Source organism: Siphateles boraxobius, unplaced genomic scaffold (genome assembly GCF_051911475.1).
Source record: "Siphateles boraxobius isolate OS27281-9 unplaced genomic scaffold, OSU_SipBor_1 189, whole genome shotgun sequence".
Lineage (NCBI taxonomy): Eukaryota > Metazoa > Chordata > Actinopteri > Cypriniformes > Leuciscidae > Siphateles > Siphateles boraxobius.
Genome location: NW_027508798.1, coordinates 374,503 through 518,135, shown reverse-complemented (window position 1 = coordinate 518,135; position 143,633 = coordinate 374,503). Strand labels below are relative to the sequence as shown.

Here is a 143,633-nt window from a genome sequence, read left to right as displayed (position 1 = left end):
CACATCGTGTCATACTGCTATGTTGCTCGGAACTGCACCTAAGAATTTCACCCACTGTTGCACTTGTGTATATGGTTGTGTGACAATAAAAGGATTTGATTTGATTTGATTTTGATTTGATTTAGCAGGGCAGACATGACAGATAGGTAAATAGCGGCGATCCAAACGCCTTTGCGACCAAACTGAGTTAATACCGTCTCCGCTTGAATGCAAATTCCGGTGGGAGCCACGATGAACGTATTTAGGCCGACGGAGAATTTGTAGCGATCGCAGTTTTTCCCAAACACCAGTCGCAGGGGGCGCAAGATGACCAAGCTGTAAAAATTCCATGGCAGAGTATTTCAGCATAGTGCAGTCCGGGAGGTCGAAATAAATCTTGCCGTAAACTCCAAAAAATGGCAGTATAAAAACAAATAAAAACCAGCAAGGCCGCATATTAGCAGCAGGTAACATCAGCCGATAAAACCAATCAACAGCACCATAAATTAAACAACTTAACGCGCTGAAGGAGAAGCGGCAGCCAGAATTGCGCCAGCGTCCTCACACTTCCGGGCACCAATCTATCTATAACTAATCTATCTTTCTAACAAATATTTCTTTCTTTCCTTCTAACTATTCTTTCTTTTTTCTTTCTAACTAATCTTTTTTTTAACTATAAACTTTTTAAAACTTTAAACTACTTCAAACTACTTTAAACTACTTTAAACTTCAAACTACTTTAACCTTCTTCAAACTTTCTGGTCCAAACTTTCACAAGCCAACTTAAAGGTTGTCTCGACAAACTTTTCAATCTAGTTTTTTACTAGGAATCTTTTGAACATTGCACAATTCACATGTTTTAACGCTTGCTATACATTGGATTTGATTAAACAATCTTCAAAGTTATAGCCTTTTGCTTTGCTCAGCATTTGCTTTATACTCATACACTGTGGTTTGCTTAATTTTACAGAGACTTAAGTTGTTGAAGGTAGAACTGCAGCAACTGGCTCCAAATTACACAATCATCTAAAGTTGTATAACATGGAGCTCGAACCCACTATCTCTGTGTCAGAAGCCTGTCACTCATCTCATTGCGCCACTGTGAAGTTGTGTTTTTGCTAAGATGCAGAAGGTCCATAGTTCAAGTGCATAAACCAAGAAATATAATGACATAAAGCAATCAAATTTTTAACTATGATTTCAAAAGTTATAAGCGTTTTGGCAAAAAAAAACGTATATCTCTGGAACACTAGGTGGCGCTCTGTTCAAACTTCTCATGTACCTTCAGGACATGGTGTTGATGATCCATACTAAATTCTGGTATCTGTAAAAATCGGTATCTGCGGATTCGAAATGACACAAGGAATGCATTGATACCACATTTATGATTTTCTGACAAACTGTTCAAAAGTTATTGGCCAAAATAGCCATTTTTACCAGATCTCATGACCTGTAGGTGGCGCTGTTCCCAACTTTGGCATGGACACTCAGATCATGGTTCTGATGAAGCGTACCAATTTTCTTTTCGATTGATCAAAGTTTGGCCGAGATACAGCCTCTTAGCCAATTTTGGGTGGACCTCGTTCAGTTTGCGACACCATAACTTTTTTTTTTCCAGTAAAACAAAAGAATCGGGAACAGTACTTCTATGCGGCTCAGTCCGAAGATCATTTCAGCACATGTTTGGAGAAAATTGGACAAAATTTGAAGGAGGAGTAGCGAAAAAACTGTTTTACATTCGCTCTAATATGGCGGACAGACACATTGTTGGAAAATTACAAATGAGATGTTGTCTGAATCGGCATAAACCAAGGAACATAATGACATAAAGTAATCAAAATTTGATCAATTTTTTCAAAAGTTATAAGCGTTTTTGCAAAAAAACTTATATCTCAGGAACACTAGGTGGCGTTGTTCAAAATTTGCATGTCCCTTCAAGACATTTTGTCGATCATCCCTACCAAATTTTGTGCTAATATGTCAAATAATTTAAAAGATATTGCAATTGATGACAAAATTCAAAATGGAGGACACGTGGTACATCCAATCCTGGAAAAAATTATATCCACAGAATCGACATGACACAAGGAATCCATAGATACATTTATGATTTTCTGACAAACTGTTCAAAAGTTATTGGCCAAAACATCCATTTTTCATATATCATGACCAATAGGTGGCGCTATTCCCAACTTTGGCATGGAACCTCAACACATGCTTCCGATGAAGTGTACCAATTTTCGTTTCGATTGATCAAACTTTGGCCGAGATACAGCCTCTTAGCCAATTTCTGGTGGACCTCGTTAAGTTTGCGACACCATAAGTTTTTTTTCCCAGTATATCAAAAAAATCGGGAACAGTACTTTTATGCGGCTCAGTCCGAAGATCATTTGAGCACATGTTTGGACAAAATTGGACAAAATTTGAAGGAGGAGTAGCAAAAAAATTGAGTACTATACATTTCAAAATGGCCTCTACTGTCATGGACGGGGTCTTAATGTAAAGCATTGGTTGTGATCAGCATGATGAGTGGAATCAGGTGTACTATGTCAGTTTCATGTCTCTAGATCAAAGGGTTCAAAAGTTATAACCATTTCAATGTTGCATTTTTGAACTGGTGGTGGCGCTATAGAGTTGGTTCTAGAGACTCAAAATTTGGCTCAATTACTTTTCATGACCATCCCTATAACCATGCCAAATTTCATCATTTTCCTACTTACGGTTCTTAGGGCTGCCATAAACTCCCAATTGCAGAATAATAATAATAATAATAAATATAGCTGCAAGCAGCAATTGCGGGGCCAAGCCGCTGAAAGGCCTGTAGCACAATGCGGAGCCAGAAGAGCAAAAACAGCAGAAATTGAATGTACATGAAGAACATATATGTCCAGAAGTACAGATGAAATCAAAATGAACAGAAGGTCTGATGAGAATGAACACAGAATGAAGTAAAAAAAAAAAGAAGCTTATTTCTAATCCAAGAGTAAGAAAGATTAGTACAGCTTTTACCTGGATATTAAAGGACTTAAAATGACAAGTTTATACACAATTTTAAAGTTGTCCCACATAGGACTCAAACCCACTATCTATGAGTCAGGTGTCTGTCACTCATCTCACTAGGTCAAATTCGGAGACAAATATCTCAGGAACGGTAGCGAATATAAAAAATCTGTTAAGTCATTTCTGTGCGGCTCGGTCCAAATAACATCTGATCAAATTTTGGACAAAATTGAGCAAGATTTGAAGGAAGAGTAGTGAAAAAACGGTTTTTCATTTGCTCCAATATGGTGGACAGTCACATTGTTGGAAAATGACAAATGAGTTATCATATAACACTAGTTGGCGCTGTGTTCAATCTTCTCATGTACCTTCAGGACATTGTGTCAATGATCCATACTAAATTTTGTGAAGATAGGTCAAATAGTTTAAAAGTTATTGCAAATTATGACAAAATTATAGAAGTATACAGACAATTATACAGAAGTAAAGATAGGATGAAATCAAAATAAACAGAAGTTCTGATGAGAATGAACAAAGGATGTAGAAAAACACACTTTTTTCTAATTCCAATTCAGTGTAAGAAACATTAGTACAGTTTTTACCCAGATAATGAAGGAATTAAAATGACAACTTTATACAAAACTTTCCCCTTTGGGGACAATAAAGTGCATTTCATTGATTTCATTTACACAGCTGCCAAAATTCAATAGTTCAAGTGAGAATGAACTCAAAATGAAGATTGTGTTTAAAGATGCACCACGTGTTGGATTTAAGTTCTCAGAAAGACAAAATGTTTTGAACAGAAGCAACTTTTGCATCACTTCTGGTCACAGTACCACTTCCAGACTTCATGTGCCACACAGGATTCAAGTGGAATGATGTGGGGCTTATGGCAAGTCGTTTTTCAGATTGTTTACAGATTGCTAAACTAACCAACAGAAGTCTTATTAAGCTTTGTTTTCTTTTCTTTTTTATGTATGGTGATGAATTGGTTAAAGACTGCAAGTTGAGGCAAGTCAAAAAAAGTTTTTTTTAAATTAAAAATCAAAGTGTATATATTGGTTAAATGTTAGAAATTAAAGTTTTTAAACATGGATGGCTAACAAGATTTATTTTTCATGTGTGCTGGTGCATTGGTAAAAGTCGCATTGAGGGAAGTTTGTTGGTTGGAAATTTTCATTTGATATGATCATTTTTCGTATTTGAATGCCAATTGTTATCTGCTTGTGTTGTCTTAAGAAACAACTTCAGTCTCTTATTTACATGTACATTTCTTTTTACAGATGCCACGTTCAAAGAAGAGGTCGGCAATAGCCAAGAGGCTAAATGCACTAACGATGTGCAGCAGAGGCTGCACTGCTTCCTCTTAAAATAAGTCAAGCAGAGGCTGCACAGCTCCCTCTTAAAACAAGTGGAGCCGAGGTTTTGCTGCTTCCTCGTAAAAAACTGGCCGATTTTCCTGACCCTGTCACGCAGTCAAAAACGCAGTCAAAAACGTAGTCAAAAACGCAGTTACCCCCACAGAACTCTGAACAAAACTTTGAAATTGACAGAACTTTACATGAAAATGCTTTGAATACTTTACCTGCATGTGTTGAATTTCTACAGAAACCATTACTGAAAGGTTCCTTTCATCAAGGTGATGCCCGCTTTGGAAATTCACGTGGCAGACAGTGTGGTGCCATCAGTCTGATAGCAGTGTTGACGAGCAAGATGAAGAACGTGTTGACCTGGACAACACAAGATCTCAATTGTGTATTGGTGGCAGGAACACGCCTTTATGAATCTTTACGAAACCAGGGTAACATAAATGACCGGGAAGTCATGGGTAGGCATTACATTGCAGTCCATGAATTACCACGGAGACATGTGCTGGGTAACACTGTATTTTCCATAGAGTATGCAGAGTCTCTCACTGGATTTGTTAATGTTGATGACTATGATGAATCCTTAAGGAATGTGGCCATGCCAGTTGATGTAGCTCTTCAGCGAGCTCTACTGAGTGCTGATGCTTTCCTTTTATGTATTTGTGCCAACACATGTGCAGTTATTAAGGAGGGTTCATGGTATGCCTTTGTTGATTCTCATGCTAACATGACAGAGACAAGTTGTGTTGCTTATCACAGCACCATAGAATCTTTGTATGACTACATTAATGAGATGGCACAGTCATTTGGGGTAATTGCGCCACGATTTGAGATAACTGGAGTTTTTGCCCATGCAGATGCTGAACTTTCTCACTTGCTGGAGGTAGACCGCAGCGGTTTTCCATGCTCTTCCGGTAAAGCACTTTACAGTGAAGTCTTAAAACGCAAGCCCAAGGTATGCAAATCTGTGACGACTGAGGTAAGGTCACCTGACTTTCAATTACCTGAGGTTGAAGTTCAAAATACAAGCACTGATGTTCCCATGCCACAACCAGTGTATAATGTGTTGCCGAGTAAAGGAAAAAGGGGGACAAGTAAAAATCAGGATGAACTATCAGAGAAATGGGTTACGAAGTCCCTCTCGCTGGAGGCAGACCACAGCAGTTGTCCACAGTCCTCTGGTAAAGCACTGTTGTAAACTTCTTCCTTCTTCAGTGTAGAAAAACTAATAAAGTAATAAAAAACTCAGAAGCGAAAACCAGGAGACTTATTTAAGCAGGATTCTTTATTTGCTGTAGTCTGCTCCGTACCCAAGTCAAGTGAAGTCTAGTCTAAGGCAGTATACATTGAGTTCATATATACATTTCAAGGGGGAGGGATTACATTGTGATGAACAAAGCATGTAAATGAGCTGAGACAACGAGAACAGGAAAGGCATAGACTTCTCGTACTGAGATGAGACAAATGGTCTCAGTAATAAAATAACAGGTGTTCAAACTTGCTCAGCATGACTCTTCACCCGGTAAACAACGAGAACAGGAAAAGCCTAGCCTTCTCGTACTGAGATGGGACAGTCAGGAATATCCAGCTGGGAACCCCTACCGTTTGCAGAGATTTCCTGGTCTCATCATTTCTAAACTTTCTCAATATAAAATACTATTGTATTGGAAATCTAAATTAAACATTTAAATAAATTTGTAATCCTACAGCACTTTACAGCGAAGTCTTAAAACGCACACCCAAGGTATGCAAATCTGTGACAACTGAGGTAAGATCATCTGACATCCAATTACCTAAAGTTGAAGTTCAAAATTCAAGCAGCACTAACCTTTCAATGTCGCAACCAGTGTGTAATGTGTTGCCAAGTGAAGGAAAAAGGGGGAGAAGAAAAAAGCAGGATGAGCAGGTCTCTGAGAAACGGGTTAAAAAATCTCATGTTGAAGATGTTGTAGTAGATGACATAATTATTACTGAGGTTTCAATTCCAGAAGTGTTTTTTTCTCCCTTGACTCTTAGAGATCAGCAAGCTTTATGTGAACTCTTGCTTCTGAAAAATGATAACAGTGACTGTGATGTTACAACAAACTTTGGTCCCATTGCAGGTCCGTGTCAGACAAAGAGTATCAAACCAGATGGTAGCTGCTTTTTCAGGTCACTGGCATATGCAATTTGTGGAAGTGAGGACAAGCATTTGAAGATTCGCCGTGCAGTTGTCAAACACCTGAAAATGAACGCTTCAATATTTGAGAGGTATGTGAGAAGTGAGTATACTTCAGTAGAGGACTACTTGACACAATCTAGAGTCTATTATTCTGGGTCATGGGTCTGTTGTGAACTTTTTCTTCTCAAGTGTAGAAAAGATAGAGTTGCAGACCAGGAGATTGTTGAGGTATAAGTTCTTTATTTCGTCGCTGTAGTCATCTCAATCAAGTCTAGTCTAAGGCAGTATACATTTAGTTAATATACCCTTTCAGGGGGAGGAGTTACATAAAGGTGGAAACAAAAGCATGTAAATGAGGCATCTGGGTTAAGGAATGTGCCCTAGACTGAGAGTGTTACCAATCCTAATCCAATCAGCATAACAGTGTAATGTAAATATCCTAATCCAATCAGCCAGACTCTTCACCGATACCTTCACATTATCTTAATGGCCAGGCAGTGCATAAAGACAAAAGGTGATAGTCTCAGTGCTCTGACCAATTTAACTTACAATAGAGAGCTGGACAGACAGGAACAGGCAGGTTTGTGACATCATTTACCTTAGATACAAAATTCACACTAATAAACTTTCTCAGTTTCTATGCTATTGAATTGGAAGCTCAATTATACATTTAAAATAAAATTTGTAATCCTACATTTCCCCCTTTGAGAGTTCTAAATAACTCTCACAAAATACAAATTTAAAGACTTAAAAGTTCATTCTTGTAACTTGTGATCGTTACAGGCACATAATGCGTGTTCTATGTTTGCTTTTCTGCAATTGCATGCTGACACAGAAACAAACATGCAAATTTAGGGTCCGTGAAGTTCTTAAGGGTAATAGTCTTTTCTGTTTGGAACTGTCATTTCTTTGTGAGGGGCGTGAGTCATTTGTTGAATGAAACACTTGATACTGTGGACGCATAGATAGTACGCTATTAGAAGAAATAACAGCAGAATTGCTATTTCCTTTATCCACAGCCAGGGTTTCCCAATCAAGTTTCCGAACCATGAAAAATTTACTTCAGTCATCTGGTGTAATTTTGCTGAAAGATCAAGAATGTCTTGTTGGATTTTGTTCAAGTTCTCTGTTGGATCCATTAAAACCCGGTGCAGCACTCAGGTCCGATGATGGTGCAGGCTCCTTCCGTTGCTAGAATGTAATCTAAGGCCACTCTGTTCTGTAAGATCATTATCTTGTGCGAAGCGAGAGTGTCTGTGATGTTACTGGTACGACAATCTTGATCATGTTGATGGATGATTGAAGGTTTCGTATGTGAGTCTCTGCGTTGTGTATTTTTTTCTTTTTCTTTTCTTTATACTTTTGTTATAGTTGGCTCGGAAGAGGGTCAAGTTGTTTCTTGAGGTTTTCTTGTGGCTTCATACGCAGATGACGAGGTCAGTGCGTATGGGTCTCGGGAAGTCATCAGTGGTATCTGCACAGAGTAAGAAAGAAAACAAAAGACAGGAGAGCAGTATTTGTTCAAACACTAGGGTTGTAAACTTCCGAGTCTGCTAAGCAGTAGAGCAGTATTTGTTCAAACACTAGGGTTGTAAACTTTTTCTGGGTCTGCTATTGTCGTTCCATCTCTCCCTATTTCTTAATTCCTTTGACACCTAAAGAACAGTGAGGTAAGGATGGACTAGGATAGGGCCTATGAGGGAAGTCTTCACCCCAGGGTTAACCCCCGAAGCCTATTGCATTCGGTTCTTCCCGGGGCTCCTCACTGGTTCTGTGTCCTAACCTATCCCTGTTGGTGGGGGAACAACCTTACAGTGTGTACAATGAGTCCAGGTTTTCCTTCCCTGACACAATACTGCAGCGGCTGTAATCAACATAACTTGATGTGGCCCATGCCACTTTGGTTCTAATGGCTTATTTCTGAATGACTTTATCATGACCCATTGACCTGGGATGATTGTGTGTCCCCCTTCTGGTGAAGTCTGCCAACATGACTCAACTCTCCCTCTGGCACTCTGTACCGCCTTTGTTAGGTTTTCACAGTAAGCAATCAGGGCATCTGAGGTAATGTGTACATCAGCATTTCTAAGATCAATCACACCTGGCATCTGCATGGGGCGTCCAGTAATAATCTCATGAGGGCTCAGTCCTACTGTTCTGTTAGGTGATGCTCTCATACTACACAGTACTGCTGGCAACGCTTCAACCCATGGTACTCCTTCCTGATGCATTTTGCTTAGCCTGATTTTGATTGTTCTGTTTGCACGTTCAACCTGTCCTGATGCTTGTGGCCTATAGGGGCAGTGAAGGTTCCACTTAATCTGCAACATTCTAGACACTTCCTTGACTATCTGTCCTGTGAAGTGTGTACCTTGATCTGAGTCAATCCAATATGGTAATCCCCATCTGGGAATGAAATCAGTGACAAGACATTTAGCAGTATGTGCAGCTGTAGCACGCCCTGTTGGATAAGCTTCTACCCATCTTGAGAACTTGTCTATTACTACCAAAACATCAGTTTTTCCCTTACAACGAGGCAATGATATGTAATCAACTTGCAGGTGACGAAATGGTCCTGGTGGAGCTGGGGTATGTGCTGCTGGTGTAGTGGCTGCTGGTATATCATTATTTTTCTGACATGTAACACACCTCTTGGCTGTTTCTGTGGCTACATTTCTGAATTTTGGATTCCACCACTGATTTGAGAACCTGTGATTCATCGTTGCTGGACCACTGTGACCTAAACTGTGTATTTGTTGAGCCAAATATGGCAGCAGTGATTCGGGAGCGACATACTTTCCCCCTTTGGTCCAGCAACCAGATGAATCCACTGTGGCTCCTTTGTCTAACCATGTCCATGCTTCATACAGAGGAACGTCTTTGTACAGATCAATTATTGATTCAGGAGGCATAATTGTCTTCTGTGCTGCACTACCTGAACACACTTGTACAGTTGCATAGAAACAAGCCTGTTTAGCTGCCATATCAGCAAGAGCATTACCTTTAGCTTCCGTAGTATTAGTTGTGAGATGTGCTTTCACTTTGATCACTGCTAATTTCTTTGGAAGTTTCATGGAAAACATTAGATCTTTCACTAATTCAGCATGCTTAATGGGGGATCCAGCAGAAGTTAGAAACTGTCTGGTTTGCCAAATGACACCAAAATCATGAATTACCCCAAAAGCATATCTGGAATCTGTGTAGATATTAGCAACTGATCCTGAAGCTAGCGTGCATGCTCTTGTTAGGGCTACTAGTTCTGCAGCTTGAGCTGAAAAATGATCTGGAAGACGTCCTGAAGCTAACACTTCCGTGGTGGACGTTACTGCATAACCTGCTCGTCTGTTACCTTCAATTACTTGAGCTGAACCGTCAACAAACAACTCAAATTCTGAATTCTCTGTGGGAGTTTCTTTTATTTCACTCATAGGTGTATATGTAAGCGTAACACAATCGTGTGTCATTTCTCCTTCATCCTCTAACAAAACTTCAGTCATAGCAGACATCATACATGAGGACGGATTCGTGACAGGTGCACGCTGTAAGACAATATTCGGGGCTGTGAGAGTTGCTAACCAATTTCCCCAGCGAGAGGAAGTGACAGAAGTGACTTTTGCTTGATTCATTAATGCGGACACTGCATGCGGACATCTTACGTTTACAGACTGTCCTAACACCATTCCTGATGAAGCCTGAAGCGCTAGATGCACTGCCTGTACTGCTCTGAGGCATGGGCCCATACCTTGAGCTACTATGTCAAGTTTACCAGAATAGTAATGAATTGGGCGTAAACTGCCCCCATGATCTTGCATTAGACATGCAGTCATGAAGCTTAAATGTTCATGGACATAAAGCACAAATGGTCTATCAGTTTGGGCAATTCCTAATGCTGGTGCTTGACATAGTGCTCTCTTCAAATCATTGAACGCTTTGAGGTGACATTCTTCCATACAAACAGTATCAGAATCTTTACCATGGCCTTTCAACAAGTCATAGAGCGGCTGTGCAATTGAGGCATAGTCTTCAATCCAAGGTCTACAGTAACCTGCTGTTCCTAAAAATGATCGGAGTGTTTTAATGGTAGTAGGCGGGGGTATGGCTTTGACTGAAGCCGCTCGATCCTGTGTAATGGATCTATTTCCTGCACCAATTGTTTGACCCAGAAATGTGACTTGCTTTTTAGCAATTTGAGCTTTGTGAAAGCTGCATTTGTGTCCTTTCTTATGCAAATAGTCCAACAATGATGCCAATTCAGTTTGATGTACCTCGTGATCTGTTGAGGAAATCAAAATATCATCGACATATTGGATCATAGTGGACTGTTTTACCGGACATTCTGGGTCACACAAATCACGTCTGACAGCCTGATGGTATATGGTTGGGGAGTTTTGAAATCCCTGTGGCAAACGTGTCCACTGGTATTGCTCATAGTCAACTGTGAAAGCTAACCATGGCTGGCTGTCAGAGTGCAACGGTACAGAAAAGAATCCATTAGACATATCAATTACTGAAAAAATCTTACTCTCTAATGGTATGCCATTACAAATTGTGGAAGGATCTGCCACTAGAGGGGTGATTTTATCAATATTTTTATTGGCTACTCTGTAGTCTATTGTAAGTCTCCATGTCCCATTGGATTTCTTGATGGGCCAAATGGGTGAGTTACAGGGACTGTTGGTTTTAACTAGCACTCCTTGCGTCAGCAACTTTTCTACAATAGGTTTGATCCCCTGTATAGCTTCCTTATTGATCGGATATTGTTTGGTGACCGGAGGTGGAGTCCCCGTCAATTTTATTGGTTCTACACCTGTCAACAAACCACAATCATCCTTGTCTTTAGCCCAAATTGGATGATTCTGTAAGAAAGCATACTCTGGAGGGATTACATTATTGGTAGAAACTTGTGCTGAGGAAATTTGAATGCTAGCAGATTCTGAGGACACGTCTAAAGTTAGATGTATTTGTCTCAGGAGATCCATGCCTAAAATTGCACCTGTATTTAATGGAGCACATAACAATTTTGTAGTCAGAGTTTTTGGGCCAAATTGTACATCTATGGGCGGGGTTTCATACAAATCGGAATCTTCACCTATTACGCCAGTTAAAGAAAATTTGGTTTTCTTGTACGGAATGTCTAAACCTTTAGCCAATTTTGTAGGAATTATGGTAATTTCTGCACCTGTATCAAGCAAAAAATCAATTTCTTTCTCTTGTATGCTACCTTTCACAAAAATTCTTGTGTCATTATGATGTATTACAGGGGTAAGGTAGCTACTCACAGCCCCAACAATTAGTTTTTTTCCTGGTCTTTTTGTGCTCTTAAAAGAGCCTGAACAAGCTGTCCTAAAGTTTCAGTGGACACTTGCGGAACTGCTTCCGGGTTGTAAGCAGGCTGAGAAGGAGCAGAATTATGCATAGCATTTCTTTTTGTATCTTGCAATTTCTTCCTACACTCTTTCTCCCAATGTCCTAATCTTCCACAATAGTGGCAGCTCCCTTCTTTTTTAGACCACCTGTTTTCTTGTTTTGCTGTGCTAAATGTAGCTGCTGCTGCTACTCTCACTTTGGTTTTAACATCAGCATCTCTTTCCCATGCAGCTAACCTGTCAACGTTACTTCTGAGAGTTCTGTTAGACCAAGTTAGATCTAGGAATGGCAAAGCTCTTCTGTATTCGGCTACAAGGCCATCTGACCAGATACGAATTAGTGGTCCTTTGTCATCGAGCACACTTTCGGAATCATCCACTATTCCACTGTAAGTTATGGCTGACTGACAAAACCGTTCAGTATATTCATTTACCGTTTCTTCTTTCTTTTGTACACAGCTAGTAACTCTAGACCAGTCTATTTTGGGTCCTAAGATAGTCTTTAGGATTTTCAAAACACCTTCTCTCATATCGCCTCTACTGGCATGTTGTAGTTCAGAAGTCACTGCAGATTCAAAACTGTTGAATTCAGAATCAGTTAAAATTTGTGACATTAACTGTGTGACTTCTGTTAACGACATGTCATATAGACGAATTTTGCTGATCAATGCCCTTCTAAATTCAGAAAACTGTTTACGTGGTGAGGGTAAACTCTCAGAGAGTCGTTCTATATCCTTAGGTCCAAGGGCTTTTGCGACAGTTTGTATTCGGACTACAGAAGGGTGGGTAGAAACACTTTCATTTTCCTCAATTCCCTGTGATTTTTTTCTAGCTCCACACACATAAACTGAATTAACAGGCTTATCAGTGACTGATTGGACGGCTACATCTGTTTCAAAGAACGTTCGTAAATCAGGGTAAATGTTATCAGGCTGACTTACTTCTTCCCCATCAGTTTTTTCTGCATCTTTGTTGCGGTTCAATTTCTTGGTTAAAGAGGAAACTTTAGCCCGGAGCTCATTAATCTGTTTCTCTAGCTCTGAGTTGCGTTTAGACTGTTCTGTAGCTAGTGCTAAACCAAATTCTCTATGGCAACATATTATGCCTTTCACATTGTTCTTGCGAATACTTGCTCCTAGTACTTTTTTACACTCATCTACCGACTAAGTTTTGTCTGGATGAATCTCATATTTCTGCGTTAGTTCTTTTCTAACTTTCTCAGTGACTATTAGGTTCATTTGTTCTCCTAACAGTGTTTTAAATTCACTATCTGACCACAAAGGAGTCGCAAGACCAAATTTTTCAGTTGTTGGAACCAGCCTAGCATTCGTTCTAACCATTTTGTGGATTTCTTTATCACACAATCAAAAACACTAAAACTTCTCTGATCAAAAGAGTCTACACTTATGTCACAGATCAAACTGTTGATAAACCTTCCTTGTTACCAACACATCACATTTAACTTCCCTGCCAGAAACAGAGGATGAAACACAAAATATTAGCACGTTACGCTAATCTTCCCTGAAAGAAACGGAAAGGATCTTTCACCTTCCTAACTTTTTAGAGGATAAAACAAAATTACTAGCATGTATTGCTAACTCTTCCCTGCCTGAAACAGAGGATCAAACTTTCCTCTCTAAAAGAAAAACTTTTAAAAGGGTAGCCAAAATAAATAGCCTGTAAGACTACCTCTTCTCTGCTTGCACAGAGGCTAACAATATTTTAACTTGAATGCTAAAATCTTCCCTGTCTGCACAGAGGATACCAACAACTTCCCTGACAATTCAGAGGATCAAACTCTCTTCTCTAAAATAATTTTTTTTTAGAGGGTAACACCACAAGGTAACAAACAACAAAACAAATAATTAGCAAAATAATACTAATCTTCCCTGCCTGACACAGAGGATATCTTTTTAACATGTGATGTTAAAAACGTCCCTGCCTGAACAGAGGATATATTTTCATCTTTAAAAGACAACTTTTAAAGGATAACTTTGGGTAATCAAACACTACAGCTGTCTGATAACTCTTTCTCTGACGGCACAGAGGATAATTTTTACTGGTTTTTCAACGGTTCTTTGAATGGAGTGAAACTCACCAAATTATTGTTGTATGGAAAAAATTCCGTCTGGAAACTCAGTCAGAGATCTTTGTTGAGCTTGGTTCTGGAACTCAGTTAGCTTTGTTGAGATCTTTGTTGAGATTCAGTTCTGGAACACAGTCAGCTTTGTTGAGATCTTTGTTGAGATTCAGTTCGCGAACTCAGGCAGCTTTGTTGAGATCTTTCTGGATTCAAAAGATTCAGTCTGGAACTGGAAAGTAAGATCTTTGTTGAGATCTTTGAGCTTTGAAGTTTCAAAAGTTCATTCTTTGTTGAGTTTCAGTTTCTCCATCCGGGTCACGGCACCATCTGTTGTGAACTTCTTCTTCTCAAGTGTAGAAAAGATAGAGTTGCAGACCAGGAGATTGTTGAGGTATAAGTTCTTTATTTCGTCGCTGTAGTCATCTCAATCAAGTCTAGTCTAAGGCAGTATACATTTAGTTAATATACCCTTTCAGGGGGAGGAGTTACATAAAGGTGGAAACAAAAGCATGTAAATGAGGCATCTGGGTTAAGGAATGTGCCCTAGACTGAGAGTGTTACCAATCCTAATCCAATCAGCATAACAGTGTAATGTAAATATCCTAATCCAATCAGCCAGACTCTTCACCGATACCTTCACATTATCTTAATGGCCAGGCAGTGCATAAAGACAAAAGGTGATAGTCTCAGTGCTCTGACCAATTTAACTTACAATAGAGAGCTGGACAGAGAGGAACAGGCAGGTTTGTGACATCATTTACCTTAGATACAAAATTCACACTAATAAACTTTCTCAGTTTCTATGCTATTGAATTGGAAGCTCAATTATACATTTAAAATGAAATTTGTAATCCTACAGGTCACTGAAATTGACATCTTTGCTTCTGCTGATCTATTTAAAACAACCATAATGACTTTTAATGATGGCCGGTGGAATTCACACAAACCTACCGGAGAGGTAATTGCAAACAATGCAATATATTTGAAAAACTGTAATGGTAATCATTATGAAGTTGTGACATGTGTCAAGCACAGAGATCAAGACATTTGCGCAGGAAAGTGTGGGAATGCTACTTCAAATGAGGTGAGAATGCCATGTCTGCGTAAAAGGAAGGTAAGCGAAGCTGCAGAATGTGATCAAGAGACAGAAAAAATGGAAGTATGAGAAGTCCAATGTCATTATCATACTTGATTTCAGACAGAATAAAATTGCCCATGCCAAAACAAAATACCGTGATGTTCAGTTTCAGAAACATGTTTGCCAGTATTCTCAGATGAAATATAAAAATAATGTCTCATTTCAGGCAACTGTACGTGAGTATTCCGAGAAGAAATATCTTCAAAACCTGGCCTTTAACGCAAGAGTGCGTGAGTATTCCAAGAAGAAATATCTTCAAAACCTGGCCTTTAACGCCAGAGTGCGTGAGTATTCCAAGAAGAAATATCTTCAAAACCTGGCCTTTAACGCAAGAGTGCGTGAGTATTCCAAGAAGAAATATCTTCAAAACCTGGCCTTTAACGCAAGAGTGCGTGAGTATTCCAAGAAGAAATATGTTCAGAACTTGGTCTTTAAAGCAAGACTGCGTGAGTATTCCAAGAAGAAATATCTTCAAAACCTGGCCTTTAACGCAAGAGTGCGTGAGTATTCCAAGAAGAAATATCTTCAAAACCTGGCCTTTAACGCAAGAGTGCGTGAGTATTCCAAGCAGAAATATGTTCAGAACTTGGTCTTTAAAGCAAGACTGCGTGAGTATTCCAAGAAGAAATATCTTCAAAATCTGGACTTTAAAGTAAGAGTGCGTGAGTATTCTAAGACAAAATATCACAAAGATGTAAACTTTCATTTCAGTAAAATACAAAAAGGCTGTGAGGTATATGCAAAAAAAAAGGGAAAAACAGAAAGACATTGGTGTTGCCATTGCTGGTTTTCGTCAAGAAGTGAGTAGAGGTCCAGAGTTTATGTGCTGTGTCTGTCACCGTTTACTTTTCAGAAAGCAGGTTATTGAATGCAAACCAGAATGCTATGAAGACAAAGGAGACAAAATTGCTGCTTTGACGAGAAGATGCATCACCCTGAGGTATGTGCATGTTTGTGATGAAAAATGTCATAATACTTCTGTTTTTTCTCCAAGGTGCAAATTGTGGATTTGTCCAACCTGTCATTGAAAAATCATCAGTGGAAAACTGCCTGAAGAGAGTGTTGCTAACAATATGCATTTGGTGGACATTCCAAATCAACTAAAGTGTCTTAACTCTTTGGAACAACATCTTGTGGCACGTAATATTCCTTTTTTGAAGTTACTCTGTCTTCCACGTGGAAAACAAAATGGCTGCCATGGACCTGTCGTGTGTGTTCCTGTAAATACTGCAGATGTGTCAAATATTCTTCCACGAAATGAATGTGATGACAAGATGATAAGGATAAAACTGAAGCGCAAGTTAACCTACAAAGGGCATTATGAGTACAAGCATGTACACACTGATCGTGTTAGAAATGCTCTGAGATGTTTGATCAGGTGCAATAAATAGTACAAGGATGTGGAGATTAATGAACAATGGATCAACTCTTTGAATGAACCAGAAGAGAATGTTGCTGACGAAATGGAGGAACAAGCTGAAGGTGAAAAGAGTGAAGAGGAAAATGATACAGAAGAACAGCCAGAGGAAGACTCGACTTGCATCAAAGAGCAGAGTGGTCTTTTGTCAGACACGTGTTTACAACTTGTCGATCTTGGTTCAGAAGTAATTGATCAGCATTTTCAAGATGTATTAAATGTGGCACCAGCTGAAGGTAACAGTCCTGTTAAATTACTGTCAGATAAAAGCAATGAAGCAAAATGTTTTCCTGTTCTCTTTCCAACTGGTGGTCCAACATTCCATGATGAGAGGGAAAAAAAGATCACACTGTCACGATACTTAAATGCAAGAATCCTCAACGCAGATGGACGTTTTGCACGGAGCACAGACTTTATTTTCTATGCACAATACATGTCGCAGTTGGATCAAATTGTATCTAATGTTTCTATTGCTTTGCGAAAAGGGACAGACAAGAGGTTGTTGCAAGGAGTAACCTCGGATATGCTGACAAACCCAGAGTCATTAGCTAAAATATTGAATTATGATGAAGGATACAAGTTTTTGAGACCAGTCCGTGGAACGCCACCCTATTGGCAATCGACTCAAAAAGACCTTTTTGCACTCATAAGACAACTAGGTATTCCAACTTTCTTTGCATCCTTTAGCTCTGCTGATCTCAGATGGCCTGAAATGATCAACACCATCCTGGAGCAAGAACAGAAAAATATCAGTGTTGATGAGCTTGACTGGTCTGAGAAATGTGGACTAATTAGACGAAACCCAGTCACTGCTGCAAGGATGTTTGATTATAGATGGCATTGTTTTTTGAAAGATGTCATTATGTCACCCGCTCAACCTATTGGAAAGATCAAAGACTACTTTTATTGTGTAGAGTTTCAACAGCATGGATCTCCTCATGTTCATTGTCTGTTTTGGGTTGAAAATGCTCCAAAGTTAAATGAAGACAATGAAGACAATGATGCTTTGGTTGCTGCTTTCATAGATCATTACATCACTTGTGAGACACCAGGAGATGATGACACTGAACTGTATGAGACTGTGAACAGTGTTCAAAAGCACAGCAGCAGACATTCCAAGACATGCCGGAAGAAAAACACTGTGTGTTGATTTAATTTTCCACGACCTCCATCTAGCCGCACCTTTATAACTAGAGCCATACGAGATGACTTGAAAGGCAATGATGGAAATGACACTGCAAGTGCAATTCTGAAGAAAATCAAAACTGCGTTAACAGAATCTGAATTCAATTTTGATTCAACAGATGCCTTTTTCCAATCCATTGGAATCAATCAAGCTGTGTTTGAGAAGGCGTACAAGAAATGTTCTAAAAAGAAGAGTGTCGTCTTGAAACGAAGTCCAAAAGATGTTTGGGTAAATCAATATAACCCTTGTTTATTGCGCGCATGGCAAGGCAACATGGATATCCAGTATGTCACAGATGCTTACTCTGTAGTGGTTTATATTATTAGTTACATCACAAAAGCAGAACAAGAAATGGGACTGTTGTTGCAGCGTGCACAAGATGAAGCTATGAATGGAAATCTTGAAGCAAGATCATCATTAAAAATGTTGGGAAGTGTATATCTACACAACAGAGAAGTTTAAGCACAAGAGGCTATGTATCGCCTAACAGGTATGCACCTGAAAGAATGCTCTTGCAAAGTCCAGTTTATTCCAATTGGAACCGATCCTGTGAAGATGAGTTTGCCTTTGCGTGTTCTCCAAAACAAAGATGACCATTCTGGTGAAGAAAACTGTTTTTGGATGAATAGTTTGGTTGACCGATACAAGAGTAGACCAAAAACAGAACATTTTGAGATTCTATGTCTGGGCAGTTTTTGTTCAGAATACAGGATATTGTCAACATCTGAGCTATCTTCACAAAACAAAGAAAATGTGATCAAGCTTGACAACAATTGTGGTTATATGGTAAGAATTACTCGAACTGAACCTGCAGTAATAAGGTATCCAAGATTTTCACCAACAAAAGATCCTGAGAAGTACTACCATTCACTGCTACAACTTTTTTAACCACATTATGAAGATTGCCAGCTGAAGCCTGAGAAGTTCCACACTTATGATGATTTCTACAACAATGGTGCTGTGAAATGTGGAAGTAATGTGACTGAAGTAAAATCTATTGTTGATTCTAATAGAGCACTGTTTGAAAAGGACAGCGATGAAATGGACAGAGCTCAACAGGTTTTGGAGCTGGGTGTTGATTTGGAAGATGCTTGGGCTGCATTGTGTCCTGAAACAGAGAAGGAGCGCCATGAATGTATTGAGCTAAAGAAGAATAACGTACTTCCTGAAGAAGATGATTCTGACACACTTATTCCAGATCTTGTAGTGAACCCTCGAACTGCATTCACAATTGAGAACAGTAATGCTACAATGTCTCGAGATGAAGCATTGGGTTTACTAAGATCATTAAATGCTAAACAGTCTGCAATATTTCACAAAGTTCACGACTGGTGTTTACAAAAACTGCATGGAGAAAACCCTGAACCGTTTCGGTTGTTTGTTTCTGGTGGAGCAGGCACAGGAAAAAGCCATTTAATTAAAGCAATATGCTATGAATCTTCTAGACTCTTGTCTCAGCTGTCTGACAACCCTGATGATTGGAGTGTGATTTTATGTGCATCAACTGGAGTAGCCGCATACAACATTGGCGCTGCTACCATACACCACACTTTTTCAATTGGTGCTAATGTCAAACTGCCATATCAACCACTAAGTGATGACAAAATCAATTCTCTGCGTTCCAAACTTGGATGTTTGCAGATTTTGATTATTGATGAAGTATCCATGGTTGACCATCACCTTTTGTCATATGTTCATGGGAGATTGAGACAAATCAAACAAACTGGTGATTACTCCCTCTTTGGAAAAGTAAGTCTTGTAGCTGTAGGAGATTTTTATCAGCTGCCGCCTGTCAAAGGAACTCCACTCTATGCTGATACAAAAGGAGTGAACCTTTGGGAAAACAACTTTGAAATTGCTGAATTAAATGAAGTTGTTCGGCAACAAGATGTAACTTTTGCTGAAACCTTAAATCGTCTGAGAGTTCGTAAAAAAAATGAACCTCTAAGCTCAAGTGACATCAACATGTTGAAGCAACGCGAAACAGGAGAAGAATGCGGGGATGTTCATATATTTCCTACAAATAAAGAGGTTGATGAATACAATATTCAGAGACTAAATGAGGTTTGTCCTGAGGCAATCAGTATTCGAGCTCAAGATTTTGTGAGAAATCCAAAAACTGAAAGGATTGAAAAAAAAAGTTGGATTTCATTTAACCGTTTTCAACTCATGTTTGGCTAAATGTGTTTCCTTGGGTGTTGGAGCAAGAGTTATGTTAAAGAAAAATATTGATGTTTCGGATGGACTTGTGAATGGAGCCTTTGGTACAGTTGTCCATATTAGCAGAAGTCAAAAACAGGACGATGATTATGATGATGACTTTCCATCAGCCATTCATGTGGAATTTGATGATCCAAATGTGGGAAAAATTCAGAGATCAAACCAACGACATAGATTTTCCCAAAATTCTACAGTAATTGAAGTTCAAGAAGATCAAGTCACAACCAACGGTGGATTAAGACGCCAATTTCCACTTAGACTGGCATGGGCATGCACTGTTCACAAAGTCCAAGGGCTCACAGTAGATAAAGCTGTCATATCCCTTGACAAGATCTTTACTTCAGGACAAGCATATGTTGCATTGAGTCGTGTGAGAACTCTCAATGGACTAATAATTCAAAACTTCAAGGAGTCTGTAATCTACTGTAATGATCAAATTGACTTGGCAATGAAAAATATACCAAAATTTCCATTAGAAAGTCACACTTTCTCAAAGACACCTGGTATATTTACAATTGCTCTTCACAATGTGCAAAGTCTTCAAGCTCATGTTCAAGATATTCAAGCTCACAGACAACTTATGAATGCAGATTGTATTTGTTTAACTGAAACATGGCTAAAAGTTGAAGACCAAGTACAAATACCAGGATTTATGTTCAAGCATAATCCAAGAGCTAAGTGCTATGACAACAGCACTCCACTTTTCAGTAATTTAAAACTACAGCGAGGAGGTGGAGTTGCTATTTACTGTTGTGAAAACATGTTTTTTAAAGTCATCATTCCAGAACCTTGCAATTTGGAATGTTTGTACTTCTCAGTTCCACATTTCAGTTTGAATGCTGCTCTGCTGTACAGGCCTAATTCATATCAAATTGATGTGTTTCGACAAAATCTGTTACATGTCATTACTGAGCTGGAAAAACATCCAGGAAAGAAAGTAATTATGGGTGACTTCAATGAGGACCTCTTAACATCATCTTCAATTGGGAAACTAATGGAAGTCCATGGATACAGTCAACATGTGCAATGTCCTACAACTGAAAAGGGTACGTTAATAGACCATGTCTATATTAAAGATGCAGAAAATGTTACAATTGAAATTGTTTCAACTTATTATAGTTACCATGAAGCAATACTAGTTTCAGTAAGGTAATTGACATTTATGACACATAATGAAGACTGTATAACTGCATTTTTCTTTTCTGTGCCCCTACCACGCTACAATTAATCTGAGATTGAGGTCCATGAAGGTCTGTTCAAGTTCACAAGTGAAAACGGTATGTTATTAGACCATTTATTTCAAATCATTTCAATAAGAAAATGATTCATCTGTTGTAATTTCTGCAAGTCCACTAGTATGCTATCAAGAAAGGTTTACTCATGTAAGGTAATATGTCTGATTTAAGCAGCACGCTGAACTAAGAAATGTATATAACTACACCGTCTATTCTGTTTTTGTTCGTACAATGTGACGCACATCTTGAGATTCCAAGGTCTATACAGTCCTGACCATTCCATACCAAGTTCCATCCATTGTTCATCGGGCACAAACCAGCACCTCCCATAATTGCTCTTCTTTCTGGCGCTCCAAAGCTACATCCAGTCAAGGTTTTTGTAGTGTTTATGCATTCAATTTGTTAAATTTGTGTTTTTGATTTTTCTTCATTTTAGACAATGGTTTTGGTTTTTAGCTGAATTTGTTTTTGATCTAATTTCTGCCAGTCTAAGCCATCCAAACAACACTGGATGCTTCCAATCTGCATAGGAAGCATCCACAAAGACTGCCTGGAATTGTCTTATAAAATGCAATTAAATTAATAGGATTACAAGAAAACATCTAAAAATGATCTAGAAAACTTCACATATAAAGGTAAGTTGGCATGATTGTGTACATTTTAATAGTTTAAAAAGAAAATATTTAAGGCACTATCAACTAACAATATAATTTCAGATTTATAAACTGTGTTATCTTACCTTTTTGTCAGTAATTTTTTTTTTTTTAGATTTCTGAAACACTGAAGTCATAATTCCTCCATATACCCATCACAAGATTTTCTGCTCCATGAACTCCTCTACAGAAGCACAAAGCTGATCAAAAAAGGTTTTTTTGATTTTATGTCTGCAAAGCTTGAATGAAAGCATGTCAATTTCAGTTAACAGATTATCTACATTAATGGCAATATGTCTTTGTGTAAACCGCTTCACATTCATCAAGCAGTTTGTTATATGCATGTAATCTCTGCAGATTTCTGAACGAACTGAAGTTATAATTTCCTCCATATGTCCATCACAAGATTATCTGCACCATGAAGTTTTATAAAGAATCGCACAACTTTTAAGACGGTAAGTTTTATTGAAGAAAATCTAAGTTGTGGACATTTATACAAGCACTGATAATCTACTAATGGTACGCTTTCAGATTTGTGCAGCAACTCTAACTACTGTTGATATTTTGAAGTCCACATATCCCTATACAAATGTCCACAAAAGGTAAGCTAACAGACCATGTCTATATTAGTTGTGAAATGTTTAATGTGAAGAATTCACTTATAGCATTTTGTTGAATGAATGTAATATTTTCAGATTTCTGAAATTCACCAAAGTCCTAACTTCCTCCATATATCCATCACAAGATTATCTGCACCATGAACTTTTATAAAGAATCACACAACTATTAAGACGGTAAGTTTTATTGAAGTAAATTTTAAGTTGTGGACATTTATACAAGCACTGATTAATCTACTAATTTAACGCTATAATAACGCTTTCAGATTTGTGCAGCAATGTTGATATTTTGAAGTCCACATATTCCTATACAAATGTCCACAAAAAGGTAAGCTAACAGACCATGTTCATGTTAGTTATGAAATATTTAATGTTAAGATTTCACATATAGCACTTTGATTAATGAATGTAATATTTTCAGATTTCTGAAATTCTGAAATTCTGAATGACTTCTGAAAGTCATAATTTCCTCCATATACCCATCACAAGATTCTCTGCTCCATAAACTTTTATAAAGAAGCACACAACTAATAAAACGGTGAGTTTTATTGAAGTAAATTTAAGTTGTGGACATTTATACAAGCACTGATTAATCTAATTGTACACTTCCAGATTTGTGCAGCAACTCTAACTACTGTTGATATTTTGAAGTCCACATATCCCTATACAAATGTCCACAAAAGGTAAGCTAACAGACTATGTCTATATTAGTTGTGAAATGTTTAATGTGAAGACTTCACTTATAGCATTTTGTTGAATGAATGTATTAATTTCAGATTTCTGAAATTCACCAAAGTCCTAACTTCCTCCATATATCCATCACAAGATTATCTGCACCATGGACTTTTATAAAGAATCACACAACTATTAAGACGGTAAGTTTTATTGAAGTAAATTTTAAGTTGTGGACATTTATACAAGCACTGATTAATCTACTAATTTAACGCTATAATAACGCTTTCAGATTTGTGCAGCAATGTTGATATTTTGAAGTCCACATATTCCTATACAAATGTCCACAAAAGGTAAGCTAACAGACCATGTCCATGTTATTTATGAAATGTTTAATGTTAAGATTTCACTTATAGCACTTTGTTGAATGAATGTAATATTTTCAGATTTCTGAAATTCACCGAAGTCATAATTTCCCCACATATACCAATCAAAAGATTGTATGCGGTATGAACTTCTCTAAAGTGTACAACTGATTAAAAAAGGTAATGTACAATGCATATATTGAAACTTGTTACTGAAAACGTATCATTTTTGTGATTTGGTTTATTTCTTTTCCCCTTCTAGAAATAGTGACAACATTCTTCTCAACTATCAATTCAAAAAATGTTCTGAAAAAGCTTTAAACATATGCAGGCAGTCAATAGTCAATTATGTTATTTAACAACTGAGTACATAATCTCCACAGTAACAATGTTGAATGGATGGCTTGTATTACATTTGGCCTATGTATAGTTACTTTAATATGTGCCAGCCAAAAGAGGATGGCCTGCCCCTGCTGAGTCTGGTTCCTCTCAAGGTTTCTTCCTTTGCCACTACGCTGATTATGCTCCAGCCCTTGGTCCATGATGTTCCACACTGCTATCTCAGGGAGTTTTTCCTTGCCACTGTCGCCTTTTGGCTTGCTCACTGGGTTATTAAGGCACAACATGTTTAAAATAAAGTTGTTGTTTTTTTTAATAAAATTATTGAAATATACTTTGTCCCTGTAGCCATATACTTCATTTTAATGTCTTTGATTTTCTACTTGTACTAAATGGATATAGACACTATATTTATTATATGAATTGATTCTACACAAACTTTTGGTGTCTTTTACAAAGTGCATCATAAAAAAGCTTAGTGGATAGAGCATTTACATAATTTTCATTTATTTTTTAGTATGCTGTTATTTAACAGTTGTTTTTATTATTTTCAAATATTAAAATTAGTAAGTGACTGTCTGCAGGACAACAGTTAAAACATTGTCCAACCTGAATGTTAATTTTAACTAACTTTGCCCATTGACAATATTTAAACTGCACTTGTTTGATTTAAAGCTTTATGTAGTTAACTTGAAATTTATAAAAGCCAGCATAATTAAATAAAAATAGGTTTAATTAGACCATGAAAAACATCAAATCGAACACAGAATGAATAATGAAGTAATAAAATAAAAAAAAACATGTTTACTTCTAATTCAAGAGTAAGAAAGATTAGTACAGCTCTTACATGGATAATAAAGGAATTGAAATGACAACTTATATATGATTTTAAAGTTGACGCACACAGGACTCGAACCCACTATCTATAGGTCAGGTGCCTGTCACTCATCACATTGCGCCACTTGGCCAACACACATTTACACAGCTGTTGAAATTCAATAGTTTCAGGAGAGAATCAGGTCAAAATGAAGTATTTTGAAGAAAATGCAGAGCATATTGTATTTAAAAAGTTTGATTAAATCATCCAAAATTGGTCAGATTACTACTCATTACCATTACATGTGTGCACATTTTCCTACTTGTGGTTCATTTGGCTGCCACTGACAACCATTCTGGGTGAAGAAGAACAATTTTACGTAAAAGAATTGCATGTTGTATGTGACAGCTTCAGATGAGATCATTCTTAGGCACAATGCCTGGAACCGACGCAACTTCCACATCTTTTCCTGCCACAGTACCTCATGCGGTCTGGGCACGTGTCACACTGAGTTGCGAACCCACAATGCTAAGCATCGAGATCCGTGGTGTAACACGTTGAGCTAATCACTCATGCGTGTTCACCAGCCTGCTGAGGAGGGGGTTCAGTGTGAGAATGAGTTCACAAAAAAGTTCCATGACATGTTAACCAGATTAGCATGCTAAGCTAATTAATGCTAATTTAGCTTATGACTTGGTACATCCAATCCTGGTAAAATAGATATCCTCTGAATCGACATGGCGCAAGGAATCGATAGAGCACATGTTTGGAGAAAATTTGACAAAATTTGAAGGAGGAGTAGCGAAAAAAACTGAATACTGTACATTTCAAAATGGCCACTACTGTAAAGGGCGGGGTCTTAATATAAGGGATTGGTTTTGATCAGCATGATGACTGGAATCAGGTGGACTAAGTTTCATGTCTCTAGATCAAAGGGTTCAAAAGTTATAACCATTTCAATGTTGAATTTTAGAACTGGTGGTGGCGCTATAGAGTTGGTTCTAGAGGGTCAAAAATTGGTCCAATTACTATTCATTAGCATCACTACAAGTGTGCCAAATTTCATAATTTTCCTACTTACGGTTCATAGGGCTGCCATAGACTCCCATTTGCGGAATAATAATAATAAGATTAAAGCTGCAAGCAGCCTTACAGGGCCAAGCCTTCAATGGTTCCATGAGTTCAAAAAGTACTTAAAAATACTTTGCTTTCAAAACTTTAAAAGAAACTTTAATAACCAAAGTATTCTTACTTATTAACTTCTTACCTCACAGAAGAAATGAGTTCATCCAGCTGCTGAGGTTCAGTAGTTAAAAAGAGAATGAACTCAAAATAAAGACTTTGCATATAAATGAAACACACGTTATATTTAATAGGAAGAAAGAATATTACAATTCTTTGCAGTATTGTAACAGTCACTGCCTGTCACTTGTTTGTTTGTTTTCATTTTCAGTGCTATGTCCATCCCATCCATTAGGGGGCACCAGTAGCACTTCAACCTTATAGATAAAAGAGGAAGTAGGAGAGTAAGAGGGAGATTCGCCGACACACGAGGTTCCGGAGGTGGTTCCGGGGCGGTTGGCAACACTGGACTGTGACTGGAGCACTGATGGCAGGAAATGACGGTAGCTCTGGTAGCGACCCGGAAATGGAGGATGAATCATGTAGCGGGAGTGTTGGAGGGAATGAATGGAGTAGAATAGCAAAGCGGAAAAGAAAGAAAACCTATAGCCAAGGATCATTTACGGATAGTGGAAAGGAGGATCATGTGAGTAGGATTTAGGTGGAAGAATTTAAAGTAATGATGACATTCGGGGAAACCGGAATGACATTAAATCCAATTAAACTGACCAAAGCTTTGAAAAGGGTGTTAGGAGAAATAAAGAATGCAAAGACCCTGAGAGATGGAAAGGTGATTATTATGTGTAAAGATGAAAAACAACAAAAGAAGGCGCTGGATATTAATTCAATGCTTGGATATTCGGTAACAAGCACAATGATGACTAGGAAACCATGGTTAAGAGGTGTCATTTATGGAATCCCAACTGATGTTCCTGTTGATAAAATTAAAAGCGCCATTGAAGGGAGCAAGGTCGTTGGAGCAAAAAGGCTCCAATTTGGTAAAAATAAAGAAAGGAAGGATAGTCTGTCTGTGATGCTTCAGTTTGATGAAGAAAGAATGCCAGAGAGGATTAAAATAGGATATGTAAGTTATCAAGTAAGACCTTACGTTCCTCCCCCACTAAGATGCTTCAAGTGTCAGAAGTATGGACATGTAAGTGCGGTTTGCAGAGGTAATTTACGATGTGCGAGGTGTGGGGGCGAACATGAATATGGTAAATGTGACATAGGAGCGAAGGCAAAATGCTGCAATTGCGGTGATGAGCATAGTGCTGGATTTGGGGGATGCAGGGTACACAAACATGCGGTGAAAATTCAGAATGTGAGAATTACGGAGGAGGTGACTTATGCTGAAGCCGCAAAGAAAGCAAAACGACATGAACAGAGACAGGGAGAGGTGGTTAGTAAGGAGGGCAATGGAATTGAAATGGTTCAGGTAAAGACAAATGAGGATAAATTGGTGATTGGAAAAATGGAATTCGTGTCATTTATGGTCGAAGTGATAAATTGTTCGGCTCAAACGGAAAGTAGAACAGAAAGAATTAAAATCATTATAAGGGCAGCAGAGAGATACTTGAATGTAGCCGGAGTAACTTCGGAAAAAATAAATGACACGCTTATGGCTAAATCAAGTGTTCAAACTTCATGTGGAAGTACATAATAATTATGGTTTTAACGGTTTTGCAATGGAATGCTAGAAGTATTATTGCAAATGGACCAGAATTTAAGAGGTATGTAGATCAACAAGATAAGAAACCTAATATAATTTGTATTCAAGAAACGTGGTTAAAACCTCACCTAAAATTTGTATTGCAAGGATATAATATAGTAAGGAGAGATAGAGGGGCAGGAAATGGAGGTGGGGTGGCCACTTTTATTAAAAATGATATAGAATATAGAGTCATTAATGAGATCGAAGCATATGAGTTGGTGGTGATAGAAGTATTTGCAGGGAATCAAACTATTCGAATAATAAATTATTATAATCCTTGTAGTAAACTTAGTAAAGAGTTAGACAAGGTTATTGGGTCAGGAAATCATAAAGTAATTTGGTGTGGAGATTTTAATGCACATAGCACTTTATGGGGAAGTAGTAGTGATGATTATAATGGGGGGGGGTAGTAGAAGAAATTTTAGACAATAATGGGTTAGTATGTTTAAATGACGGGAGAAACACGAGAATAGATTTGGTTCGTGGAGTTGGGTCAGCAATTGATTTAACATTGGTTTCTGAAGAGATAGCAAATAAATGTATATGGGATGTGTGGGAAGAAAATATTATGGGTAGTGATCACTATATAATTTTAAGTAAGGTAGGGATGAGTGTATTGGAGCATAATGTGTTTTTAGCACCAAGATGGAGATTTAAAAAAGCAAATTGGGAAGTGTATGAGTATTTAAGCGAGGTAGAAATAACAGCATTAGATCTAAATGCGATAGAGGATATAGAGGAGTATAATGAGAAAATATGTAAAGTATTGTTTGAGGTAACAGATAGAGTAATAGGTAAAAAGGGATTATGTAAAAAAAGAAAAGCAGTTCCGTGGTGGACAGAAGAATGTAGTATCGCAGTTAGAAATAGGAATAAAGCATTTAAAAAAACTAATTTATTTGGAGATTTTATCTATTATAAGAGAGCACTAGCTGAGGTGAGAAGAAAAGTAAGAATAGCTAAAAAGAAGTACTGGAGAGATTGGTGTAACTCAATAGGAGGAGATGTTGACATAAGTGAAATGTGGGGATCAATTAGAAAAATGGGAGGAATATATAGAAATCAGGTTATACCAGTTTTAAAAAATGATGTAGGGAAAATGGCTGTGGCAGATAAAGAAAAGGCTGAAATGCTGGCTAAAGTTTTTGTTAAAGTCCATAGTGATGATAATGTAACAGAGGATATTAAAAAGAACAGAATTAAGAATAAGAGTCAGCATCCAGACGTGTTGATGAAAAGGAAACCTACTGGAGACACCTTAGATGCAGATTTTAGTATTTATGAATTAAAGATGGCTTTAGGGGGAGTCAAACATACATCTCCTGGAAGAGACGATATATGTTATGTAATGATTCAACATTTGTCAGATAGATCATTGAAAGTGATTCTAAATTTATTCAATAAGATCTGGAATACAGGAAAGCTTCCTTCTTCATGGAAACATGGAATAATAATACCCATAGGCAAACCTGGAAAGGATAAATCCAATCCAATTAATTATAGGCCAATTGCACTAACCGCTAATTTATGTAAATTGATGGAAAAAATGATTGTACGTAGATTAAATTATATATTGGAAGTTAAAGGACTTATGTCACCATATCAAAGTGGATTTAGGGCAGGTCGAAATTCTTTGGATGCTGTGGTAAGCCTGAAAGCAGATATCAGGAAAGCTCAGGTTAATAAAGAAGTAATGGTAGAGGTGTTATTCGACATCGAGAAAGCTTATGATATGCTTTGGAAAGAGGGACTTTTAATAAAAATTAAATGTATGGGAATTGGAGGAAAGATGTATAATTGGATTATGGACTTTCTTCTTGAAAGAACAATTCAAGTTAGGATAGGAGTAGAGTATTCAGAGATATATAAGATAGAGAACGGAACTTCTCAAGGAAGTGTATGCAGCCCAGTTTTATTTAATATTATGATAAATGATGTTTTTTGTAATATAAAAGGTGATGTAGGGAGAGCATTATTTGCGGATGACGGGGCAATTTGGAAAAGAGGTCGTAATATTGCATGTGTAACACAAAGTATTCAAAAAGCAGTGGATGAAGTAGAGGGGTGGGCAAATAATTGGAGCTTTAGATTATCTGTGGCTAAAACTCAGGTTATATGTTTTACTAATAGGAAAAAAATACCAGAGGTTAAATTAAAGTTGTATAAGCAGGAAATGGAGCAAGTGCCTGTAGTCAAATATCTTGGTGTATGGATGGATTCCAGGATGACTTTTGCTATACATGCTAAAAATCTGATTAAGAAATGTAAAAAAGGAATAAATATATTAAGGTGTTTAACAGGGGTGGAATGGGGAGCTTGTAGGTTATCGTTGAAAAGAATATATAATACTTTAATTAGATCAAGTTTAGATTACGGAAGTATAGTTTACGGATTTGCAAACGAGACTACACTCAAAAAGATTGAAGCGATACAAAATCAAGCTCTAAGAATATGTTGTGGTGCAGTTAGAACATCCCCCATAGCAGCTCTACAGGTAGAAGTTGGTGTTGCTCCGTTAAAACTACGAAGACATAAAATAAGACTGAATTATTGGGTCAATATAAAAGGTCATGAAAAGAATCATCCAGTGAAGGGGGTATTAGAAGAATGCTGGGAACATGGGAACAAAAATATTAAAAGCTTGGGATGGAGTGTTCATAGAGAAGCACAAGAAGCGGGTATTGAAGATTGTGATGTAAGCCCTACAGTGATATTATCCAGAATACCACCATGGTTGTTTCCAAGGCCAATAATTGACCTTCAAATTCAGATGAAAATTCAAAATAAGAAAGACATCCTAAAGAATATTATAGCACAGCAGTATTTAGATCAGACGTACTCATCATGGGTGCAAATATTTACTGATGGGTCTAAGGATCCTAGCTCTGGAAGAACAGCAGCTGCTGTATATATTCCTAAGTTTCAAATAAGTATCAAGAAAAGAATAACTGACCATATTTCTGTATTTGCAGCTGAATTAGTTGCAATAATGGTTGCACTCCATTGGGTAGAGGACGTAAAACCGAGAGTAGTAGCTATATGTTCTGATTCGATTGCAGCAATCACAAGTCTCGTAAGTGGAAAAAAAGTATTAAGGCAAGACATTATATATGAGATACTTGATAGTTTGCTAAGAATTAGTAGTGTAAGCTTAATAGTGTTTGTATGGGTTCCTGCTCATGTGGGACTGGAGGCAAATGAAGTGGTAGATAGATTAGCAAAGCAAGCAGTAAAACATAATGAGGTAAATGTGCAAGTGACGTTGAGCAAAAATGAAGTTAAAAGTAAAATAAAAGAATTCATAAAAAATAAATGGCAAGAACAATGGGATAATGAGGAGAAGGGAAGAAAGTTGTATAGTATTCAGAAGCAAGTAGGAAATGAAAGAAGTGTTTTTGGGAATAGGAAAGAGGATACAATGGTGTCTCGTATTAGAATAGGGCACACACGATTAAATCATTCAATGTTAAAGATAGGAAAACATGATACGGGAAATGTAAGTATTGTGATCAGGCAGAAACAATTGAACATGTATTAATAAAATGTGTAAAATATGGAAAAGAAAGGGAAGTACTTAAGAGGATAGTAAGGAAATTGGGTGTGGTAGTATTCAGTATGGAAAGTTTATTGGGAAAGCAAGTAGAACAAGTTAAAATATATAGTGCGATAATGAAGTATATCAAAGAAATAGGAATAGATTGGAGAATTTGAAGGTTTTTTTTTTTTTTTTTTTTTTTTTTGATTATTGTTTTCATTTTTTAAATGCTTCACACTCCAGTCCAGTTGGTGGCGGTAATGCACCGAAAGTTGGTTTGCCAACCGCCATAAAACACCAAACGAAGAAGAAGAAGAAGAAGAAGAGGGAGATTCAGTTTGGTAACCACATGGTATCTGCTGTCCTCAATGGTAATCCTGGTTTGAGAAACGTTAAGCTTGCTGCTCAACCGTGAGTTTAGAGTTCGTATTTCATCTTGTGTATGCTTTGGTAAAAGAACTTGTAAAGATGTTAATGAGTTGTTTTCTGTTATAGAGGATTTTTGTATTACCCGTGACTTACATAGCCCTTGAGACTTAGGTAAAGTTGGTTTTATATTCGCACATTCGCGGACTTCCGCGTTCAATAACTCGTGAACTAAACGTTGTTGCTACACACAACACCTATCACATATAACTACAGATAAAACACCAGAAGCTACAACATACATTTCCTCAAAACGATCTTTCCTTCGCACTGGACAAAATACATTGATCTCTATGCGCAGGCTGCTAAGAAGGGACCATCTGCAAAGTGCAAACCCGAAGGAAAGCTCGTTTTGAGGAGATTAAAAAACAATGTTATTTGTGTAGTAACAATATTCAGCTCACGAGATATTGAACGCGGAACTCGGCAAATATGCGAAGCGAATATAAAAAGCAACTGTACCCAAGTTGCAGACTTGATCATGTAGGACCTTCAGGACCACATACGTGGACAGCACCATGAACATAGTCAAGTTTAAAAATAGTTTCAGGTTTGATATTTGCTGCGTATTCACCTAGACTGCTTTAGTGTACTTTTGTGTAGGCTATTGTACATACAGTACGCAAAAATGTTTTATGTATACGTTACAGTAATTCACCAAAGGGATTTTTTCATGTTCCAAAGGTTGTAGTGTGTTCCTACTGACCAGACTGACTTACTACAGGTGGAATTTTGACAGTACCTCCCTTACTGTACATTCAGTATACAAATATTAATTTAAAAAAATTACAGTAATTCCCCTAAAGTATTTTTTCCTGTTCCAAAGGCTGTAGTGCTTTCCTAGTGATCAGACTGACTTACTACAGGTGAAATTTTGACAATACCTCCCTTACTGTACATACTGAAGGTTGGGGTCAGAATCCCCTGTCTCTTCAATTTATATATATATATATATATATATATATCCTTTATATATATATATATATCCTTTTGAATGATTACTTTATTCTTATTAAAAATTCAACAATCAAGTATGTATCCTAATCATTTCTATATTCATTTTCTTTTAGGTGCATTCCAGTGTGTGTCCTTGGGTTGTGTTCACATTCAAGGGGCCTTTTGATGATAATTGTCTTGGGATTCAGAGAGCAGTGAGAGAGACTCTGTACTCATGTATTACATATATATTATATATATTGTAAGTAAATCAAAACCAAATCATTTACAAGCTTTTAACTTCATGAGGTGCAATGGCAAGGTATCTAACACCGGAGAGGTCATTGGTGAATGTGCGTCTGGCTGGACATTCCTTTACAGTCCTTTTTAAAGTCCATCAACTTTTTGACATGTTCAGAAATCCCCTCCTGGAAACTCCCTCTGCATACATTCAGTCTTTTACAGCCAATTGGTCAAACATAAAATCTTGAACTGTCATTATTTCTGGAAGACCCCTTAGGACTTTTGCATATAAAACTCTTCGTCCCTTTGTCCTCTTTTTCTGGACCTTTCCATCATCGCTGTATCTTCTGTATCTAGTCCGCAACACATAGACGTAATGATGGCATTTTTCTCCTTTCTTTTGCAAAGCTCTTTCTAATACATTTTCAATTCCTCTCTACTCTGTCACCATCATCTGCTTAATAAATGCTTACAACATTCAGTGTGGTATGTTTTTCTTTATAAACCATTTTCATAATAAAAATATTTATAAAACAAGTTACAGTGTTTTCCTTAATAAACCAGCTTCACAATAAAAATCTTTATAAAACAAGTTGAGGTGTTTTTCTTAATAATCTATTTTCTCAATATATGGTTACAATGATTATTAATACAAGTGTTTTACAGTAAACACTTTCTTAATAAATTGTTTAACAACTACTTATGGTACCTTTCATTATAAAAGCACTTTTTATTAGTTACAATTGTGGCTTATTATGACCCATAAATACTTCATATACCAAAAGCCATGATTAGAATAGAATAATTGCATATTTCATAACAATATCCACATATCTGCATCTATATATCTGTCTTAGTTGACTTGTTTAAGTTTGAGGGTCAATTTATACATAATTTCACCTTATTTCATTAAGTGAACATCTCATGTGTATTTCTTTAGGGAGTGGAGTAAAGGGGCATATTATCGTTCCTGCTTTCCTGGAGTGAAATGTTTTATCAGCCTGTTAAGGTGGACTGCTCTTCTGAGAATGAGCTCAGGCCTTCTTCAGCCTTGAAGAGAACTGTTGTTTGTCAGTGTTCTGTGTGTGTGTGTGCGATTGATATTCTTTGCAGGTTCTGAACTTTGTGATATACAACATTCTCGGACCCTGGAAGAAGGTCACCACGGACTTAAATCTCGGAAATGGACGACAAATATTCTGATTAACGGCGATATACCCACTTATCTATCAAAAATGTATTATTGTTTAGACTTTATGTTGTCTTAGCCAATCAGAAGTAAACGATTATGTAATGCATGTCCTTGGTAAAGGTATAATTGTGTGAGATTTTTGTGTAAGGTAGAGTTGGCTTGCGACCTCCTCGTGACTTTGACACTGGCTCTACCAATTTAACTGCAAACTATTCTTCCGTAAAATTTTACTTATTTGATTGAATTTCACGACTCCTGGTCTTCTTTCATCATATTATCTGGTCCTGGGTCTTACACTTGTACAACCCCCCCCCCCAAACAGTACAATAATCAAATAATTTTTTTCTGTTCCAAAGGCTGTAGTGATTTCCTAGTGATCAGACTGACTTACTACAGGTGAAATTTTGACAATAACTCCCTCACTGTACGTACAATAAACTAATAAGTTCAAGAAAAAATTACTGTAAATCCCCTAAAGTATTTTTTCCTGTTCCAAAGGCTGTAGTGCTTTCCTAGTGACCACACTGACTTACTACAGGTGAAATTTTGACAATAACTCCCTTACTGTACGAACAATAAACTAATAAGTTCAAAGAAAAATTACTGTAATTCCCCTAAAGTATTTTTTCCTGTTCCAAAGGCTGTAGTGCTTTCCTAGTGATCAGACTGACTTACTACAGGTGACATTTTGACAATAACTCCCTTACTGTACGTACAATAAACTAATAAGTTCAAGAAAAAATTACTGTAATTGCCCTAAAGTATTTTTTCCTGTTCCAAAGGCTGAAGTGCTTTCCTAGTGATCAGACTGACTTACTACAGGTGACATTTTGACAATAACTCCCTTACTGTACGTACAATAAACTAATAAGTTCAAGAAAAAATTACTGTAATTGCCCTAAAGTATTTTTTCCTGTTCCAAAGGCTGAAGTGCTTTCCTAGTGATCAGACTGACTTACTACAGGTGACATTTTGACAATAACTCCCTTACTGTACGTACAATAAACTAATAAGTTCAAGAAAAAATTACTGTAATTCCCCTAAAGTATTTTTTCCTGTTCCAAAGGCTGTAGTGTTTTCCTAGTGATCAGACTGACTTACTACAGGTGAAATTTTGACAATATCTCCCTTACTGTACCTCCAATAAACTAATAAGTTCAAGAAAAAATTACTGTAAATCCCCTAAAGTATTTTTTCCTGTTCCAAAGGCTGTAGTGCGTTCCTAGTGACCACACTGACTTACTACAGGTGAAATTTTGACAATAACTCCCTTACTGTACGTACAATAAACTAATAAGTTCAAGAAAAAAATTACTGTAAATCCCCTAAAGTATTTTTTCCTGTTCCAAAGGCTGTAGTGCTTTCCCAGTGACCACACTGACTTACTACAGGTGAAATTTTGACAATAACTCCCTTACTGTACGAACAATAAACTAATAAGTTCAAAGAAAAATTACTGTAATTCCCCTAAAGTATTTTTTCCTGTTCCAAAGGCTGTAGTGCTTTCCTAGTGATCAGACTGACTTACTACAGGTGACATTTTGACAATAACTCCCTTACTGTACGTACAATAAACTAATAAGTTCAAGAAAAAATTACTGTAATTGCCCTAAAGTATTTTTTCCTGTTCCAAAGGCTGAAGTGCTTTCCTAGTGATCAGACTGACTTACTACAGGTGAAATTTTGACAATACCTCCCTTACTGTACGTACAATAAACTAATAAGTTCAAGAAAAAATTACTGTAAATCCCCTAAAGTATTTTTTCCTGTTCCAAAGGCTGTAGTGCTTTCCTAGTGATCAGACTGACTTACTACAGGTGAAATTTTGACAATAACTCCCTTACTGTACGTACAATAAACTAATAAGTTCAAGAAAAAAATTACTGTAATTCCCCTAAAGTATTTTTTCGTGTTCCAAAGGCTGTAGTGTTTTCCCAGTGATCAGACTGACTTACTACAGGTGAAATTTTGACAATAACTCCCTTACTGTACGTACAATAAACTAATAAGTTCAAGAAAAAATTACTGTAATTCCCCTAAAGTATTTTTTCATGTTCCAAAGGCTGTAGTGCTTTCCTAGTGATCAGACTGACTTACTACAGGTGAAATTTTGACAATAACTCCCTTACTGTATGTACAATAAACTAATAAGTTCAAGAAAAAATTACTGTAATTCCCCTAAAGTATTTTTTCCTGTTCCAAAGGCTGTAGTGCTTTCCCAGTGACCAGACTGACTTACTACAGGTGAAATTTTGACAATATCTCCCTTACTGTACGTACAATAAACTAATAAGTTCAAGAAAAAATTACTGTAATTCCCCTAAAGTATTTTTTCCTGTTCCAAAGGCTGTAGTGTTTTCCTAGTGATCAGACTGACTTACTACAGGTGAAATTTTGACAATAACTCCCTTACTGTACGTACAATAAACTAATAAGTTCAAGAAAAAATTACTGTAAATCCCCTAAAGTATTTTTTCCTGTTCCAAAGGCTGTAGTGCTTTCCTAGTGACCACACTGACTTACTACAGGTGAAATTTTGACAATAACTCCCTTACTGTACGTACAATAAACTAATAAGTACAAGAAAAAATTACTGTAAATCCCCTAAAGTATTTTTTCCTGTTCCAAAGGCTGTAGTGCTTTCCCAGTGACCAGAATGACTTACTACAGGTCAAATTTTGACAATAGCTCCCTTACTGTACGAACAATAAACTAATAAGTTCAAGGAAAAATTACTGTAATTCCCCTAAAGTATTTTTTCATGTTCCAAAGGCTGTAGTGCTTTCCTAGTGATCAGACTGACTTACTACAGGTGAAATTTTGACAATAACTCCCTTACTGTACGTACAATAAACTAATAAGTTCAAGAAAAAATTACTGTAAATCCCCTAAAGTATTTTTTCCTGTTCCAAAGGCTGTAGTGCTTTCCTAGTGACCAGACTGACTTACTACAGGTGGAATTTTGACAATATCTCCCTTACTGTACCTCCAATAAACTAATAAGTTCAAGAAAAAATTACTGTAAATCCCCTAAAGTATTTTTTCCTGTTCCAAAGGCTGTAGTGCGTTCCTAGTGACCACACTGACTTACTACAGGTGAAATTTTGACAATAACTCCCTTACTGTACGTACAATAAACTAATAAGTTCAAGAAAAAATTACTGTAAATCCCCTAAAGTATTTTTTCCTGTTCCAAAGGCTGTAGTGCTTTCCCAGTGACCACACTGACTTACTACAGGTGAAATTTTGACAATAACTCCCTTACTGTACGAACAATAAACTAATAAGTTCAAAGAAAAATTACTGTAATTCCCCTAAAGTATTTTTTCCTGTTCCAAAGGCTGTAGTGCTTTCCTAGTGATCAGACTGACTTACTACAGGTGACATTTTGACAATAACTCCCTTACTGTACGTACAATAAACTAATAAGTTCAAGAAAAAATTACTGTAATTCCCCTAAAGTATTTTTTCCTGTTCCAAAGGCTGAAGTGCTTTCCTAGTGATCAGACTGACTTACTACAGGTGAAATTTTGACAATACCTCCCTTACTGTACGTACAATAAACTAATAAGTTCAAGAAAAAATTACTGTAAATCCCCTAAAGTATTTTTTCCTGTTCCAAAGGCTGTAGTGCTTTCCTAGTGATCAGACTGACTTACTACAGGTGAAATTTTGACAATAACTCCCTTACTGTACGTACAATAAACTAATAAGTTCAAGAAAAAATTACTGTAATTCCCCTAAAGTATTTTTTCCTGTTCCAAAGGCTGTAGTGTTTTCCTAGTGATCAGACTGACTTACTACAGGTGAAATTTTGACAATAACTCCCTTACTGTACGTACAATAAACTAATAAGTTCAAGAAAAAATTACTGTAATTCCCCTAAAGTATTTTTTCATGTTCCAAAGGCTGTAGTGCTTTCCTAGTGATCAGACTGACTTACTACAGGTGAAATTTTGACAATAACTCCCTTACTGTATGTACAATAAACTAATAAGTTCAAGAAAAAATTACTGTAATTCCCCTAAAGTATTTTTTCCTGTTCCAAAGGCTGTAGTGCTTTCCCAGTGACCAGACTGACTTACTACAGGTGAAATTTTGACAATATCTCCCTTACTGTACGTACAATAAACTAATAAGTTCAAGAAAAAATTACTGTAATTCCCCTAAAGTATTTTTTCCTGTTCCAAAGGCTGTAGTGTTTTCCTAGTGATCAGACTGACTTACTACAGGTGAAATTTTGACAATAACTCCCTTACTGTACGTACAATAAACTAATAAGTTCAAGAAAAAAATACTGTAATTCCCCTAAAGTATTTTTCCTGTTCCAAAGGCTGTAGTGCTTTCCTAGTGATCAGACTGACTTACTACAGGTGAAATTTTGACAATAACTCCCTTACTGTACGTACAATAAACTAATAAGTTCAAGAAAAAATTACTGTAAATCCCCTAAAGTATTTTTTCCTGTTCCAAAGGCTGTAGTGCTTTCCTAGTGACCACACTGACTTACTACAGGTGAAATTTTGACAATAACTCCCTTACTGTACGTACAATAAACTAATAAGTACAAGAAAAAATTACTGTAAATCCCCTAAAGTATTTTTTCCTGTTCCAAAGGCTGTAGTGCTTTCCCAGTGACCAGAATGACTTACTACAGGTCAAATTTTGACAATAGCTCCCTTACTGTACGAACAATAAACTAATAAGTTCAAGGAAAAATTACTGTAATTCCCCTAAAGTATTTTTTCATGTTCCAAAGGCTGTAGTGCTTTCCTAGTGATCAGACTGACTTACTACAGGTGAAATTTTGACAATAACTCCCTTACTGTACGTACAATAAACTAATAAGTTCAAGAAAAAATTACTGTAAATCCCCTAAAGTATTTTTTCCTGTTCCAAAGGCTGTAGTGCTTTCCTAGTGACCAGACTGACTTACTACAGGTGAAATTTTGACAATATCTCCCTTACTGTACCTACAATAAACTAATAAGTTCAAGAAAAAATTACTGTAATTCCCCTAAAGTATTTTTTCCTGTTCCAAAGGCTGTAGTGCTTTCCCAGTGATCAGACTGACTTACTACAGGTGAAATTTTGACAATAACTCCCTTACTGTACGTACAATAAACTAATAAGTTCAAGGAAAAATTACTGTAATTCCCCTAAAGTATTTTTTCCTGTTCCAAAGGCTGTAGTGCTTTCCCAGTGACCAGACTGACTTACTACAATTGAAATTTTGACAATAACTCCCTTACTGTACGTACAATAAACTAATAAGTTCAAGAAAAAATTACTGTAAATCCCCTAAAGTATTTTTTCCTGTTCCAAAGGCTGTAGTGCTTTCCTAGTGACCACACTGACTTACTACAGGTGAAATTTTGACAATAACTTCCTTACTGTACCTACAATAAACTAATAAGTTCAAGAAAAAATTACTTTAATTCCCCTAAAGTATTTTTTCCTGTTCCAAAGGCTGTAGAGCTTTCCTAGTGATCAGACTGACTTCATACGGGTGAAATTTTTACAATAACTCCCTTACTGTACAATTATCAAATATATTTATGTAATAAACATTATTACATGTGTTTATTACATATGTTTATGTAATAAACTGTAATTCATCTATAGTGTTTTTTCATATTTATATTCCAAAGGCTGTAGTGTTTTCCTAGTGATCAGACTGACTTACTACAGGTGAAGTTTTGACAATAACTCCCTTACTGTACGTACAATAAACTAATAAGTTCAAGAAAAAATTACTGTAATCCCCCTAAAGTATTTTTTCCTGTTTCAAAGGCTGTAGTGCTTGCCCAGTGACCACACTGACTTACTACAGGTGAAATTTTGACAAAATCTCCCTTACTGTACCTACAATAAACTAATAAGTTCAAGAAAAAAATTACTGTAATTCCCCTAAAGTATTTTTTCCTGTTCCAAAGGCTGTAGCGCTTTCCTAGTGATCAGACTGACTTACTACAGGTGAAATTTTGACAATACCTCCCTTACTGTATGTACAGTACACAAATATGTTCACAATCAAATTACAGTAATTCACCAAAATGGGTTTTCCATCTTCCAAATGTTGTAGTATGTTCATAGTGACCACACTGACTTTACTCTACATACAGTACACACATAATTTTATGAAAACATACTGTAATTCACCAGCAGCAGCTCCCAGAAAGGGCATTTTTGCACACTACTTGTTTAAACTAGTGGCTTTGACTTTACATTATTTTTAAAAATTTTTTGCTGAAACGTTTTCTTTTTTTTTAGAACAGCAAAACATACTATTTCTCTACAATTTCATAACAATAAAATTCAACTTAAACGTCATTATTTGTAATATTTTTTCAGGCACAATTATAACACTTTAGAAATAATCTGTAAAATGTCTTTTTTCAAATGTCTATGCAGAAAACGGGGGATGACAGTTTTTAATGTCGGCACAAAATATAATTCAGAATATGAAACTAAAAACTCAGTAAAGCACAATGCATACATGAACTCAATAATTTTGATCACACATAGTATTTACATTCAACAGTACAACAGTATTTAAATTACAACAGTACATCAAGCATGTTAATTCACATTGATTCAAAACTCACCATCATTTTTCAGGCAACAAAGCAATTAGCAATTTTTTTGCGAGACATAGACATCTCTTACATTTAAGCAAGCTAATATAAACCCTTCTTCTTAACTCTTAAGACAGTAATTGACACGTATGACTCTTACGACAGTTATCCACAGATAACCTCTGCTCTTATCCTTCTAATCATTACCTTGTCACCCTAAAGCTAATTAAGTTTCAGTGTCATCTTCACGGCCACTATCGCTGGAAACATTTACAGTGTCATATTCCACAGGCTTAGGAACACGTGTGGTCTTTAATTTAAGAAAGGCAAATCATTATGACGCGTTTGGTGTTGGAACGTAGATGACACAGCATTTCTAATCAATTTCATTATACAGGGCCACAAACACAAGATCAATGAGACCGAACAAATGATCCAAATTACCATCATCATCACATTTGTCACATTAGTAAAAATACCTTTAAACCATCCCCATCCAAAAGACAATGAATTAGTTTCCCAATCTGTCAGAGTCTTTGCCACGAAGGTCAAATTCTTCATCCCTTCTTCAATGATATGGCCTTTCTCATCATTATCTGTAATGTATGTGCAGCAGTTTCTCCCACACACAAACTCCAGCTTGTGATGCCGTCAGCTGGTCTAAAACTAAACCATTGTGCAAAGCCGTGAGTCTCAGTCCTCTCAGCTCCTCCTTGATGCCTTCCATCATAATTTTTTTCGTGGTTATGAAAGAAATCAGTTCATACCTGGTTACCTGTACCTCTTGCACACTGTATATACAGTATGTTTGCACAATTTATGAATGTTACAGTTATTGAACTGAACTGAATCAACACTGAAGTGACTTGAGCTGAATATAGACACTTTTTGCTTGTTGGCCAAGTTGCTTCTCAGGTGATTTTGAATTTGTTACAATTGTGAAGCTCCTGTGAAACAATCTAATTTGGATATTATATTCATTCATTACACACAGACTGATATATTTCTAATGTTTATTTCATTTAATTGTGATGATTAAAACTGACAATTAATGAAATAAAATATTAATGAATATTACTTAAGACCAATACAAAAAAAGGATTTTTAGAAATGTTGGCCAACTGAAAAGTATGAACATGAAATGTATGAGCATGTACAGCACTCAATACTTAGTTGGGGCTCCTTTTGCCTGAATTACTGCAGCAATGCGGCGTGGCATGGAGTCGATCAGTCTGTGGCACTGCTCAGGTGTTATGAGAGCACAGGTTGCTCTGATAGTGGCCTTCAGCTCTTCTGCATTGTTGGGTCTGGCATATCACATCTTCCTCTTCACAATACCCCATAGTTTTTCTATAGGGTTAAGGTCAGGCGAGTTTGCTGGCCAATTAAGAACAGGGATACCATGGTCCTTAAACCAGGTACTGGTAGCTTTGGCACTGTGTGCAGGTGCCAAGTCCTGTTGGAAAATAAAATCTGCATCTCCATAAAGTTGGTCAGCAGCAGGAAGCATGAAGTGCTCTAAAACTTCCTGGTAGACGGCTGTGTTGACCTTGGACCTCAGAAAACACAGTGGACCAACACCAGCAGATGAAATGGCACCCCAAACCATCACTGACTGTGGAAACTTTACACTGGACTTCAAGCAACGTGGATTCTGTGCCTCTCCTCTCTTTCTCCAGACTCTGGGACCTTGATTTCCAAAGGAAATGCAAAATTTACTTCCATCAGAGAACATAACTTTGGACCACTCAGCAGCAGTCCAGTCCTTTTTGTCTTTAGCCCAGGCGAGACGCTTCTGACGCTGTGTCTTGTTCAAGAGTGGCTTGACACAAGGAATGTGACAGCTGAAACCCATGTCTTGCATACGTCTGTGCGTGGTGGTTCTTGAAGCACTGACTCCAGCTGCAGTCCACTCTTTGTGAATCTCCCCCACATTTATGAATGGGTTTTGTTTCACAATCCTCTCCAGGGTGCGGTTATCCCTATTGCTTGTACACTTTTTTCTACCACATCTTTTCCTTCCCTTCGCCTCTCTATTAATGTGCTTGGACACAGAGCTCTGTGAACAGCCAGCCTCTTTAGCAATGACCTTTTGTGTCTTGCCCTCCTTGTGCAAGATGTCAATGGTCGTCTTTTGGACAGCTGTCAAGTCAGCAGTCTTCCCCATGATTGTGTAGCCTACAGAACTAGACTGAGAGACCATTTAAAGGCCTTTGCAGGTGTTTTGAGTGAATTAGCTGATTAGAGTGTGGCACCAGGTGTCTTCAATATTGAACGTTTTCACAATATTCTAATTTTCTGAGATACTGATTTTGGGGTTTTCATTAGTTATAAGTTATAGTTATAATCATCAAAATTAAAAGGAATGAACACTTGAAATATATCAGTCTGTGTGTAATGAATGAATATAATATCCAAATTTCACTTTTTGAATGGAATTACCTAAATAAATACATTTTTTGATGATATTCTAATTATATGACCAGCACCTGTATACATATACATATACAGTACATATATGCAGAGGCGTCGGAGAGGGGGTAATAGTGGAACTAAGGATTACAGAGAATTGTTTGATTACAGTTGTTCCGTTTTTCCTCAATTTTATGATTGTTGTTAAATCTTTGACTGGGTGCTGTGTTTTCACAAGATAGGGTAAAATGTTTCTCAAACATCTCAAAACTTTCCCATGACAAAATTTTTAAACAAGTTATGACTATCTCTGTGCTGGTCAGATATAGTCAGAAAGACTAAGTCAGTGAGATGGAGAGAAGGACAGAAGTTTAGTGAGACCTTATTGAATATGTAGGGAAGTGGACCTGAACCTGGACTAGGATCAGCATAGTCAGACTTGGATCTCTCACACTGTAGAATGGGGAGGTATAAAAAAGGCATACAAATTGTAAGATCAGATATATGAGAAAAGGCAGGAGGGATTGATTCTATGATAAAGAAGCTGCATAAAGCTGATATTTTGAATATAAACACAGAATATTCCACAGAGATATGGTCCCAGCTTGCCATAGATTTATTTAATGAAGACACAAAAAATGGCCACTGATTATGGGTCGTCTGGAAGCATAACCACAGAGAGAAAGACATCTCGCTGCAGAAGCTCCTGCACAATCCCCACACAATCACAACAGGACCCGCAGATCAAGGTCAAATAATGAAATCACAATACTAAAATAAATAAAAGGTTTTTTACAGTGTGCTTACTTATTGAAATATTTTTTAATATTTGTTTAAGATAAAAAAGTATAAAAAATTTGTATTCACTTTGTTACTATTTTCACAAGTCTTAATAAAAAAAAATTCAAACTGATAACACTTGTAACAGAGCTTGTCATTCTTTCAAAACATGATATCATGCTTTCATTACAGTAATACACATTTCAGTCCACATAATCATTGTTTCAAACAAAAGATTATTGTAATATGTAATGAGAACATTTGGTTTAATCGTGAGCTATACAGTTTTTTTCAATTGCTATAATTTTGCAAACTAGGCTGGTTTTATCAAAATACTTAACACAGTTCACAAAACCACACACCCAAACTGCAAAATACCTCATACATCCTGCAAAATGAAGCACTGCAACCAAAACTCCATATCGCATTATCAAAATCAAAGTTTTACACAAAATGGTACACACTTCATTCATATTACCAGATTTTTGTTTAACCAACTACACACTGTTGGGCATAATGAAAAGCACTCTCATCTTTAGTATGCTTTGCCACAATACTAAAATAGTTCAAGTTGTAAAAAATTCTTCAGATTGTTCTCATGCAAAGCAACATTTGCAGATACACAAACATGCTGTTGAAACATTTCTTTTTCTATTTTTCAACCAACAAGTCAGTGCAACACATGCACAACAGTCATATTTTCATTGGACTGAACAAACAGTCCAACACACAAATCAAGAATCAGCGTATGAATCTCAACAACGGTGACAATCAACAAAATAATCAGATAAAACTCTGAACATCACAAAACAAGCTACTAAAAGGCTGCAACAAAAACAACAGCAAAAATAAAAGCAGATAATAATAAATGAAAATACTAAGGCAATTCAGCATAATTTATTCATGCTGCAATGCATTCTGGGAAATATTGATGAGTTTTGATTGATGGCTCCCATCATGCATTGCACTTATACCATCACCGTTGTTGAGATTCATATGATGACTCTTGATGTATGAAAGATTCAGTAGTTCTAACCTTTTTAGCACCCATTGTTTTACAATTCTTCATATAATCACTAAACTGATTGATCACATGTTGTTGAATGAAAGGATTACTTCAATCAATAGCATAAAATGAATGATCTACATAATGAAACATGAGACCCTAAATGAGCTCAGTGAATACATGATGATTAAATAATCATCAAGACAAAACCACACATCATCCTAATTGTCAACGGTCTAGATCTCAACTAAAGACAACACTGATCACTTTCATGGTAACTTCAAATGAAACAATAAATCATCAACATCTAAACTTCTGTTAATTCTCAGACAGAACTGTAAATGTATGACAGAAATAAAGTAAATCTGGTTAGTAATAAGTGAAGCTGGTAATGCTGTTTGTGGAGTTGTTTAATCCTCCTCTGCTGAGATCACAGATTTAATGTTTTTATCTTCAGCTGATCTAAGGCTGTGGCTGAAGTCAGTTGTATTTCTCGTGTTTCTGCTCGTCGCTTCTCTTTTTTCTGTTCTTGTTGTTTCTCTAAATTGACATTCCCAGAATTCCCTGCGTGACACTTCACATTTGATGTTATTTTATTTCAATAATTATGTTTCTTCTTAGTTTTTGCTATCAGTTATGTACATTTGGGGTTTATATTACATTATATATTGTTTATTGAATATTAATGAAGTTGTGTGTGTGTCACCATGATGGTGTTTTGTATGTGTGTGTATGACACTGTGAGAAAAAAAATTGTGTCAACAGCATGTTTGAGTATCTTCAAATATTGCTGTGCATGTGAATAATCAGAAGATTGTTTAGACAAATTTATTAAACTAAACAAGAAGAGATGCAAATCAAAAGTTTGTTAGTAATGGTATTATGAAAGGCAGCTGCTGTGAATGAAACATTTATATAGGTGACATTTATTTTGTGTTGTGAAAAGGGTAATTTGTGATTTTGAGTATTGTACTAACACAATTGAAAACGATGAAATGTTTGGGAAAAAATGCACTGTTGTTGCCTGAGTTTCTCCATGCTGCTTTGCGTGCAGCGAGATTTTATTCCATGGACCAGATTTTCGCCTCAGCGAGGGGACCAATCACAGAACGGGGAGGGAGTAGCAAGATGATGACGAAGCAGTTTGTTTATACCTATGGATCCAACATGGCAGCAGACGCGAAGTTACCTTTCGATGCAGCCTTAGATATTGTTCTTGCACAAATGGCAATACTCGCTGAACGCCATCGTGTACACATAAATCTCTGACCCATCGTCTTCTTCCTCGTCTAATTTCTGTCGCTCTACATACGTCATCTGGTATAATTGAAACGATTCGCTATGAGCTACGTACAGGCGCTTTTGATAGACATTCATAGCACCCAATAAACGGCTCTGGGCATTCGTAAACCACACCTCAAATACGAGAAAATTAACATGTGGTTCCCAGACGACGTTAGCCAGGCTTGCACTATTGATGATCTGTTGTGATATTAGCTCTAAGAGTTTTGAAAATCTACACCTTACTTCTGAAAATAGTACCAAAGCTAATAAAAATAACTGTAAGTGTACTTTACATAAACACTGTTCTCACCTTTTCCCGTATGAGACTATTAATGTTCACTAATCTCCTTCTAGATGGCCAAGGTGGAACACTTTTCCAAAAACTCCTAAGAGTATCAATATAACACCCAGCAATTCCTGAGAGCATCAATATAACACCCAGCAACTCTTGAGAGTATCAATGTAACACCCAGCAATTCCTGAGATCATCAGTATAACACCAGCAATTCCTGAGAGCATTAATATAACACCCAGCAATTCCTGAGAGCATCAATATAACACCCAGCAACTCTTGAGAGTATCAATATAACACCCAGCAATTCCTGAGATCATCAATATAACACCCAGCAATTCCTGAGAGCATTAATATAATACCCAGCAATTCCTGAGAGCATTAATATAACACCAGCAATTCCTGAGAGCATTAATATAACACCCAGCAACTCTTGAGAGCATCAATATAACACCCAGCAATTCCTGAGAGCATTAATATAATACCCAGCAATTCCTGAGAGCATTAATATAACACCAGCAATTCCTGAGAGCATTAATATAACACCCAGCAACTCTTGAGAGCATCAATATAACACCCAGCAATTCCTGAGAGCATCAATATAACACCCAGCAATTCCTGAGAGCATCAATATAACACCCAGCAACTCTTGAGAGCATCAATATAACACCCAGCAATTCCTGAGAGCATCAATATAACACCAGCAATTCCTGAGAGCATTAATATAACACCCAGCAACTCTTGAGAGCATCAATATAACACCCAGCAACTCTTGAGAGCATCAATATAACACCCAGCAAGGATGAGATGTGCCACACCAGGAAAAATGTGGCCAAAGTAATTTTGCAGGCATCAGGTATTGGTAAACTATTTTGAAAGAAGAGTTTATTTCCAGAGACAGAGTGATGGAGTATAATTATCTACATTATCATAATTACAGTGTCAAGAGAGGAGTATTGCTCAGTATGTGGACAAAAAGACACAAAGACAAATGGCAAAAGGGACCAAGAAGAGAAGCTCTGCACCTGGGTATTCACTATGCCATTCTTGTCTATTTGTTGAAAGTGAAGACATGGGTTTTCCCAAATAAATTTCTTTCTTATTCTTCTTCTTAGTTTCTGAATACATCTAACAACATGTCCTATTTTCCTTCCAGGTTCAATGTGAATTATGCAGAGGTGTTTTCATGTCCAGTGCCTCAAAATGAATCTGCCAGCAGAAGAAGAACCATGGATTTGTGCTTTGTGTTTGTAAGCTATTCAGTTAGAGGAGCTCATGCTAAAAGTGTTTCAATTGTAAGAAATATGTATGTATTTTATGAAGCAGAAAATAAATGTTTTATCATTTTATCATCTGGATCTTAAATATCATTTAACCAAATGTAATAAATCATATTCTAAGAAACATTACTATCAGGTTGATGTGTTTCTCATTACTATCATTTTGATGTGTTTACCATTATCATCATTTGAAATGTATGTTTGATGCTTTTCTTTCTGTATGCCTCAAATGCAGCTGATTGACTAAACTTTTGAACTTTTTGTGAACTTGAGGGTGAAGTTTTGTACTTGTGGTTTAGATGATGTAAAAATTCAGCAAGTTTCCATAGACAGACCACAAATGCTCAAATGTCTGAGAATAAAGTGACAAACAAATGTTATCTTAGCTAAACATCTTGCAGAAGGGACATGTTGTGCAGTACTTCTGTATTGTGTATTGTATTAAGATGAACATAAGATAAACAACTTTCTGACACTTTTTGGGTACCAGACAATATGCATTTATGTGTATGCATGCAACTTTTGATCCTGATTATGAATTAATTAATTTTACTCTTCGTTTTTATTTGATTGTCTGCTGTTAAGAAATAAAAAAATGTTTTACTTAATCATCTGTCTTGGTCACCTCCATTCAACAACAAAAAAAGCTCAATTTATTATAAGGGGTTTTTACTAAAAAGTTTCTGTTTAACTTTAGTCACACTTGTCCAATCAAATTATCCCAACCCATTATTTCCTTTATAAAACAGACAATATATTTTCCCTTCAATTCCTTAATATCAACAAAATATCCCACATTGTACATTATTTATTTCCAAAACCTTTGGACATAGCTGTCTTTACATGTAATTAAATACTGAATGCATTGTATTTTAAGGGCTTGCATTTTTATTGGCTGAAATTCAACATGGTTATACATTTAAGCTGTGAATATTTCAATTCAAAACATTTTACACACGTCTTCATTATTAAAAATTCAATAATCCATATTCACCTTACAGATTTCACTTCCAATGTTCATTCTGTTTAAAAATACAACCTATAATACTAGACAGGAAATTTTCAGTCCATTTTATTTCGCTTTACAAATTCACTTCCATAAATTCAGTGGTTGAAATTCCACAGAAATTTCAACATTTAACATCCAGGAAGGCAGGAATATCAGTCGATCGCCGATTAATAATCTTCATATATTACAGTTTATTACATAAACATAGGTAATAAACATATGTAATAATATATGTATATATATATATATATATATATAATTGTACAGTATGCGAGTTATGGTGGAAATTTCACCTGTAGTAAGTCAGTCTGGTCGCTGGGAAAGCACTACGGACTTTGGAACACGAAAAAATACTTACGGTGAATTACAGTAATTTTTTGAAAAACTCATTTGACAATAGTACGTACAGTAAGGGAGGTATTGTCAAGATTTCACCTGTAGAAGTCAGTCTGGTCACTGGGAAAGCACTACAGCCTTTAGAACACGAAAAAAATACTTACAGTGATTTACAGTAATTTTTTGAAAAACTCATTTGTCAATAGTAAGTACAGTAAGGGAGGTATTGTCAAGATTTCACCTGTAGTAAGTCAGTCTGGTCGCTGGGAAAGCACTACAGCCTTTGGAACAGGAAAAAATACTTTAGGTGATTTACAGTAATTTTTTCTTAAACATATTTGACAATAGTATGTACAGTATGGGAGTTATTGTCAAAATTTTACCTGTAGTAAGTCAGTCTGGTCGCTGGGAAAGCACTACAGCCTTTGGAACACGAAAAAATACTTACGGTGATTTACAGTAATTTTTTCTTAAACATATTTGACAATAGTATGTACAGTATGGGAGTTATTGTCAAAATTTTACCTGTAGTAAGTCAGTCTGGTCGCTGGGAAAGCACTACAGCCTTTGGAACACGAAAAAATACTTACGGTGATTTACAGTAATTTTTTGAAAAAATCATTTGTCAATAGTACGTACAGTAAGGGAGGTATTGTCAAGATTTCACCTGTAGTAAGTCAGTCTGGTCACTGGGAAAGCACTACAGCCTTTGGAACACGAAAAAATACTTTAGGTGATTTACAGTAATTTTTTCTTAAACATATTTGACAATAGTATGTACAGTATGGGAGTTATTGTCAAAATTTTACCTGTAGTAAGTCAGTCTGGTCGCTGGGAAAGCACTACAGCCTTTGGAACACGAAAAAATACTTACGGTGATTTACAGTAATTTTTTCTTAAACATATTCGACAATAGTATGTACAGTATGGGAGTTATTGTCAAAATTTTACCTGTAGTAAGTCAGTCTGGTCGCTGGGAAAGCACTACAGCCTTTGGAACACGAAAAAATACTTACGGTGATTTACAGTAATTTTTTGAAAAAATCATTTGTCAATAGTACGTACAGTAAGGGAGGTATTGTCAAGATTTCACCTGTAGTAAGTCAGTCTGGTCGCTGGGAAAGCACTACAGCCTTTTGAACACAAAAAAATAGTTACGGTGATTTACAGTAATTTTTTGAAAAACTCATTTGACAATAAAACGTACAGTAAGGGAGATATTGTCAAAATTTCACCTGTAGTAAGTCAGTCTGGTCACTGGGAAAGCACTACAGCCTTTGGAACACGAAAAAATATTTTAGGTGATTTACAGTAATTTTTTTAAAAACTAATTTGTCAATAGTACGTACAGTAATGGAGATATTGTCAAGATTTCACCTGTAGTAAGTCAGTCTGGTCACTGGGAAAGCACTACAGCCTTTGGAACACGAAAAAATACTTTAGGTGATTTACAGTCATTTTTTGAAAAACTCATTTGTCAATAGTACGTACAGTAAGGGAGGTATTGTCAAGATTTCACCTGTAGTAAGTCAGTCTGGTCACTGGGAAAGCACTACAGCCTTTGGAACACGAAAAAATACTTTAGGTGATTTACAGTAATTTTTTCTTAAACATATTTGACAATAGTATGTACAGTAAGGGAGATATTGTCAAGATTTCACCTGTAGTAAGTCAGTCTGGTCGCTGGGAAAGCACTACAGCCTTTGGAACACGAAAAAATACTTACGGTGATTTACAGTAATTTTTTGAAAAACTCATTTGACAATAGTACGTACAGTAAGGGAGATATTGTCAAGATTTCACCTGTAGTAAGTCAGTCTGGTTGCTGGGAAAGCACTACAGCCTTTGGAACACGAAAAAATACTTACGGTGATTTACAGTAATTTTTTGAAAAACTCATTTGTCAATAGTACGAACAGTAAGGGAGGTATTGTCAAGATTTCAATTGTAGTAAGTCAGTGTGGTCACTGGGAAAGCACTACAGCCTTTGGAACACGAAAAAATACTTTAGGGGAATTACAGTAATTTTTTCTTTAACTTATCAGTTTATTGTGCGTACAGTAAGGGAGTTAATGTCAAAATTTCATCTGTAGTAAGTCAGTCTGGTCACTGGGAAAGCACTACAGCCTTTGGAACAGGAAAAAATACTTTAGGGGAATTACAGTAATTTTTTCTTGAACTTATCAGTTTATTGTACGTACAGTAAGGGAGATATTGTCAAAATTTCATCTGTAGTAAGTCAGTCTGATCACTAGGAAAGCACTACAGCCTTTGGAACACACAAAAATACTTTAGGGGAATTACAGTAATTTTTTCTTGAACTTATCAGTTTATTGTACGTACAGTAAGAGAGATATTGTCAAAATTTCATCTGTAGTAAGTCAGTCTGATCACTAGGAAAGCACTACAGCCTTTGGAACAGGAAAAAATACTTTAGGGGAATTACAGTCATTTTTTCTTGAACTTATCAGTTTATTGTACGTACAGTAAGGGAGATATTGTCAAAATTTCCACCTGTAGTAAGTCAGTCTGATCACTGGGAAAGCACTACAGCCTTTGGAACAGGAAAAAATACTTTAGGGGAATTACAGTAATTTTTTCTTGAACTTATCAGTTTATTGTACGTACAGTAAGGGAGTTATTGTCAAAATTTCACCTGTAGTAAGTCAGTCTGATCACTAGGAAAGCACTATAGCCTTTGGAACACGAAAAAATACTTTAGGGGAATTACAGTAATTTTTTCTTGAACTTATCAGTTTATTGTACGTACAGTAAGGGAGATATTGTCAAAATTTCAATTGTAGTAAGTAAGTCTGGTCACTGGGAAAGCACTACAGCCTTTGGAACACGAAAAAATACTTTAGGGGAATTACAGTAATTTTTTCTTGAACTTATCAGTTTATTGTACGTACAGTAAGGGAGTTATTGTCAAAATTTCACCTGTAGTAAGTCAGTCTGGTCACTGGGAAAGCACTACAGCCTTTGGAACACGAAAAATACTTACGGCGATTTACAGTAATTTTTTGAAAAACTCATTTGTCAATAGGACGTACAGTAAGGGAGGTATTGTCAAGATTTCAATTGTAGTAAGTCAGTGTGGTCACTGGGAAAGCACTACAGCCTTTGGAACACAAAAAAATACTTTAGGGGAATTACAGTAATTTTTTTCTTGAACTTATTAGTTTATTGTACGTACAGTAAGGGAGATATTGTCAAAATTTCAATTGTAGTAAGTCAGTCTGGTCACTGGGAAAGCACTACAGCCTTTGGAACACGAAAAAATACTTTAGGGGAATTACAGTAATTTTTTCTTGAACTTATTAGTTTATTGTACGTACAGTAAGGGAGATATTGTCAAAATTTCATCTGTAGTAAGTCAGTCTGGTCACTGGGAAAGCACTACAGCCTTTGGAACACGAAAAAATACTTTAGGGGAATTACAGTAATTTTTTCTTGAACTTATCAGTTTATTGTACGTACAGTAAGGGAGTTATTGTCAAAATTTCACCTGTAGTAAGTCAGTCTGGTCACTGGGAAAGCACTACAGCTTTTGGAACACGAAAAAATACTTTAGGGGAATTACAGTAATTTTTTCTTGAACTTATTAGTTTATTGTACTACAGTAAGGGAGATATTGTCAAAATTTCTATTGTAGTATGTCAGTCTGGTCACTGGGAAAGCACTACAGCCTTTGGAACACGAAAAAATACTTTAGGGGAATTACAGTAATTTTTTCTTGACCTTATTAGTTTATTGTACGTACAGTAAGGGAGATATTGTCAAAATTTCAATTGTAGTAAGTCAGTCTGGTCACTGGGAAAGCACTACAGCCTTTGGAACAGGAAAAAGTACTTTAGGGGAATTACAGTAATTTTCCCTTGAACTTATCAGTTTATTGTACGTACAGTAAGGGAGATATTGTCAAAATTTCACCTGTAGTAAGTCAGTCTGATCACTAGGAAAGCACTACAGCCTTTGGAACACAAAAAAATACTTTAGGGGAATTACAGTAATTTTTCCTTGAACTTATCAGTTTATTGTACGTACAGTAAGGGAGGTATTGTCAAGATTTCACCTGTAGTAAGTCAGTCTGGTCACTGGGAAAGCACTACAGCCTTTGGAACATGAAAAAATAGTTACGGTCATTTACAGTTAATTTTTCATAAACATATTTGACAATGGCACGTACAGTATGGGAGTTATTGTGAAAATTTCACCTGTAGTAAGTCAGTCAGGTCACTAGGAAAGTACTACACCCTTTGAAACACGAAAAAAATACTTTAGGGGAAATACAGTAATTTTTTAAATAAACATATGATAATTGTACGTACATTATGGGAGTCAAGTTATTGTCAAAACTGTACTTTGTTTATAATGGTTTCAATGTTCTTTTAAAAAAAATTATTCCTCTATAAATACATCCATGAAGTAAAGAAGTTACTGTTTTCAGCCATTACAGTAATAAATAAATTTAGATAATGTAATATATTTTGATGGAAGGTGTGCCATTGAAGAACCCCATAGGAGTTTTGCTAGTTTTTTAACTGTTCACCTGTTAGGGGCGCACAGTCAAAGACCCAGAACCAGATATGATGAATAAAGAGCAGGAGTCAGAATTATAATAAATTTAAGAAAAGATTTACTGAAGATAGTTTTCAGTTTCATCAGCAGAAGTCTGCTTCAAGACTGACTCACACAGGAGTTTGTAGGCCGCACCGCTAGCAGTTACAAAGATCACAGCTGTTCTACCATTTCCAAGGGCATTGATTACATCATTGCTTACAGGTTAGCTATTTCTGATTGGCTAAGTACACATAAAATCTAAACAATTTTCCACACATATACAGATAAACTGAAGCATTTCTCCATGGATTATGCAGCTGAAACTCGGACCCTTAAGTTAGGCACGTCGTGATCTTCCAGGTCGCAGATTTGGGTTGCTGGGCGCCAGCATGTCCCGAACAACACTCAGTCAATCTCCAATAATGCCAGTGGTTTCTTAACCTGTAACCAAGAAGACTAACACACACACTGACACACAGCTTTTTCAAGGTTGGATTTGGCCAGGCTCTAACTATAAACAGGAGAGTATTCTCAAAACATCAGGATTATGCGTTCTTTCTCTCAAGAAGAGCTACACTTTAGTCTAACTGGAAAGTAAGGCTTTAACTGAGAAAAGTTCCCTTAAACGATAGACTTCAATGACCCCTGTGACTCCCAGATTTATCTATTGACACATGTTGAAGGCCTTTCTTAATAAAACAAAACATCTTTCCATATTTCATTTCTGGAAGCCGGGCTAAATGAGCAAGCACTGTTACTGCATTCAGATATCAAATACAGACATTAGAGAATACATCAAAAGAACATTTCAGTAATCACACTGGTAACTTCTATAACAAAGTAAAATCTCACAAGTATTAACTCATGTAATATTTAGAAAGAAAACCTTGATTATAATCACTCATTACATATACATTGAAGCAGCAGTTTATTCCAAAATCCACACCCTTCACACCCAAAATAAACATCGTGTTTGCTGTCATGTTTTCTGAGTACTTGTCAATAATCTGATGGATTCAGTATGGACAGTAATATTTCTGCAGGACTGTAAACATCAATCAATGTACATGAATTGTGTTATTGTTAGAGTTCCATGTTAAACACAGATGTCATACAACAGGAAAACATAAAATAGAGTTTAGCCATTCTTTTTATTCAAAACCTGGAGAACACTGTTACACAGTCTTTATCACAGATAAAAACAGAAAAACAGAGGTGAATAAAACAGCAAGACATGGGCTGTAGTATGTTCTGTAGGGTCCAGACAAGATGATCCAACTTGCTTTGTAGCAGTCATCTTGATGCTTTTCAAATCCTTTTGAAATAAATCATATTTCATTATTAAAACCACCACACTTAGTTCTTTTTCATTTTTTTCTCTCAAATAAATAAATAAATATAAACGGTTGTAAAATGAAGCGATTAACTATGTTCAGGAGATTAAACATGATTTTCCACTTTCTACAGTCTGGATTGTTACCAAATTACAGTTCATGTACAGGTTCATTCATTATTATTTCATAAACACCTTTTTAAACAGCATCATTATAATGCAGGTTTGCACACGATGAAAAACAATATTCACTTTTTAGACGGTCCCTATCTTGGTTACCACACTACATTGAATATTCTCCTAAGTATGTATGCATTAAAAATATACTTGCCCATTTTGATCGATTGTAGAAAATGTTGTAGTTCACAATCTTTGTTGTCAATATCATGTAGCTGCTTCGAATCTGGAAAAAAATTGCTTTATTGACTATTTAATTGAAAAAGTTCTTTAACGCGAATGTGCGAATGTGCGAATATAAAACCAACTTTACCTAAGTGCCCTTGAGTGCTGGATTGGAGTTTACTTGGGTGCATTAGGGCAACTGCTCAAGGACTTTATTCAAAGAATCCCGGGCTGCAACCAGAAGGACAAATACTTCATTTCATCAGTTCCAGATAAGACTGTTAATTCTAAAGACTGCTCACTTCATCTACATTTATCCATCAACATCTTTTATGGGCCATTTCACATTCATCCATTCCCACCAGGACTTTTCTTCTGTGATATTTTGTTTTTTTAGGGGTATGATAAAGTGTTTTGTGTAAAATTCAATATAGTTGAAGAGAGAAGATTTTCATTTAGTTGTCTTTTGTTGATTCATGCATACCCTGAACACAGTATCTGATGCAAGGCTGATTTCCCCCTCCTTCTACTGTAGCGAGCTTGGTTTAAAATAGCCAAGATAGTTATAGTATGATAAAGGAATTGAAATGACACAACTTTATAAAGTTGTAAGACAAAGGACTTGAACCCACACTCTCTGGGTCATATGCCTGTCACTCATCTCACTGAGCCCCTGGGAAGACATGTGTTTCCATAGATGTAGAAGTTCCATAGTTCAAATGAGAATCAACTCAAAATGAAGATTTAGTATTTAAATGGACAGCATGTTATGTTTAATGAGTTTAGTTGATATTATTGTGATTCACTGTTAGGTGGTTGTCCTGCACCTTTAATAAATAAAGTTAGTCCAAGATGCAGGGTATAGATTAATAAAATATTATATTACAACCAATTTTCATTTTTACAATTATTACTTAAGTTCTGTATTGATTACGAAGTTTTGTCATCATCTAAAGGTTCTAAATGGTTTAGATTTAGTGTATTTAACTGATTTTGTACTGATGTTCCTCATCTCTATTAAGATTAACAGGTTCTGGTAGGAATCTTACAATTCTGGACTTTTGGTACTACTTAGGATATTGAACTGCACTAAAGGAGAGAATGTTTTGTTTTTGCATGTGGGTCCTAAAGTCTGGAACAGGTTTCCTGATAATGTTCACTATTCTGACAAACATTCCTAGTTTAATTGTAGATTAAACACATCTCTTTAAACAAGAATTCACGCAATGCATTTTATAATTTTGTCATTTTGTTATATTAGATCTAATACATATTTTTATGTTCCATTTTCAGTTTCTAAATTGTCATGGGCATATTAGATATTATGTCATCTCCAATTTGGATCCAGCTTCATATGAGGATTTCAGATGATGCTAACTTCTGTGAAGAGATGATGCCAACTCTGTTTTAAAGTTGACATGAAATCAAAATTGACCTTATTAACTTTGTTAGCACATATAACTTGTCTTGTGGTGAACAATTAATCTGTGGAAGTTAATACTCAGAAAAAATACAAGTACTCCACATCGACTCTAGGGGTCACTGTTTGACAAATGGAAATTTTGCATAGTGTGCCTTTAATGTAATACAACACTATTAACTAAAGCTTAAAACAATTATTGAACCTGGTCTTTAAACTGTAGAAGTTTGTCAGTTTATAGGTTTACAGGTAAATTTACTTGTATAATGCCTGCTAGGGATGGAGAAATGAAGCCTCTTGAATTTAATTAAGCTTTACTCTGATTGTTTTGGGAAAATATTCAAAGCATCAGGAGCAGCAATAAACCTGCAGTGCAGCTCTGTGTATTATGATAGTGTATTGTTTGATGTGTAATGACATTTTGTTGCTTATTTGAGAATAAATAATTGTATACATTATGTAAATTGATTTAGGTTAGCTTTTAGTCTTTTGGCAATATACCTAAAATAATTTAAATAGTCTGTTGATCCAAATAATTTACTGTTACAATAGTAACTATTTGTAATTTAACATTCATGTAGTAACTAATTAACTTCTATTTACAATTACAATTTATTTTTTAAAACAATTCTTAATGTTAAATAATACAAAAATGTTCAAGTATTTTAATGTGATTTTATGGTTTACTATTATGATAAAATAACTTTTATTTATTGTCCACATGACGAGAAGGAAAAACTGATATTCAAGTCACTAAGTAAATCTAATGTTTATGGGACTTAAAATAATTAAAAGATATGCATATGTACACATTCAAATGTTTAATGTCAGATCAGTTGGCCGCACAATGTTGTCTATTATCTAGAGCAGTAATTAAATCATTAGTGACTAATGAAGTAGCTGTTATCGTACTATGGCCCGCTCTAAATCCTGACTGAAATGCGTTCAAAATATTATGACTAAGTAGATATTCTTTCAATTGATCATTTATAATAGATTCAAAAACTTTTGCTAAAACCGGTAATTTAGAAATTGGACGATAATTATTCAAATCGGAAGGATCGCCTCCTTTTAATAAAGGCATAACCATAGCCGATTTCCAAGATGGCGGAATTACATTAGTGGATAGACTCAAATTAAAAATCGATGCAATATGTTCGGCAATAATATCTGCTGACAATTTTTAAAAAATTGGTTGAATTTGGTCAGACCCACCTGATTTCTTACAGTCTAAATTTCGGAGTAGTTTATAAACTTGGGACGGCAATACAGGGGCAAAAGAAAATAAATCTGATTCACTATTAGTCAACTCATCAGTTCTCTGTTCATCAAGGACCAACGAATTGTCTGTTATCAAACCAGCTGAAATAAAATGACTATTAAACGTATTAACAATAATAGCCTTGTCTGTAATCAATCTTTGATTCAATTTTAAAACTTTTGGAAGATTAGTGGATGTATTTGATCCTATAAAAGATTTCATTAATTTCCAAAATTTAGAAGGACAATTCATGTTATCATTAATCAGGTTTAAATAATACTGACTCTTCGAACTCTTTATTAATTTTGTACACTTATTTCGTAATAATCTATATTGAGACCAGTACTCCTCACCATTTGTTTTCTTTGCTTTAGACCAAGCCACGTTTCTTTGCTTAATAAGATTAGAGACGAATTCATTGAACCAAGGATTATTTCTACCTCTCACCCGAAATCTACGTAAAGGAGCATGTTTATCACAAATTTCTAGAAAGATAGATTTGAAATAATCCCAAGCATCAACCACATCAGGTATAATTGAAACCAACTGTAAATCACTATTATATACATCATGCAAAAAAGCCTGTACATTAAAATTTTTAAATTGACGTTTAAGATTTGAATTGAGAATTGAGATCCCCAACATGTGAGGCCTCCATCTTGAAGGTTTTTGTAGCAGGCCCCTCATCTGACCCTTTCCTGATGTTGGCGCCAGGTCTGTTAATAGCATGAGAAAAAGTAGATGTCATCACAGGCCTCTGCCCAGTCGAACACCAACAGCTGCCGTGTAAGCTCAAGGATAACTGATCAGTGGGCCAGTGGCGCAATGGATAACGCGTCTGACTACGGATCAGAAGATTCTAGGTTCGACTCCTGGCTGGCTCGCTCTGCCTCATTTACTATGCTCTTAGCCGTTTTATTATCCCATAGTTTTTGTTATTATTATTATTTGATTGGTTGAGAAATATTAGAAATTGACAGTCCAACAATAGGCTGCTTTGTCAGTAGGATAACGGTTACCATACAATACTATGCTTCTTTTAAAATCATTGCATGAGTACTGTCACAAGGACCTTGCTTTACGACCAGTTTGTAGTGTCTATTATGCCATCGCAAGAATGGGAGGAAACTGAACCCCCTCGTGAGGCAAATGAGAGTTCCCTCTGTTGAGCCTGATGAAATTGAATTCAGTAAACAATCCCTTCGGATCATTCCCATGTTCTTAAAGGGGACGTTCACACACTAAAACTAAAAGGGTCTGCTCCAGGCAGAAGGAAGATGCCATATGGTCTAGCGGTCAGGATTCCTGGTTTTCACCCAGGCGGCCCGGGTTCGACTCCCGGTATGGGAAGATCGGGTTGTCTTTGCATCACTTAATCGAAACAACCAGCATGTATGTCTGTAGCAGTTTTAGCCGGTGGCGGAGATTCAGCAACCGGATATGTTGAGGTTCTGTCCTCAATCAGTGTGCCTTCGATAGCTCAGCTGGAAGAGGGGAGGACTGTAGGTGGCAAGTTGGCAATCCTTAGGTCGCCGGTTCAACTCCGGCTCGAAGGAGTTCTTTTTCACACATAAACATTTCCTTGGCCCTGCTTCTCGACGAGGGCGTCAGCGCTTGAGTTCGTAGTAAGGGAAGTCAAGCTGTTCGTGGTATTTTCCCCATTCATTTAAGTTGCCATTGTCAGCACCGACACTTCGAGGTCTGCATGCTCGAAATGGACGACACAAGCTGCTTATTCAGTGGTGCTCTGTCACTTTTCCAAAATCGCATATAAAGTGGCCGAGATTAGCATATATTAGCATAGGCGCCTCTGGGGGTGCCATTGCACCACGTGGGAGTCCACCAAGTGCTTTTGGGGTCCGCCAACTACCTACTCTTCACCATAGTCCTCCTCAGTACCACGAAGTGCCTATTTTGACCCCTAACCACCTATTTTCTTCTTCATTGCCATGAAGTGCCTATGGGGTCCCCTAACCACCTAAACTTCACCATAGTCTTCCTCAGTACCACGAAGTGCCTATTTTGACCCCTAACCACCTATTTTCTTCTTCATTGCCACGAAGTGCCTATGGGGTCCCCTAACCACCTAAACTTCCCCATAGTCTTCCTCAGTACCACGAAGCGCCTATTTTGACCCCTAACCACCTATTTTCTTCTTCATTGCCACGAAGTGCCTATGTGGTCCCCTAACCACCTAAACTTCACCATAGTCTTCCTCAGTACCACGAAGTGCCTATTTTGACCCCTAACCACCTATTTTCTTCTCCATTGCCACGAAGTGCCTATGGGGTCCCCTAACCACCTAAACTTCACTGTAGTCTTCCTCAGTACCACGAAGTGCCTATTTTGACCCCTAACCACCTATTTTCTTCTCCATTGCCACGAAGTGCCTATGGGGTCCCCCGACCACCTAAACTTCACCATAGTCTTCCTCAGTACCACGAAGTGCCTATTTTGACCCCTGACCACCTGTTTTTTGTCTCAAGTCACTGTGTCTTTAACTCTGAGCCGAAAAGTGACAGGGCCTCGAAATTCGGCGTGAGGGTAGCCCAGCGGGCCCCCGGGGCGAGATCCTTAGTTTCAAGGTTCTACGTGGTTCCCAAGTGTGCGTTTCGGCGGTTCGGCCTGATCCACACATGGTTCAGCTTTCTCCATCCCCCAGGGTCTTTCTGGGACCCAGTGACAGCAGGCAGATCAAGTTTGGGGCCGCCAGGGCCCCCGGGGGCCAAACGGCAAATCGTCCCACGTACAACTTATCCCATTGATTTTCATAGGTGTTCTGTGGACATTGGGCAACAAGTGGTTTTTTTGTGTGACTAGACGTTCCCCTATCTGTGTGCTTTCCGGGCCCGAGTGACGCAGCTTTCCAAGAAGTTTCGGGCCCCTAGCACCTCCAGGGGCCGAACGAGGTTCAGTGACAAGTGCAACTTATTCAATGCGATTTCACAGGTACTTGGTGGACGGTGGTCCGATTGGCCCGAAATTGACACGTACGTCCCGTCACGGACCCCTGGGACGGGTTCTAGAGTTCCGCGTCCCTCTGACCTTTTTTCGCGCTAATTGGCCACCAACAGCCCCATGGAATAAGTTGCACGTGGGACGTCAAAAAAACAGGGGCCAAAAGGGGTCGAAAGGTCGCAGCGGCCCCAAATTCGGCACGGCGGTGGTCCGGGGGCCCCCGGTTCTAGATCGTTTCCAAGTATGTGTTTCAGCAAAACGGTTCGAAGGAAACGCCCGATCGGCCCGAAACTGACGTATGCGTCCCGTCACGGGCCCCTGGGACGGGTTCTAGAGTTCCGCGTCCAAAACTGCTCGTTTGGTCAAAAAACACCCCCTTGACCTGGAAGCGCCTGTGAAGTTTGATCTGAACAAGTTGCACGTGGGCGGCCGGAAATACAGGGGTCGAAAGGTCGCACCGCCTCCAAATTCGCCGCCCTGGTAGTCGAGGGGCCCCCGGTTCTAGATCCCGGATCGCAGGGTTCTAGATCGGTTCCAAGTGTATCATTTTTTTTGTGCAAAAATCTCCCCGCTTTGGTTCTACTGAGCCTATGTCTTTCTGTGTGTGCAAGAGGGCTGCCATTAATTGGACCATGTGTTCGGTGAAGGGTGGACAGAAAGGTCAGATCGGCCCGAAACTGACGTATGCGTCTCGTCACGGGCCCCTGGGACGGGTTCTAGAGTTCCGTGTCCCTCTGACCTTTTTTCGCGCTAATTGGCCACCAACAGCCCCATGGAATAAGTTGCACGTGGGACGTCAAAAAAACAGGGGCCAAAAGGGGTCGAAAGGTCGCAGCGGCCCCAAATTCGGCACGGCGGTGGTTGGGGCCCCCGGTTCTAGATCACGGGTTTGGTGGTTCTAGATCGGTTCCAAATATGTGTTTCAGCAAAACAGTTCGAAGGAAACGCCCGATCGGCCCGAAACTGACGTATGCGTCCCGTCACGGGCCCCTGGGACGGGTTCTAGAGTTCCGTGTCCAAAGCTGCTCGTTTGGCCAAAAAACACCCCCTTGACCTGGAAGCGCCTGTGAAGTTTGAACTGAACAAGTTGCACGTGGGCGGCCGGAAATACAGGGGTCGAAAGGTCGCACCGCCTCCAAATTCGCCGCCCTGGTAGTCGAGGGGCCCCCGGTTCTAGATCCCGGATCGCAGGGTTCTAGATCGGTTCCAAGTGTATCATTTTTTTTGTGCAAAAATCTCCCCGCTTTGGTTCTACTGAGCCTATGTCTTTCTGTGTGTGCAAGAGGGCTGCCATTAATTGGACCATGTGTTCGGTGAAGGGTGGACAGAAAGGTCAGATCGGCCCGAAACTGACGTATGCGTCTCGTCACGGGTCCCTGGGACGGGTTCTAGAGTTCCGTGTCCCTCTGACCTTTTTTCGCGCTAATTGGCCACCAACAGCCCCATGGAATAAGTTGCACGTGGGACGTCAAAAAAACAGGGGCCAAAAGGGGTCGAAAGGTCGCAGCGGCCCCAAATTCGGCACGGCGGTGGTTGGGGCCCCCGGTTCTAGATCACGGGTTTGGTGGTTCTAGATCGGTTCCAAATATGTGTTTCAGCAAAACAGTTCGAAGGAAACGCCCGATCGGCCCGAAACTGACGTATGCGTCCCGTCACGGGCCCCTGGGACGGGTTCTAGAGTTCCGTGTCCAAAGCTGCTCGTTTGGCCAAAAAACACCCCCTTGACCTGGAAGCGCCTGTGAAGTTTGAACTGAACAAGTTGCACGTGGGCGGCCGGAAATACAGGGGTCGAAAGGTCGCACCGCCTCCAAATTCGCCGCCCTGGTAGTCGAGGGGCCCCCGGTTCTAGATCCCGGATCGCAGGGTTCTAGATCGGTACCAAGTGTATCATTTTTTGTGCAAAAATCTCCTCGCTTTGGTTCTACTGAGCATATGTCTTTCTGTGTGTGCAAGAGGGCTGCCATTAATTGGACCATGTGCTCGGTGAAGGGTGGACAGAAAGGTCCGATCGGCCCGAAACTGACGTATGCGTCTCGTCACGGGCCCCTGGGACGGGTTCTAGAGTTCCGCGTCCCTCTGACCTTTTTTCGCGCTAATTGGCCACCAACAACCCCATGGAATAAGTTGCACGTGGGACGTCAAAAAAACAGGGGCCAAAAGGGGTCGAAAGGTCGCAGCGGCCCCAAATTCGGCATGGCGGTGGTCCGGGGGCCCCCAGTTCTAGATCACGAGTTTGGTGGTTCTAGATCGGTTCCAAATATGTGTTTCAGCAAAACGGTTCGAAGGAAACGCCCGATCGGCCCGAAACTGACGTATGCGTCCCGTCACGGGCCCCTGGGACGGGTACTAGAGTTCCGCGTCCCTCTGACCTTTTTTCGCGCTATTTGGCCACCAACAGCCCCATGGAATAAGTTGCACGTGGGACGTCAAAAAAACAGGGGCCAAAAGGGGTCGAAAGGTCGCAGCGGCCCCAAACTCGACGCGGTGGGTGTTCGGGGGCCCCCGGTTCTAGATCCCGGGTTTGGTGGTTCTAGATCGGTTCGAGTGTGTTTTCAGTTTGACTCTTCAAGAGGGAATGCCAGTCTATGAGCTGACTATGAGTGCAAGTGGCCTTTGAAGAGAAACTTGAACAAATTTGGAAAAAAAATTAGCCCTGAGTTCTAGAGACTCGTCCTCCTGATATGTCGTTCGGGGGCCCGAGGGGGCCCGGCACGCAGTGTTTGGGGCCCGTGGGACCTCCGGGGGCCGAACAGGGGCCACTGACACGTGTGACTTATCCCATTCATTTTCACAGGTGTTTGGTGGACGTGTGACAGAAAGGTCCGATCGGCCCGAAACTGACGTATGCGTCCCGTCACGGGCCCCTGGGACGGGTTCTAGAGTTCCGAGTCCCTCTGACCTTTTTTCGCGCTAATTGGCCACCAACAGCCCCATGGAATAAGTTGCACGTGGGACGTCAAATAAACAGGGGCCAAAAGGGTATTGTTACCATACAATACTATGCTTCTTTTAAAATGCATTGCATGAGTACTGTCACAAGGACCTTGCTTTATGACCAGTTTGTAGTGTCTATTATGCCATCGCAAGAATGGGAGGAAACTGAACCCCCTCGTGAGGCAAATGAGAGCTCCCTCTGATGAGCCTGATGAAATTGAATTCAGTAAACAATCCCTTCGGATCATTCCCATTTTCTTAAAGGGACGGTCACACCTGGTCTCCAGGCAGAAGGAAGATCCCATATGGTCTAGCGGTCAGGATTCCTGGTTTTCACCCAGGCGGCCCGGGTTCGACTCCCGGTATGGGAAGATCGGGTTGTCTTTGCATCACTTAATCGAAACAACCAGCATGTATGTCTGTAGCAGTTTTAGCCGGTGGCGGAGATTCAGCAACCTGATATGTTGAGGTTCTGTCCCCAATCAGTGTGCCTTCGATAGCTCAGCTGGAAGAGCAGAGGACTGTAGGTGGCAAGTTGGCAATTCTTAGGTCGCTGGTTCAACTCCGGCTCGAATGAGTTCTTTTTCACACATAAACATTTCCTTGGCCCTGCTTCTCGACGAGGGCGTCAGCGCTTGAGTTTCGTAGTTCGCCATTTTACAATCACGACCGCAGGTGATGGGCAAAAGCTTAGGTCGCTGGTTCAACTCCGGCTTGAAGGAGTTCTTTTTCACACATAAACATTTCCTTGGCCCTGCTTCTCGACGAGGGCGTCAGCGCTTGAGTTCGTAGTTCGCCATTTTACAATCATGACCGCCGGTGGTGGACAAAAGCTCATTCCCTGACCGGGAATCGAACCCGGGCCGCGGCGGTGAGATCGCCGAATCCTAACCACTAGACCACCAGGGAAGGTCAGCTGATGACTTGCCCTCAAGCCTGCGTGTGGCCTCTACCAGATTTTGCAGCAAGACCACTAATACTTGTATTTTCCTCCAGGAGAGGAGACGTCACTGACCCTGGCAAACTGACAAACTGTCACAGACTCTGTAGGATTATCTTAACAACACCACAACTTGCCATGAAAACAAAGCAACCGAGATCCCCAACATGTGAGGCCTCCATCTCGAAGGATTTTTACGCAGTTTTTGCAGACGCCCCTGTTATTATTATTATTGGATTGGTTGAGAAATATTAAAAATTGACAGTCCAACAATAGGCTGCTTTGTCAGTAGGATAACGGTTACCATACAATACTATGCTTCTTTTAAAATGCATTGAATGAGTACTGTCACAAGGACCTTGCTTTGCGACCAGTTTGTATTGTCTATTATGCCATCGCAAGAATGGGAGGAAACTGAACCCCCTCGTGAGGCAAATGAGAGCTCCCTCTGATGAGCCTGATGAAATTGAATTCAGTAAACAATCCCTTCGGATCATTCCCATGTTCTTGAAGGGGACGGTCACACACTAAAAGTAAAAGGGTCTGCTCCAGGCGGAAGAAAGATCCCATATGGTCTAGCGGTCAGTATTCCTGGTTTTCACCCAGGCGGCCTGGGTTCGACTCCCAGTATGGGAAGATCAGGTTGTCTTTGCATCACTTAATCGAAACAACCAGCATGAATGTCTGTATCAGTTTTAGCCGGTGGCGGAGATTCAGCAACCTGATATGTTGAGGTTCTGTCCCCAATCAGTGTGCCTTCGATAGCTCAGCTGGAAGAGCGGAGGACTGTAGGCTGACAAACTGTCACAGACTCTGTAAGAATATCCTAACAACACCACAACTTGCCATGAAAACAAACCAACCGAGATCCCCAACATGTAATGCCTCCATCTCGAAGGATTTTAACGCAGTTTTTTGCAGACGTCTCTTACCCTGGATCCTGGTTCATCCGCTGAGAAACTGTCACAGACTCTGTAGGAATATCCTAACAACACCACAACTTGCCATGAAAACAAAGCAACCGAGATCCCCAACATGTGATGCCTCCATCTCAAAGGATTTTAACGCAGTTTTTTGCAGACGTCTCTTACCCTGGATCCCCGTTCTTCCGCTGAGAAACTGTCACAGACTCTGTAGGAATATCCTAACAACACCACAAACTTGCCATAAAAACAAAAAATTTGAGATCCCCAACATGTGAGACCTCCATCTCTAAGGTTTTTTTCAGCAGCTTTTTGCAGACGTCTCTGTTATTATTATTATTGGATTGGTTGAGAAAAATATTAAAAATTGACAGTCCAACAATAGGCTAATTTGTCAGTAGGATAACGGTTACCATACAATACTATGCTTCTTTTAAAATGCATTGCGCATGAGTACTGTCACAAGGACCTTACTTTACGACCATTTTGTAGTGTCTATTATGCCATCGCAAGAATGGGAGGAAACTGAACCCCCTCGTGAGGCAAATGAGAGCTCCCTCTGATGAGCCTGATGAAATTGAATTCAGTGAACAATCCCTTCGGATCATTCCCATGTTCTTAAAGGGGACGGTCACACACTAAAAGTAAAAGGGTCTGCTCCAGGCAGAAGGAAGCTTGCTTGAGTTTGTAGTTCGCCATTTTACAATCACGACCGCCGGTGGTGGGCAAAAGCTTAGGTCGCTGGTTCAACTCCAGCTCGAAGGAGTTCTTTTTCACACATAAACATTTCCTTGGCCCTGCTTCTCGACGAGGGCGTCAGCGCTTGAGTTCGTAGTTCGCCATTTTACAATCACGACCGCCGGTGGTGGGCAAAAGCTCATTCCCTGACCGGGAATCGAACCCGGGCCGCAGCGGTGAGAGCACCGAATCCTAACCACTAGACCACCAGGGAAGGTCTGCTGATGACTTGCCCTCAAGCCTGGCTGTGGCCTCTACCAGATTTTGCAGCAAGACCACTAATACTTGTATTTTCCTCCAGGAGAGGAGACGTCACACACCCTGGCAAACTGACAAACTGTCATAGACTCTGTAGGAATATCCTAACAACACCACAACTTGCCATGAAAACAAAGCCACCGAGATCCCCAACATGTGAGGCCTCAATCTCGAAGGATTTTAACCCAGTTTTTTGCAGACGTCTCTTACCCTGGATCCCGGTTCTTCCGCTGAGAAACTGTCACAGACTCTGTAGGAATATCCTAACAACACCACAAACTTGCCATAAAAACAAAAAAATTGAGATCCCCAACATGTGAGACCTCCATCTCTAAGGTTTTTTTAGCAATTTTTTGCAGACGTCTCTGTTATTATTATTATTGGATTGGTTGAGAAATATTAAAAATTGACAGTCCAACAATAGGCTGCTTTGTCAGTAGGATAACGGTTACCATACAATACTATGCTTCTTTTAAAATGCATTGCATGAGTACTGTCACAAGGACCTTGCTTTACGACCAGTTTGTAGTGTCTATTATGCCATCGCAAGAATGGGAGGAAACTGAACCCCCTCGTGAGGCAAATGAGAGCTCCCTCTGATGAGCCTGATTTAGCCATGATTTAGCATCATGGCACACTTACACACACACCCATGATCTTAGTAATTTGAATGAGTTTGGAACAACAAACTGACGGTTACCAACGGTTACCAACGGATTTTGAAGCTGCTCATCATTGTCTGTGGGAAGTGACAGTTAGTTTAGTGAATACCGGTAGGTCTGCCCCAGCGTTTTGCGAAAATAATGGTATGGTTATTGTAATGGTAATTAATTGAAAGGACTAGTATAGAAGTATATTTCTGATGATTCCTCATCCCAAACGTATCCCTGTAGCATCAGCATTCATTCTCTACTAGTTTACTTAGCTAGCTTTAGCTGTTTTAGCTAATTTCAGTGGTTTCTTTAAAGGGCCATTACTCCTCACAGGAATGGGGTAGAGACTGACTTTTTTTTTTAAATGCTCAGAATCCTATGCTCTGCGAGAGGCATGTGTCATATATGTCTATTTTGCTTCGACCGGAAGTTGAGAAATTCAACAATTTCAACTTGACTTGCTAGTTAAAGAAATAGACATGAGCATAAATGCTGCTACAGGGATACTTTTGGAGCGAGGAATCATTAGAAACACACTTGTATGAAGGCTGGTGTGGACCTTGAAGTGTTTTTCATGTCAGACAGATAGTACGCTAGTAAGGATAACTAAAGGCTGCACTAAATGTTAACTACTGTTAGCAATTAGCTACATGGCCGGTGGATACGTTCAGGTTCAGAAAAATTTTAGCTAGTTAGCTTGTGGCATGACTGGCCACACAAAAATGATATGTAGCAATATTGGATATCAGACTGTACACAATAATGAAAAATACAAATGTTATGTAAGATCTAAACATACTATATATTATGCATAGTTTGTTTTTGCATATAGTATTGTACAGTATATAGTGAGTGATTTGTCAAAAGCTAGTTAGCTAGTAGTGTCAAACATCTAGATTTCTTTCACCTGAATGCACAATATTTCCCATTTGCAGATTTGGTTCTGATCTTATTGAGTTTGTTGTGGAGGAAAAGTTAGCGAGAAGAGAAGGCAGCAGAGGATTGAAAAGGACAGTGAAGAGGAGTGGAGTGGAGAGGAGAGTGGAGGATTAAACAGAAGAGAAGAGTGAAGAGGACAGGGGTGGACTGAACAACAGATGTAGATCAAGATTGCGGCGTGAATACATCGCGAGGCTCGTGGTCTCTCCAGATTCTGCAATTTTGCTTTATTTTTCTTGCTCATTTCGGGTCTGTTCGTGCAGAACAGTTGTGCCTTCACATCGTACACCCGATGCGAGCTTTTGGATATTGGTTCGCGAACTTCCAACAGTTTTATGGACAACCTTCGACTGCTTCCTGAGATCGCCAGATCACCCGAGGCTATGCACCCTGCCCGGCCGGGCGGAAGTGCTCGCAGGCGGCGTCGAGATCGTAAACAAAGGCGGGGGAAGCGCGGAGGACTAAGAGCTAAGCTAAAGCTAACACCACATAGGCTCTCGTTACCCAGCATTTTCCTTGCCAATGTACAGTCGCTGTTGAACAAAATGGACGAGATTCGACTCAACATCACATGCAACAAGAGACTTTTGAACTGTAATGTCCTAATTTTCACAGAAACATGGTTAAACAGCGGAATACCGGACAACGCTATTGAGCTAGCGGGACGCCATACATTCCGGGCGGATAGAACATTAGATGGCTCTGGTAAGACCAGAGGTGGTGGATTGTGCATTTACATTAACAAAGCTTGGTGCACAAACTCTGCTATTGTTGGGAGACATTGTTCAGCTAACCTTGAGTTTCTCATGGTTAAATGTAGACCGTTTTATCTACCGCGGGAGTTCACTTCCACTATTATCACTGCAGCCTATATTCCCCCGGATGCTGATGCCAAGTTTGCTATGAAAGAACTTCACGCAACCATCAGTAAACAACAGACCGTCCACCCGGAAGCTGCGTTTATTGTTGCGGGTGATTTTAATCATTCAAACTTAAAGTCAGTGCTACCGAAATTTCACCAGCATGTTTCCTGTCACACCAGAGGAAACAAAACTTTAGACCATGTTTACACAAGCATGGCTGGAGCTTACGTCGCGACACCCCTCCCCCACCTGGGACAGTCAGACCACCTTTCTTTGTTCCTTACGCCCAAGTATGCACCTCTCATCAATCGCGTGAAGCCATCAGTGAAGACCATCAAGGTGTGGCCTGCGGGGGCAGATTTCTCACTCCAGGAAAGGTTTCTACACACTGACTGGAGTATGTCTGCCTTCCTGAACGAGCTAAATGACTTTTATGCTCGCTTTGAAAGAGACAACAGTGAAACTGCCACCAAGCTCAAATCCCCAGCAGACCACCCGCCAATCACACTCTCCTCCACAGATGTCTGCAAGGCACTGAGCAGGATCAGCGGGCACAAGGCTGCTGGACCAGACAACATCCCTGGACGCGTACTCAGGGCATGTGCGGAGCAGCTCGCTGGGGTTTTTACAGACATTTTCAACCTGTCTCTTGCCCAAGCAGCAGTACCAACATGCTTTAAATGCACTTCCATTGTGCCAGTGCCAAAACACTCCAGCCCGAAGTGCCTTAACGACTACCGCCCAGTAGCACTCACACCCATCGTAATGAAGTGCTTTGAGCGGCTGGTCCTGGCACACCTAAAAGACTCTCTACCATCCACATTGGACTCACATCAGTTTGCCTACCGTAGCAATAGGAGCACAGATGATGCTGTTTCCATGGCACTGCACTCTGTGCTCACACATCTGGACAAAAAGAACACCTATGCACGCATGCTGTTTGTTGACTTCAGTTCAGCATTCAACACTGTCATCCCAACTAAGCTAATAGCCAAACTTGGAGACCTGGGCATCAACACCTCCATGTGCAACTGGATTTTGGACTTTTTGACCAACAGACCCCAGAATGTTCGATCTGGCTCCACCTGCTCCACGTCCATTACACTCAACACTGGTGTACCACAGGGCTGTGTGCTAAGCCCGTTTCTCTACTCCCTCTTCACCTCCGACTGCAAGCCTGTGTACGGATCTAATTCCATCGTCAAGTTTGCAGACGACACTACGGTGATTGGTCTCATCAGCAACAACGATGAGACTGCCTATAGGGAGGAGATCAAGCACCTGGCCACATGGTGCACTGAAAATAACCAGCTCCTCAACACCACCAAAACGAAGGAGCTCATCGTGGACTTCAGAAAAGAGTCAAGAGGCACACATGACACCATCCACATCAATGGAATGGCTGTTGAGCGTGTCTCCAGTTTCAAGTTCTTGGGAATCCACATCTCGGCGGACATGTCCTGGACAACCAACACCTCCTGCCTGGTCAGGAAGGCTCACCAGCGCCTTTTCTTCCTGAGGGCACTGAGGAAGAATCAGCTTTCCTCGACTATCCTGGTGAACTTCTATCGCTGTGCAATAGAAAGCATCCTGACCAACTGTGCTACAGTGTGGTATGGGAGCTGTTCTGTTGCAGAGCGCAAGGCACTGCAGCGGGTGGTGAAAACCGCCCAGCGCATCACTGGGACTCAACTACCTGCCATCGAGCACATCCAGAGGAAACGCTGTCTGCACCGAGCTCGCAGCATCCTTAAGGACTCCTCTCACCCAGCCCACAGACTGTTTTCTCTACTGCCCTCCGGCAGGCGTTTCAGGTGCCTCCGGACCAGGACCAGCAGACTAAAGAACAGCTTTTTCCCCAGAGCTGTCTCTTTACTGAACTCTAACCCTCACTGATCCCACTCCCCTCATATACTGATAATCTCTCCTCTCCCTCCTCACACCTAACTCCATTATGTTATTGGTTATTTGTTATTTGCAATGCTATAATGTTAATTTGCACTGCTGACTATTATCATAGTAACAACTGTTTACATATGCATCTTGCACTACTCACCTGACTAGAATATCAATTTGCACTGCCGACTGTTTATTTACAGTACCAATTGTTTACATATACATTTGCAATACCGTACTTTAACTGTAATATGCAATTACTTTCCATTGCACTTTTACTCGGATAGCTTCTGTCCAACTTAATTTGCACTACTTTAAATCCATTGTTATAATGCTCATTTAGCCTTACTTATTACATATATCTATCTGAAAATCCTGTTTATAGTAATAACCATCTGTTTATTATGCTCACATTCTGTATATTATCACATTCTATATATATCACATTAGTATACTAAGCTCACATTCTGTTTATAGTAATAGCCATCTGTATATATATTCATAGTACACATTCACCTGTAAACTCTGTTTATAGTAATAATCATCTGTATATTATGTTCATTGTACATATCTGTAAAAATTCTGTTTATAGTAATAGCCATCTGTATATTATATTCAGTACATATCTAGCTATATTTATTCAGTACATATCCATGTACTGCACTTACGGAACCATTGTATATCCTGCACTTGCTGCTATTGCACTTCTGGTTAGACCCAAACTGCATATCGTTGCCTTGTACCTGTACTTGTGTAATGACAATAAAGTTGAATCTAATCTAATCTAATCTAATCTAATAGTAGAGGAAAAAAGAGGAGTGAATTGACCAGGAAAGAAGAGTGGAGTGGAGAGGTATGGAGAGGAGTTGATTGAATTGGAGAGAAGAAGAGGGAAGAGGAGAATAGTGTAGAAAAGTAGAAGAGGAGAAGAGTAGAGAGGATAGGAGAGGAGAGAAGAGTGGAGAGGAGTGGATGGAATAGAAGAGATTAGGAGTGGAGAGGGGAGAAGAGTGAAGAGGAGAGGATTAAACAAGAGAGGAGAAGCGTGGAGGAGAAAGGAGAGGAGGAGAAGGGAGAGGAGTGAACTGAACAGGAGAGGATAAGAGTGACGAGGAGAGAACAGGAGAGGAGTGATGTGAATTGGAGAAGTATGAAGGATGGAGGCTGAGTTCTCAACCAAGAAGCTGGAGAGAAAGCTGCTCAGTAACAACTATACTGCTTGCATAATATGTCAGAAAACAAACAGTGACGCTGGTCCTCATCAGAAACTGACAAATCAAGGCTACCCTTCCCTCCTATATGCTGTAACCAATAGAAAGGATGCTGTCTCATATAGACTTGACAATGAGATGAAACCTCAATGTGACTTTCTGGGGAGGAATCCTTTGTGGCACACACAATGTCGTGCAAAGTACACAAATCGTAAAACTGTTGACCAGAAGAGGAACAAAGGTGAAAAGCCAGAAGGCACTTCATTTGAAGCAGAACTTAATCCTGAGCCAGACAGCAGCAGGCCTACTAAAAAAACACGGATATCAATGCCACAGCCCATCAAACACAGGGAAGAGTGCTTCATTTGTGGAAGAGCACGCACGACCGGGGGGAATAGATCCCTCGTTTTGATTGCCACATATGACAGACAGAATGCAGTATGGGAAAAAGCAAACAAACTTGAAGATGAAGAGATACTACACACGATTCGTGGTCCTGATGAAAACAAGTGTACTGATATGATTGCTGAGGACTTCCGGTACCACAAGGAATGGCATTTGGTGCATAGCTGCCCTACTGTACTATTGGAGGACCTGAAACCAAGTTGCGCTGCTCCAACATGGAGTTCATTCCAAGCATTTCTCATACCAGATACCATCCCTGCAACTGTGATCAGCTATGGTCCCTTCTTCCCCAAGTCACCAACAAACCCAGATGTGGTTGAACAGTCTGTTCAGTACTGCATGGATGTGTCGAGAAAACAAGGTCAAGAGTATGCCATCATCACATGTGACCAAGCAATATATGACACTGCGTCAAAAGGGGTGTATACGGGAGAATTCAGACAATGAATACGCCCGCTAAATCTGCTGTTTGGCAGGGATCTTTGGAACTTTGTTACGCGTACCTGTAAATGCCCGTAAAGGCCCGAAAACAGGAACTTGTCTGACCACATGCTGTTAGTTGATGGCTTGGCTTTGTAAATGCTAATTTGTGTTGGGACTGGCAGCTCAAGATTGCCCCTATTCTCCTGCCCCCCTCATTAGTATTCAGGAAAGGTGGGCTGATAAGTGCTTTACATTGTGTCAATCTACAACAAAGTCTGTAGCCCCTGAAAAGCAGTTTGTATCTGGGTGTCCTCTGCTCTTCAAGATGGCTTGCAAAAGATCGCTGGAGTTTTAGGGAGAGCAGAGTAGAGATGTTACTCCTTTACGTCGGGACAATGTGGCTATTTAAACTCCGAGTCCGAACAAAAACAGACTGGTGTATATGGTAAATGCAAGTTTGAAGAGGATATTTGAAAAGCTGGAGACGATGGACAAGAGGTTGGATAAGATGGAGGCTGACATCAATGAGCTCAAAGAGGCAAAAGAGGAGCCTGCTTCAAAGAAATTAAAGAGAGCTGGAAATAATTCTGTTGCGGTAAGTTATTTTCTGACCGTCACAAACATTTGGCGGTGTCCGCTTAACTTCGTGTGCTTTATTTATTAATGTATTTGAATTGAGCCCTCATACTATGTTGGATGTTTACAGGAAGCTGTACGGAGATTGCACAATGGGGAAAACAACATACACAAATATGACCCACAGACAAGGTATATCTTTAAAACTATTGTTTCATAACAGTCCTTTCTTCTAAATTATATTTTTAATCAACCTTCTTTAATTACTGCTCCACAGTCTATCCTCCCCCCACAACCTCGAGGTCACAACCTATCTTTATAATGGCGTCTCCATGGCTGTGATGGACGTAGATCCTGCTGTTTTTAAAGGTAAGTCACAAGAGAATGTCCCAAGGCTACAACTATTTATCTGTATAGATTAGTTAGTTATAAATAAACACATTCTCCCCCCTCACTATCTTCCTCTCTCTAGCATCCTGAAGACGTATTTTGAAACTGTTAGAAGGGGTTTCAGGATGGCCCAAGATGAGAACAAAGACAAGATGGAGGACAGCAGGATCATTGTGCGCATGAGACAAAGAAAAAGAAGAGTAAGTGTAAATAAATATAAATCTCAGTAAAAGACTCAGCCTGGGAGAGGCTCCCATCCCAACCAATTTGATATTTTCAGTGGTTTAATTACTTTTTTCCCTCCTATTTTGCAGCTGCTGAGCAGCAGGACTGGCGTTCTCCAGACAGAGGAAGAGGCAGCTATCTGGAAGACTACAACAGTTGACCACATGTCTGAAGAGGAGGATGCTATCTTGGATGGAAAGTCGGTGTGGGTTGTTCGGGCTCCAACCCGCAGTACAGTTTTGTCTGCGCTGTGTGGGGTGCTTGGGAACTCATCATGCACGAGTTGGTGCAGATCGAGTCGCGGTGGAGACCACAGAAGCTGGCCTGTGAATTATTTTAGTATTACGCATAAAAATATTATTCTATAGTATAATTTGAATATTCTGTTGTTTTTTTATATATAGTATTATTTATATTATAAAGTATTATATATAGATTGTATTATATATAATTCTATATAGTTTTCTATATATATACTGCATTTATATGTTCTATACAATTCCATATTGTTATCTATTTATAAATTGTATTATTTATATATTGTACTATTTATATATTCTAAAGTATTTATATTATATTGTTTTCTATATATTATAAACAGGCCTTATATATTATATGGGGTTATATATTGTATGACTAATAGTAAAGTGTATTCTGTGCTAATGTATTTTTATTTATAGAATTTTGACTGTGTGTATATATATATGTCATGTGCCCAGTGTCATTTACAAATAATAAAAATAACAAACTCAACTTTGTCTAGCTGATTGTCTTGACATTATAACCATGAAGACCAATGATAATAAATATTAATAATGAGTAATAATAAACCCAAATGAGGCCATAAACTGGACCAATAGTGTGGGGGTTTAGAGGAGGGACAAAGCATTGAGCAGCCAATCCTATGTAAGACCTCTGACCAATTGAAGGAGGCCACTGCCTTGTGTCCCAAAGGTGTGAAATGCTAATGTTCCCTTGCATTGACCCCGACCGGGGGATTATTCACCATGGTAACTGATGGCCCTTAGTGGCTCCCTGCTGTGCCCCAAACTTGGTACATATCCAGGAGTATTGTGTGACGGGACAGCAAACTCCCGTACACACACGTTTATTTGTGGAGTACACAGGAGTAATCAGGAGTTTTACATGCCCGATTACAGCTCTTTTCACGCAGTGTGAGGTGGTTCTAAGTCTGCACAAGAAGAACAAAGACAAGTATGCCAAAATTATCTTACGCATGGGTGGCTTCCATATTGCTCAGAATTTCCTTGGAGCCATTGGGCATTTGATGCAGTCCACTGGAATCGAAGACATCATGGTCGAAGCTGATGTATGTCTCCGTGGAACAGCAAACAAAATCATCAGTGGGAAAGACTACTATGCAATGCTGCACGCCCACACTATGGTGTATGCAGCCATGTTTGCCCTACACTGGGAAGCATTTGCCAGATGGTTGGTCGATGAAGAGAAGGACCTGGAGTATATATATCCAGCTACTCCTAGATGCCCTGTCAGAAGAGGATGTATAGAAGGCAACTTCTGTGTGTGCTGATGCAACTGACCAACTGAAAAAGTTGTCATGTTTGATGGCTGAGTTTAATGAAGCCCGTACCTCACCTACCACAAAGCTATGGCTAATGTACATGGATATGGTGATGATTCTTAGACGGTTCATCCATGCTGAGCGTGCAGGTCTGTGGGTGGAACACCTGGCTGAAGTGGAAAAGATGTTACCATACCTTATAGCTGCTGGCCACTACAAGTACGTATCCTGCCTGCCCCACTATCTAGAAGCTATGAGAAGCTTGCCTACACTAGCTCCAAACATCTATAGGGAATTCAAGGATGGGAAGTTCACTGTACGTCAAACAGAAGGGCGGTTCAATGGTGTCTGGACAGACATGGCACTTGAAAAAACCTACAATCGTGATGCCAAGACAAAACTCTTCACTGGCATCAGTTAGCAGCCAGCAGCCATGGAGAAATACTTGAAAGCTCTTCCAGTTCTGACAGCTGTGTCAGAGCAGACAAATGCTATGGCACACCTGGATGCGGATGACACCAAACACCACAAGGACAAGGACAGCCAAGGTGCAAATGAGGCAGAAGGAAAATAACGGATGTCATCAACAAACAGATGATCAATCCTTTCACATCTGAAGAACAGGAGCTGATCAACATTTCAACAGGCCACAAAGCCACATCTGCTGACTTGATCTGTGCTTGTGAAAAAGGACTGGAGGCATTGGCTGCAGCAAGAAGAACAGGCAGTGAGAAAGTAGCCCAAATTAAACTTTCAACCTTCGCAGCAAAGCCAAAGAAGTCAATGTCCATGGCATTCAAAGCCAAAAAGGTCTATGAGGAGGAGAGTGCAGTTGTACGTAACCTGTACTTTGTTCAGGACTTAGAGGAAGACAGGAAGGTGGAAGTGTTTGGCCATGAATGGACAAGTTGCCCAGCCTCCCTGTTTGAGCCAGATCCGTCCCTTGACCAAAGTTATGCAATGCGTAAAGGAAACAAGGCAGACTACCTGGCTGCAATCAAGACAGCCCTTGGCAGCTCATGGGGGGAAGTGGACAAACTACCGCCGTCTGACAAGCCTGTTATAATGGTAGTAGATGCCATGGCGTTCATTCAACATTACCAACATCTTGGGAGCAGCACCTTCCATGAACTGCAAGGAAAGTACCTGAGGCAGCTCCTTGGAATCCTACCAGACAAGTGTGACTGCATCCACTTTGTTGGTGATCGATATGATGTCTCCCCTAATGAAAGTCTGAAAGGGGAGGAACGAGAGAAGAGGATGAAGACCTGCCCCAGCAAAATGAAGGAGTACAAGCCACATGATACTCTCCCTATACCTGAATGGAAAGGCTTCATTCACAATCCAGTGAATAAAGCTAATCTGTTGAACTACATGGGGGAAGCATGGGCAGCTCAGAACAAGTCACTTCCTGCAGGATGCACACTTATTCTTGGTGGAATCTTTTGTGATCCTGGTCGCACTGTACTCTTGTCAGCGGATTGTCAGGTTGAGCTTCCAGAACTTTCCTGTGAGAAACATGAGGAGGCAGATACCAGGATGTTTGCTCACATTGCCTACTCAGTTCAAATTCTGCACCTCAAACGGGCTGTCGTGGTTGCGACTGACACATATGTGATCATGATGTGCATGTACTACATCACACACATGGATGGGCTGCAGGAGCTGTGGGTGAAGACGATGGATAACTTCCTGCCTGTTCATGCCATCACAGCAGCTCTGGCGAGGAAGTATGATGTTGCAGCTTCAGATCTTACATCCCTTCTCCTCAGCACCTACATACTTACTGGATGTGACACAGTGAGCTATCTGTACAGAAGAGGAAAAAGGCGGGCCTACACAACTGCTATTAAACACCTGACAGACCTTCTACCGCTGTGCAGGTACGGTGACCCTGAGGAAAGCCTGGATGTTCAGGAAGAGGTTATAACAGCAGCACGGCAATACATGGTGTCAATCTATGACAGGAGTGACTTTGGTGGTACTCTAGATGCACTGCGAGCCCATCTCTTTGTGAGCATCAAAGGAGACATGCGTTGCCTTCCACCAACTGAAGATGCCTTCCTATTACATCTTCGCCGAGCCCTGCATCAGTTGGCTGTGTGTAAGCGGGCACACATGGTTCAGCCAACCTACCCAGCTGCCTCTGATTTTGGGAGACAACTTGTCAATGGAAAATTGGTGGCAACCATGATGCTGAAAGAGGCAAAACCTTCCGAACTCAAACACAGCAAATACTGCCGCTGCAAGAAAAGCATGTGTGCCCGAGGATGCTCCTGTGCAAGAGCCAATGTGAAGTGTGGCATTGCATGTCTCTGCACCGGGGACCCCAACAGATGTTCAAGGATTGAACTTGCGCTTGAAGACAGGGACACGTAAGTAGGCCACGTGTGTGTGTGTGTGTGTTAGAGAGAGAGAAGGGGGGGGGGGGGGGTGCATCTTTTATCGCGCAGCTGTATAACCCACCCTGCCGGTCTTGTTTGCTGTCTCCTCAGTTGGTGAGGGTGAAGGTCTGTCCCCAGAGCAGTATCTGCAGTGTGCCACCCTCCTGATTATCCCACCTCACAGGGACCTGCACCTAGTTAATTAAGTTATGTTAAATTATTTTGTTCTGTTAAAGTTGTAATAGTTGTCATCTGAGGCAATAAAATAATGAAAGTCATTTTGCTGTATTATATTTCTTGTGTTTCCATAGGGAGAACAGGGTTATGTTGAAATTAAAAAGATGCCTAGGTCATGATGTTTAATAATGTGGACATTAACAACCATGTTAAAGTCATCATGAAATCAAATTTTACCATTCGTATTTTTATATGTAATATTGTAGTGTTTATTATAAAGGATTTATCTGTGCACTTCATTATTTTTTTTTAATTCATGTACCCTTATAATCTTTAATCAAATACGTTACCCTTCCCTCCCCCCTTGAAACGACTTCTCTTCTCTTCCGGTCAAAATCTATTACTAGAGGGCATGACTATCAGCCGCCTCATCTTGGTTCACAGGAGGCTCATATAAATATGGGGTGATTCCTTACGGAAAATTTGGCTGCTCGTCCTCGTTCTCATCGTCGGTTTCCTCAATTAAAAATGCTTCATGGTAGGGTAACGGTGGTGAGTCCGGTGGAGAGAAATCCTCCACAACAGACTGTAAACTGGCATTCAAATCTGCCTCCATTTTGTTAGCAATGCCCAACCTCCAACGATCCAATTAATTCCAGAAGGACGAAATCAAGCCCCACCCTACATTTCTTATCCAATTTCAGAAGCCGTTTCACTCGGATATACGTCACAATAAGGAAAAAAGGACAATCTCAACTTCCGTTTCATGACGATTTTAAATATCCAGTATGTCTTTCAAAATTTTGAGAGTAGCCTAAAATTCTATTGAGATTCTGAGCCTGTTGATCGCCAACTAGTAGTAAAATCATCACAGATCTATTGATTTTGGTTGGATTTTTATAATTTTTTCTGTGGAATGAGTATACTGTTTGGAGAAAAGAATGGCATATTGACTGATGTCAATAACTTAGGGTAAAAGTTGATTGCTAATGAAGTAAAGATGAAAATATTGGAAAAAAGTGAGAAAACGCCTACTTTTTTGCATTAAATTGATGCAAAATAAATATAAATGTGTTTTAAAAGTTATTTATTCAGTGGATGTTGTCAGCACATGTGTTCTGTGTATCTGGAATGCATTTATTGACAGCCTACCCAATCCACTGAGGATTTAAGGAAAAAAATCATTTTTCACATTTTTCTGATAAAAAATAAAGGGGGCATACACTAAAATGGCCAAAAAAAAATTTCGCGATATTTCCGGCAGAGCAGACCCTCCAATTATTGGTTCTTAGGGTCAAAGTTAACAGAAAAAACACAAATAAAAAGTATGGCAGACCATGTCAGGTTCAACCCATTTTATTGAGCTTTTGAGACTTTGGCTCCCCGACTACTGTAGCAGTTTTAGCCAGTGGCGGAGATTCAGCAACCTGATATGTTGAGGTTCTGTCCCCGATCAGTGTGCCTTCGATAGCTCAGCTGGAAGAGTGGAGGACTGTAGGTGGCAAATTGGCAATCCTTAGGTCGCTGGTTCAACTCTGGCTCGAAGGAGTTCTTTTTCACACATAAACATTTCCTTGGCCCTGCTTCTCGTCGAGGGCGTCAGCGCTTGAGTTCGTAGTTCGCCATTTAACAATCACGACCGCCGGTGGTGGGCAAAAGCTCATTCCCTGACCGGGAATCGAACCCCGGCTGCGGAGGTGAGAGCGCCGAATCCTAACCACTAGACCACCAGGGAAGGTCTGCTAACGACTTGCCCTCAAGCCTGGCTGTGGCCTCTACCAGATTTTGCAGCAAGACCACTAATACTTGTATTTTCCTCCAGGAGAGGAGACGTCACTGACCCTGGCAAACTGACAAACTGTCACAGACTCTGTAAGAATATCCTAACAACACCACAACTTGCCATGAAAACAAAGCAACCGAGATCCCCAACATGTGAGGCCTCCATCTCGAAGGATTTTAACGCAGTTTTTTGCAGACGTCTCTTACCCTGGATCCCAGTTCTTCCGCTGAGAAACTGTCACAGACTCTGTAGGAATATCCTACCAACACCACAAACTTGCCATAAAAACAAAAAATTTGAGATCCCCAACATGTGAGACCTCCATCTCTAAGGTTTTTTTTAGCAGTCTTTTGCAGACGTCTCTGTTATTATTATTATTGGATTGGTTGAGAAATATTTAAAATTGAGAGTCCAACAATAGGCTGCTTTGTCAGTAGGATAACGGTTACCATACAATACTATGCTTCTTTTAAAATGCATTGCATGAGTACTGTCACAAGGACCTTGCTTTACGACCAGTTTGTAGTGTCTATTATGCCATCGCAAGAATGGGAGGAAACTGAACCCCCTCTTGAGGCAAATGAGAGCTCCCTCTGATGAGTCTGATGAAATTGAATTCAGTAAACAATCCCTTCGGATCATTCCCATGTTCTTAAAGGGGACGGTCACACACTAAAAGTAAAGTGGTCTGCTGCAGGCAGAAAGAAGATCCCATATGGTCTAGCGGTCAGGATTCCTGGTTTTCACCCAGGCGGCCCAGGTTCGACTCCCGGTATGGGAAGATCGGGTTGTCTTTGCATCACTTAATCGAAACAACCAGCATGTATGTCTGTAGCAGTTTTAGCCGGTGGCGGAGATTCAGCAACCTGATATGTTGAGGTTCTGTCCCCAATCAGTGTGCCTTCGATAGATCAGCTGGTAGAGCGGAGGACTGTAGGTGGCAAGTTGGCAATCCTTAGGTCGCTGGTTCAACTCCGGCTCGAAGGAGTTCTTTTTCACACATAAACATTTCCTTGGCCCTGCTTCTCGACGAGGGCGTCAGCGCTTGAGTTCGTAGTTCGCCATTTTACAATCACGACCGCCGGTGGTGGGCAAAAGCTTAGGTCGCTGGTTCAACTCCGGCTCGAAGGAGTTCTTTTTCACACATAAACATTTCCTTGGCCCTGCTTCTCGACGAGGGCGTCAGCGCTTGAGTTCGTAGTTCGCCATTTTACAATCACAACCGCCGGTGGTGGGCAAAAGCTTAGGTCGCTGGTTCAACTCCGGCTCAAAGGAGTTCTTTTTCACACATAAACATTTCCTTGGCCCTGCTTCTCGACGAGGGCGTCAGCGCTTGAGTTCGTAGTTCGCCATTTTACAATCACGACCGCCGGTGGTGGGCAAAAGCTCATTCACAGACCGGGAATCGAACCCGGGCCGCCTTGGTGAGAGCGCCGAATCCAGCTTCAGCAACCTGATATGTTGAGGTTCTGTCCCCAAACAGTGTGCCCTTGATAGCTCAGCTGGAAGAGCGGAGGACTGTAGGTGGCAAGTTGGCAATCCTTAGGTCGCTGGTTCAACTCCGGCTCGAAGGAGTTATTTTTCACACATAAACATTTCCTTGGCCCTGCTTCTCGACGAGGGCGTCAGCGCTTGAGTTCGTAGTAAGGGAAGTCAAGCTGTACGTGGTATTTTCCCCATTCATTTAAGTTGCCATTGTCAGCACCGAAACTTCGAGGTCCGCGTGCTCGAAATGGACGACACGAGCTGCTTATTCAGTGGTGCCGTGTCACTTTTCCAAAATCGCATATAAAGTGGCCGAGATTAGCATATATTAGCATAGGCTCTCTGTGGACGCCTCTGGGGGTGCCATTGCACCACGTGGGAGTCCACCAAGTGCTTTTGGGGTCCGCCAACTACCTACTCTTCACCATAGTCCTCCTCAGTACCACGAAGTGCCTATTTTGACCCCTAACCACCTATTTTCTTCTTCATTGCCACGAAGTGCCTATGGGGTCCCCTAACCACCTAAACTTCACCATAGTCTTCCTCAGTACCACGAAGTGCCTATTTTGACCCCTAACCACCTATTTTCTTCTTCATTGCCACGAAGTGCCTATGGGGTCCCCTAACCACCTAAACTTCACCATAGTCTTCCTCAGTACCACGAAGCGCCTATTTTGACCCCTAACCACCTATTTTCTTCTTCATTGCCACGAAGTGCCTATGGGGTCCCCCGACCACCTAAACTTCACCATAGTCTTCCTCAGTACCACGAAGTGCCTATTTTGACCCCTAACCACCTGTTTTTTGTCTCAAGTCACTGTGTCTCTAACTCTGAGCCGAAAAGTCACAGGGCCTCGAAATTCGGCGTGAGGGCAGCCCAGCGGGCCCCGGGGCGAAATCCTTAGTTTCAAGGTTCTACGTGGTTCCCAAGTGTGCGTTTCGGTGGTTCGGCCTGATCCACACATGGTTCAGCTTTCTCCATCCCCCAGGGTCTTTCTGGGCCCCAGTGACAGCAGGCAGATCAAGTTTGGGGCCGCCAGGGCCCCCGGGGGCCAAACGGCAAAGCGTCCCACGTACAACTTATCCCATTGATTTTCATAGGTGTTCTGTGGACATTGGGCAACAAGTGGTTTTTTTGTGTGACTAGACGTTCCCCTCTCTGTGTGCTTTCCGGGGCCGAGTGACGCAGCTTTCCAAAAAGTTTCGGGCCCCTAGCATCTCCAGGGGCCGAACGAGGTTCAGTGACACGTACAACTTATTCAATGCGATATCACAGGTACTTGGTGGACGGTGGTCCGATTGGCCCGAAATTGACACGTACGTCCCGTCACGGGCCCCTGGGACGGGTTCTAGAGTTCGGCGTCCCTCTGACCTTTTTTACGCGCTAATTGGCCACCAACAGCCCCATGGAATAAGTTGCACGTGGGACGTCAAAAAAACAGGGGCCAAAAGGGGTCGAAAGGTCGCAGCGGCCCCAAATTCGGCACGGCGGTGGTCCGGGGGCCCCCGGTTCTAGATCACGGGTTTGGTGGTTCTAGATCGGTTCCAAGTATGTGTTTCAGCAAAACGGTTCGAAGGAAACGCCCGATCGGCCCGAAACTGACGTATGCGTCCCGTCACGGGGCCCTGGGACGGGTTCTAGAGTTCCGCGTCCAAAGCTGCTCGTTTGGCCAAAAAACACCCCCTTGACCTGGAAGCGCCTGTGAAGTTTAAACTGAATAAGTTGCACGTGGGAGGGCGGAAATACAGGGATCGAAAGGTCGCACCGCCTCCAAATTCGCCGCCCTGGTAGTCGAGGGGCCCCAGGTTCTAGATCCCGGATCGCAGGGTTCTAGATCGGTTCCAAGTGTATCATTTTTTTGTGCAAAAATCTCCTCGCTTTGGTTCTACTGAGCATATGTCTTTCTGTGTGTGCAAGAGGGCTGCCATTAATTGGACCATGTGCTCGGTGAAGGATGGACAGAAAGGTCCGATCGGCCCGAAACTGACGTATGCGTCTCGTCACGGGCCCCTGGGACGGGTTCTAGAGTTCCGCGTCCCTCTGACCTTTTTTCGCGCTAATTGGCCACCAACAGCCCCATGGAATAAGTTGCACGTGGGACGTCAAAAAAACAGGGGCCAAAAGGGGTCGAAAGGTCGCAGCGGCCCCAAATTCGGCACGGCGCCGGTCCGGGGGCCCCCAGTTCTAGATCACGGGTTTGGTGGTTCTAGATCGGTTCCAAATATGTGTTTCAGCAAAACGGTTCGAAGGAAACGCCCGATCGGCCCGAAACTGACGTATGCGTCCCGTCACGGGCCCCTGGGACGGGTTCTAGAGTTCCGTGTCCCTCTGACCTTTTTTCGCGCTATTTGGCCACCAACAGCCCCATGGAATAAGTTGCACGTGGGACGTCAAAAAAACAGGGGCCAAAAGGGGTCGAAAGGTCGCAGCGGCCCCAAACTCGACGCAGTGGGTGTTCGGGGGCCCCCGGTTCTAGATCCCGGGTTTGGTGGTTCTAGATCGGTTCCGAGTGTGTTTTCAGTTTGACCCTTCAAGAGGGAATGCCAGTCTGTGAGCTGACTATGAGTGCAAGTGGCCTTTGAAGAGAAACTTGAACAAATGTGGAAAAAAAATTAGCCCTGAGTTCTAGAGACTTGTCCTCCTGATATGTCGTACGGGGGCCCGAGGGGGCCCGGCACGCAATGTTTGGGGCCCGTGGGACCTCCGGGGGCCGAACAGGGGCCACTGACACGTGTGACTTATCCCATTCATTTTCACAGGTGTTTGGTGGACGTGTGACAGAAAGGTCCGATTGGCCCGAAACTGACGTATGCGTCCCGTCACGGGCCCCTGGGACGGGTTCTAGAGTTCCGCGTCCATCTGACCTTTTTTTGCGCTAATTGGCCACCAACAGCCCCATGGAATAAGTTGCACGTGGGACGTCAAATAAACAGGGGCCAAAAGGGGTCGAAAGGTCGTAGCGGCCCCAAATTCGGCATGGCGGTAGTCCGGGGGCCCCCGGTTCTAGATCGGTTCTAATTATGTGTTTCAGCAAAACGGTTCGAAGGAAACGCCCGATCGGCCCGAAACTGACATATGCGTCCCTTCACGGGCCCCGGGGACAGGTTCTAGAGTTCCGTGCCCAAAACTCCTCGTTTGGCCGAAAAAAGGGTGGACAGAAAGGTCCGATCGGCCCGAAACTGACGTATGCGTCTCGTCACGGGCCCCTGGGACGGGTTCTAGAGTTCCGCGTCCCTCTGACCTTTTTTCACGCTAATTGGCCACCAACAGCCCCATGGAATAAGTTGCACGTGGGACGTCAAAAAAACAGAGGCCAAAAGGGATCGAAAGGTCGCAGCGGCCCCAAATTCGGCACGGCGGTGGTCCGGGGGCCCCCGGTTCTAGATCACGGGTTTGGTGGTTCTAGATCGGTTCTAAGTATGTGTTTCAGCCAAACGCTTTGAAGGAAACGGCCGATCGGCCCGAAACCGACACGCGGGTCTCGTCACGGGCCCCGGGGACGGGTTCTAGAGTTCCGCGTCCCTCTGACCTTTTTTCGCGCTAATTGGCCACCAACAGCCCCATGGAATAAGTTGCACGTGGGACGTCAAATAAACAGTCGCCCTAAGGAGTCAAAAGGTCGCAGGACCTCGAGATTGGTCACGGACGACCGCCACGGGCCCCCGAATCGGGCCCCAGAGTATCGAGGCCGTCTAATCCTAACTGCTGAATTAACCCTTGCAGACACATGCTCCCATAGAGATCAATGGGAGACAGAGAGGTGCATAAAAAATAGCTAAAAATAAACTTGGCATGTCTCGACCTAGCCCGCTCTGTCTGTCGCAGAGGGCCACGTGACGCAACTTTTTGTAGAGTTTGGGGCCCCTTGGACCCCCGGGGGCCGCGCGGGAGCCACTGACACGTGCAACTTATCCCATTCATTTTCATAGGCGTTTGGTAGACATCCCCACGCAACGGTCCCAATAGCTCCGAATGGCTCCGATTTGAAATCTGTGGCCCCTCAGACGGTCCGAAAAAGATTGGGGTCCGTAGTACCCCGTTAAGTGCGTTACAGTCAAAAACAGCATCCCATCTGTAACCTATTTGACGGGTGCCCTAATTGCTGTCCGTGGACAGCCCATTTTTAGGCTAATTATGCATAATTATTAGCTTTAATGTACATCAGTGTGGTTTACAGTAGGTTTGACCACATAAAACCATTGTAATTATGAGATATCACCTATTAATGCATTGACCACGGACAGCCTATTTGGACCCCGTCAAATAAGTTGCAGGTGGGACTTCAACACATGTGATGAAATCGCCTAATCATTACGGGGATTGGCGGCCCGGGTTTGGCTCCCGGTATGGGAAGATCGGGTTGTCTTTGCATCACTTAATCGAAACAACCAGCATGTATGTCTGTAGCAGTTTTAGCCGGTGGCGGAGATTCAGCAACCTGATCTGTTGAGGTTCTGTCCCCAATCAGTGTGCCTTCGATAGCTCAGCTGGAAGAGCGGAGGACTGTAGGTGGCAAGTTGGCAATCCTTAGGTCGCTGGTTCAACTCCGGCTCGAAGGAGTTCTTTTTCACACATAAACATTTCCTTTGCCCTGCTTCTCAACGAGGGCATCAGTGCTTGAGTTCGTAGTTCGCCATTTTACAATCACGACCGCCGGTGGTGGGCAAAAGCTTAGGTCGCTGGTTCAACTCCGGCTCGAAGGAGTTCTTTTTCACACATAAACATTTCCTTGGCCCTGCTTCTCGACGAAGGCGTCAGCGCTTGAGTTCGTAGTTCGCCATTTTACAATCACGACCGCCGGTGGTGGGCAAAAGCTCATTCCCTGACCGGGAATCGAAACCGGGCCGCGGCGGTGAGAGCGCCGAATCCTAACCACTAGACCACCAGGTAAGGTCTGCTAACGACTTGCCCTCAAGCCTGGCTGTGGCCTCTTCCAGATTTTGCAGCAAGACCACTAATACTTGTATTTTCCTCCAGGAGAGGAGACATCACTGACCCTGGCAAACTGACACAGACTCTGTAAGAATATCCTAACAACACCACAACTTGCCATGAAAACAAAGCAACCGAGATCCCCAACATGTGAGGCCTCCATCTCAAAGGATTTTAACGCAGTTTTTTGCAGACGTCTCTTACCCTGGATCCCAGTTCTTCCGCTGAGAAACTGTCACAGACTCTGTAGGAATATCCTACCAACACCACAAACTTGCCATAAAAACAAAAAATTTGAGATCCCCAACATGTGAGACCACCATCTCTAAGGTTTTTTTTAGCAGTCTTTTGCAGACGTCTCTGTTATTATTATTATTGGATTGGTTGAGAAATATTAAAAATTGACAGTCCAACAATAGGCTGCTTTGTCAGTAGGATAACGGTTACCATACAATACTATGCTTCTTTTAAAATGCATTGCATGAGTACTGTCACAAGGACCTTGCTTTACGACCAGTTTGTAGTGTCTATTATGCCATCGCAAGAATGGGAGGAAACTGAACCCCCTCGTGAGGCAAATGAGAGCTCCCTCTGCAGGCAGAAAGAAGATCCCATATGGTCTAGCGGTCAGGATTCCTGGTTTTCACCCAGGCGGCCCAGGTTTGACTCCCGGTATGGGAAGATCGGGTTGTCTTTGCATCACTTAATCGAAACAACCAGCATGTATGGCTGTAGCAGTTTTAGCCGGTGGCGGAGATTCAGCAACCTGATATGTTGAGGTTCTGTCCCCAATCAGTGTGCCTTCGATAGCTCAGCTGGTAGAGCGGAGGACTGTAGGTGGCAAATTGGCAATCCTTAGGTTGCTGGTTCAACTCCGGCTTGAAGGAGTTCTTTTTCACACATAAACATTTCCTTGGCCCTGCTTCTCGACGAGGGCGTCAGCGCTTGAGTTCGTAGTTCGCCATTTTACAATCACGACCGCCGGTGGTGGGCAAAAGCTTAGGTCGCTGGTTCAACTCCGGCTCGAAGGAGTTCTTTTTCACACATAAACATTTCCTTGGCCCTGCTTCTCGACGAGGGCGTCAGCGCTTGAGTTCGTAGTTCGCCATTTTACAATCACGACCGCCGGTGGTGGGCAAAAGCTTAGGTCGCTGGTTCAACTCCGGCTCGAAGGAGTTCTTTTTCACACATAAACATTTCCTTGGCCCTGCTTCTCGACGAGGGCGTCAGCGCTTGAGTTCGTAGTTCGCCATTTTACAATCACAACCGCCGGTGGTGGGCAAAAGCTTAGGTCGCTGGTTCAACTCCGGCTCGAAGGAGTTCTTTTTCACACATAAACATTTCCTTGGCCCTGCTTCTCGACGAGGGCGTCAGCGCTTGAGTTCGTAGTTCGCCATTTTACAATCACGACCGCCGGTAGTGGGCAAAAGCTCATTCCCTGACCGGGAATCGAACCCGGGCCGCGGCGGTGAGAGCGCCGAATCCTAACCACTAGACCACCAGGGAAGGTCTGCTGATGACTTGCCCTCAAGCCTGCGTGTGGCCTCTACCAGATTTTGCAGCAAGACCACTAATACTTGTATTTTCCTCCAGGAGAGGAGACGTCACTGACCCTGGCAAACTGACAAACTGTCACAGACTCTGTAGGAATATCCTAACAACACCACAACTTGCTATGAAAACAAAGCAACCGAGATCCCCAACATGTGAGGCCTCCATCTCGAAGGATTTTAACGCAGTTTTTTGCAGACGTCTCTTACCCTGGATCCCGGTTCTTCCGCTGAGAACCTGTCACAGACTCTGTAGGAATATCCTAACAACACCACAAACTTGCCATAAAAACTAAAAATTTGAGATCCCCAACATGTGCGACCTCCATCTCTAAGGTTTTTTTTAGCAGTTTTTTGCAGACGTCTCTGTTATTATTATTATTGGATTGGCTGAGAAATATTAAAAATTGACAGTCTGATAGGCTGCTTTGTCAGTAGGATAACGGTTACCATACAATACTATGCTTCTTTTAAAATGCATTGCATGAGTACTGTCACAAGGACCTTGCTTTACGACCAGTTTGTAGTGTCTATTATGCCATCGCAAGAATGGGAGGAAACTGAACCCCCTCGTGAGGCAAATGAGAGCTCCCTCTGATGAGCCTGATGAAATTGAATTCAGTAAACAATCCCTACGGATCATTCCCATGTTCTTAAAGGGGACGGTCACACACTAAAAGTAAAATGTTCCTGGTATGGGAAGATCGGGTTGTCTTTGTATCACTTAATCGAAACAACCAGCATGTATGTCTGTAGCAGTTTTAGCCGGTGGCGGAGATTCAGCAACCTGATATGTTGAGGTTCTGTCCCCAATCAGTGTGCCTTTGATAGCTCAGCTGGAAGAGTGGAGGACTGTAGGTGGCAGGTTGGCAATCCTTAGGTCGCTGGTTCAACTCCGGCTCGAAGGAGTTCTTTTTCACACATAAACATTTCCTTGGCCCTGCTTCTCGACGAGGGCGTCAGCGCTTGAGTTCGTAGTTCGCCATTTTACAATCACGACCGCCGGTAGTGGGCAAAAGCTCATTCCCTGACCGGGAATCGAACCCCGGCCGCGGCGGTGAGAGCGCCGAATCCTGACCTCTAGACCACCAGGGAAGGTCTGCTGATGACTTGCCCTCAAGCCTGGGTGTGGCCTCTACCAGATTTTGCAGCAAGACCACTAATACTTGTATTTTCCTCCAGGAGAGGAGACATCACTGACCCTGGCAAACTGACACAGACTCTGTAAGAATATCCTAACAACACCACAACTTGCCATGAAAACAAAGCAACCGAGATCCCCAACATGTGAGGCCTCCATCTCAAAGGATTTTAACGCAGTTTTTTGCAGACGTCTCTTACCCTGGATCCCGGTTCTTCCGCTGAGAAACTGTCACAAACTCTGTAGGAATATCCTAACAACACCACAAACTTGCCATAAAAATAAAAAAACTGAGATCCCCAACATGTGAGACCTCCATCTCTAAGTTTTTTTTTATCAGTTTTTTGCAGACGTCTCTGGCCCTGGATCCCAGTTCCAAGTTCTTCCGCTGAGAAACTGTCACAGGCTCTGGAGGAATATCCTAACAACACCACAACTTGCCATGAAAACAAAAACAATAAGATCCCCAACATGTGAGGCCTGCATCTCAAAGGTTTTTAAAGAAGTTTTTTGCAGACGCCTATGGGCCTGGATCCCAGTTCTTCCACTGAGAAACTGTCACAGGCTCTGTAGTAATATCCTAACAACACCACAACTTAACATTTATTTTATTTTATTTCCTTCATTTTTCCAGGAAGGTCCCATTGAGATTAAAAGAAATCTCTTCCTCCAGGGAGTCCTGGCCAAGATGGCCACACTACAAATCACACACAAACACACAACACATATAAAACATTCCAGAAACATTCCATATTCCTAAATATTTATAAGTTGGTATTCTTTCTATATTTAAACCCTCAATAGTCAGAATAGGCATAACAGTAGACATAGAACGGCTACGTTTATTTACATTTAAAACTAATTTTAGTTTCAACAAAGTAAGCTGAAAAGTATAAAAAGAATCCTTAAGAATTTCAATAGCCTGAGACACAGAGGATGCAGTGGAGTAAATAATTGTATCGTCAGCATAAAAATTTAGCTTTGCCGATTGTATTCCCTGCCCCAATTCATTAATAAAAATAGAAAAAAGAAGTGGTGCCAATAAAGAACCTTGCGGGACACCCTTCCTGACTATTACCAAGGATAAGGTGTAATTATCTACAGCAACACATTGAGTTCTATCCGATAAATAATTTTTAAACCAACTCACAGCCGAATTATCGAGGCCAACACTTTTAAGCCTCCGTAACAGTAAAACATGATCCATTAAGTCAAACGCTTTTGTCAAATCAAAAAATAAGGCCGCACAATGTTGTCTATTATCGAGAGCAGTAATTAAATCATTAGTGACTAATGTAGTAGGAGTTATCGTACTATGGCCCGCTCTAAATCCTGACTGAAATGCGTTCAAAATATTATGACTAAGTAGATATTCTTTCAATTGATCATTTATAATAGATTCAAAAACTTTTGCTAAAACCGTTAATTTAGAAATCGGACGATAATTATTCAAATCAGAAGGATCGCCTCCTTTTAATAAAGGCATAACCCTATCCGATTTCCAAGATGGCGGAATTACATTAGTGGATAGACTCAAATAAAAAATCGATGCAATAGGTTCGGCAATAATATCTGCTGACAATTTTAAAAAAATTGGTTGAATTTGGTCAGACCCACCTGATTTCTTACAGTCTAAATTTCGGAGTAGTTTATAAACTTGGGACGGCAAGACAGGGGCAAAAGAAAATAAATCTGATTCACTATTAGTCAACTCATCAGTTCTCTGTTCATCAAGGACCAACGAATTGTCTGTTATCAAACCAGCTGAAATAAAATGACTATTAAACGTATTAACAATATCAGCCTTGTCTGTAATCAATCTTTGATTCAATTTTAAAACTTTTGGAAGATTAGTGGATGTATTTGATCCTATAAAAGATTTCATTAATTTCAAAAATTTAGAAGGACAATTCATGTTATCATTAATCAGGTTTAAATAATACTGACTCTTCAAACTTTTTATTAATTTTGTACACTTATTTCGTAATAATCTATATTGAGACCAGTCCTCCTCACCATTTGTTTTCTTTGCTTTAGACCAAGCCACGTTTCTTTGCTTAATAAGATTAGAGACGGATTCATTGAACCAAGGATTATTTCTACCTCTCACCCGAAATCTACGTAAAGGAGCATGTTTATCACAAATTTCTAGAAAGATAGATTTGAAATAATCCCAAGCATCAACCACATCAGGTATAATTGAAACCAACTGTAAATCACTATTATATACATCATGCAAAAAAGCCTGTACATTAAAATTTTTAAATTATATTTAAGATTTGAATTGAGAATTGAGATCCCCAACCTGTGAGGCCTCCATCTTGAAGGTTTTTGTAGCAGGCCCCTCATCTGACCCCTTCCTGATGTTGGCTCCAGGTCTGTTAATAGCATGAGAAAAAGTAGATGTCATCACAGGCCTCTGCCCAGTCGAACACCAACAGGTGGCGTGTAAGCTCACGGACACCTGATCAGTGGGCCAGTGGCGCAATGGATAACGCGTCTGACTACGGATCAGAAGATTCTAGGTTCGACTCCTGGCTGGCTCGCTCTGCCTCTTTTATTATGTTGTCAGCCCTTAGCCGTTTTATTATCCCATAGTTTTTGTTATTATTATTATTGGATTGGTTGAGAAGTATAAAAAATTGACAGTCCAACAATAGGCTGCTTTGTCTGTAGGATAACGGTTACCATACAATACTATGCGTCTTTTAAAATGCATTGCTTGAGTACTGTCACAAGGACCTTGCTTTACGACCAGTTTGTAGTGTCTATTATACCATCGCAAGAATGGGAGGAAACTGAACCCCCTCGTGAGGCAAATGAGAGCTCCCTCTGTTCAGCCTGATGAAATTGAATTCAGTAAACAATCCCTTCGGATCATTCCCATGTTCTTAAAGGGGACGGTCACACACTAAAAGTAAAAGGGTCTTCTCCAGGCAGAAGGAAGATCCCATATGGTCTAGCGGTCAGGATTCCTTGTTTTCACCCAGGCGGCCCGGGTTCGACTCCCGTTATGGGAAGATTGGGTTTTCTTTGCATCACTTAATTGAAACAACCAGCATGTATGTCTGTAGTCGGGGAGCCAAAGTCTCAAAAATGGGTTGAACCTGACATGGTCTGCCAGACTTTTTATTTGTGTTTTTTTCTGTTAACTTTGACCCTAAGAACCAATAATTGGAGGTTCTGCTCTGCCGGAAATATCTGGAAAAATTTAATGTATGCACCCTTTATTTTTTATCACAAAAATGTGAAAAATGATTTTTTTCCTTAAATCCTCAGTGGATTGGGTAGGCTGTCAATAAATGCATTCCAGATACACAGAACACATGTGCTGACAACATCCACTGAAAAAATAACTCTTAAAACACATTTATACATGATTTTGCATCAATTTAATGCAAAAAAGTAGGCGTTTTCTCACTTTTTTCCAATATTTTCATCTTTACTTCATTAGCAATCAACTATTACCCTAAGTTATGACATCAGTCGATATGCCATTCTTTTCACTAAACAGTATACTCATTCCACAGAAAAAATTATAAAAATCCAGCCAAAATCAATGAATCTGTGATGATTTCACTACTAGTTGGCTATCAACAGGCTCAGAACTCAAAATTCTAAAAAACATGCTGCATATTTAGCATCATGGCACACTTACACACACACCCATGATCTTAGTATTTTGAATGAGTTTGGAACAACAAACTAACGGTTACCAACGGATTTTGAAGCTGCTCATCATTGTCTGTGGGAAGTGACAGTTAGTTTAGTGAATACCGGTAGGTCTGCCCCAGCGTTTTGCGAAAATAATGGTATGGTTATTGTAATGGTAATTAATTGAAAGGACCACGCCAGTCTGCAAACAAGTATATTTCTGATGATTCCTCATCCCAAACGTATCCCTGTAGCATCAGCATTCATTCTCTACTAGTTTACTTAGCTAGCTTTAGCTGTTTTAGCTAATTTCGGTGGTTTCTTTAAAGGGCCATTACTCCTCACAGGAATGGGGTAGAGACTGACTTTTTTTTTAAATGCTCAGAATCCTATGCTCTGCGAGAGGTATGTGTCATATATGTCTATTTTGCTTCGACCGGAAGTTGAGAAATTCAACAATTTCAACTTGACTTGCTAGTTAAAGAAATAGACATGAGCATAAATGCTGCTACAGGGATATGTTTGGAGCGAGGAATCATTAGAAACACACTTGTATGAAGGCTGGTGTGGACCTTGAAGTGTTTTTCATGTCAGACAGATAGTACGCTAGTAAGGATAACTAAAGGCTGCACTAAATGTTAACTACTGTTAGCAATTAGCTACATGGCCGGTTGATACGTTCAGGTTCAGAAAAATTTTAGCTAGTTAGCTTGTGGCATGACTGGCCACACAAAAATGATATGTAGCAATATTGGATATCAGACTGTACACAATAATGAAAAATACAAATGTTATGTAAGATCTAAACATACTATATATTATGCATAGTTTGTTTTTGCATATAGTATTGTACAGTATATAGTGAGTGATTTGTCAAAAGCTAGTTAGCTAGTAGTGTCAAACATCTAGATTTCTTTCACCTGAATGCACAATATTTCCCATTTGCAGATTTGGTTCTGATCTTATTGAGTTTGTTGTGGAGGAAAAGTTAGCGAGAAGAGAAGGCAGCAGAGGATTGAAAAGGACAGTAAAGAGGAGTGGAGTGGAGAGGAGAGTGGAGGATTAAACAGAAGAGAAGAGTGAAGAGGACAGGGGTGGACTGAACAACAGATGTAGATCAAGATGGCGGCGCGAATACATCGCGAGGCTCGTGGTCTCTCCAGATTCTGCAATTTTGCTTTATTTTTTTTTCTTGCTCATTTCGGGTCTGTTCGTGCAGAACAGTTGTGCCTTCACATCGTACACCCGATTCGAGCTTTTGGATATTGGTTCGCGAACTTCCAACAGGTTTATGGACAACCTTCGACTGCTTCCTGAGATCGCCAGAACACCCGAGGCTATGCACCCTGCCCGGCCGGGCGGAAGTGCTCGCAGGCGGCGTCGAGATCGTAAACAAAGGCGGGGGAAGCGCGGAGGACTAAGAGCTAAGCTAAAGCTAACACCACATAGGCTCTCGTTACCCAGCATTTTCCTTGCCAATGTACAGTCGCTGTTGAACAAAATGGACGAGATTCGACTCAACATCACATGCAACAAGAGACTTTTGAACTGTAATGTCCTATGCCCGGTTGCATAAAGCACCTTAAGTTTTTCCCTTAAGTGTGGGACTTAAGGCGTGATTTCCCCTTAACTAAGGGAATGATTTAAGGGTGTTGCATATAATCCCTTAATGAGTTCTCTTAGGTAAGGGAAACCGTTAAGTGTTTCACGGCAGCGATCCAGGTTTGCCGTTATAAAAATCTATCGTTGCCATAGATACGCTCCTATACACATTAACCTAGGAGCTTTAAAACAACGAATAGCCTAAAGAAATGGATAAGGAAAACAAAAAAAGAAAGCCAAACTGGACTGAGGATGAGAAGTGTATTCTTCTAGATGAATATGGGAAAAGAAAAGGAATTTTAAGAAGCAAATTTAATCCCGTCATAACTGCTGGCAAAAAAAATAAACAGTGGGAGGAAATAACCGAGAAAATTAATGCACGGAACTTAGGAGTAAAGAGGACGGTTTCAGAGGTAATTAAAAAATATGAAAACATCTCTGTGGGGGCAAAAAAAGAAATAAGCATTCATAAGAGGGAGTCCAACAAAACTGGTAAGAAAAAAAACGCTCTTAGTTTTTTCTCTATTTTCTTCGCACGCACCGAGAGCTAACGTTAACAAAACTGTAGGTGGAGGACCACCGCCAACAGAATTATCAGAGACAACTAAACTGGTCCAAGACATCCTTGGGGCGGACTCACCTGTCCTGGCTGGCATCCCTGGCGGCTTAGAGAGTGAAGTGACTCAACCAGAGGAATGTAACACGGAGTGAGAGAACATTATTGTCTTAAATTAAATAAAATGTATCTCTATGGGGATAAACGATAAGAAAATCACGACAGGCGTAATAAAATATTTTTATTTGTATATAAATATAAATTTTGATTGGTATTTCTTTGTTTCACGCGTTAGACCTTTCCAGCAATCAAAGCAACACCGACAGAGCGCCAGCAGTACGCCAAACCAGGCAACAAAGTGAGTTATTTATTAGTTAACAATTATTTTAGTTTTGTTAATTTGACTTAGAACAGCCCCAATATTATTTATTATATTATATTTCATAATTCCTCCAAAACACTTGTGAATTGCAGAAAGACGCAACTACCCTCTCCAGCCTCTACAAGAGAAGAAGTGCTGGAACTGCAGAGAGACGTCCTACAGCTACAAAAAACAAAGCTGCAATTGGAGATCGAAAAAATTAAAAAGGAGAAGGAAAATCAAGACCTTTACAACATAATTCTTAACAACAAACTGTTGCAACTACAAAGTGAAGGGAAAATAACAATAACATCACTTGACGAATAAATATATTATTATAAATACATTTTATGACATATCTGAAAAGTTTTGTATTTATTTATGTAATTACAAGGACAAATATATTAACAAAATTCCAATAATAATAGCAAAATACAATATAGCTAATATATTTATAAAATATTAATACTAAACAACACTAGCCTATAAATTATAATTTATAAATCATTACATTAACTTGCAACTGCTAACCTACTATATACATTGTATCATTAACATTAATAATAATTATTGTAATAGGCTAATAATACATTTTATTAATAATATTACTACTGCTGCTAATATATATATATATATATATTTAAATATTAGCCTACAACTATTGGTCATACTAGGCCTGCTAATTAAAGAATGCATTTACGATGGCATCTCTGACAACAAATCCAGCCTGTTGGAAATCTTGCTGCAGAAGATTTGCTTCATGAGCCTCTTCTGCTTCATTACCCTCTTCTTCGAGCTCATCTTCCTCTTCGAAGGCAGAATACATCTTGGACATGTTAAAAAGAACAACGCAGGCGACAATAATTTTGCAAGCCCTTGGAGGCTCAACGCGCAGTTCACTGTGGAGACAGTGAAATCTCCGTTTAAGCTGTCCGATCGTCCTCTCAACTATCGACCTTGTGTGAGTCAACGCACTGTTGTATCTTTCCTACAGGACCAAAGAATAACCATAATTATCAACAAGTCAAAATACATTTTAATACACAAAAAAATATCAATAAGTTAGACAACATATGGCCTATGTTTTTACGTTCAGTTTATGTTTTTTTAAAGTTAGTAAAGAGGATTTTTTTTTCAAGTCAGTTTTATATCAAGTTGATATAATTTGTACATCTTAGTTGTCTGTAACATTATTAAATACATGCCTGCGCAGCGTTAAGGCAATTCATGAAGGGCGTCATGAGCCATGGTCGGCAGGGGTAACCACTGTCACCGAGCAGAAGACCACCGTGCATTCCAGCTTCAAAATCTCTCCCGATCTTACTCTCTGTCAAAATCCTAGAGTCATGTGTACTCCCTGGCCACGATGCAACGACATTTATTATTCTGCACAGATGGTCACACACTAACTGCACATTAACAGAATGGTAATTTTTCCTGTTCACATACTGATCTTCGTGCGTGCGGGACGCTTGAATTCTGACATGTGTGCCGTCAATTACACCACTTATTCGAGGAAACCCCGCTTTCCGAAAAAAAGAGGTTTGAATGACATCAAGTTCAACACCAGATGGAAACGTCACGGTTTGGTTTAAATGACGGCAAAGGGCCCCTGCAACCCGGTGAATAACTCTACTGACGGACGACTTATGAACGTGGAAAACATCTCCCACTACAGACTGGAAACTCCCAGTTGCAAAGAACCGAAGTGCTATAAGTAACTGAAGCACAGAGGGTAATGAGTGATTGCGCTGGGTAACATGGCCAAGGTCGCCTTCCAGTTTGTCAGCAATTTCATAGATTCCGCGGCGATTAAATCGATATTCTCGAAGCAGTTTTTCATCGCTAAGATGATCCAAAGGGTTCTCCCTATCCCTAAAAATTCTTCTTGGCACATAATTATCTTCAATTGGTTCCATAAATTCAGCCATGTCGTCTTTTTTTTGTCCGCGTTACTCTTAAGGTAAAGTTTTCCTAACCTTAAACTGTACTTAGGAAAATGACAGTTAAGGGGCTTTATGCAACACTTAACGGTTTTTAAGGGATTCCTTAAGTGAAAAAACAGCATTTAAGGGAAATTCTAAGTGTTTATGACGTTTCACTTAAAGAAACCCTTAAGTACCATATAAGGGCATTTTCTGCAACACCCTTAAGTTTAAGGGAAACATAAGGGCGAACTTAAGGGAAAATTACACTTAAGGTGCTTTATGCAACCGGGCACTAATCTTCACAGAAACATGGTTAAACAGCGGAATACCGGACAACGCTATTGAGCTAGCGGGACGCCATACATTCCGGGCGGATAGAACATTAGATGGCTCTGGTAAGACCAGAGGTGGTGGATTGTGCATTTACATTAACAAAGCTTGGTGCACAAACTCTGCTATTGTTGGGAGACATTGTTCAGCTAACCTTGAGTTTCTCATGGTTAAATGTAGACCGTTTTATCTACCGCGGGAGTTCACTTCCACTATTATCACTGCAGCCTATATTCCCCCGGATGCTGATGCCAAGTTTGCTATGAAAGAACTTCACGCAACCATCAGTAAACAACAGACCGTCCACCCGGAAGCTGCGTTTATTGTTGCGGGTGATTTTAATCATTCAAACTTAAAGTCAGTGCTACCGAAATTTCACCAGCATGTTTCCTGTCACACCAGAGGAAACAAAACTTTAGACCATGTTTACACAAGCATGGCTGGAGCTTACGTCGCGACACCCCTCCCCCACCTGGGACAGTCAGACCACCTTTCTTTGTTCCTCACGCCCAAGTATGCACCTCTCATCAATCGCGTGAAGCCATCAGTGAAGACCATCAAGGTGTGGCCTGCGGGGGCAGATTTCTCACTCCAGGAAAGGTTTCTACACACTGACTGGAGTATGTCTGCCTTCCTGAACGAGCTAAATGACTTTTATGCTCGCTTTGAAAGAGACAACAGTGAAACTGCCACCAAGCTCAAATCCCCAGCAGACCACCTGCCAATCACACTCTCCTCCACAGATGTCTGCAAGGCACTGAGCAGGATCAGCGGGCACAAGGCTGCTGGACCAGACAACATCCCTGGACGCGTACTCAGGGCATGTGCGGAGCAGCTCGCTGGGGTTTTTACAGACATTTTCAACCTGTCTCTTGCCCAAGCAGCAGTACCAACATGCTTTAAATGCACTTCCATTGTGCCAGTGCCAAAACACTCCAGCCCGAAGTGCCTTAACGACTACCGCCCAGTAGCACTCACACCCATCGTAATGAAGTGCTTTGAGCGGCTGGTCCTGGCACACCTAAAAGACTCTCTACCATCCACATTGGACTCACATCAGTTTGCCTACCGTAGCAATAGGAGCACAGATGATGCTGTTTCCATGGCACTGCACTCTGTGCTCACACATCTGGACAAAAAGAACACCTATGCACGCATGCTGTTTGTTGACTTCAGTTCAGCATTCAACACTGTCATCCCAACTAAGCTAATAGCCAAACTTGGAGACCTGGGCATCAACACCTCCATGTGCAACTGGATTTTGGACTTTTTGACCAACAGACCCCAGAATGTTCGATCTGGCTCCACCTGCTCCACGTCCATTACACTCAACACTGGTGTACCACAGGGCTGTGTGCTAAGCCCGTTTCTCTACTCCCTCTTCACCTCCGACTGCAAGCCTGTGTACGGATCTAATTCCATCGTCAAGTTTGCGGACGACACTACGGTGATTGGTCTCATCAGCAACAACGATGAGACTGCCTATAGGGAGGAGATCAAGCACCTGGCCACATGGTGCATTGAAAATAACCAGCTCCTCAACACCACCAAAACGAAGGAGCTCATCGTGGACTTCAGAAAAGAGTCAAGAGGCACACATGACACCATCCACATCAATGGAATGGCTGTTGAGCGTGTCTCCAGTTTCAAGTTCTTGGGAATCCACATCTCGGCGGACATGTCCTGGACAACCAACACCTCCTGCCTGGTCAGGAAGGCTCACCAGCGCCTTTTCTTCCTGAGGACACTGAGGAAGAATCAGCTTTCCTCGACTATCCTGGTGAACTTCTATCGCTGTGCAATAGAAAGCATCCTGACCAACTGTGCTACAGTGTGGTATGGGAGCTGTTCTGTTGCAGAGCGCAAGGCACTGCAGCGGGTGGTGAAAACCGCCCAGCGCATCACTGGGACTCAACTACCTGCCATCGAGCACATCCAGAGGAAACGCTGTCTGCACCAAGCTCGCAGCATCCTTAAGGACTCCTCTCACCCAGCCCACAGACTGTTTTCTCTACTGCCCTCCGGCAGGCGTTTCAGGTGCCTCCGGACCAGGACCAGCAGACTAAAGAACAGCTTTTTCCCCAGAGCTGTCTCTTTACTGAACTCTAACCCTCACTGATCCCACTCCCCTCATATACTGATAATCACTCCTCTCCCTCCTCACACCTAACTCCATTTTGTTATTGGTTATTTGTTATTTGCAATGCTATAATGTTAATTTGCACTGCTGACTATTATCATAGTAACAACTGTTTACATATGCATCTTGCACTACTCACCTGACTAGAATATCAATTTGCACTGCCGACTGTTTATTTACAGTACCAATTGTTTACATATACATTTGCAATACCGTACTTTAACTGTAATATGCAATTACTTTCCATTGCACTTTTACTCGGATAGCTTCTGTCCAACTTAATTTGCACTACTTTAAATTCATTGTTATAATGCTCATTTAGCCTTACTTATTACATATATCTATCTGAAAATCCTGTTTATAGTAATAACCATCTGTTTATTATGCTCACATTCTGTATATTATCACATTCTATATATATCACATTAGTATACTAAGCTCACATTCTGTTTATAGTAATAGCCATCTGTATATATATTCATAGTACACATTCACCTGTAAACTCTGTTTATAGTAATAATCATCTGTATATTATGTTCATTGTACATATCTGTAAAAATTCTGTTTATAGTAATAGCCATCTGTATATTATATTCAGTACATATCTAGCTATATTTATTCAGTACATATCCATGTACTGCACTTACGGAACCATTGTATATCCTGCACTTGCTGCTATTGCACTTCTGGTTAGACCCAAACTGCATTTCGTTGCCTTGTACCTGTACTTGTGTAATGACAATAAAGTTGAATCTAATCTAATCTAATCTAATAGTAGAGGAAAAAAGAGAAGTGAATTGACCAGGAAAGAAGAGTGGAGTGGAGAGGTATGGAGAGGAGTTGATTGAATTGGAGAGAAGAAGAGGGAAGAGGAGAATAGTGTAGAAAAGTAGAAGAGGAGAAGAGTAGAGAGGATAGGAGAGGAGAGAAGAGTGGAGAGGAGTGGATGGAATAGAAGAGATTAGGAGTGGAGAGGGGAGAAGAGTGAAGAGGAGAGGATTAAACAAGAGAGGAGAAGTGTGGAGGAGAAAGGAGAGGAGGAGAAGGGAGAGGAGTGAACTGAACAGGAGAGGATAAGAGTGACGAGGAGAGAACAGGAGAGGAGTGATGTGAATTGGAGAAGTATGAAGGATGGAGCCTGAGTTCTCAACCAAGAAGCTGGAGAGAAAGCTGCTCAGTACCAACTATACTGCTTGCATAATATGTCAGAAAACAGACAGTGACGCTGGTCCTCATCAGAAACTGACAAATCAAGGCTACCCTTCCCTCCTATATGCTGTAACCAATAGAAAGGATGCTGTCTCATATAGACTTGACAATGAGATGAAACCTCAATGTGACTTTCTGGGGAGGAATCCTTTGTGGCACACACAATGTCGTGCAAAGTACACAAATCGTAAAACTGTTGACCAGAAGAGGAACAAAGGTGAAAAGCCAGAAGGCACTTCATTTGAAGCAGAACTTAATCCTGAGCCAGACAGCAGCAGGCCTACTAAAAAAACACGGATATCAATGCCACAGCCCATCAAACACAGGGAAGAGTGCTTCATTTGTGGAAGAGCACGCACGACCGGGGGGAATAGATCCCTCGTTTTGATTGCCACGTATGACCGACAGAATGCAGTATGGGAAAAAGCAAACAAACTTGAAGATGAAGAGATACTACACACGATTCGTGGTCCTGATGAAAACAAGTGTACTGATATGATTGCTGAGGACTTCCGGTACCACAAGGAATGGCATTTGGTGCATAGCTGCCCTACTGTACTATTGGAGGACCTGAAACCAAGTTGCGCTGCTCCAACATGGAGTTCATTCCAAGCATTTCTCATACCAGATACCATCCCTGCAACTGTGATCAGCTATGGTCCCTTCTTCCCCAAGTCACCAACAAACCCAGATGTGGTTGAACAGTCTGTTCAGTACTGCATGGATGTGTCGAGAAAACAAGGTCAAGAGTATGCCATCATCACATGTGACCAAGCAATATATGACACTGCGTCAAAAGGGGTGTATACGGGAGAATTCAGACAATGAATACGCCCGCTAAATCTGCTGTTTGGCAGGGATCTTTGGAACTTTGTTACGCGTACCTGTAAATGCCCGTAAAGGCCCGAAAACAGGAACTTGTCTGACCACATGCTGTTAGTTGATGGCTTGGCTTTGTAAATGCTAATTTGTGTTGGGACTGGCAGCTCAAGATTGCCCCTATTCCCCTGCCCCCCTCATTAGTATTCAGGAAAGGTGGGCTGATAAGTGCTTTACATTGTGTCAATCTACAACAAAGACTGTAGACCCTGAAAAGCAGTTTGTATCTGGGTGTCCTCTGCTCTTCAAGATGGCTTGCAAAAGATCGCTGGAGTTTTAGGGAGAGCAGAGTAGAGATGCGAACAAAAACAGACTGGTGTATATGGTAAATGCAAGTTTGAAGAGGATATTTGAAAAGCTGGAGACGATGGACAAGAGGTTGGATAAGATGGAGGCTGACATCAATGAGCTCAAAGAGGCAAAAGAGGAGCCTGCTTCAAAGAAATTAAAGAGAGCTGGAAATAATTCTGTTGCGGTAAGTTATTTTCTGACCGTCACAAACATTTGGCGGTGTCCGCTTAACTTCGTGTGCTTTATTTAGTAATGTATTTGAATTGAGCCCTCATACTATGTTGGATGTTTACAGGAAGCTGTACGGAGATTGCACAATGGGGAAAACAACATACACAAATATGACCCACAGACAAGGTATATCTTTAAAACTATTGTTTCATAACAGTCCTTTCTTCTAAATTATATTTTTAATCAACCTTCTTTAATTACTGCTCCACAGTCTATCCTCCCCCCACAACCTCGAGGTCACAACCTATCTTTATAATGGCGTCTCCATGGCTGTGATGGACGTAGATCCTGCTGTTTTTAAAGGTAAGTCACAAGAGAATGTCCCAAGGCTACAACTATTTATCTGTATAGATTAGTTAGTTATAAATAAACACATTCTCCCCACTCACTATCTTCCTCTCTCTAGCATCCTGAAGACGTATTTTGAAACTGTTAGAAGGGGTTTCAGGATGGCCCAAGATGAGAACAAAGACAAGATGGAGGACAGCAGGATCATTGTGCGCATGAGACAAAGAAAAAGAAGAGTAAGTGTAAATAAATATAAATCTCAGTAAAAGACTCAGCCTGGGAGAGGCTCCCATCCCAACCAATTTGATATTTTCAGTGGTTTAATTACTTTTTTCCCTCCTATTTTGCAGCTGCTGAGCAGCAGGACTGGCGTTCTCCAGACAGAGGAAGAGGCAGCTATCTGGAAGACTACAACAGTTGACCACATGTCTGAAGAGGAGGATGCTATCTTGGATGGAAAGTCGGTGTGGGTTGTTCGGGCTCCAACCCGCAGTACAGTTTTGTCTGCGCTGTGTGGGGTGCTACAAAAAAGACTGGAAGCAGACCAGAAGTACTTGGGAACTAATCATGCACGAGTTGGTGCAGATCGAGTCGCGGTGGAGACCATAGAAGCTGGCCTGTGAATTATTTTAGTATTACGCATAAAAATATTATTCTATAGTATAATTTGAATATTCTGTTGTTTTTTTATATATAGTATTATTTATATTATAAAGTATTATTTATAGATTGTATTATATATAATTCTATATAGTTTTCTATATATATACTGCATTTATATGTTCTATACAATTCCATATTGTTATCTATTTATAAATTGTATTATTTATATATTGTACTATTTATATATTCTAAAGTATTTATATTATATTGTTTTCTATATATTATAAACAGGCCTTATATATTATATGGGGTTATATATTGTATGACTAATAGTAAAGTGTATTCTGTGCTAATGTATTTTTATTTATAGAATTTTGACTTTGTGTATATATATATGTCATGTGCCCAGTGTCATTTACAAATAATAAAAATAACAAACTCAACTTTGTCTATCTGATTGTCTTGACATTATAACCATGAACACCAATGATAATAAATATTAATAATGAGTAATAATAAACCCAAATGAGGCCATAAACTGGACCAATAGTGTGGGGGTTTAGAGGAGGGACAAAGCATTGAGCAGCCAATCCTATGTAAGACCTCTGACCAATTGAAGGAGGCCACTGCCTTGTGTCCCAAAGGTGTGAAATGCTAATGTTCCCTTGCATTGACCCCGACCGGGGGATTATTCACCATGGTAACTGATGGCCCTTAGTGGCTCCCTGCTGTGCCCCAAACTTGGTACATATCCAAGAGTATTGTGTGACGGGACAGCAAACTCCCGTACACACACGTTTATTTGTGGAGTACACAGGAGTAATCAGGAGTTTTACATGCCCGATTACAGCTCTTTTCACGCAGTGTGAGGTGGTTCTAAGTCTGCAAAAGAAGAACAAAGACAAGTATGCCAAAATTATCTTACGCATGGGTGGCTTCCATATTGCTCAGAATTTCCTTGGAGCCATTGGGCATTTGATGCAGTCCACTGGAATCGAAGACATCATGGTCGAAGCTGATGTATGTCTCCGTGGAACAGCAAACAAAATCATCAGTGGGAAAGACTACTATGCAATGCTGCACGCCCACACTATGGTGTATGCAGCCATGTTTGCCCTACACTGGGAAGCATTTGCCAGATGGTTGGTCGATGAAGAGAAGGACCTGGAGTATATATATCCAGCTACTCCTAGATGCCCTGTCAGAAGAGGATGTATAGAAGGCAACTTCTGTGTGTGCTGATGCAACTGACCAACTGAAAAAGTTGTCATGTTTGATGGCTGAGTTTAATGAAGCACGTACCTCACCTACCACAAAGCTATGGCTAATGTACATGGATATGGTGATGATTCTTAGACGGTTCATCCATGCTGAGCGTGCAGGTCTGTGGGAGGAACACCTGGCTGAAGTGGAAAAGATGTTACCATACCTTATAGCTGCTGGCCACTACAAGTACGTATCCTGCCTGCCCCACTATCTAGAAGCTATGAGAAGCTTGCCTACACTAGCTCCAAACATCTATAGGGAATTCAAGGATGGGAAGTTCACTGTACGTCAAACAGAAGGGCGGTTCAATGGTGTCTGGACAGACATGGCACTTGAAAAAACCTACAATCGTGATGCCAAGACAAAACTCTTCACTGGCATCAGTCAGCAGCCAGCAGCCATGGAGAAATACTTGAAAGCTCTTCCAGTTCTGACAGCTGTGTCAGAGCAGACAAATGCTATGGCACACCTGGATGCGGATGACACCAAACACCACAAGGACAAGGACAGCCAAGGTGCAAATGAGGCAGAAGGAAAATAACGGATGTCATCAACAAACAGATGATCAATCCTTTCACATCTGAAGAACAGGAGCTGATCAACATTTCAACAGGCCACAAAGCCACATCTGCTGACTTGATCTGTGCTTGTGAAAAAGGACTGGAGGCATTGGCTGCAGCAAGAAGAACAGGCAGTGAGAAAGTAGCCCAAATTAAACTTTCAACCTTCGCAGCAAAGCCAAAGAAGTCAATGTCCATGGCATTCAAAGCCAAAAAGGTCTATGAGGAGGAGAGTGCAGTTGTACGTAACCTGTACTTTGTTCAGGACTTAGAGGAAGACAGGAAGGTGGAAGTGTTTGGCCATGAATGGACAAGTTGCCCAGCCTCCCTGTTTGAGCCAGATCCGTCCCTTGACCAAAGTTATGCAATGCGTAAAGGAAACAAGGCAGACTACCTGGCTGCAATCAAGACAGCCCTTGGCAGCTCATGGGGGGAAGTGGACAAACTACCGCCGTCTGACAAGCCTGTTATAATGGTAGTAGATGCCATGGCGTTCATTCAACATTACCAACATCTTGGGAGCAGCACCTTCCATGAACTGCAAGGAAAGTACCTGAGGCAGCTCCTTGGAATCCTACCAGACAAGTGTGACTGCATCCACTTTGTTGGTGATCGATATGATGTATCCCCTGCTGAAAGTCTGAAAGGGAAGGAACGAGAGAAGAGGATGAAGACCTGCCCCAGCAAAATGAAGGAGTACAAGCCACATGATACTCTCCCTATACCTGAATGGAAAGGCTTCATTCACAATCCAGTGAATAAAGCTAATCTGTTGAACTACATGGGGGAAGCATGGGCAGCTCAGAACAAGTCACTTCCTGCAGGATGCACACTTATTCTTGGTGGAATCTTTTGTGATCCTGGTCGCACTGTACTCTTGTCAGCGGATTGTCAGGTTGAGCTTCCAGAACTTTCCTGTGAGAAACATGAGGAGGCAGATACCAGGATGTTTGCTCACATTGCCTACTCAGTTCAAATTCTGCACCTCAAACGGGCTGTCGTGGTTGCAACTGACACAGATGTGATCATGATGTGCATGTACTACATCACACACATGGATGGGCTGCAGGAGCTGTGGGTGAAGACGATGGATAACTTCCTGCCTGTTCATGCCATCACAGAAGCTCTGGCGAGGAAGTATGATGTTGCAGCTTCAGATCTTACATCCCTTCTCCTCAGCACCTACATACTTACTGGATGTGACACAGTGAGCTATCTGTACAGAAGAGGAAAAAGGCGGGCCTACACAACTGCTATTAAACACCTGACAGACCTTCTACCGCTGTGCAGGTACGGTGACCCTGAGGAAAGCCTGGATGTTCAGGAAGAGGTTATAACAGCAGCACGGCAATACATGGTGTCACTCTATGACAGGAGTGACTTTGGTGGTACTCTAGATGCACTGCGAGCCCATCTCTTTGTGAGCATCAAAGGAGACATGCGTTGCCTTCCACCAACTGAAGATGCCTTCCTATTACATCTTCGCCGAGCCCTGCATCAGTTGGCTGTGTGTAAGCGGGCACACATGGTTCAGCCAACCTACCCAGCTGCCTCTGATTTTGGGAGACAACTTGTCAATGGAAAATTGGTGGCAACCATGATGCTGAAAGAGGCAAAACCTTCCGAACTCAAACACAGCAAATACTGCCGCTGCAAGAAAAGCATGTGTGCCCGAGGATGCTCCTGTGCAAGAGCCAATGTGAAGTGTGGCATTGCATGTCTCTGCACCGGGGACCCCAACAGATGTTCAAGGATTGAACTTGCGCTTGAAGACAGGGACACGTAAGTAGGCCACGTGTGTGTGTGTGTGTGTGTTAGAGAGAGAGAAGGGGGGGGGGGGGTGCATCTTTTATCGCGCAGCTGTATAACCCACCCTGCCGGTCTTGTTTGCTGTCTCCTCAGTTGGTGAGGGTGAAGGTCTGTCCCCAGAGCAGTATCTGCAGTGTGCCACCCTCCTGATTATCCCACCTCACAGGGACCTGCACCTAGTTAATTAAGTTATGTTAAATTATTTTGTTCTGTTAAAGTTGTAATAGTTGTCATCTGAGGCAATAAAATAATGAAAGTCATTTTGCTGTATTATATTTCTTGTGTGACACATTTCCATAGGGAGAACAGGGTTATGTTGAAATTAAAAAGATGCCTAGGTCATGATGTTTAATAATGTGGACATTAACAACCATGTTAAAGTCATCATGAAATCAAATTTTACCATTCATATTTTTATATGTAATATTGTAGTGTTTATTATAAAGGATTTATCTGTGCACTTCATTATTTTTTTTTAATTCATGTATCCTTATAATCTTTAATCAAATACGTTACCCTTCCCTCCCCCCTTGAAACGACTTCTCTTCTCTTCCGGTCAAAATCTATTACTAGAGGGCATGACTATCAGCCGCCTCATCTTGGTTCACAGGAGGCTCATATAAATATGGGGTGATTCCTTACGGAAAATTTGGCTGCTCGTCCTCGTTCTCATCGTCGGTTTCCTCAATTAAAAATGCTTCATGGTAGGGTAACGGTGGTGAGTCCGGTGGAGAGAAATCCTCCACAACAGACTGTAAACTGGCATTCAAATCTGCCTCCATTTTGTTAGCAACGCCCAACCTCCAACGATCCAATTAATTCCAGAAGGACGAAATCAAGCCCCACCCTACATTTTTTATCCAATTTCAAAAGCCGTTTCACTCGGATATACGTCACAATAAGGAAAAAAGGACAATCTCAACTTCCGTTTCATGACGATTTTAAATATCCAGTATGTCTTTCAAAATTTTGAGAGTAGCCTAAAATTCTATTGAGATTCTGAGCCTGTTGATCGCCAACTAGTAGTAAAATCATCACAGATCTATTGATTTTGGTTGGATTTTTATAATTTTTTCTGTGGAATGAGTATACTGTTTGGAGAAAAGAATGGCATATTGACTGATGTCATAACTTAGGGTAAAAGTTGATTGCTAATGAAGTAAAGATGAAAATATTGGAAAAAAGTGAGAAAACGCCTACTTTTTTGCATTAAATTGATGCAAAATAAATATAAATGTGTTTTAAGAGTTATTTATTCAGTGGATGTTGTCAGCACATGTGTTCTGTGTATCTGGAATGCATTTATTGACAGCCTACCCAATCCACTGAGGATTTAAGGAAAAAAATCATTTTTCACATTTTTCTGATAAAAAATAAAGGGGGCATACACTAAAATGGCCAAAAAAAAAATTCGCGATATTTCCGGCAGAGCAGACCCTCCAATTATTGGTTCTTAGGGTCAAAGTTAACAGAAAAAACACAAATAAAAAGTATGGCAGACCATGTCAGGTTCAACCCATTTTATATAGCTTTTGAGACTGGCTCCCCGACTACTGTAGCAGTTTTAGCCAGTGGCGGAGATTCAGCAACCTGATATGTTGAGGTTCTGTCCCCGATCAGTGTGCCTTCGATAGCTCAGCTGGAAGAGCGGAGGACTGTAGGTGGCAAATTGGCAATCCTTAGGTCGCTGGTTCAACTCCGGCTCGAAGGAGTTCTTTTTCACACATAAACATTTCCTTGGCCCTGCTTCTCGACGAGGGCGTCAGCGCTTGAGTTCGTAGTTCGCCATTTTACAATCACGACCGCCGGTGGTGGGCAAAAGCTCATTCCCTGACCAGGAATCGAACCCCGTCCACGGCGGTGAGAGCGCCGAATCCTAACCACTAGACCACCAGGGAAGGTCTGCTAACGACTTGCCCTCAAGCCTGGCTGTGGCCTCTACCAGATTTTGCAGCAAGACCACTAATACTTGTATTTTCCTCCAGGAGAGGAGACGTCACTGACCCTGGCAAACTGACAAACTGTCACAGACACTGTAAGAATATCCTAACAACACCACAACTTGCCATGAAAACAAAGCAACCGAGATCCCCAACATGTGAGGCCTCCATCTCAAAGGATTTTAACGCAGTTTTTTGCAGACGTCTCTTACCCTGGATCCCAGTTCTTCCGCTGAGAAACTGTCACAGACTCTGCAGGAATATCCTACCAACACCACAAACTTGCCATAAAAACAAAAAATTTGAGATCCCCAACATGTGAGACCTCCATCTCTAAGGTTTTTTTAGCAGTCTTTTGCAGACGTCTCTGTTATTATTATTATTGGATTGGTTGAGAAATATTAAAAATTGACAGTCCAACAATAGGCTGCTTTGTCAGTAGGATAACGGTTACCATACAATACTATGCTTCTTTTAAAATGCATTGCATGAGTACTGTCACAAGGACCTTGCTTTACGACCAGTTTGTAGTGTCTATTATGCCATCGCAAGAATGGGAGGAAACTGAACCCCCTCGTGAGGCAAATGAGAGCTCCCTCTAATGAGTCTGATGAAATTGAATTCAGTAAACAATCCCTTCGGATCATTCCCATGTTCTTAAAGGGGACGGCACACACTAAAAGTAAAGTGGTCTGCTGCAGGCAGAAAGAAGATCCCATATGGTCTAGCGTCAGGATTCCTGGTTTTCACCCAGGCGGCCCGGGTTCGACTCCCGGTATGGGAAGATCGGGTTGTCTTTGCATCACTTAATCGAAACAACCAGCATGTATGTCTGTAGCAGTTTTAGCCGGTGGCGGAGATTCAGCAACCTGATATGTTGAGGTTCTGTCCCCAATCAGTGTGCCTTCGATAGCTCAGCTGGTAGAGCGGAGGACTGTAGGTGGCAAGTTGGCAATCCTTAGGTTGCTGGCTCAACTCCGGCTCGAAGGAGTTCTTTTTCACACATAAACATTTCCTTGGCCCTGCTTCTCGACGAGGGGCGTCAGCGCTTGAGTTCGTAGTTCGCCATTTTACAATCACGACCGCCGGTGGTGGGCAAAAGCTTAGGTCGCTGGTTCAACTCCGGCTCGAAGGAGTTCTTTTTCACACATAAACATTTCCTTGGCCCTGCTTCTCGACGAGGGCGTCAGCGCTTGAGTTCGTAGTTCGCCATTTTACAATCACGACCGCCGGTGGTGGGCAAAAGCTCATTCCCTGACCAGGAATCGAACCCGGGCCACGGCGGTGAGAGCGCCGAATCCTAACCACTAGACCACCAGGGAAGGTCTGCTATCGACTTGCCCTCAAGCCTCGGTGTGGCCTCTACCAGATTTTGCAGCAAGACCACTAATACTTGTATTTTCCTCCAGGAGAGGAGACGTCACTTACCCTGGCAAACTGACAAACTGTCACAGACTCTGTAGGAATATCCTAACAACACCACAACTTGCCATGAAAACAAAGCAACCGAGATCCCCAACATGTGAGGCCTCCATCTCGAAGGATTTTAACGCAGTTTTTTGCAGACGTCTCTTACCCTGGATCCCGGTTCTTCCGCTGAGAAACTGTCACAGACTCTGTAGGAATATCCTAACAACACCACAAACTTGCCATAAAAATAAAAAAACTGAGATCCCCAACATGTGAGACCTCCATCTCTAAGGTTTTTTTTATCAGTTTTTTGCAGACGTCTCTGGCCCTGGATCCCAGTTCCAAGTTCTTCCGCTGAGAAACTGTCACAGGCTCTGGAGGAATATCCTAACAACACCACAACTTGCCATGAAAACAAAAACAATAAGATCCCCAACATGTGAGGCCTGCATCTCAAAGGTTTTTAAAGAAGTTTTTTGCAGACGCCTATGGGCCTGGATCCCAGTTCTTCCACTGAGAAACTGTCACAGGCTCTGTAGTAATATCCTAACAACACCACAACTTAACATTTATTTTATTTTATTTCCTTTATTTTTCCAGGAAGGTCCCATTGAGATTAAAAGAAATCTCTTCCTCCAGGGAGTCCTGGCCAAGATGGCCACACTACAAATCACACACAAACACACAACACATATAAAACATTCCAGAAACATTCCATATTCCTAAATATTTATAAGTTGGTATTCTTTCTATATTTAAACCCTCAATAGTCAGAATAGGCATAACAGTAGACATAGAACGGCTACGTTTATTTACATTTAAAACTAATTTTAGTTTCAACAAAGTAAGCTGAAAAGTATAAAAAGAATCCTTAAGAATTTCAATAGCCTGAGACACAGAGGATGCAGTGGAGTAAATAATTGTATCGTCAGCATAAAAATTTAGCTTTGCCGATTGTATTCCCTGCCCCAATTCATTTATAAAAATAGAAAAAAGAAGTGGTGCCAATAAAGAACCTTGCGGGACACCCTTCCTGACTATTACCAAGGATAAGGTGTAATTATCTACAGCAACACATTGAGTTCTATCCGATAAATAATTTTTAAACCAACTCACAGCCGAATTATCGAGGCCAACACTTTTAAGCCTCCGTAACAGTAAAACATGATCCATTAAGTCAAACGCTTTTGTCAAATCAAAAAATAAGGCCGCACAATGTTGTCTATTATCGAGAGCAGTAATTAAATCATTAGTGACTAATGTAGTAGGAGTTATCGTACTATGGCCCGCTCTAAATCCTGACTGAAATGCGTTCAAAATATTATGACTAAGTAGATATTCTTTCAATTGATCATTTATAATAGATTCAAAAACTTTTGCTAAAACCGTTAATTTAGAAATCGGACGATAATTATTCAAATCAGAAGGATCGCCTCCTTTTAATAAAGGCATAACCATATCCGATTTCCAAGATGGCGGAATTACATTAGTGGATAGACTCAAATAAAAAATCGATGCAATAGGTTCGGCAATAATATCTGCTGACAATTTTAGAAAAATTGGTTGAATTTGGTCAGACCCACCTGATTTCTTACAGTCTAAATTTCGGAGTAGTTTATAAACTTGGGACGGCAAGACAGGGGCAAAAGAAAATAAATCTGATTCACTATTAGTCAACTCATCAGTTCTCTGTTCATCAAGGACCAACGAATTGTCTGTTATCAAACCAGCTGAAATAAAATGACTATTAAACGTATTAACAATATCAGCCTTGTCTGTAATCAATCTTTGATTCAATTTTAAAACTTTTGGAAGATTAGTGGATGTATTTGATCCTATAAAGGATTTCATTAATTTCAAAAATGTAGAAGGACAATTCATGTTATCATTAATCAGGTTTAAATAATACTGACTCTTCAAACTTTTTATTAATTTTGTACACTTATTTCGTAATAATCTATATTGAGACCAGTCCTCCTCACCATTTGTTTTCTTTGCTTTAGACCAAGCCACGTTTCTTTGCTTAATAAGATTAGAGACGGATTCATTGAACCAAGGATTATTTCTACCTCTCACCCGAAATCTACGTAAAGGAGCATGTTTATCACAAATTTCTAGAAAGATAGATTTGAAATAATCCCAAGCATCAACCACATCAGGTATAATTGAAACCAACTGTAAATCACTATTATATACATCATGCAAAAAAGCCTGTACATTAAAATTTTTAAATTATATTTAAGATTTGAATTGAGAATTGAGATCCCCAACCTGTGAGGCCTCCATCTTGAAGGTTTTTGTAGCAGGCCCCTCATCTGACCCCTTCCTGATGTTGGCTCCAGGTCTGTTAATAGCATGAGAAAAAGTAGATGTCATCACAGGCCTCTGCCCAGTCGAACACCAACAGGTGGCGTGTAAGCTCACGGACACCTGATCAGTGGGCCAGTGGCGCAATGGATAACGCGTCTGACTAAGGATCAGAAGATTCTAGGTTCGACTCCTGGCTGGCTCGCTCTGCCTCTTTTATTATGCTGTCAGCCCTTAGCCGTTTTATTATCCCATAGTTTTTGTTATTATTATTATTGGATTGGTTGAGAAGTATAAAATATTGACAGTCCAACAATAGGCTGCTTTGTCAGTAGGATAACGGTTACGATACAATACTATGCGTCTTTTAAAATGCATTGCTTGAGTACTGTCACAAGGACCTTGCTTTACGACCAGTTTGTAGTGTCTATTATGCCATCGCAAGAATGGGAGGAAACTGAACCCCCTCGTGAGGCAAATGAGAGCTCCCTCTGATGAGTCTGATGAAATTTAATTCAGTAAACAATCCCTTCGGATCATTCCCATGTTCTTAAAGGGGACGGTCACACACTAAAAGTAAAGTGGTCTGCTGCAGGCAGAAAGTAGATCCCATATGGTCTAGCGGTCAGGATTCCTGGGCCCGGGTTCGACTCCCGGTATGGGAAGATCGGATTGTCTTTGCATTACTTAATCGAAACAACCAGCATGTATATCTGTAGCAGTTTTAGCCGGTGGCGGAGATTCAGCAACCTGATATGTTGAGGTTCTGTCCCCAATCAGTGTGCCTTCGATAGCTCAGCTGGTAGAGCGGAGGACTGTAGGTGGCAAGTTGGCAATCCTTAGGTCGCTGGTTCAACTCCGGCTCGAAGGAGTTCTTTTTCACACATAAACATTTCCTTGGCCCTGCTTCTCGACGAGGGCGTCAGCGCTTGAGTTCGTAGTTCGCCATTTTACAATCACGACCGCCGGTGGTGGGCAAAAGCTTAGGTTGCTGGTTCAACTCCGGCTCGAAGGAGTTCTTTTTCACACATAAACATTTCCTTGGCCCTGCTTCTCGACGAGGGCGTCAGCGCTTGAGTTCGTAGTTCGCCATTTTACAATCACGACCGCCGGTGGTGGGCAAAAGCTCATTCCCTGACCGGGAATCGAACCCGGGCCACGGCGGTGAGAGCGCCGAATCCTAACCACTAGACCACCAGGGAAGGTCTGCTATCGACTTGCCCTCAAGCCTCGGTGTGGCCTCTACCAGATTTAGCAGCAAGACCACTAATACTTGTATTTTCCTCCAGGAGAGGAGACGTCACTTACCCTGGCAAACTGACAAACTGTCACAGACTCTGTAGGAATATCCTAACAACACCACAACTTGCCATGAAAACAAAGCAACCGAGATCCCCAACATGTGAGGCCTCCATCTCGAAGGATTTTAACGCAGTTTTTTGCAGACGTCTCTTACCCTGGATCCCGGTTCTTCCGCTGAGAAACTGTCACAGACTCTGTAGGAATATCCTAACAACACCACAACTTGCCATGAAAACAAAAACAATAAGATCCCCAACATGTGAGGCCTGCATCTCAAAGGTTTTTTTTATCAGTTTTTTGCAGACGTCTCTGGCCCTGGATCCCAGTTCCAAGTTCTTCCACTGAGAAACTGTCACAGGCTCTGGAGGAATATCCTAACAACACCACAACTTGCCATGAAAACAAAAACAATAAGATCCCCAACATGTGAGGCCTGCATCTCAAAGGTTTTTAAAGAAGTTTTTTGCAGACGCCTATGGGCCTGGATCCCAGTTCTTCCACTGAGAAACTGTCACAGGCTCTGTAGTAATATCCTAACAACACCACAACTTAACATTTATTTTATTTTATTTCCTTTATTTTTCCAGGAAGGTCCCATTGAGATTAAAAGAAATCTCTTCCTCCTGGGAGTCCTGGCCAAGATGGCCACACTACAAATCACACACAAACACACAACACATATGTGACCAGTCACGGAAACTAGGGACACAAGTCGGTTCTGGGGCATTTTGAGTTATTCATAGATTCTGAGAGTGTAATATCCAAGCTTTCCAACGATGTGTAACATGTGGAAATCTGATAATATTTGGAGAAGTTGTGGCCATTTTAAAGTAGGCACTTAAAAAAGCTCAAAGAGGAGAAAACGAGCTAAAGATTGTGCAGTTCTCACCTGTCTCTGCTGCTGGGGGTGACAATAGGGCTCATTTACATCTCATTTAGATAAGCCATACCCCCTGTAAAGCTCCTCCATGTGCTTTACAGCTTTTTTTACACTTCGAATGAGTGCACTTCTGCCGCACTAGGCGAAAAACAATTGTGCTGCCCCTCTATTTGCAACGTACCAGCAACAACACACAAAGACCAATAATGCCATATAGCCTGCATATAACGCGAAACCAGCAACAACACATAAAGACCAATATGCCATATACATATAACGCAAAACCAGCAACAACACACAAAGACCAATATGCCATATAGCCTGCATATAACGCAAAACCAGCAACAACACACAAAGGCCAATATGCCATATACATACAGTATAACGCAAAACCAGCAACAACACACAAAGACCAATATGCCATATACATATAACGCAAAACCAACAACAACAAACAAAGACCAATAAGCCATAGGCCTACATATAGCGCAAATAGTACGCAACGCTCGTGTGCCCAAAATGTCAACAATATTAAAGTTTATGTAGGAGGCAAATGCCTGCTGGCATTTTTCTTTAAGCAGTCATTTCTGCAATTTTCCAAATAATCACATTTCACCTCCTCAAATTACTGTTGCAAATCTCTTTACACCACTTTCTTATGTGCGTATACACACACAAATGAAATGTCCGCAAGGACATTATATCATCAGCAGGTTCAGCATCTTAAATAACGACTAAAGAGCAAATGAAGCTTAACTTACATTTCAGAAACACACACGGCAGGCCTTCATCGCAGCAGCAAAGGTCTTAACTGCATCCTCTATTTCGATTCTCCGTCACATATGAAACAGCCAGCCACCGCTGTCAGCGAGCCGAGCCGCCGTATTGAAGCACTGAGGGCGAGCGCGCTGCGCCCATACCTCCGGTTCAGTTTCCCGAGCCCACGAAGTGCGGCGAAAACATTTTCGGTGTAACTGCCAGACGGTTCATCTCGTCTGCGACAATCTTTGCGGCATCCATCTTCATTGAATTTTGATATCAGAGAGAGCTGGCCAGAGCACAGCATAATAAGTAGCCATGTGGTTGACTTGGAGGGCGGGGGCAAAAGCGCCGGGTTATTCAGTATGGAAATACACACAGACAATGACACGCCACGCCCCTACTGCATGCTAGAATCTCCGAAAACAAGCCGATTTCAACCTCAAAATGTAAGCTTTTAAATATACCAATACTGCTATCTCAAACATGGAGAGGCTTCTTCGTGATTTCAATTAACAGATTCTCCAAAAAATTGAAAATCACCAATTTTGAAAAAAAACTCTTCTTTCTCATTTTGCTCGAAAGTTGTGCTGCCGACTTGTGTCCCTGGTTTCTGTGACGGGTCACATATAAAACATTCCAGAAACATTCCATATTCCTAAATATTTATAAGTTGGTATTCTTTCTATATTTAAACCCTCAATAGTCAGAATAGGCATAACAGTAGACATAGAACGGCTACGTTTATTTACATTTAAAACTAATTTTAGTTTCAACAAAGTAAGCTGAAAAGTATAAAAAGAATCCTTAAGAATTTCAATAGCCTGAGACACAGAGGATGCAGTGGAGTAAATAATTGTATCGTCAGCATAAAAATTTAGCTTTGCCGATTGTATTCCCTGCCCCAATTCATTTATAAAAATAGAAAAAAGAAGTGGTGCCAATAAAGAACCTTGCGGGACACCCTTCCTGACTATTACCAAGGATAAGGTGTAATTATCTACAGCAACACATTGAGTTCTATCCGATAAATAATTTTTAAACCAACTCACAGCCGAATTATCGAGGCCAACACTTTTAAGCCTCCGTAACAGTAAAACATGATCCATTAAGTCAAACGCTTTTGTCAAATCAAAAAATAAGGCCGCACAATGTTGTCTATTATCGAGAGCAGTAATTAAATCATTAGTGACTAATGTAGTAGGAGTTATCGTACTATGGCCCGCTCTAAATCCTGACTGAAATGCGTTCAAAATATTATGACTAAGTAGATATTCTTTCAATTGATCATTTATAATAGATTCAAAAACTTTTGCTAAAACCGTTAATTTAGAAATCGGACGATAATTATTCAAATCAGAAGGATCGCCTCCTTTTAATAAAGGCATAACCATATCCGATTTCCAAGATGGCGGAATTACATTAGTGGATAGACTCAAATAAAAAATCGATGCAATAGGTTCGGCAATAATATCTGCTGACAATTTTAGAAAAATTGGTTGAATTTGGTCAGACCCACCTGATTTCTTACAGTCTAAATTTCGGAGTAGTTTATAAACTTGGGACGGCAAGACAGGGGCAAAAGAAAATAAATCTGATTCACTATTAGTCAACTCATCAGTTCTCTGTTCATCAAGGACCAACGAATTGTCTGTTATCAAACCAGCTGAAATAAAATGACTATTAAACGTATTAACAATATCAGCCTTGTCTGTAATCAATCTTTGATTCAATTTTAAAACTTTTGGAAGATTAGTGGATGTATTTGATCCTATAAAAGATTTCATTAATTTCAAAAATTTAGAAGGACAATTCATGTTATCATTAATCAGGTTTAAATAATACTGACTCTTCAAACTTTTTATTAATTTTGTACACTTATTTCGTAATAATCTATATTGAGACCAGTCCTCCTCACCATTTGTTTTCTTTGCTTTAGACCAAGCCACGTTTCTTTGCTTAATAAGATTAGAGACGGATTCATTGAACCAAGGATTATTTCTACCTCTCACCCGAAATCTACGTAAAGGAGCATGTTTATCACAAATTTCTAGAAAGATAGATTTGAAATAATCCCAAGCATCAACCACATCAGGTATAATTGAAACCAACTGTAAATCACTATTATATACATCATGCAAAAAAGCCTGTACATTAAAATTTTTAAATTATATTTAAGATTTGAATTGAGAATTGAGATCCCCAACCTGTGAGGCCTCCATCTTGAAGGTTTTTGTAGCAGGCCCCTCATCTGACCCCTTCCTGATGTTGGCTCCAGGTCTGTTAATAGCATGAGAAAAAGTAGATGTCATCACAGGCCTCTGCCCAGTCGAACACCAACAGGTGGCGTGTAAGCTCAAGGACACCTGATCAGTGGGCCAGTGGCGCAATGGATAACGCGTCTGACTACGGATCAGAAGATTCTAGGTTCGACTCCTGGCTGGCTCGCTCTGCCTCTTTTATTATGCTGTCAGCCCTTAGCCGTTTTATTATCCCATAGTTTTTGTTATTATTATTATTGGATTGGTTGAGAAGTATAAAAAATTGACAGTCCAACAATAGGCTGCTTTGTCTGTAGGATAACGGTTACCATACAATACTATGCGTCTTTTAAAATGCATTGCATGAGCACTGTCACAAGGACCTTGCTTTACGACCAGTTTGTAGTGTCTATTATACCATCGCAAGAATGGGAGGAAACTGAACCCCCTCGTGAGGCAAATGAGAGCTCCCTCTGTTGAGCCTGATGAAATTGAATTCAGTAAACAATTCCTTCGGATCATTCCCATGTTCTTAAAGGGGACGGTCACACACTAAAAGTAAAAGGGTCTTCTCCAGGCAGAAGGAAGATCCCATATGGTCTAGCGGTCAGGATTCCTTGTTTTCACCCAGGCGGCCCGGGTTCGACTCCCGGTATGGGAAGATTGGGTTTTCTTTGCATCACTTAATTGAAACAACCAGCATGTATGTCTGTAGTCGGGGAGCCAAAGTCTCAAAAATGGGTTGAACCTGACATGGTCTGCCAGACTTTTTATTTGTGTTTTTTCTGTTAACTTTGACCCTAAGAACCAATAATTGGAGGTTCTGCTCTGCCGGAAATACCTCGAATATTTAATGTATGCACCCTTTATTGATTTTTTTCCTTAAATCCTCAGTGGATTGGGTAGGCTGTCAATAAATGCATTCCAGATACACAGAACACATGTGCTGACAACATCCACTGAAAAAATAACTCTTAAAACACATTTATACATGATTTTGCATCAATTTAATGCAAAAAAGTAGGCGTTTTCTCACTTTTTTCCAATATTTTCATCTTTACTTCATTAGCAATCAACTATTACCCTAAGTTATGACATCAGTCGATATGCCATTCTTTTCACTAAACAGTATACTCATTCCACAGAAAAAATTATAAAAATCCAACCAAAATCAATGAATCTGTGATGATTTCACTACTAGTTGGCGATCAACAGGCTCATAACTCAAAATTCTAAAAAACATGCTGCATATTTAGCATCATGGCACACTTACACACACACCCATGATCTTAGTAATTTGAATGAGTTTGGAACAACAAACTAACGGTTACCAACGGATTTTGAAGCTGCTCATCATTGTCTGTGGGAAGTGACAGTTAGTTTAGTGAATACCGGTAGGTCTGCCCCAGCGTTTTGCGAAAATAATGGTATGGTTATTGTAATGGTAATTAATTGAAAGGACCACGCCAGTCTGCAAACAAGTATATTTCTGATGATTCCTCATCCCAAACGTATCCCTGTAGCATCAGCATTCATTCTCTACTAGTTTACTTAGCTAGCTTTAGCTGTTTTAGCTAATTTCGGTGGTTTCTTTAAAGGGCCATTACTCCTCACAGGAATGGGGTAGAGACTGACTTTTTTTTTTAAATGCTCAGAATCCTATGCTCTGCGAGAGGTATGTGTCATATATGTCTATTTTGCTTCGACCGGAAGTTGAGAAATTCAACAATTTCAACTTGACTTGCTAGTTAAAGAAATAGACATGAGCATAAATGCTGCTACAGGGATATGTTTGGAGCGAGGAATCATTAGAAACACACTTGTATGAAGGCTGGTGTGGACCTTGAAGTGTTTTTCATGTCAGACAGATAGTACGCTAGTAAGGATAACTAAAGGCTGCACTAAATGTTAACTACTGTTAGCAATTAGCTACATGGCCGGTTGATACGTTCAGGTTCAGAAAAATTTTAGCTAGTTAGCTTGTGGCATGACTGGCCACACAAAAATGATATGTAGCAATATTGGATATCAGACTGTACACAATAATGAAAAATACAAATGTTATGTAAGATCTAAACATACTATATATTATGCATAGTTTGTTTTTGCATATAGTATTGTACAGTATATAGTGAGTGATTTGTCAAAAGCTAGTTAGCTAGTAGTGTCAAACATCTAGATTTCTTTCACCTGAATGCACAATATTTCCCATTTGCAGATTTGGTTCTGATCTTATTGAGTTTGTTGTGGAGGAAAAGTTAGCGAGAAGAGAAGGCAGCAGAGGATTGAAAAGGACAGTAAAGAGGAGTGGAGTGGAGAGTGGAGGATTAAACAGAAGAGAAGAGTGAAGAGGACAGGGGTGGACTGAACAACAGATGTAGATCAAGATGGCGGCGCGAATACATCGCGAGGCTCGTGGTCTCTCCAGATTCTGCAATTTTGCTTTATTTTTCTTGCTCATTTCGGGTCTATTAGTGCAGAACAGTTGTGCCTTCACATCGTACACCCGATGCGAGCTTTTGGATATTGTTTCGCAAACTTCCAACAGTTTTATGGACAACCTTCGACTGCTTCCTGAGATCGCCAGAACACCCGAGGCTATGCACCCTGCCCGGCCGGGCGGAAGTGCTCGCAGGCGGCGTCGAGATCGTAAACAAAGGCGGGGGAAGCGCGGACTACTAAGAGCTAAGCTAAAGCTAACACCACATAGGCTCTCGTTACCCAGCATTTTCCTTGCCAATGTACAGTCGCTGTTGAACAAAATGGACGAGATTCGACTCAACATCACATGCAACAAGAGACTTTTGAACTGTAATGTCCTAATCTTAACAGAAACATGGTTAAACAGCGGAATACCGGACAACGCTATTGAGCTAGCGGGACGTCATACATTCCGGGCGGATAGAACATTAGATGGCTCTGGTAAGACCAGAGGTGGTGGATTGTGCATTTACATTAACAAAGCTTGGTGCACAAACTCTGCTATTGTTGGGAGACATTGTTCAGCTAACCTTGAGTTTCTCATGGTTAAATGTAGACCGTTTTATCTACCGCGGGAGTTCACTTCCACTATTATCACTGCAGCCTATATTCCCCCGGATGCTGATGCCAAGTTTGCTATGAAAGAACTTCACGCAACCATCAGTAAACAACAGACCGTCCACCCGGAAGCTGCGTTTATTGTTGCGGGTGATTTTAATCATTCAAACTTAAAGTCAGTGCTACCGAAATTTCACCAGCATGTTTCCTGTCACACCAGAGGAAACAAAACTTTAGACCATGTTTACACAAGCATGGCTGGAGCTTACGTCGCGACACCCCTCCCCCACCTGGGACAGTCAGACCACCTTTCTTTGTTCCTCACGCCCAAGTATGCACCTCTCATCAATCGCGTGAAGCCATCAGTGAAGACCATCAAGGTGTGGCCTGCGGGGGCAGATTTCTCACTCCAGGAAAGGTTTCTACACACTGACTGGAGTATGTCTGCCTTCCTGAACGAGCTAAATGACTTTTATGCTCGCTTTGAAAGAGACAACAGTGAAACTGCCACCAAGCTCAAATCCCCAGCAGACCACCCGCCAATCACACTCTCCTCCACAGATGTCTGCAAGGCACTGAGCAGGATCAGCGGGCACAAGGCTGCTGGACCAGACAACATCCCTGGACGCGTACTCAGGGCATGTGCGGAGCAGCTCGCTGGGGTTTTTACAGACATTTTCAACCTGTCTCTTGCCCAAGCAGCAGTACCAACATGCTTTAAATGCACTTCCATTGTGCCAGTGCCAAAACACTCCAGCCCGAAGTGCCTTAACGACTACCGCCCAGTAGCACTCACACCCATCGTAATGAAGTGCTTTGAGCGGCTGGTCCTGGCACACCTAAAAGACTCTCTACCATCCACATTGGACTCACATCAGTTTGCCTACCGTAGCAATAGGAGTACAGAGGATGCTGTTTCCATGGCACTGCACTCTGTGCTCACACATCTGGACAAAAAGAACACCTATGCACACATGCTGTTTGTTGACTTCAGTTCAGCATTCAACACTGTCATCCCAACTAAGCTAATAGCCATACTTGGAGACCTGGGCATCAACACCTCCATGTGCAACTGGATTTTGGACTTTTTGACCAACAGACCCCAGAATGTTCGATCTGGCTCCACCTGCTCCACGTCCATTACACTCAACACTGGTGTACCACAGGGCTGTGTGCTAAACCCGTTTCTCTACTCCCTCTTCACCTCCGACTGCAAGCCTGTGTACGGATCTAATTCCATCGTCAAGTTTGCGGACGACACTACGGTGATTGGTCTCATCAGCAACAACGATGAGACTGCCTATAGGGAGGAGATCAAGCACCTGGCCACATGGTGCACTGAAAATAACCAGCTCCTCAACACCACCAAAACGAAGGAGCTCATCGTGGACTTCAGAAAAGAGTCAAGAGGCACACATGACACCATCCACATCAATGGAATGGCTGTTGAGCGTGTCTCCAGTTTCAAGTTCTTGGGAATCCACATCTCGGCGGACATGTCCTGGACAACCAACACCTCCTGCCTGGTCAGGAAGGCTCACCAGTGCCTTTTCTTCCTGAGGACACTGAGGAAGTATCAGCTTTCCTCGACTATCCTGGTGAACTTCTATCGCTGTGCAATAGAAAGCATCCTGACCAACTGTGCTACAGTGTGGTATGGGAGCTGTTCTGTTGCAGAGCGCAAGGCACTGCAGCGGGTGGTGAAAACCGCCCAGCGCATCACTGGGACTCAACTACCTGCCATCGAGCACATCCAGAGGAAACGCTGTCTGCACCGAGCTCGCAGCATCCTTAAGGACTCCTCTCACCCAGCCCACAGACTGTTTTCTCTACTGCCCTCCGGCAGGCGTTTCAGGTGCCTCCGGACCAGGACCAGGACCAGCAGACTAAAGAACAGCTTTTTCCCCAGAGCTGTCTCTTTACTGAACTCTAACCCTCACTGGTCCCACTCCCCTCATATACTGATAATCTCTCCTCTCCCTCCTCACACCTAACTCCATTTTGTTATTGGTTATTTGCAATGCTATAATGTTAATTTGCACTGCTGACTATTATCATAGTAACAACTGTTTACATATGCATCTTGCACTACTCACCTGACTAGAATATCAATTTGCACTGCCGACTGTTTATTTACAGTACCAATTGTTTACATATACATTTGCAATACCGTACTTTAACTGTAATATGCAATTACTTTCCATTGCACTTTTACTCGGATAGCTTCTGTCCAACTTAATTTGCACTACTTTAAATCCATTGTTATAATGCTCATTTAGCCTTACTTATTACATATATCTATCTGAAAATCCTGTTTATAGTAATAACCATCTGTTTATTATGCTCACATTCTGTATATTATCACATTCTATATATATCACATTAGTATACTAAGCTCACATTCTGTTTATAGTAATAGCCATATGTATATATATTCATAGTACACATTCACCTGTAAACTCTGTTTATAGTATAAATCATCTGTATATTATGTTCATTGTACATATCTGTAAAAATTATGTTTATAGTAATAGCCATCTGTATATTATATTCAGTACATATCTAGCTATATTTATTCAGTACATATCCATGTACTGCACTTACGGAACCATTGTATATCCTGCACTTGCTGCTATTGCACTTCTGGTTAGACCCAAACTGCATTTCGTTGCCTTGTACCTGTACTTGTGTAATGACAATAAAGTTGAATCTAATCTAATCTAATCTAATCTAATAGTAGAGGAAAAAAGAGAAGTGAATTGACCAGGAAAGAAGAGTGGAGTGGAGAGGTATGGAGAGGAGTTGATTGAATTGGAGAGAAGAAGAGGGAAGAGGAGAATAGTGTAGAAAAGTAGAAGAGGAGAAGAGTAGAGAGGATAGGAGAGGAGAGAAGAGTGGAGAGGAGTGGATGGAATAGAAGAGATTAGGAGTGGAGAGGGGAGAAGAGTGAAGAGGAGAGGATTAAACAAGAGAGGAGAAGCGTGGAGGAGAAAGGAGAGGAGGAGAAGGGAGAGGAGTGAACTGAACAGGAGAGGATAAGAGTGATGAGGAGAGAACAGGAGAGGAGTGATGTGAATTGGAGAAGTATGAAGGATGGAGCCTGAGTTCTCAACCAAGAAGCTGGAGAGAAAGCTGCTCAGTACCAACTATACTGCTTGCATAATATGTCAGAAAACAGACAGTGACGCTGGTCCTCATCAGAAACTGACAAATCAAGGCTACCCTTCCCTCCTATATGCTGTAACCAATAGAAAGGATGCTGTCTCATACAGACTTGACAATGAGATGAAACCTCAATGTGACTTTCTGGGGAGGAATCCTTTGTGGCACACACAATGTCATGCAAAGTACACAAATCGTAAAACTGTTGACCAGAAGAGGAACAAAGGTGAAAAGCCAGAAGGCACTTCATTTGAAGCAGAACTTAATCCTGAGCCAGACAGCAGCAGGCCTACTAAAAAAACACGGATGTCAATGCCACAGCCCATCAAACACAGGGAAGAGTGCTTCATTTGTGGAAGAGCACGCACGACCGGGGGGAATAGATCCCTCGTTTTGATTGCCACGTATGACAGACAGAATGCAGTATGGGAAAAAGCAAACAAACTTGAAGATGAAGAGATACTACACACGATTCGTGGTCCTGATGAAAACAAGTGTACTGATATGATTGCTGAGGACTTCCGGTACCACAAGGAATGGCATTTGGTGCATAGCTGCCCTACTGTACTATTGGAGGACCTGAAACCAAGTTGCGCTGCTCCAACATGGAGTTCATTCCAAGCATTTCTCATACCAGATACCATCCCTGCAACTGTGATCAGCTATGGTCCCTTCTTCCCCAAGTCACCAACAAACCCAGATGTGGTTGAACAGTCTGTTCAGTACTGCATGGATGTGTCGAGAAAACAAGGTCAAGAGTATGCCATCATCACATGTGACCAAGCAATATATGACACTGCGTCAAAAGGGGTGTATACGGGAGAATTCAGACAATGAATACGCCCGCTAAATCTGCTGTTTGGCAGGGATCTTTGGAACTTTGTTACGCGTACCTGTAAATGCCCGTAAAGGCCCGAAAACAGGAACTTGTCTGACCACATGCTGTTAGTTGATGGCTTGGCTTTGTAAATGCTAATTTGTGTTGGGACTGGCAGCTCAAGATTGCCCCTATTCCCCTGCCCCCCTCATTAGTATTCAGGAAAGGTGGGCTGATAAGTGCTTTACATTGTGTCAATCTACAACAAAGACTGTAGACCCTGAAAAGCAGTTTGTATCTGGGTGTCCTCTGCTCTTCAAGATGGCTTGCAAAAGATCGCTGGAGTTTTAGGGAGAGCAAGGTAGAGATGTTACTCCTTTACGTCGGGACAATGTGGCTATTTAAACTCCGAGTCCGAACAAAAACAGACTGGTGTATATGGTAAATGCAAGTTTGAAGAGGATATTTGAAAAGCTGGAGACGATGGACAAGAGGTTGGATAAGATGGAGGCTGACATCAATGAGCTCAAAGAGGCAAAAGAGGAGCCTGCTTCAAAGAAATTAAAGAGAGCTGGAAATAATTCTGTTGCGGTAAGTTATTTTCTGACCGTCACAAACATTTGGCGGTGTCCGCTTAACTTCGTGTGCTTTATTTATTAATGTATTTGAATTGAGCCCTCATACTATGTTGGATGTTTACAGGAAGCTGTACGGAGATTGCACAATGGGGAAAACAACATACACAAAAATGACCCACAGACAAGGTATATCTTTAAAACTATTGTTTCATAACAGTCCTTTCTTCTAAATTATATTTTTAATCAACCTTCTTTAATTACTGCTCCACAGTCTATCCTCCCCCCACAACCTCGAGGTCACAACCTATCTTTATAATGGCGTCTCCATGGCTGTGATGGACGTAGATCCTGCTGTTTTTAAAGGTAAGTCACAAGAGAATGTCCCAAGGCTACAACTATTTATCTGTATAGATTAGTTAGTTATAAATAAACACATTCTCCCCCCTCACTATCTTCCTCTCTCTAGCATCCTGAAGACGTATTTTGAAACTGTTAGAAGGGGTTTCAGGATGGCCCAAGATGAGAACAAAGACAAGATGGAGGACAGCAGGATCATTGTGCGCAGGAGACAAAGAAAAAGAAGAGTAAGTGTAAATAAATATAAATCTCAGTAAAAGACTCAGCCTGGGAGAGGCTCCCATCCCAACCAATTTGATATTTTCAGTGGTTTAATTACTTTTTTCCCTCCTATTTTGCAGCTGCTGAGCAGCAGGACTGGCGTTCTCCAGACAGAGGAAGAGGCAGCTATCTGGAAGACTACAACAGTTGACCACATGTCTGAAGAGGAGGATGCTATCTTGGATGGAAAGTCGGTGTGGGTTGTTCGGGCTCCAACCCGCAGATCAGTTTTGTCTGCGCTGTGTGGGGTGCTACAAAAAAGACTGGAAGCAGACCAGAAGTACTTGGGAACTCATCATGCACGAGTTGGTGCAGATCGAGTCGCGGTGGAGACCACAGAAGCTGGCCTGTGAATTATTTTAGTATTACGCATAAAAATATTATTCTATAGTATAATTTGAATATTCTGTTGTTTTTTTATATATAGTATTATTTATATTATAAAGTATTATTTATAGATTGTATTATATATAATTCTATATAGTTTTCTATATATATATATACTGCATTTATATGTTCTATACAATTCCATATTGTATTATTTATATATTGTACTATTTATATATTCTAAAGTATTTATATTATATTGTTTTCTATATATTATAAACAGGCCTTATATATTATATGGGGTTATATATTGTATGACTAATAGTAAAGTGTATTCTGTGCTAATGTATTTTTATTTATAGAATTTTGACTGTGTGTATATATATATGTCATGTGCCCAGTGTCATTTACAAATAATAAAAATAACAAACTCAACTTTGTCTATCTGATTGTCTTGACATTATAACCATGAACACCAATGATAATAAATATTAATAATGAGTAATAATAAACCCAAATGAGGCCATAAACTGGACCAATAGTGTGGGGGTTTAGAGGAGGGACAAAGCATTGAGCAGCCAATCCTATGTAAGACCTCTGACCAATTGAAGGAGGCCACTGCCTTGTGTCCCAAAGGTGTGAAATGCTAATGTTCCCTTGCATTGACCCCGACCGGGGGATTATTCACCATGGTAACTGATGGCCCTTAGTGGCTCCCTGCTGTGCCCCAAACTTGGTACATATCCAGGAGTATTGTGTGACGGGACAGCAAACTCCCGTACACACACGTTTATTTGTGGAGTACACAGGAGTAATCAGGAGTTTTACATGCCCGATTACAGCTCTTTTCACGCAGTGTGAGGTGGTTCTAAGTCTGCAAAAGAAGAACAAAGACAAGTATGCCAAAATTATCTTACGCATGGGTGGCTTCCATATTGCTCAGAATTTCCTTGGAGCCATTGGGCATTTGATGCAGTCCACTGGAATCGAAGACATCATGGTCGAAGCTGATGTATGTCTCCGTGGAACAGCAAACAAAATCATCAGTGGGAAAGACTACTATGCAATGCTGCACGCCCACACTATGGTGTATGCAGCCATGTTTGCCCTACACTGGGAAGCATTTGCCAGATGGTTGGTCGATGAAGAGAAGGACCTGGAGTATATATATCCAGCTACTCCTAGATGCCCTGTCAGAAGAGGATGTATAGAAGGCAACTTCTGTGTGTGCTGATGCAACTGACCAACTGAAAAAGTTGTCATGTTTGATGGCTGAGTTTAATGAAGCACGTACCTCACCTACCACAAAGCTATGGCTAATGTACATGGATATGGTGATGATTCTTAGACGGTTCATCCATGCTGAGCGTGCAGGTCTGTGGGAGGAACACCTGGCTGAAGTGGAAAAGATGTTACCATACCTTATAGCTGCTGGCCACTACAAGTACGTATCCTGCCTTCCCCACTATCTAGAAGCTATGAGAAGCTTGCCTACACTAGCTCCAAACATCTATAGGGAATTCAAGGATGGGAAGTTCACTGTACGTCAAACAGAAGGGCGGTTCAATGGTGTCTGGACAGACATGGCACTTGAAAAAACCTACAATCGTGATGCCAAGACAAAACTCTTCACTGGCATCAGTCAGCAGCCAGCAGCCATGGAGAAATACTTGAAAGCTCTTCCAGTTTTGACAGCTGTGTCAGAGCAGACAAATGCTATGGCACACCTGGATGCGGATGACACCAAACACCACAAGGACAAGGACAGCCAAGGTGCAAATGAGGCAGAAGGAAAATAACGGATGTCATCAACAAACAGATGATCAATCCTTTCACATCTGAAGAACAGGAGCTGATCAACATTTCAACAGGCCACAAAGCCACATCTGCTGACTTGATCTGTGCTTGTGAAAAAGGACTGGAGGCATTGGCTGCAGCAAGAAGAACAGGCAGTGAGAAAGTAGCCCAAATTAAACTTTCAACCTTCGCAGCAAAGCCAAAGAAGTCAATGTCCATGGCATTCAAAGCCAAAAAGGTCTATGAGGAGGAGAGTGCAGTTGTACGTAACCTGTACTTTGTTCAGGACTTAGAGGAAGACAGGAAGGTGGAAGTGTTTGGCCATGAATGGACAAGTTGCCCAGCCTCCCTGTTTGAGCCAGATCCGTCCCTTGACCAAAGTTATGCAATGCGTAAAGGAAACAAGGCAGACTACCTGGCTGCAATCAAGACAGCCCTTGGCAGCTCATGGGGGGAAGTGGACAAACTACCGCCGTCTGACAAGCCTGTTATAATGGTAGTAGATGCCATGGCGTTCATTCAACATTACCAACATCTTGGGAGCCGCACCTTCCATGAACTGCAAGGAAAGTACCTGAGGCAGCTCCTTGGAATCCTACCAGAAAAGTGTGACTGCATCCACTTTGTTGGTGATCGATATGATGTCTCCCCTAATGAAAGTCTGAAAGGGGAGGAACGAGAGAAGAGGATGAAGACCTGCCCCAGCAAAATGAAGGAGTACAAGCCACATGATACTCTCCCTATACCTGAATGGAAAGGCTTCATTCACAATCCAGTGAATAAAGCTAATCTGTTGAACTACATGGGGGAAGCATGGGCAGCTCAGAACAAGTCACTTCCTGCAGGATGCACACTTATTCTTGGTGGAATCTTTTGTGATCCTGGTCGCACTGTACTCTTGTCAGCGGATCGTCAGGTTGAGCTTCCAGAACTTTCCTGTGAGAAACATGAGGAGGCAGATACCAGGATGTTTGCTCACATTGCCTACTCAGTTCAAATTCTGCACCTCAAACGGGCTGTCGTGGTTGCGACTGACACATATGTGATCATGATGTGCATGTACTACATCACACACATGGATGGGCTGCAGGAGCTGTGGGTGAAGACGATGGATAACTTCCTGCCTGTTCATGCCATCACAGAAGCTCTGGCGAGGAAGTATGATGTTGCAGCTTCAGATCTTACATCCCTTCTCCTCAGCACCTACATACTTACTGGATGTGACACAGTGAGCTATCTGTACAGAAGAGGAAAAAGGCGGGCCTACACAACTGCTATTAAACACCTGACAGACCTTCTACCGCTGTGCAGGTACGGTGACCCTGAGGAAAGCCTGGATGTTCAGGAAGAGGTTATAACAGCAGCACGGAAATACATGGTGTCAATCTATGACAGGAGTGACTTTGGTGGTACTCTAGATGCACTGCGAGCCCATCTCTTTGTGAGCATCAAAGGAGACATGCGTTGCCTTCCACCAACTGAAGATGCCTTCCTATTACATCTTCGCCGAGCCCTGCATCAGTTGGCTGTGTGTAAGCGGGCACACATGGTTCAGCCAACCTACCCAGCTGCCTCTGATTTTGGGAGACAACTTGTCAATGGAAAATTGGTGGCAACCATGATGCTGAAAGAGGCAAAACCTTCCGAACTCAAACACCGCAAATACTGCCGCTGCAAGAAAAGCATGTGTGCCCGAGGATGCTCCTGTGCAAGAGCCAATGTGAAGTGTGGCATTGCATGTCTCTGCACCGGGGACCCCAACAGATGTTCAAGGATTGAACTTGCGCTTGAAGACAGGGACACGTAAGTAGGCCACGTGTGTGTGTGTGTGTGTGTTAGAGAGAGAGAAGGGGGGGGGGTGCATCTTTTATCGCGCAGCTGTATAACCCACCCTGCCGGTCTTGTTTGCTGTCTCCTCAGTTGGTGAGGGTGAAGGTCTGTCCCCAGAGCAGTATCTGCAGTGTGCCACCCTCCTGATTATCCCACCTCACAGGGACCTGCACCTAGTTAATTAAATTATGTTAAATTATTTTGTTCTGTTAAAGTTGTAATAGTTGTCATCTGAGGCAATAAAATAATGAAAGTCATTTTGCTGTATTATATTTCTTGTGTGACATATTTCCATAGGGAGAACAGGGTTATGTTGAAATTAAAAAGATGCCTAGGTCATGATGTTTAATAATGTGGACATTAACAACCATGTTAAAGTCATCATGAAATCAAATTTTACCATTCTTATTTTTATATGTAATATTGTAGTGTTTATTATAAAGGATTTATCTGTGCACTTCATTATTTTTTTTTAATTCATGTACCCTTATAATCTTTAATCAAATACGTTACCCTTCCCTCCCCCCTTGAAACGACTTCTCTTCTCTTCTGGTCAAAATCTATTACTAGAGGTCATGACTATCAGCCGCCTCATCTTGGTTCACAGGAGGCTCATATAAATATGGGGTGATTCCTTACGGAAAATTTGGCTGCTCGTCCTCGTTCTCATCGTCGGTTTCCTCAATTAAAAATGCTTCATGGTAGGGTAACGGTGGTGAGTCCGGTGGAGAGAAATCCTCCACAACAGACTGTAAACTGGCATTCAAATCTGCCTCCATTTTGTTAGCAACGCCCAACCTCCAACGATCCAATTAATTCCAGAAGGACGAAATCAAGCCCCACCCTACATTTTTTTTCCAATTTCAGAAGCCGTTTCACTCGGATATACGTCACAATAAGGAAAAAAGGACAATCTCAACTTCCGTTTCATGACGATTTTAAATATCCAGTATGTCTTTCAAAATTTTGAGAGTAGCCTAAAATTCTATTGAGATTCTGAGGCTGTTGATCGCCAACTAGTAGTAAAATCATCACAGATCTATTGATTTTGGTTGGATTTTTATAATTTTTTCTGTGGAATGAGTATACTGTTTGGAGAAAAGAATGGCATATTGACTGATGTCATAACTTAGGGTAAAAGTTGATTGCTAATGAAGTAAAGATGAAAATATTGGAAAAAAGGGAGAAAACGCCTACTTTTTTGCATTAAATTGATGCAAAATAAGTATAAATGTGTTTTAAGAGTTATTTATTCAGTGGATGTTGTCAGCACATGTGTTCTGTGTATCTGGAATGCATTTATTGACAGCCTACCCAATCCACTGAGGATTTAAGGAAAAAAATCATTTTTCACATTTTTCTGATAAAAAATAAAGGGGGCATACACTAAAATGGCCAAATAAAATTTTCGCGATATTTCCGGCAGAGCAGACCCTCCAATTATTGGTTCTTAGGGTCAAAGTTAAACGAAAAAACACAAATAAAAAGTATGGCAGACCATGTCAGGTTCAACCCATTTTATTGAGCTTTTGAGACTTTGGCTCCCCGACTACTGTAGCAGTTTTAGCCAGTGGCGGAGATTCAGCAACCTGATATGTTGAGGTTCTGTCCCCAATCAGTGTGCCTTCGATAGCTGAGCTGGAAGAGCGGAGGACTGTAGGTGGCAAATTGGCAATCCTTAGGTCGCTGGTTCAACTCCGGCTCGAAGGAGTTCTTTTTCACACATAAACATTTCCTTGGCCCTGCTTCTCGACGAAGGCGTCAGCGCTTGAGTTCGTAGTTCCCCATTTTACAATCACGACCGCCGGTGGTGGGCAAAATCTCATTCCCTGACCGGGAATCGAACCCGGGCCGCGGCGGTGAGAGCGCCGAATCCTAACCACTAGACCACCAGGGAAGGTCTGCTAACGACTTGCCCTCAAGCCTGTCTGTGGCCTCTACCAGATTTTGCAGCAAGACCACTAATACTTGTATTTTCCTCCAGGAGAGGAGACGTCACTGACCCTGGCAAACTGACAAACTGTCACAGACTCTGTAAGAATATCCTAACAACACCACAACTTGCCATGAAAACAAAGCAACCGAGATCCCCAACATGTGAGGCCTCCATCTCGAAGGATTTTAACGCAGTTTTTTGCAGACGTCTCTTACCCTGGATCCCAGTTCTTCCGCTGAGAAACTGTCACAGACTCTGTAGGAATATCCTACCAACACCACAAACTTGCCATAAAAACAAAAAATTTGAGATCCCCAACATGTGAGACCTCCATCTCTAAGGTTTTTTTTAGCAGTCTTTTGCAGACGTCTCTGTTATTATTATTATTGGATTGGTTGAGAAATATTAAAAATTGACAGTCCAACAATAGGCTGCTTTGTCAGTAGGATAACGGTTACCATACAATACTATGCTTCTTTTAAAATGCATTGCATGAGTACTGTCACAAGGACCTTGCTTTACGACCAGTTTGTAGTGTCTATTATGCCATCGCAAGAATGGGAGGAAACCGAACCCCCTCGTGAGGCAAATGAGAGCTCCCTCTGATGAGTCTGATGAAATTGAATTCAGTAAACAATCCCTTCGGATCATTCCCATGTTCTTAAAGGGGACGGTCACACACTGAAAGTAAAGTGGTCTGCTGCAGGCAGAAAGAAGATCCCATATGGTCTAGCGGTCAGGATTCCTGGTTTTCACCCAGGCGGCCCGGGTTCGACTCCCGTTATGGGAAGATCGGGTTGTCTTTGCATCACTTAATCGAAACAACCAGCATGTATGGCTGTAGCAGTTTTAGCCGGTGGCGGAGATTCAGCAACCTGATATGTTGAGGTTCTGTCCCGAATCAGTGTGCCTTCGATAGCTCAGCTGGTAGAGCGGAGGACTGTAGGTGGCAAGTTGGCAATCCTTAGGTAGCTGGTTCAACTCCGGCTCGAAGGAGTTCTTTTTCACACATAAACATTTCCTTGGCCCTGCTTCTCGACGAGGGCGTCAGCGCTTGAGTTCGTAGTTCGCCATTTTACAATCACGACCGCCGGTGGTGGGCAAAAGCTTAGGTCGCTGGTTCAACTCCGGCTCGAAGGAGTTCTTTTTCACACATAAACATTTCCTTGGCCCTGCTTCTCGACGAGGGCGTCAGCGCTTGAGTTCGTAGTTCGCCATTTTACAATCACGACCGCCGGTGGTGGGCAAAAGCTAATTCCCTGACCGGGAATCGAACCCGGGCCGCGGCGGTGAGAGCGCCGAATCCTAACCACTAGACCACCAGGGAAGGTCTGCTAACGACCTGCCCTCAAGCCTCGCTGTGGCCTCTACTAGATTTTGCAGCAAGACCACTAATACTTGTATTTTCCTCCAGGAGAGGAGACGTCACTGACCCTGGCAAACTGACAAACTGTCACAGACTCTGTAAGAATATCCTAACACCACCACAACTTGCCATGAAAACAAAGCAACCGAGATCCCCAACATGTGAGGCCTCCATCTCGAAGGATTTTAACGCAGTTTTTGCAGACGTCTCTTACCCTGGATGCCGGTTCTTCCGCTGAGAAACTGTCACAGACTCTGTAGGAATATCCTAACAACACCACAAACTTGCCATAAAAACAAAAAATTTGAGATCCCCAACATGTGAGACCTCCATCTCTAAGGTTTTTTTTTGCAGTTTTTTGCAGACGTCTCTGTTATTATTATTATTGGATTGGTTGAGAAATATTAAAATTTGACAGTCCAACAATAGGCTGCTTTGTCAGTAGGATAACGGTTACCATACAATACTATGCTTCTTTTAAAATGCATTGCATGAATACTGTCACAAGGACCTTGCTTTACGACCAGTTTGTAGTGTCTATTATGCCAATGCAAGAATGGGAGGAAACTGAACCCCCTCGTGAGGCAAATGAGAGCTCCCTCTGATGAGCCTGATGAAATTGAATTCAGTAAACAATCCCTTCGGATCATTCCCATGTTCTTAAAGCGGACGGTCACACACTAAAAGTAAAATGGTCTGCTCAAGGCAGAAGGAAGATCCCATATGGTCTAGCGGTCAGGATTCCTGGTTTTCACCCAGGCGGCCCGGGTTCGACTCCTGGTATGGGAAGATCGGGTTGTCTTTGCATCACTTAATCGAAACAACCAGCATGTATGTCTGTAGCAGTTTTAGCCGGTGGCGGAGATTCAGCAACCTGATATGTTGAGGTTCTGTCCCCAATGAGTGTGCCTTCGATAGCTCAGCTGGAAGAGCGGAGGACTGTAGGTGGCAAGTTGGCAATCCTTAGGTCGCTGGTTCAACTCCGGCTCGAAGGAGTTCTTTTTCACACATAAACATTTCCTTGGCCCTGCTTCTCGACGAGGGCGTCAGCGCTTGAGTTCGTAGTTCGCCATTTTACAATCACGACCGCCGGTGGTGGGCAAAAGCTTAGGTCGCTGGTTCAACTCCGGCTCGAAGGAGTTCTTTTTCACACATAAACATTTCCTTGGCCCTGCTTCTTCGACGAGGGCGTCAGCGCTTGAGTTCGTAGTTCGCCATTTTACAATCACGACCGCCGGTGGTGGGCAAAAGCTTAGGTCGCTGGTTCAACTCCGGCTCGAAGGAGTTCTTTTTCACACATAAACATTTCCTTGGCCCTGCTTCTCGACGAGGGCGTCAGCGCTTGAGTTTGTAGTTCGCCATTTTACAATCACGACCGCCAGTGGTGGGCAAAAGCTCATTCCCTGGATTATATAACAACACTGATATTGTCATCAAACCTGCTGATAAGGGCAACGCGACGGTCATCTTAGACAGAGCACAATATGTGGGTGAGGGATTGAGACAGCTGTCTGTCACAGAGCATTATCGTCCACTTGAGGGACTAATCTACATGGAAACGGCGAAGGAAATAGAGGTTATTCTGGAAGATATGCTAGACAAAAAAATCATTAACGCCAAACAAAAAGAGTACCTCACTAGTGATGGACCGCCACGTCCTAGACGATTGTGACTCCTTCCAAAAATCCATAAGGATCCGGAGAAGTGGAGTGTACCTTTTGAGGTCCCACCCGGCCGACCTATTGTATCAGATTGCAATAGTGAGACGTATTTCACGGCCGAATATGTGGAACATTTTCTGAATCCTCTTTCCACATGACACCCCAGTTACCTGAAGGATACATATCATTTTATCTCTAAGATTAGCAAGCTTCACATTCCAGAAAACTCATTCCTATTTACTATCGATATTGATAGTTTATATACAAACATTGACACCACAATTGGCCTACAGGCAATAAAAAAATGTATGTTAAAATACCCTGACCCTCACAGACCTGATGAACATATTCTTAAATTCCTAGAGATCAATTTGACCCGGAACGATTTTGAGTTCGATTCTAAATTTTATTTACAGGTCAAGGGCACGGCCATGGGCAAGAAGTTTGCCCCGTCGTATACGAACATTTTCATGGCAGATTGGGAGCAAACGGCTCTTGAAACTTCTGCCAGGAAACCATTCGCATATGACCGTTTTCTAGATGATATTTGGGGTGTCTGGACTCATTCTATGGATGACTTTCTTGCCTTTGTCACTCACCTTAATACTCACCAGGAGTCCATTGGTGTTAAATACAGTGTGGACAGGTCAGAGGTAAACTTCCTTGATGTAGTCTCGTACAAAGGACCCAAATTTGCTGAAACGGGACAATTAGATTTTAGGGTCTACTTTAAGGAAACCGACACCCATTCACTATTACACAAGAGTAGCTTTCACCCAAATCATACCTTTAAAGGCATTGTTAAGTCGCAACTCTTGAGATTTAAGAGAATCTGCTCACAGCCCTCGTCCTTGCTTGAGGCCACTGGTACTCTGTTCCAAGCCCTCCGGAAACGAGGTTACTCCAGATCCTTCCTGAGGAACATATTAAAAACATATGACAAACCCAAGAGTCAACCGGCGACTGATGTTCAAAACAGTCATAAAATTATTCCACTCACGGCCCTCTACTCTAAACAAAGCGTTGCTCTTAATTTGGCCATTAGGAAAACTTTTTAAAGTTTTTGACACACACAAAGTTTTTGCAACACCACAGGCCTATAGCGGCCTACAAACGCAATAGGAATCTGAAGGATATCCTCGTTCATAGCAAATTGCGCGTACCCACTTCAGTGGGACGGGTCGGTCATTGCAAATACTTTGTGCCATCTAGATGGGTTATGAGTAGATTCAATAAAAAAATCTTTAAAATTCCTCGACCTTTGACCCACGAAACCACCAACTGTGTTTACCTGGCGTTTTGTTCCAGATGTCGCAGGCAGTACGTGGGCCAGACCAAAAACAAGCTCAGAACCAGAGCCTATCAGCATGCACACAATATCGTCCATAAACTATGTAAAGACTCTGGGGCGGATCTAATCCGTGGGGAATTTGCATATCATAATTAATAATTGGTAATTAATAATTATTCATACATGTTTGGATTAGATCAGTCTTACATGTTAATAAAACTCCCGATAAGGGATGATATGTCATTTTACCTGCATGCATGCCTGTGTATCCTTGCACTTAACCACAAGTTGATTGCAATTACCTGCACGGACCACGTCTTACAAAACAGGCTAAATTAATTAGCTCAATTGTCAGACTAATATTTGTGGGAATCCACAATATCATCTTACTTTATAGGATTTCAGGAAAAGCAATTCTGTGGGCACAAGAATTGGGTTTCCTGCCCTATAAACACATACTCTTTAAAGTATCTTTAATTTGTAAGCTTGTTGCTATAAGATCTTTTGGCACTTAAGGGACTTAAATGAGCAAAAAGGCAGTACATCAATCAGATGAATATAATGAATTTAATAAGGCAGAACTACTTATGTATTTACTACGGTTACATGGGATATATGTATTTACAAACATAATAAACAACAATACACGTTATGAACGAGAAATGCATAGAGTGTGGACAATGGAAACACGTGTGAGAGGGGAAGGGACAGAGAGAGAGAGAGAGAGAGAGCATTGGCAACATTCCCCTGACAGTCCCCTGCCTGTGACAACACGAAAACATCATCTTAATGCTTCTTAGAAATCACGCGGAGTTAACGTCACATCTTCGCATGGCTGGTGAAGACGCGTGTGTGCGTCTCTCGCCACGTGGTCACGTGCGCGTGTTTCTCCTTCAAAACGAGCGCGCGCTCGTTTAAAGGTCCCTTGTAGATGGGTTTGCTGAAGAGATATGTCACGCGGTGTTCTTTTCACTCGTCGATTGGAATTAAACACGGAGACTTATCTAAGACTGAAAAACACAAACTAAACTAGAAACAAATAAAAGAAAGGCGAAGAGCTCGCCCGGAGGCGAGACCTTACATTTTGACAGTCAAAGTAACAGAGCGCGAGCGGAGGGGGGAAGCGTCATTTATCACCTTGGAGAAATCCGGCCTCTTCCTGTTGACTTGGCCAATTAGAGGGTTGGAATTTCGAAGGCGGGACTTTGGTTTTTATTGCTCTTTGTCTAAGAGAGAGACATTTGAAACCGACGAAATTAGGGTGTTTAAGAGCAGAATCTTCACAATCCTTATAATACTAATGTGTCACAAGTTTAGCAAAATGTAATGTCAATTAACAAATGGGGAATGAAGATTGGAGTTTATCAAGACCAAACTTGCCACAAATGGATTTGGTTAAACATTAGTTGGCCAAGTTTAAAACATTATCGCATTAGAGTTGTCGAGAAACATAGACCAAACCACAAAAAGGCAACTCATGAAATAGGGAACTTAGATACATTGTTCATACAATTCTCAAGTGGATATATAATAGCATATACTGTATATATATGAATACAGGATTCATTTCTCCTCCTTGGTTAGAATTCAGAGAGGGTGGCAGTTCTGTGAACATTCCTTTGGGTCGTAAACGCCGTTATCTAAGAACAGCAGTGATGTTAGTTTTGGTCTCTTTTCACTCCAAAGATGGAAAACATAGTAAACTATATTTTACTGGATATTACTGTACGTATTCTGATTGATCACACCGAAAGCATTCTGGAGGTGTCCAGAACTATGTGTACAAGTTATGGGAATAGACAGTTATATTTAAAATGCATAATGAAGGTATTTATAATTCACTTTAAGCTACGATAAAATCATAGTCATTCCAATGTGACATGGGCAAATGGACACACATAAAAACACATTGAATATATCTGGTTGAATGTCTTTTAAAGAAAAGAAGTTTCTTTTCGCTTTGGAATCCACTTCCTTTGGGACATTCCGATCAGTCATAAAATGTCTTGTAATCGGACACCACGCTCTGTCCTGAGTGTGGTTTTCATTGGTGGGGGAATGTGTGTGCGTGTGTGTGTTTGTGTGTGTGTGTTTGGGTTAATTTACATTCAGAGATTTTTGGTCTTTAGCCGGATGTATTTTGTTATTCAGATTCACCCACTTAGCCCAGTCCCTACAACTGGATAAGAGAAGACGTCTGGTTCAGCACTTCCTGGCTCACGGCTTACCTGCTTTCAGGATCACCTATCTCCAGACGAATCCTACATGGTCCCTGAGGGAAAGACTCCGAGCAGAAAGTGTATGGATCAAACGTCTGGACACAGTATTTCCCAGAGGCCTAAATGAGGCCTAAAACCCTTCGGGATTAATGTTAGAGCCTGATAAAATCACTCTACGGCTACTCACACTTCTTCCCTAAAACCTACCCGTCTATAACCCTCTTGCAATTAGACCTGATTCTATAACACACCCTAAATTTATATAGCCCTAACCCTTCTCCACTAAAACCTACCCACTTACCTGGAGTCCTGGACAGCCCTCTGCGGGGCACCCCGACTTCTCACAGCCCGATTCAGACCTAGGAGAACAGGGAGAAAAATACAAAATTAGAAATTATTACACACATATTTTTACTCAACAAAAATACAAGATTAGAAGTTACACACTATCTGTACACCACTTACCTGGATCCTGGGCCCGGTTTACACTTAGTCGTGTAGCCCGACCTGTTGAAAGTCCTCTTCGACTCAGAGCTGGGAGAAAAGGGAGAAAAAAACAGGTTATAAATGGAGGCATCGGGGCATTGCATTGTCTACGAGCTTGGGCCTGGGGTGACCTTTAGTGGTCAGCAGAAGGTAGGCCAATGCACAGCCATTTCTGGAGCCTTAGGGCTTCAGATCTTGGAATTTCAATTTCCTAACCCTAACCCTCGCCTGCCTCAGAGGGTGCGTTAAATTGGATATGAGCCCATTATAGTAGAGCTACTCCTCTAACATAATCCACATTTTGAGCAATTATTACTGTGGAATTATTTTTTTATGAAGCTTTGAACTTGACACATTACACAATGCACAATGAGCCGTCTATTGCATTTCCTGCCCATTGCGTGGCGCTGTTTCTCGCCTGCCTCAGAGGGTGCGTTAAATTGGACATGAGCCCATTATAGTAGAGCTACTCCTCTAACGAAACCCACATTTTGAGTAATTATTACTGTGAATATTTTTTTTATGAAGCTTTGAACTTGGCACATTACACAATGAGTGTAGTTGGACATAGTGGTGTATTAGAGGTAAAAAAAAATGATATACATACTGTTCGGTTTCTCGCACAAACCAATCGTTTCATGTCTTAGGACATCAATGTGTCGTCACGAGCCGCAGGGTTTAATTTGGATTTGTCTGTGCATGTTTTTTTTACTCTTATAGATTGAGTTCCCATTGCCGTGCATTATACAACTGACAGACTGCAACGGTTGGAGTTAAAAATCATCATTTGTGTTCTACTGAAGAAACAGTCACCTATATCTGATGCCCTTGGGGGCAAGCAGATAAACATCACATTTAATTTTTGGGTGAACTATCCCTTTAAATCTATTCTTCAAACAATGTAAACAATAATTATTAGATTGTAAAACAATGTTTGTTTCTGTTCTAAAAGAGCATGGCGCTGCTCGAAGAACTCTTATGCTTCAGCAGCTCCGTGAGGGCCTCCATCTTTACAATCTAGTGGACAAAGAACAAAGAAGTGTGCCGTGGCCTCTTTGTTTTTGAAGGTGGCAATGATCAGGTAAGGTGCATAGCTTTTGTAAAAATCGTTAGAGCAGTGGTTCTCAACTCAAGTCCTGAGGAACCACTGATTTGGGCTGTTTCTCCCAAAACCATTGTTAGCCTAAGTTGATGGGAGAACCATTGTCACCAGTGAAGCTATGATCAACTTAGGGTTATAATGCTTTTGGGATGTCTTTTTTTTTTTTACGCACCCGATTCAGATCTTGTAAGAGACCTGATTCAGATTGTAAAGTTGGAGCTTGTTATGAGACAGCTCCATGAACTAAACAGTTTGTGTCAGATAAAAGAGACATACAGAATGTGCAGAGCAGTGGGTCCCCAGAACTGGAATTGAGAACCACTGTGTTAGAGAAACTCTTTTTTGAACTCCTATTTTTTGAATACTGCATACAGAATTTTTTTTAGATGATATTTGGCTTTTTATTTTCTCTCTGGAATGTTTTTCGAGGTGGACTATGATTACATTGTGTCACATCTTGACCCACAAATGAGTGAGAGTGGCACTCTAAAGCACAGCAAAGAAATGCAAATCTTGTATAACTTCCAGGATTTTTTAAAGGAACTTGAAGGTAAGTTTGTTGTTACTCAAGTGTTAAGGCAATGTCTATTTTTAGATACTTCAAATACATGTATGTTTACTGCCCTAGATGGAGATTCTGAGGATGAGGAGGCACTTTCTGTGTCAAAAGTAATGCAGTGGCTGTCTGGTCAAGCACATAGACATCTGCTCCTTTCAGAGAGACAAGCTTTTAAAATCACGGTTCTATTTGACCACACATGCATGGAACGTATGCCAGACCACAGAATGTGCTACCCTGTGGTCAGTGTATGCACCCAGACAATCACATTTCCCACTGCACATTTAACAAGTTTAAATGAATTTAAAGAAAATATGAAAATTGCAGTGCAACAGGGAGCTTGCTTTTACAGGTTTTAGAACAGATTTGTTACTGCACTCTTACATCCTTTTAATTGTTTAATTTCACCTCTTTAAAAAAACGCACACACTACTTTATCATTTATCAAAAGAGTGGCTAACAAAGTTTTAAATTTGCACAACATTGTTATGAAGTTAGTTTTCCCAAAACGTTGTTACATGTGATGTTCTTGTGAATTACATTTCTGATGTAACTACATATGTTTTTGTGAGTTTTTTTATTATGTTAGAAGTCAAATGTTAGTAAAGCACAATCTTTGAATAATATCAAGTGACTGGACATAGAGCTCTCGATAGTTCAGTGATGATGGCAGGAGATCAATTAATCCCTGCAGAACAGCTAGGCTCTGTTCAGATAAAGGGCAGTGGATCTCTGGAACCACCACACCATCTTCTGGGTCAGTATCAGACGTTTGCTGTTGACACAGTTGCTCGATTATCTGCAAAATCAAAGAAACATTAAGTAGGTCAAAATGCCAACTGTTCTGAAATATTGTCAATGACTTGTATCCACGTTGTTACAAACTCATGTAACTTTGTTCATGTTCAGATCTATTATTAAAATGCACTTTAAATTATACAAATCAAAAGTGGTCAAGTAAGGCACATTTACAAAGGGGTCTGCTAACATGCTCCTAAGGAGCTATTATTGTAACAAAGACATTAGGCAAAATGTGAAAAATAGCTAAATATTACGCCAAAAACTTTAAGATCCAGAAATAATTCACAGGTTTTTAATTAAATAAGGGTGAGGACATTAAGAAATCTATAGGTTAAATACAGATAGCATTAAATAGATGATTAAAGAATACCTCTACATCTGGATCAGCTACTGGAGTCTGCAGCATTCCGATGTGCCAAAGCTGATCTGGTGTAAGATTTGCTTCTGTTCTGATTGGGTGGTTGTTCCAGCTCCCAGTGAAGCACTTCAGGTCCAGTTTCAGGCGTGGAAGAATTGTGTAGTCCACACAAAAGAGGTGTAGATGATTTGACAGATCAAGCACTCCATCTTCTACAATTGCATGCAGGATTTTGTAGTATTTTGATGTGACGGCTGACCACACATCACGCCACAGGCGCTCAATTCTTTAAAAACAACAACAACAGACCTATGTTCAGTAGGCCTACTAAACAAAATATTATCTTATGTTTTTTTACTTATCTCAGAATTTGATTTTCTGCTATAGCTTCATGAGAGATTGCAACACAGACTTGAAAACCTCCGTGTGCGATTGTAAAGGAAGCCTGAGGAAACTGAAACTGTCACATGACTCCTATCTGATCCCTGATTGGTGGAATTGATAGTGTTACAACTAGCCCCGTGTTACAACCGTCCCCGGTCTCCCCTATGCCTACAGAACAGCAAACAGACTGAGGGGTATTGTAATGCCACACATTAACATGCCTAATAACGATGTCATCAAGTCAGGCAAGTGATTTTTTGGGGCCCCACCAGAAATAAACAACAAAACAGAATTTGCACCTTTGATTGTGAACACTTTTTCCGACAATGAAGCTACCTCGACCAGTTCCTCGCACTGAGAACGTGCAATATCCCATTTTCAACTCCCTGGTCACCACGTACTCTGGAAAAGATTTAGGGAATATTCATGCAAAGTTAAGTTTCATACTTCAACAAATATTTGCAACTGGACTTTAACGTCATTAGCTTTCAAAAATTATAACACGGTACCCCCAGGATCCTCCAACTTAAATTCAAGGCTTTTTAAGACCTTTTTAATACCATTTCAAATAAAATTCAATGCCAACTTTGTACCCATTCCGAAAGACGTATGAGGGGAAAATGTCAAATCTGTATACATTTTAAACCCTAGAAATAATTATGTACAATTAGGCTACTTGAATTAAATAAAATATTTTACTTAAATTATCAGTCATTTTTAATACACATACACAACAGCGTTGTAGCGCGCACGTGTGTAGGCCAGTGTTAATTTTGGCAGCCATTTTTGATTTAGTCTTCATCTTCACATGAAAATGCTTATTGGTCTTAAATCACATTTGAGTCATTCTGTTTTTTTTTATAGTTTTAGTTGACCGTTACTTTTGGTAGTTATTTTATATGTAGCCTTTAGACAGAAAATGTCAATTATTCTCTCTAGGCCAATTCAATTAAGCTTATGAGAAATGATTGACATTGCAGTCTTTAGCAGTAGCACTTGTGCAGTTCTACATATATCTCCCTTTTCCTAAGTCCCGTGGTTCTCCAGTGTTTTAGAGTGCCGTACCCCTGAACCCCCTCTCTTCCACTTAGACTGCACTCGCACCTTTTCCATTAAGTGACAATATTTGCCCCCTTTGATCAATTTTCCATGTCATTTTTTACCTTTAAAAAAATAATAATGCTTTAAATAAAACAATGTTCATTAAATATGCAATGTTAAAAACATTAAAATCGCCAGTAGGTGGTAACTTGCTATCTTTATGAGTGAGTCTTTGAGTCATTCATTCATTGAATCTCACGATTCGTTCAAAGCCACATATTTCCGAGCAAAATAGAGCAATAAGCCCGACAATGCTGTTTTAAATGTAGTTAATCACTTAATGTTACATTGTTAAATGTTAATGTTTTTTTTACAGTTGTATAAAATCAATGTCACATTTGAAATCGTGTGGATATTCGGGGAACATTGCATTCTTGCTCGTATAATATGATCAATATTAAAAACACTGCTGGATATCAGCCTTCATTTTGATCGCAGATTTAGGCTGCGCTCACATATAGCGTCTAAAAACGCGTAGAAAACGGACGCGCTTGGAAAAAACGAGCGCGTCGCACCGCGACCGCGTCGCTTCCATTATGAGCGCGCATACCGCGTTGCCTACATTTGAAATAACGAACTTGAGCGCACAAAAGACGCGATATGTGAACAGGCCCTTAGTCGCACAAACAGC

General features: G+C 40.8%; 3 long non-coding RNA genes and 34 other non-coding genes across 39 annotated transcripts; 28 read left to right on the top strand and 9 right to left on the bottom strand.

Annotated features, from left to right (window-relative positions):
• The first annotated feature begins 21,714 nt into the window (after window positions 1-21,714).
• On the top strand, window positions 21,715-24,114 carry LOC143741336 (uncharacterized). 3 transcript variants are annotated; one of them, XR_013205012.1, is made up of 7 exons: window positions 21,715-21,787; window positions 22,163-22,260; window positions 22,337-22,407; window positions 22,501-22,599; window positions 23,035-23,105; window positions 23,541-23,639; window positions 23,722-24,114. It is a non-coding gene; the product is annotated as an uncharacterized LOC143741336 (long non-coding RNA). The 3 variants fall into 3 exon arrangements; XR_013205014.1 differs by lacking the exon at window positions 21,715-21,787 and adding an exon at window positions 21,906-22,018; XR_013205015.1 differs by lacking the exons at window positions 23,541-23,639; window positions 23,722-24,114 and adding an exon at window positions 23,199-23,288.
• Window positions 24,115-58,487: 34,373 nt separating this feature from the next.
• On the top strand, window positions 58,488-58,560 carry trnar-acg (transfer RNA arginine (anticodon ACG)). The gene has a single exon. It is a non-coding gene; the product is annotated as a tRNA-Arg (tRNA).
• A 394-nt stretch (window positions 58,561-58,954) lies between these two features.
• trnae-uuc (transfer RNA glutamic acid (anticodon UUC)) lies at window positions 58,955-59,026 on the top strand. The gene has a single exon. It is a non-coding gene; the product is annotated as a tRNA-Glu (tRNA).
• A 119-nt stretch (window positions 59,027-59,145) lies between these two features.
• Window positions 59,146-59,232, top strand: trnay-gua (transfer RNA tyrosine (anticodon GUA)). Its single transcript is given in 2 exon segments — window positions 59,146-59,182; window positions 59,197-59,232. It is a non-coding gene; the product is annotated as a tRNA-Tyr (tRNA).
• Window positions 59,233-63,867: 4,635 nt separating this feature from the next.
• Window positions 63,868-63,939, top strand: trnae-uuc (transfer RNA glutamic acid (anticodon UUC)). The gene has a single exon. It is a non-coding gene; the product is annotated as a tRNA-Glu (tRNA).
• A 466-nt stretch (window positions 63,940-64,405) lies between these two features.
• On the bottom strand, window positions 64,406-64,477 carry trnae-cuc (transfer RNA glutamic acid (anticodon CUC)). The gene has a single exon. It is a non-coding gene; the product is annotated as a tRNA-Glu (tRNA).
• A 595-nt stretch (window positions 64,478-65,072) lies between these two features.
• Window positions 65,073-65,144, top strand: trnae-uuc (transfer RNA glutamic acid (anticodon UUC)). Its single transcript has one exon. It is a non-coding gene; the product is annotated as a tRNA-Glu (tRNA).
• A 1,167-nt stretch (window positions 65,145-66,311) lies between these two features.
• On the bottom strand, window positions 66,312-66,383 carry trnae-cuc (transfer RNA glutamic acid (anticodon CUC)). Its single transcript has one exon. It is a non-coding gene; the product is annotated as a tRNA-Glu (tRNA).
• A 13,190-nt stretch (window positions 66,384-79,573) lies between these two features.
• On the top strand, window positions 79,574-79,660 carry trnay-gua (transfer RNA tyrosine (anticodon GUA)). The gene is given in 2 exon segments: window positions 79,574-79,610; window positions 79,625-79,660. It is a non-coding gene; the product is annotated as a tRNA-Tyr (tRNA).
• Window positions 79,661-80,604: 944 nt separating this feature from the next.
• trnae-uuc (transfer RNA glutamic acid (anticodon UUC)) lies at window positions 80,605-80,676 on the top strand. The gene has a single exon. It is a non-coding gene; the product is annotated as a tRNA-Glu (tRNA).
• Window positions 80,677-80,795: 119 nt separating this feature from the next.
• On the top strand, window positions 80,796-80,882 carry trnay-gua (transfer RNA tyrosine (anticodon GUA)). Its single transcript is given in 2 exon segments — window positions 80,796-80,832; window positions 80,847-80,882. It is a non-coding gene; the product is annotated as a tRNA-Tyr (tRNA).
• Window positions 80,883-81,382: 500 nt separating this feature from the next.
• Window positions 81,383-81,469, top strand: trnay-gua (transfer RNA tyrosine (anticodon GUA)). Its single transcript is given in 2 exon segments — window positions 81,383-81,419; window positions 81,434-81,469. It is a non-coding gene; the product is annotated as a tRNA-Tyr (tRNA).
• A 4,384-nt stretch (window positions 81,470-85,853) lies between these two features.
• trnay-gua (transfer RNA tyrosine (anticodon GUA)) lies at window positions 85,854-85,940 on the top strand. The gene is given in 2 exon segments: window positions 85,854-85,890; window positions 85,905-85,940. It is a non-coding gene; the product is annotated as a tRNA-Tyr (tRNA).
• A 982-nt stretch (window positions 85,941-86,922) lies between these two features.
• trnae-uuc (transfer RNA glutamic acid (anticodon UUC)) lies at window positions 86,923-86,994 on the top strand. The gene has a single exon. It is a non-coding gene; the product is annotated as a tRNA-Glu (tRNA).
• Window positions 86,995-87,113: 119 nt separating this feature from the next.
• Window positions 87,114-87,200, top strand: trnay-gua (transfer RNA tyrosine (anticodon GUA)). Its single transcript is given in 2 exon segments — window positions 87,114-87,150; window positions 87,165-87,200. It is a non-coding gene; the product is annotated as a tRNA-Tyr (tRNA).
• Window positions 87,201-87,747: 547 nt separating this feature from the next.
• Window positions 87,748-87,819, bottom strand: trnae-cuc (transfer RNA glutamic acid (anticodon CUC)). The gene has a single exon. It is a non-coding gene; the product is annotated as a tRNA-Glu (tRNA).
• An 865-nt stretch (window positions 87,820-88,684) lies between these two features.
• trnay-gua (transfer RNA tyrosine (anticodon GUA)) lies at window positions 88,685-88,771 on the top strand. The gene is given in 2 exon segments: window positions 88,685-88,721; window positions 88,736-88,771. It is a non-coding gene; the product is annotated as a tRNA-Tyr (tRNA).
• Window positions 88,772-88,886: 115 nt separating this feature from the next.
• trnae-cuc (transfer RNA glutamic acid (anticodon CUC)) lies at window positions 88,887-88,958 on the bottom strand. The gene has a single exon. It is a non-coding gene; the product is annotated as a tRNA-Glu (tRNA).
• A 2,519-nt stretch (window positions 88,959-91,477) lies between these two features.
• trnar-acg (transfer RNA arginine (anticodon ACG)) lies at window positions 91,478-91,550 on the top strand. Its single transcript has one exon. It is a non-coding gene; the product is annotated as a tRNA-Arg (tRNA).
• A 3,272-nt stretch (window positions 91,551-94,822) lies between these two features.
• Window positions 94,823-95,543, top strand: LOC143741335 (uncharacterized). The gene is made up of 3 exons (XR_013205011.1): window positions 94,823-94,967; window positions 95,112-95,174; window positions 95,291-95,543. It is a non-coding gene; the product is annotated as an uncharacterized LOC143741335 (long non-coding RNA).
• Window positions 95,544-108,335: 12,792 nt separating this feature from the next.
• On the top strand, window positions 108,336-108,422 carry trnay-gua (transfer RNA tyrosine (anticodon GUA)). Its single transcript is given in 2 exon segments — window positions 108,336-108,372; window positions 108,387-108,422. It is a non-coding gene; the product is annotated as a tRNA-Tyr (tRNA).
• A 942-nt stretch (window positions 108,423-109,364) lies between these two features.
• trnae-uuc (transfer RNA glutamic acid (anticodon UUC)) lies at window positions 109,365-109,435 on the top strand. Its single transcript has one exon. It is a non-coding gene; the product is annotated as a tRNA-Glu (tRNA).
• Window positions 109,436-109,554: 119 nt separating this feature from the next.
• trnay-gua (transfer RNA tyrosine (anticodon GUA)) lies at window positions 109,555-109,641 on the top strand. Its single transcript is given in 2 exon segments — window positions 109,555-109,591; window positions 109,606-109,641. It is a non-coding gene; the product is annotated as a tRNA-Tyr (tRNA).
• A 260-nt stretch (window positions 109,642-109,901) lies between these two features.
• Window positions 109,902-109,973, bottom strand: trnae-cuc (transfer RNA glutamic acid (anticodon CUC)). The gene has a single exon. It is a non-coding gene; the product is annotated as a tRNA-Glu (tRNA).
• A 2,527-nt stretch (window positions 109,974-112,500) lies between these two features.
• trnal-aag (transfer RNA leucine (anticodon AAG)) lies at window positions 112,501-112,573 on the top strand. Its single transcript has one exon. It is a non-coding gene; the product is annotated as a tRNA-Leu (tRNA).
• Window positions 112,574-113,152: 579 nt separating this feature from the next.
• trnay-gua (transfer RNA tyrosine (anticodon GUA)) lies at window positions 113,153-113,239 on the top strand. Its single transcript is given in 2 exon segments — window positions 113,153-113,189; window positions 113,204-113,239. It is a non-coding gene; the product is annotated as a tRNA-Tyr (tRNA).
• A 259-nt stretch (window positions 113,240-113,498) lies between these two features.
• trnae-cuc (transfer RNA glutamic acid (anticodon CUC)) lies at window positions 113,499-113,570 on the bottom strand. Its single transcript has one exon. It is a non-coding gene; the product is annotated as a tRNA-Glu (tRNA).
• A 4,114-nt stretch (window positions 113,571-117,684) lies between these two features.
• trnar-acg (transfer RNA arginine (anticodon ACG)) lies at window positions 117,685-117,757 on the top strand. Its single transcript has one exon. It is a non-coding gene; the product is annotated as a tRNA-Arg (tRNA).
• A 402-nt stretch (window positions 117,758-118,159) lies between these two features.
• trnae-uuc (transfer RNA glutamic acid (anticodon UUC)) lies at window positions 118,160-118,231 on the top strand. The gene has a single exon. It is a non-coding gene; the product is annotated as a tRNA-Glu (tRNA).
• A 13,130-nt stretch (window positions 118,232-131,361) lies between these two features.
• On the top strand, window positions 131,362-131,448 carry trnay-gua (transfer RNA tyrosine (anticodon GUA)). Its single transcript is given in 2 exon segments — window positions 131,362-131,398; window positions 131,413-131,448. It is a non-coding gene; the product is annotated as a tRNA-Tyr (tRNA).
• A 115-nt stretch (window positions 131,449-131,563) lies between these two features.
• trnae-cuc (transfer RNA glutamic acid (anticodon CUC)) lies at window positions 131,564-131,635 on the bottom strand. Its single transcript has one exon. It is a non-coding gene; the product is annotated as a tRNA-Glu (tRNA).
• Window positions 131,636-132,392: 757 nt separating this feature from the next.
• On the top strand, window positions 132,393-132,464 carry trnae-uuc (transfer RNA glutamic acid (anticodon UUC)). The gene has a single exon. It is a non-coding gene; the product is annotated as a tRNA-Glu (tRNA).
• A 119-nt stretch (window positions 132,465-132,583) lies between these two features.
• Window positions 132,584-132,670, top strand: trnay-gua (transfer RNA tyrosine (anticodon GUA)). Its single transcript is given in 2 exon segments — window positions 132,584-132,620; window positions 132,635-132,670. It is a non-coding gene; the product is annotated as a tRNA-Tyr (tRNA).
• Window positions 132,671-132,929: 259 nt separating this feature from the next.
• trnae-cuc (transfer RNA glutamic acid (anticodon CUC)) lies at window positions 132,930-133,001 on the bottom strand. The gene has a single exon. It is a non-coding gene; the product is annotated as a tRNA-Glu (tRNA).
• Window positions 133,002-133,757: 756 nt separating this feature from the next.
• Window positions 133,758-133,829, top strand: trnae-uuc (transfer RNA glutamic acid (anticodon UUC)). Its single transcript has one exon. It is a non-coding gene; the product is annotated as a tRNA-Glu (tRNA).
• Window positions 133,830-133,948: 119 nt separating this feature from the next.
• Window positions 133,949-134,035, top strand: trnay-gua (transfer RNA tyrosine (anticodon GUA)). The gene is given in 2 exon segments: window positions 133,949-133,985; window positions 134,000-134,035. It is a non-coding gene; the product is annotated as a tRNA-Tyr (tRNA).
• A 6,902-nt stretch (window positions 134,036-140,937) lies between these two features.
• Window positions 140,938-142,282, bottom strand: LOC143741340 (uncharacterized). Its single transcript, XR_013205017.1, has 3 exons — window positions 142,201-142,282; window positions 141,530-141,803; window positions 140,938-141,157 (listed from the first exon to the last, which is right to left on the bottom strand). It is a non-coding gene; the product is annotated as an uncharacterized LOC143741340 (long non-coding RNA).
• Window positions 142,283-143,633: the final 1,351 nt, after the last annotated feature.